The 122,816-nt window shown below is 42.2% G+C and overlaps 1 protein-coding gene across 5 annotated transcripts; it reads left to right on the top strand.

The window, feature by feature from the left end:
• Positions 1-18,326: 18,326 nt before the first annotated feature.
• gria3b (glutamate receptor, ionotropic, AMPA 3b) lies at positions 18,327-107,712 on the top strand. 5 transcript variants are annotated; one of them, XR_007484543.2, is made up of 16 exons: positions 18,327-18,557; positions 18,847-19,005; positions 50,787-51,026; positions 63,516-63,703; positions 79,033-79,086; positions 80,452-80,613; positions 81,433-81,600; positions 81,964-82,068; positions 85,524-85,628; positions 87,831-88,037; positions 89,886-90,259; positions 92,334-92,532; positions 98,648-98,895; positions 99,623-99,737; positions 103,190-103,304; positions 104,420-104,567. XR_007484543.2 is itself a non-coding variant. In XM_049733115.2 (16 exons), the coding sequence occupies exons 1-15, from the start codon at positions 18,479-18,481 to the stop codon at positions 104,663-104,665; spliced, it is 2,649 nt and encodes an 882-aa protein (XP_049589072.1). In that variant the 5' UTR covers positions 18,333-18,478; the 3' UTR covers positions 104,666-104,667; positions 106,233-107,712. The 5 variants fall into 5 exon arrangements, 3 of the variants coding, with proteins under 3 accessions (XP_049589084.1, XP_049589072.1, XP_049589065.1); XM_049733115.2 differs by lacking the exon at positions 103,190-103,304 and adding an exon at positions 106,233-107,712 and having other exon boundaries at positions 18,333-18,557; positions 104,420-104,667; XM_049733108.2 differs by lacking the exon at positions 99,623-99,737 and adding an exon at positions 106,233-107,712 and having other exon boundaries at positions 18,333-18,557; positions 104,420-104,667.
• Positions 107,713-122,816: the final 15,104 nt, after the last annotated feature.

Genomic DNA, 122,816 nt, shown 5'->3' on the forward strand with positions numbered 1-122,816 from the left:
GTGTGAGGAGGGCGCTTGCCGCTATTGACACCCGTAAGGCGGCGGGCCCTGACAACATCCCGGGTCGAGCGCTGAAGGACTGCGCTGGGGAGCTGTCGGGTGTCTTCACGGACATCTTTAACGTTTCCCTGCAGCAGGCCATCGTCCCCTCGTGTTTCAAGTCTGCCACCATCGTTCCTGTGCCGAAGAAACCTGCACCGTCCTGCTTCAATGACTACCGCCCTGTGGCACTGACGCCCATCATCATGAAGTGCTTTGAGCGGCTGGTCATGGAGCACATCAAGTCCGTTCTCCCCCCCACCATTGACCCTTTCCAGTTTGCGTACCGTGCCAAGCGGTCCTCTGAGGATGCCATCTGCTCTGCCTTCCACTCGGCCCTCACCCACCTGGAGAGAAAGGACTCATATGTGAGGTTGCTGTTGTTGGAAATGATATACTTTTTATCATTGGATTCTATGTATCTACTTTTGTGTGCAAGACTCTCCGCAGTATGTGACCATCTAGCCTTGTGAAAATGATTTGGGGGCATATGGCCGGCTAATGACTGGAGTCATTAGCCGCGCTATACAATAAGCCCCATAGTTAGCTAGACATGTTCAGATCATGAGATTTTCATGGGATGGCTGAAGCAGACAGAGGTCTCATTTAAGTTGAAGTCATGAGTACGACACCGGGATGTATTCCCAGGGCCACTAAAGACTACGTTTTTGTTAAGCTAATAGCCATGAGACGTCCATACTGCTCCGTCCACGAGAGTTTGTTCTGTGGTAATGAGATATAACTATGGAATGTATTTCCTGCCTGTGAACCTACCCGATCATGTACACTTGCCCAATTGTTTCTTTCTCAATAAAAAGCTCGGCAAAACTCAGAGCAGAGCGCGAATCTCAGCCACACTTGCTGTGTCTGGGATGCGCCCTTCTGCGCAGGAGAAAACGCTAAGCCAAGAAAGACCTACCGTCCCCGAGATTGATTTCAGATAAATGTTGTCAACCCAACAGCTGTTTGTGGACTTCAGCTCTGCCTTCAACATCATTGTGCCGCAGCAACTCAACGAGCTGGGCCTCAGTACCTCCCTCTGCAACTGGCTACTGGACTTCCTCTGTCAGAGGCCTCAGGTGGTGCGTGTTGGCGAGAAAATCTCCGCCAGCATCACGCTGAGCACGGGGGCCCCCCAGGGCTGCGTGCTCAGTCCATTGCTCTTCACCCTGCTGACGCATGACTGCTCTGCGACCTACAGCGACAACCGCATAGTGAAGTTTGCTGACGACACGACTCCGGTGGGTCTCATCACGAAGGGCGACGAGACTCGGTACAGGTCGGAAGTTGACCTTCTGACCACGTGGTGCAGGGACAACAACCTCCTGCTGAACGTCAATAAGACCAAGGAAATCATTGTTGACTTCCGGAAGGGTCACACAACACACCTGCCGCTGATCATCGACGGTGCTGTGGTGGAGAGGGTGAGCTGCATCAAGTTCCTGGGGGTGCACATCAGTGAGAACCTCTCCTGGTCCGCAAACACCTCGTCACTGGCAAAGAAAGTTCAGCGCCGCCTGTACTTCCTGCGGAAGCTCAGGCGTGCATGTGCTCCTCAGGCAGTCCTGTCTACATTCTACCGTGGCACCATTGAGAGCGTCCTCACCAGTTGCATCGCTGTCTGGGGTGGTAACTGCACTGAACAGAACTTGAAGGCCCTGCAGCGCATAGTGAATATGGCTAGTAAGATTATTGGTGCTTCGCTCCCCTCCCTGAAGGACATTTACACCTCCCATCTCGCCCGCAAGGCAACCTCGATTGCCAGAGATGTGAGTCACCCGGCTCACTCTTTGTTTGACCTTCTGCCCTCTGGGAAGAGATACAGGAGCCTGCGCTCCCGCACCACCAGACTCGCCAACAGCTTCTTTCTCCAGGCTGTTAGGGCCCTGAACTCGCTACCCCCTTCTGCGTCGCGTGCGGCACTGTTGCGCTATTTTTGGGAATGTCTGCTGTACGCGCACTTGCTCCTTTTTTTTCTGCTCCTCTTATTTATTTATTTATTGTTGTGTTATTTATTCATTATTTATTCAGCATGCTTGTGTTGTACTTGTTTACTTGTTTGTCTGTTGTGAGCCATGTCTTGTCACCGTGGGATAGGGGGGAACGGAATTTCGGTTTCTTTGTGTTTCTTTGTGTTTCTTTGGCATGTGGAGAAATTGACAATAAAGCTGACTTTGACTTTGACTTTGAACATAGTCATCATATTTGGTAGTAACACGGCCGAATCCATCCTTGTCTTGCTATGCTATGAACTGCTTTGAAATAATGGCTGCCTGTCATAACAAGCCAAAGTGAGACGGGGAAAATGGCATTTTTGTAGCAACCCACTTCGAGGATTGTCCATCCAATCTGACAGATCCTTCCTCCTCCTCTTGCAGAGAGAAGCAGCCGGGAATACATCAACCCACATCCCTGCGGCAGTGGCTGGCGCACGAGTTGCATTTTAATTGTACGCACCCTGCTATGCATTTACCTCCAGGTGCAAGCAGGACTGATGTACATTTTGCTTTCCAAAGAGAAAATGATGACTGATGAAAAAAGATTGGGAACATGAGACTTGGCCACTGTAAGAAGCCAATAAGATGGTATGCATGCACTTGAATTTTATTTTTTTGTTTTCAGCTTATATCCTTATAACAATTGGGTAAAGAAATAACCCAGTGGGGATCAAAAAGGGACAGATTCACCATTTTGGGTTATTCAATTAACCACCAAAAAGTTTTGTGGGCTATTTGATACAACTTCCGGGGTTAATTAATTAAATAAATAAATAAATAAATAAATAAATAAATAAATAAATAAATAAACGAGCATAATAAAGGGTTATTCAACCCATGTTGATGGCTCAGTCATTTAACCCATATAATATTATTTTTGACCCAATGTTTTTTTTTTTTTTTTTGACTGCCCTGGTCTACACTAGAAAGACCAACAGTCAGACATCACTCAAGAAAAGTCACTAACAATGGGATTTGAAATTGTGATTGTCCCATTCTGAGTTGTTACTTTGTAATACCTGACGGGGCTTTTCTTCTCTAAAGCACTGAACAGAGTATTTTCTGCCTAAATTCACATTCATTGGCTGACATTAGACAAGTCATCAAGGATAAGGTATGTGAAGTTAACACATTTTTAAATACTACGTAAGACTCCATCATTACCATTCATTGTCCCTTGTTATCTAAGTTAAGGTGGCATGTTTTGTTTCGTTTATGTTTACCATCAATAGTGGGTAACTTGCATGACATCTAATAATCTCAAATGTTGAGACATGAACTGATTACTGTAATTGACTAAATTTGATTATTTTGTGTAGAACATAGTTTTTCAAAACAAATTACAACTAATTTTGTTCCATCACATAGGTTCCACTATATAATGATGGGCAAAATTCCTTTTTTAAGCCTTCATTTCACTTGTAAGCAAGCACTTCTACTCACACCTTGCGTCTGGGACGTGTAATGGTTCCGAAATGCCTTTTAAACGAAAGGATGATCATGCCTGTTCTTTTGAAACCTAGTGCTCCCGCCAAGAGCACCATATAACAGATTTCACAAGCGTCCCATAAGTGGCAACTCTACTTACTGCTCCACTCATCTTTTTTTGATGGAACCACAGTCAACCTGCACACTGCAGGGAGAAATCACACAGGATGCTTGTCCTTCTTATTTTACTTTAATAAGAGGGCCAGATTTGATAAAGTGAAGGGGCGCCGGGGGCCAATACTTATTTCAGACATTTTTTAACTACAGAAATTTCATGCAAATACATACTGTTATGAAACAAATTTCATTGTCCCAGTTGCCTTTATTTTTTAAATGACAAAATAACCAAATATAAGCCACTCAGGCAGATATGAACAACTTTAAAAACACAAATTTCGCCTGTCATTCATATCTGAAGAGTCAGATAACATTGAACAAACTGTATGAAATAATTTAATTTACAAGAATTTAAAATTATTTTTGCCTCATGAACATTTTAAACAGGAGTTATAAGTAATGCAAAGTTGTCTGTTATTATTAAAACTTAAAACAAGTGAATTTTGCTCTTGTCATTTACAATATTTTTCAGAAAGTAATAGTTTGTGTCATGTCTACAGGTTCATAACTTCAACAATATTAACATGGCCACTTTGTAATATTTAATATTAAGTAATTTTTACTTTTGATTTACTTTTGACTCACAGCCCCATGTGATGAATCGCTGTTGTGATGCCAGTTCAGCTTGGAGCTGCTTCACTTTATCAGCGCAGTCACTCCCTGTTAGCTTGTCGAATGTGTTAGCATGTTTAGTCTGATGGTGTCTCTTTAGGTTGAAATCCTTAAACAAGGCAACAGTCTCTTAACGAATTAGACAAACACAATTGCCTTGATTTTCAGTGAAGAAGTATTGTAATTCCCATTTCTCTTGAAAGCGACGGCCCTCAATGTCAACTTTCCTCGTTTTCTTTGCAGTCGCCATGGCAGAAATGAGCGGAGAGGGCTGGTGCTGCCACCTTTTGGTAATAGGAGGAATTACAGTTTCAAGTTTCATGATTTTTTTTTTTATTCAGTTTGACAGTGCAGGCGGGCCATGAATAATACATTATAAGTCCGAAGCTGTGGGCCGTATGAAATATGACCGGGGGCCGGATTTGGCCCGCGGGCCGGACTTTGTACATGCTGATCTAATGGATACCATTTTGACACAACTGTTGGCTGCACTTGCCTGAGATTCATTCATTCGTTCATTTGAACTCTCCAAGTTTGGTCTTACAAATGACCTGTCCAGATATATATTTTTGATACAGATCGCTTGCTTGGCTGCCTTTTGAGTGCAGGATATAACCCCCTTTGCCAATTGTAGCAGCAGCCTGACAAGTTACCACACAAGGCGAGGATCCGTATGTGACTGAGGGTTCTTTTTACAGGATTAAAAAAAAAAAAAAAAAAAAAAGAACAACTATGTGAGCTCATCACCTGAATATTTGAAAAGACGATTCTGATTCTTTCCTATATTGGTTGGAAACTTGTGATTGAAGGGGTTAGGTGTAGAAATGGGAGATTAGCAATGTGAGCAGCTGGACGTAGTAGCTCGACCACTGACGGTTCCTTGTTTAACATTCAGTGGAAGAGGAACTCGCTAGAGCACGTCGTCTTTGGGTTTGTTGAATGGTTCCTGGCTGGTTTGTTAATAAATACATTGGAAGAGGACATATGCACAAACAATGGATTATACTTACAGTGTGATATAATTTTGGTGTGAACGGGTTTCTTTAGATGCGCTTTTATGGAACAGGAACCCATCTAGTTATTGGAACACAGGCTTACATTTATCTTAAATCATCAGTATTGCTTTTTTAACACTGCAAAATATTGACTAGAAGATGTAAACTCTACAGAATGCAGCTTGCGTTTACACGTTACTTCAAGCATCCTGTAGAGTTGGGAGCAAAAACAAATTGCTTTCATTTTCAAGCCATTTTTTTTCCAAAGCAGGTTGTGCACTAAGGAATAACTTGGCTTTTGAAAATGATGAACTCAGAGGCGGCAGCTAAACATGCTGACATTTAATCAAGATCTCCTTTCCCATATGAATAGTTTTTACTCCCTTACAAGAAAATCAGCGATTTCCTTCAGCGCCATCACAACAGTTCAATGAGCATCTACTGCATGCATGCATGTGAATATATATAGAGATAAAAATGAATCGTGCCATTCTGCTATACACCTACTTGCACTCTACAGTTATGTACCATCGTTCAGTGTGAAGGTGTGTTATGTTATGGAACACTAGACACTACTTTCCCCTAAGCTTCCTTCCATCACTCACACCAAACTCTGTCATAAATCATACACAGGCACCAGTCATTTGATGAAAAGAATTCATGTCCAACAAGAATATTCCATAACTTCTTGTCACTATAAAGAGCAGTTAGCTATTCTTAACAGTTCTTTTAGTCAGAAAGGGAAGATTTTACCTATTTGACTAAAACAAAAGTCTAAAATAGTAAACTTAAAGAACACAGTATGAACCTTCACAAAAGAGAGTTCACCCCAAAAAACAAAAATCCAGGTAATTACAGCGCTGGCAAAAAATATGTAGAATCAAATATGACCCTTGACTCCATTTACCCAGAGGAAAAAAAACTATTAACATTAAGCATTTAAATTTGAGTTTGAGAGATATATCAGATGTAGCATTTTTATTTCGAACCTCATTCTCAAATGCAAAAGGAAGCAAATTTTATTTACAAAGAAAAAAAATATTTCTAATGACATGAAATTTTAATTTGCTGAATAGGGGGAAAAGAGTAAACAAACCAACCGTAACAAACAATGAGATGTGGTACAAGCAGTTACTTGTTTTCAAATAGTCCAAAATCTAACCAAAAAATGTTAGCCCCTATGAAGACAAAGTAAAACTATCACCTGTGGAGGCAGCACCTCATCTCCAAATTGCAAAATTACACTCGCCAATTAGTGTATTGTACAGTAGTGTATTGAAAGAAAAATTGATTCTAAAACTATTCGGTAGTGAAAGACAGTAAAAGCAAGAGGTGGAGAAATGGCAGACTGGAACGAATCTGCATGTAATTTTGCACATGCCAAGTGCATATTGATCTATAATCAAATCTACAGCAAATGTGATATTTTAAAACAGTGACATTTGACTTCTATGACACCCAATGTCCCGTGTTTATGTGAGGGGGAGGAGTCATGTCACAAGACATTAATGGTGACATTATATTTGCGAGCATGATCATCTTGAAGACATTTAATTAGCTTAGCCCTTGTAGACATTAACATTTTGAAATGTCAGATGATTGGGTGCTAAAATAAGAGTACCATGGACTTCTGGAAATATGCCTTTATAGGCGACCTTGATGACCTCTAGGAGTGAAGGGAGACAAACCTCATGAACCAGGTGTGCCAGCTTTTGTAACATGCTGATGATTTAATTGCTCATAATATTTAGGGAATGTCGACAAGTTGTCATAAGGTTTAGACAGAATGAGATACGTTATCTCTGCTGAACATTGAACAACAGTTGGGGTTTACTGGCTAGTCAATATGGGATAAATTCTAAGTCTCCAACCTTGTGACAGGGCCATTCGTTTTCTCTTCGGCAAATCAATCCAACTCTATCTTCTCTGAATTTCCGCTGCCTTTGTTGTCCCAACTCGAGCTGTCTTTACTAATAATCAGCTTTCATGTCCGATAAATGAACCCTTTTATTGTCCCAAATGCCACCACTTCAGCAAATAAATGGAAATGCATCAGGGTTCTTTTGCAAGGAGATATGTGTATATGCCATGCAAAGGGGAGGGCGGCTGCACAATAATGCTTTCTGTCAGGACGAGGTCCATCACTGTGATGACACATCTAGTACACTTAACCTCTAAAAGAAAGGAGAAAATGTGTGAAAATTTAATGATTCTTAAGCGGAATGTGATGTTCAGGAAATGTGATGTGAGAATTGTCTAAAACCTGCAGCTTGTCATGGAAATGTCACCAGAATGTGATGTTAAAAATACAATACCACTCATGTCATAAATAATCGCAGGGCAAAACATTAGGTACAGCTTAACAAGTTAATAAGATCCGACTTGAGAGCTGAGGAAGCTGCCAGTTCGAGATCCTATAAAGTAAATTTTTTGATTTTCTTTTCTATATTCTATATACTGTACATAGTTGACAATAATTGCCAAAAACTGAGAGCATCAGCGAGTTATCAGTTACGTTGGGCTGTTACAGTAACTTGCTACCTAATATCAGATGCAAAGTGTGCTATGATACTTGCTTTTTGAAGCATTTTGACAAAAACATTCAAACATTAATTTTCTGTAATTGACCATTTTCACAGGATGAGGACATCTGGTAGAACATCACACATCATGTTAAATCTCCATGAACTTCTGATGAAGTGAATACAAGTCTTCTTAAACAACCTGTACAGCTGTCGGGAGCACCCTGAACATTCAAGAGCATCTGTGTTTCTTCTGCTGCTATCAGTAAATAATGCACTGCCGTGCATCTGCAGTCTGGCTTAATATATAATTCACACCTTGTGTGCAGGGAGACAAGCCTTTTGCCACTTGAGTAAGGGAAACACTACAACTGACTTGGAACTACTTTTGTGTGCTATTTTGGTTAGAGCATTGAATCAATTCATCAATTAATTGGTAATTGCAGATATCCAATGGTGGATAATGCGGAATGTATTGTCGATTAATTGTGACTTGGTATCATTTAATTGGAATCATATATAGTATGTCACACTATATAGAGTTGTCCTTTTCCGACACGTGGAGACAGCTTCCTGGACCTAGTCTACTCGGCGCAAGAGGGAGCTTTCAAAGCCACCCCCCTCCCCCATCTGGGGCTTTCTGACCATCTCACCGTTTTGCTTTTGCCCGCATACAGACAATTGGTAAAGGCATCCAGGCCGGTTCGGAGGCAGGTTCGAGTGTGGCCTGAGGGTGCCTCCGATGCACTTCGTGACTGCTTCGACACCACTGACTGGGACTTGTTTAAGCAGGCAGCCACCTACAACGATTGGACGGACATAGAGGAGTATACTGACTCTGTTACCTCTTACATCACGAAATGCATCGATGATGTGACTTGCTCGAAATCCGTCGTCACTCGCGCGAACTGGAAGCCGTGGCTGACGGGGGCTGTCCTCAGACTGTTGAGGGCCAGGGACAAGGCTTTCAGAGCGGGGGATGAGGCTGGCTTGAGGACAGCGAGGGCCGACCTGTCCCGAGGCATCAAAGAAGCGAAGAAGGCGTTCTCGTGCAAGGTCTCCACCCACTTCAAGGACAGCAAGGACGCACGTAGCCTTTGGCGGGGCATTCAGACCATCACAGACTACAAGCCCGCGCCGAGGAGCTGTGAGGGCGACGTCCGTCTGCTGAACGATCTGAACCGCTTCTTTGCTCGCTTCGACGCCCAGAACAGCACTTGCCCGCTGAAGACCACTCCCCCCCCACACGAGCAGCCCCTGCGCCTCTCTGCCGACGGTGTGAGGAGGGCGCTTGCCGCTATTGACACCCGTAAGGCGGCGGGCCCTGACAACATCCCGGGTCGAGCGCTGAAGGACTGCGCTGGGGATCTGTCGGGTGTCTTCACGGACATCTTTAACGTTTCCCTGCAGCAGGCCATCGTCCCCTCGTGTTTCAAGGCTGCCACCATCGTTCCTGTGCCGAAGAAACCTGCACCGTCCTGCTTCAATGACTACCGCCCTGTGGCACTGACGCCCATCATCATGAAGTGCTTTGAGCGGCTGGTCATGGAGCACATCAAGTCCGTTCTACCCCCCACCATTGACCCTTTCCAGTTTGCGTACCGTGCCAAGCGGTCCTCTGAGGATGCCATCTGCTCTGCCCTCCACTCGGCCCTCACCCACCTGGAGAGAAAGGACTCATATGTGAAGTTGCTGTTTGTGGACTTCAGCTCTGCCTTCAACACCATTGTGCCGCAGCGACTCATCTGCAAACTCGACGAGCTGGGCCTCAGTACCTCCCTCTGCAACTGGATACTGGACTTCCTGTGTCAGAGGCCTCAGGTGGTGCGTGTTGGCGACAAAATCTCCGCCAGCATCACGCTGAGCACGGGGGCCCCCCAGGGCTGCGTGCTCAGTCCATTGCTCTTCACCCTGCTGACGCATGACTGCACTGCGACCTACAGCGACAACCACATAGTGAAGTTTGCTGACAACACGACTCTGGTGGGTCTCATCACGAAGGGCGACGAGACTCGGTACAGGTCGGAAGTTGACCGTCTGACCACGTGGTGCAGGGACAACAACCTCCTGCTGAACGTCAATAAGACCAAGGAGATCATTGTTGACTTCCGGAAGGGTCACACAACACACCTGCCGCTGATCATCGACGGTGCTGTGGTGGAGAGGGTGAGCTGCACCAAGTTCCTGGGGGTGCACATCAGTGAGGACCTCTCCTGGTCCCCAAACACCTCGTCACTGGCAAAGAAAGCTCAGCGCCGCCTGTACTTCCTGCGGAAGCTCAGGCGTGCATGTGCTCCTCAGGCAGTCCTGTCTACATTCTACCATGGCAGCATTGAGAGCGTCCTCACCAGTTGCATCGCTGTCTGGGGTGGTAACTGCACTGAACAGAACTTGAAGGCCCTGCAGCGCATAGTGAATATGGCTGGTAAGATTATTGGTGCTTCGCTCCCCTCCCTGAAGGACATTTACACCTCCCATCTCGCCCGCAAGGCAACCTCGATTGCCAGAGATGTGAGTCACCCGGCTCACTCTTTGTTTGACCTTCTGCCCTCTGGGAAGAGGTACAGGAGCCTGCGCTCCCGCACCACCAGACTCGCCAACAGCTTCTTTCTCCAGGCTGTTAGGGCCCTGAACTCGCTACCCCCTTCTGCGTAGCGTGCGGCACTGTTGCGCTATTTTCGGGAATGTCTGCTGTACGCGCACTTGCTCCTTTTTTTTCTGCTCCTCTTATTTATTTATTTATTGTTGTGTTATTTATTCATTATTTATTCAGCACGCTTTTGTTATACTTGTTTACTTGTTTGTCTGTTGTGAGCCATGTCTTGTCACCGTGGGATAGGGGGGAACGAAATTTCGGTTTCTTTGTGTGTCTTTGGCATGTGGAGAAATTGACAATAAAGCTGACTTTGACTTTGACTTTGACTTTTGACTTTGACAATAAGACCGTACAAGGCCAAAATTCTAACATGTCAAAATCACATTGCTACTTTATGATGCTCCTTTCTTTCCACATTGTATGTTATATGATTCACACATCAGCAGACATGCAAATTACTGTAAGAGCTGAAGGCAAGGTTGGTGGTGGCCTTGCAGACATGCTAAAATAATTTCTGTTCTATTAGTATATTGAGCTGAACAAACACAGACTCTTTTCAGCTGTGTTTTGCTACCCACTGCTGCCGCTGACAGCACGCTATGTGGGAATATGTAAATGGATATCAATATGTAGAGAATGTACATTAAATGTCATGTTCCAAGACGATGCTTCTGCAGTGCTTGATTCTCATCGCAAAAAGTCTTCTCAGTATCATGGACGACAAAGCGCCGGATTCACTCGCAGCTTTTTTTTTTTTTTTTTTAACTAGCGCGGCGCCAACTATTCTGCTGAGACAAACACATTAGCCTGATTACAGTTTTATCTGCAAAATGAATGCACAGAAACGGCTGACTTGACATTATGTTGCGAATCCAATCTTGTATTGATTGACAGTGCAAGATTGCCTAAGATCATGGATTCTTGTAGTCTTCGGGCATATTAGTGTTATTTGCATTATATACAATAAATAAGCAATGCTAGGCCTAATTAGTTAAGCTACTCTGATTTTAGCAGTTCAGGTATGGAAGAAAAGAAGCTTTACAGCACGGGCGGGGCTAACAAACAGCAACAACGCGTATAGACCGACATGCCATACCACTTCTGAAATCTCCTGACCTCCTGATTCTTTGATCTATTAATGACATGCAATATTCATACCCGCAGCTACTGAATGTTTCATTATAACTGCTGGGATGTGGAGTGCATTACTAAGAAGCGTAGCAGCAACATATCTGGAAGATGTTTAACATTTATCATGGTGTAATACCTGACCTTGGATGGCGCGCTCATGCAGCCAGCATTTTGGAAATCAAAGGAAATACAATTAGGATAATGCCATGCACTAAATGCGGAATGTATGATGAATATTTATAATTTCTTCAATCTACCAAGAGGGCTGTTGTCTCCATTAGTCACAGCAATTTATGTACCTTTAATGCATCTTGTGTTTGCTCCTAGCTACAAATGTAGCAATGGGGGAATAACCTTAAAAGCTAGTGTTTACGTGCATATATATATATATATCATCATATTTAAAGATTGATCTCTCTTTTACATTAGCATCGTTGTGGTAACAGCTCATAATAGCTGGAGCATCTATCATGGGAGCGCCGGTAATGCGACACAGTCAACACTGGTAATTATTTAAAAGGATCACCGTTCCCATTATCTGTAGCAACCAGTTGGTTTTCCTCCCAATTAGGCATGCAGGCAATGAGAATTTCCCTTCTGCTGTTATGGAAATGATACAATAGGGCGAATGGAATGGAGGATATATTAGACGATGGGTGGTTACTGCTGCTTTCATTTTCTTTCTAATCACGACCATTAAAATTCTGCAACTCTAATTTACACATTTAAACCGACTAAGGATGCATTTACATGACATGTTGCATGTGACCTAATTCCATTTTTTCTCCCTCCCATGTGGCCCAGTCTTGATATGTCTGATTATATGGACCAGACTTGGATATGAATGAAAAGATGAGATGAGCTACAGGTAGAGTGTATACAGTACCATGTCATTGCGAGACTAATACACCATAAGGTGACTCCCACTATACAAAGAAAATGCCCATCGTAGATGTAATCCACCTCAAACCTTAGAGATTAATTTAAACAGAAGAACTCGGTCCAACAAAAATTAGAAAGAGTTTTGGTCACGTTTTATATGTATATTTTAGCATATATTTAAAGAGGCGACAGGCTCGCCCCGTTTTCCGTACCCAATTAGCTCCGTTCTAGGTAGACAGACAAAAATGTGATGTACGTACCTTTGGGGGAATCTGGTTGCTGCAAGTAATACTGATTTTATACGACAGACCAAACTGAATGCTCACGAAATAAAATTTCATGAGCATGCACTCACTTTCTGATGTATAACTCCTTTCTTTAAAACTTGTATGGCTTGTGGCGCCAATTAAAATTGAAGTTTGTTATGTAGTGACTGAATTGAAGTTAGCAATACAAAGACAATCTAAGAGTCAAACATGCTCACAGATGGACTGGAAATCTATGGAGCAGTGCAAGTCACAGTGCATATATTCAGTTGCTAAATGGCAGATATTGACTGGTCAATATTGTTTTTAGCTGTTTTAGCTCAGTGGCCTAGTAGTAGAGTGTCCGCCCTGAGACTGGAAGGTTGTGGGTTCAAACCCCGGCCGGGTCATACCAAAGACTATAAAAATGGGACCCATTGCCTCCCTGCTTGGCACTCAGCATTAAGGGTTGGAATTGGGGGGTTAGATCACCAAATGATTCCCGAGCGCGGCACCGCTGCTGCTCACTGCTCCCCTCTCCCCCAGGGGATGGATTAAAATCACATGGGGATGGGTTAAATGCAGAGGACAAATTTCACCACACCCAGATGTGTGTGTGACGATGATCATTGGGACTTTGGGACTTTAACTTTTAGTACAAGATATGGCTAAATTCCTTTCCTGGATGGTTGTAACTGATAAAATGCTTCACCAGAAAAGAAAAACCGTGTGATAAACTCCATATATTCGTGTATTTGTACTGTAATGTCATTCATGGGCGCAAAAGGCCTCCGTCTTTATGTAGCACAAAGCCCATGCGGTAAAGATGTCTTCATGCCACGGTGCACTGACTTCTGTGGTCCCATGTTTGTGACGGTGCAAAGCCAGAGGCAAAGAGAGTGAAGTGTGTCGGCCTGTGCAGCTGATAACATGGCCTCCGTCGCACTCTCACAGTGTTTGCTGCAGAGCGATGCTTTTGTAACACGCTACAGTATTGAGATTGTGAAATTGTTGTCCTCAGTGGTCTGATTCCTTGAACTGCGGTCTAATGTTGCGCCTCTAGTTTCTAAAGCCAATTTTTAAAATGGTTTACGCCAATGGGGATTTTTTTGTGTACCATCAACTGTTTTATTCATATAGACAATGACATATGTTATGTAGATGTGCGCTATTCAAAAATGGTAAAAGACTTTCTGGTTCCACAGACCAGTGTCCTTGTTATGGAAGGATGTGCTGACAGAATGAGGAAGAAGCTTCTTCAGAGTCTCTTACGAAGCTCCAACATCTGGCCACAACATGCAATAGCTTTCTAAATATCACTGGCTTTGGGCTACATCATTCTTGCCTGATGGCATCTTTTGTACAGTATTAATCCACTCGTTTATTGGAGGAGACTAGTTCTAATTTCTCAGCAAGGAGAGCACGATTACACGTCAGCTTGTGCGCTAAGGGCTACATTCTGCCGACACATCTACCGTGCATGATATAGGAATTTGTGCGCGACTATCAAAAAAGGTTTGACTCATTCAAGTGTGAGGATGGCTGTAAATCATGGAACATGGAATTTTCCAGAGACTTGTGAATGTCGAAGAAATCTATTAGAAAAATTGAGCGCACTTTAAATATGAAAATATCTTATGTAGGGCATGTGGACGTGTTGTCACAAGCGGGATGTGCACACTGTTTCATCTAACACAATGCACATTGAGTGGCAGCATGTATATTTTATTCTGTTTGAAATAAATCCAATAAAAGCAGAATACTACTGTACTTTTATGACTGGACGTTTGGTGGTTAATCAATAATACGCAGGTTGCCCACCGTTCAGGTCACTTTAATGTATTGGACGAATAAATACAAATAAATGATTCAATATCTAACTCACTATTGAGCCATTACGATGACTAGTTGTTGTAATGATGGGAGCTCTGTGCCTGGGCTGTTCACGAGCATCAGTAAGTGTTGGTGACCATCATGGGGCAGGTGTTTCCCAGCATCATCAGCTATTTCTGGACAGTTAACTAAATCAAAACATGTAAAATGATGTTTTGCTTTCATGGGCCACTGGACGTTCTACAGTCTTTGGACTGCGAAAGAGAAAAAAACATCACATGAATGTGTGCAGAAAGCACGCAGGACCAAATTTGACAGGAAACTGCCACAAATTAGGATGGCTCCGGCCATATTCTAGCATGAGGATGCCAAAATGACAGATTTGAGAGGACAGCAAAACATGCTTCCAAAGTTAGATAAATACAAGAAGTTTGAACCATCGCCAGTGCATGATGTTGCAGGAGACCTCAATGTACCTCACAAGTCTTTAATTCCGTGAGCACACAGGCTTTGACTTTTTTGCAACATTTATACCAAAAGAAGAGGTCTTAAAAGAAAAAGCATGTACCAAGAGAAGAGGTAGTACAATGAAGGTAACTGTAAGTGAAGTAATGGACTCATATTGAAGGCAGTTAAGACTCCAGGGTTGTCGCTTGTTATCAAAGTAGAGGTTGGTTGGGAGAATATGCGCAAGAGCGCCACTGTGCGGCATTGATTAAACGCCGGAGGATCTTTGCCAGCGACTGCCAGGCCGACACGTGTTTCAAATCGGCTGGCTCCATCTGTGTAGCGACTACCGTATTTTCTGCACTATAAGGCGCACCTAAAAACCTCCAATTTTCTCAAAAGCCGACACTGCGCCTTATAATCTGGTGAGCCTTATATATGGAGATATGGAGATAGATTTGTGGATGAGGACTAACTTATTAAAGTAAGCTTTACGTGTTTATTTTGTGTGTTGTCTGATATTAACGTTTGAGCAACGTTGAGTTATTTATTCTATGCGCCTTATAATCCGGTGCGTCTTATATATGAACAAAGTTTTAAAATGGGCCATTCGTTGAAGGTGCGCCTTATAATCTGATGCGCCTTATAGTGTGGAAAATACGGTACTTGTCAGCAGAGCACACAGCGTCCCTAAGTTTAATACTAAAAAACACAGGTAAAAAGTAAGTCATGATTCAGCTCAGTTGTACTGAAATGTAAAATCAAAAGTTGACAATGTGCATGAGCAAAACAACATGAAAAAAAAAACAGCGTTGCGCTAGATTTGAGTCATCATTGCTGATCTAAGACATATGTTCACAATGCGTTGTAGCCTGTTAGTCCAAAGTAATCATCGATAGACTGCTGCATTTTCCCAAACACCTGCTGTTGTTGACAAATCACTGAATGCCAGAATTGTACTCAACCTGCTTTATTCTTGTCAAATCGTCTATCCACGGTATGCACCTCCTCTTAAGTCAGCTAACATGTGCTCTGTCTATTCCATAATTCTGATTGTATTTAATAACTAATATGATGATGATTATTTCTCTTTATGATTTTGCTTGAAGCAGTCACACGCTTTTGCTCACCCTTCATTCCCGATGATTTGTTCAGGACCTTCGAGTGAGCACTGACTCACCAGTACGCACTTCCAAATCATACATAGACTCTGCCCGACCGGTAGGAAACACCAATGCTGCTGGTAGCATGCTGCCAAAAGAGTTTCATTAAGCTGAACAATACTGGTGCCAGGGATTGAGCCTGCGTTACTGCAATGCACCAGGTTGCCCAACATTATTACTATCCAATGATAACAGAACAATCGAATCGGAACAGAAACTTAAGCTTGGGTGACATTAACTCAACTCAACTGAACTCAACTGTATTTATAGAGCACTTTGAAATAAATGGGCAAGCCTTTAAAATTAATGGAAAGATAAGAAGAAATTTTGATTTGGTGCTTTTATTCATTGTGAGCCCAAGAAAAGATTATGGCAAATTCTATATTTTAAACAATTTCTCATAAAAATCTATTCTATTGATTGTCTTTCATGGTCATGCAATACTTGTGGAATCAACCTCACAATTGTCCCCTCATACAATACAGAAGCCAAAATTATTGGCTTTCAAGTAGATTGCATCTATGGTTGTAACACTCACTTCCAAATGGGATTTGTGCAGAGGTCGAGTTGAGGCGATAATGCAGCATGGTTGGGGTTTCTTAATTGCTGAGAATGTTGCACAGTCACCCGTTTTAATATCTCTGTTGCATCTCTGTCTTATCTCAATTACGCAGACACCCTAATAGGTCTAATTCCTTAAATGTTTTTTTTTAAATGCTTCATTATTAGCCGGATGACATGGCAAACCAGCAACACACTGCAATGACTAGCTCATTTCTGCTTCACTTAGCTGAAATGAGACTTGATGAGTTATGCACTGTGTTTTTAACAAACAAAACTACAAACTCCAATGCATCATTATCCTGCACTTTGTGAGGAGACATCAGAGTAGAACCATCAAAAGGCTACACTTTGACACGGAGCACAATGACTTAGACCATTGAGGTCACAAATGTGATGTCCTGTCAATCTGCTAGAGAATCTGCGGAGAGCAAAGAATCAATGTGATGTGATCATAGATTCTTCCCCTGGGAACAAGTGAGTTGTGGGAGAGGATGTCAACTTTGACCCCTTTTGGAAAAGAAATGTCTCCTTATGATCACTGGGTCATTCGACATAAATATTTGACCGATTTCTTTTCACCACTGTAGAATCGCACAGGCTGTTTAATGTATTGTATGGATCATTTAAGGATTTTCAACATGGGTAAAGTAGTTGATCCATGTCAGCCAAGGTACATGTACAAAATGTACCAAACGAGAATTCTTATCAGATTCCTATGATGTCTGTTGCTACATTGTCTAAGTGTGACTGAGAATTAACCAATTTGAATGGCATGTGTAACTTGTACTTGCTAACAGTTGTTGGGTGTTATCAGTAAAGGCTGAACTAAATGTTAACACCTTGAATTAACATTTTTCATCTGCCCATGTCCAAAGTCGACTGAACCACCTGTTCACCACCAACATTCTCTAAGAATGTTACATCAAAGTGAATTCAACTCAAGCACACACAGAAAATAAGGTGACCTGATCCCGCTTCAGCTCTTTGGCCTACCCATTCTGCTGGGTCAAATAAAACGAGCCAAAATTCTGGTAAAAATCCCCATATACTCAACAAGTGGGGTGGGAAAAATAATGTGGCATATTTTGTGCATTTTTTTTTTTTTTTTTTTTTTTTTTTTTTTTTGAACGCTGAGAATTCAGATTCTTAACAAAAGCACAGTGAGTGCAGTATAGTTTTCTTTGGTTTTAAATGCCCAAAGATGGAGTGGCCACCAATGTTCCCTGCCTCTCTCCCAAAGTCATCTGGATATGCTCCAGCTCACCCACGACCGTAATGAGGTGAGGCGCTATTGAAAATGGATGGATGGATCTAGCTTGCCAAAGCAGATGGTGCCCCACCATTGATTTTATATCATAAAAATGTCACAGTATACTGGACACTAAATGAGCCAAATTATAGCATCACTTTGTATGGAGAGAAAAAAAAAAGAGTAACGCGTGTCTGCAGCATGCAATGGTCACGCAGGCACGGAGCCAGTTATTGGCCACCAGAGATTGCAGATTGCAGTGCTTCCTATTGATTGGCCGTCTAATACAGGCAAGTGCGGGGGTTATTCCAGGCTGTTGTAAAGTGGCAGGTTGCAGCCTTTTAATTCAATGTCACATCAAGTTTGACCAACATTGGTCCAATCAGATCTCCTCCGCACTCCTTCCCCCTCCTCCGCGCTTTCTCTCCCTCGCTCTCCGTCGCGCTTTCTCTCCACTGCACCTCAATGAACCTTATTGGTGCACTGTGAGCGACCATCATCTGTCCACTGGATTCCGGTCGCCAGCTTCCCGAACGAACATATGCATTTGCCTAGCTTCTTCCCAAGGAGTTGAACAGAGAGGTTCTTGGTGGCAAAAATGACACAAATCTTGGTGCTGTTGTTACTGTGGCTGCTCGACACATCATCCGCGGGATTTCCTAATCAGATTAATATCGGTAAGTGATTTGCGGATGGAAATCTGTGGTTTTATTTAGCCGTGTAAAATGTGCGCAGAGGATGTCCGAATAAGTTAGTCTTTAAATAAAGAATGCTGCAACCCTCTACTGAATTGTTTGGATTTAAACAAAACATGTGGATGAAGCGAGTTACGCGCGGCAGAAATGATCCAAAAATGCACTTGGTTGAAATAATGGAATAATAACAATGTCTTGAAATGCGCGATGATGTACTAATAAAGAGCTAAAAGTGACGCGCGTGGTGTAATCGCGTTGTTCCCACTTGCAGGGGGTCTCTTCATGCGCTCCACGGTGCAGGAGCACAGCGCCTTCAGGTTTGCGGTGCAACTCTACAACACCAACCAAAACACCACCGAGAAGCCTTTCCACCTCAACTACAACGTGGACAACCTGGAGTCCTCCAACAGCTTCTCGGTCACCCACGCGTGTGAGTAAGCTGCTACCACTCCAAACGCGCACACTCAGCACTGATAAATGATGTACCCAATTAAAGGCATCTATGTTGTGAGGTAACAGTGACGATATTTTGTGACTGGCACGCTGGACAGAAAGTTCAACAATGTACAAATACTAGCCCTGCAGTATGTATGTTGGTTGGACTTGATCATATAATTGATTTAGAAAGGGTTAAGATAAGGAGCATATAAAACAGTAGAGGATGACACACATTGCCTTGCTCTGAGCATTTTTATGAGCTCTTTTATTGGTCATATACAGAATGGTGCAGAGCAGACAAATAAGCTCCCCCCTTTGAATCGCAATTAGCAGACACCGAGTGGATAAACGAGAAAGGAATGGAGTGGAGAGTGACATTTGGGGATGTCATTTGAAAAGATGAGCCGAGTGAATGGGGCTGCCTTTCAGAGCCAAAACGCCTCGCCTGCTCCTTCATCCCTCTAACCCCTGTGCTGCACGGTCATAATGGCCCCTCTGAGTCTCCGTCCGCTCCATCGTCTCACTCCCCTGGTGTTATAGAGCATCTCCCCAGCATTGCAGAGTCAGCTCATTAGCACCCAGCCCTCATAACACCTCACCGTGCTGTCATTGGGCAAAAGGGTGGGGTGGGGTGGGGGGTGGGGGGGAATCTATAGCTCCCACCCGACCAGCAACGGAGTTGATCTGCAGAGGAGGTGGGCCAGAGCGGTAAGGGAGATGAAGTAGAGCATCATATCGGAAGCAGCCGAACCGCGAGGACCCAAACGAAGGCTTCCGACAGAAACAATAAGCAAATGAGTGTGAATAAATAATAGATAGTACCATGCAATTTCACGCACGTTGAAGAGGAATGGAAGCATAGGAAGGAAAAGGCTTGATATCGGAATCTAATTAAATTCACGTGCAGACTGAGCTTTGGTGAGAGGATGGGGCTCCTGTGGGAGCCGTGGCCCATTTCTTCTTTCTTGCTGCTATGTTGAAGCTTTTCCATCAAGAGAACTGTCTCAGGACGGCCTTAAACTTCACACGCACCGACACTGTGAAGTTTGACACGACTACTTTTAAAGGCCCCTCATCTGTCAGAAATGGAAAAAATTGAAAAATAACAATCAAATGTCACTTGATAACTTGGAAAGAGAAAAAAACAAAAAAAAAACTTCAGCGTCAGCACGGTGGACCACTGCGCTGTGGTTGTGTTTGTGTTGCTCAAGATTGTGACATTGATAAAACCTCCAGTAAGGTGTACCAAGCAGAGATGCATTACTTACAAGCTGCATGCCAAGGTCCAATACCACTTTTACAGTATCATACAAACATCTCACATTTTTGAAATGCTGTATCATTTTGGCCATTTATTTTAAACAAATACAAAATGCAAAAGTGTCTCAAAGTATTTATTATTCTCCATGAACTAGGAAGTAGTCTGATATCTGCCAACCAAATGTACAAACAAACAAAAAAAAACTATACATACAGAGACATTTTACATAGACTGAGTTATTTATGGCCATTATAGTATTAGCAAAACAAGTCAGCATACAGTATGCTGCACGTCTAACAGTTGGCTTGTGTACAGCTTTTGTTTCTTTCTTTGTAGATGGCAAACCACCAAGCAACTCCTGGCTTGGCACCCAGATTACATTTCATTTCTTGTCCATGAGAACAGAAATTTAAAAATGGCAGCGGCTATTGTGAAATTTAAACTGAAATTCAACTTAAATAAAAAATTATTTTGGTCATTCAAATATACCAGAAGGTTGTGTTCATACTTAAATCACACATTTGGATCCGGAACACTCAGTAATAGCAGTAATAGCATTTTTTAATATCTATAAATGGATTATAATTTGCCCGGTAGAATACATGATATCACAACCTAATCGAATAGCACTTTGTGGTGTAAGTGTAAAGACTAACCCTAACCCTTAAAACATACAGAATGTGTTTTCCCCCCCTTTATTTAACCTGCTCAATATGTGGAATCCAAGATATGGTAAACCGGGAGACAGATTTAAAAAAAAAAATAAATAAATAAAAAATAACAGATAAAATTTGAAAAAGCTCGCCCATGACGATAAGGCATGAGCATACGGTAATTATGCAGTGTGTTGTACTCAAGACGACCAACACAACTTGTGTTGTAACATTGAAAAATGTCGTAGTTACTTTACTATAAAAATTACTTCTTTCTTAATTACCAGATTTTAAAAGCAATTTAGTTAGATTACACTAGATAGTCACTTTTTTACATTCGGAGTCTGCTTTACATTAAATAACCAGTTATGCCAATACTTACTTAGAAGTACATTTTGAATCATGACATCCAAGAATAAAACTCTTACATAATATCAACACATTTTGTACTCATGTAAGTAGCAATTATTTTTATTTGAAAAAATAAATCTTCAGTTAACATTAAAACTGACTCATTTTTATATTTAAAACATTTTTATAGTCCACTTTTTTTTCGTTGCACTCGCTTTTGCCTGAGATATTTAACTGTTAGTGTTTTGGCAATGGCAACATTTATAATGTACATTGTTGGTAGTAAATATAATGATGCATTTGGGGACTTCATACAATGACAGCCTCGTGCCGACCTGGGCAAAATATGGCCCGCGGGCCACATCCGGCCCTTTGTGCGTATCTGTCCGGCCCGCATGAGGCCAATCGTAAATTATATTTGATTACAACTTAATTTATAAAAAAAAAAAATCTGTGTCGTGCGTGCAATACAACTGTGTTACTTTTAGTGTCCGTGTAGCGTATGTGTATGTGAGCTGTGCGTGAAGGTGAACAGTGCAAAGTAATGCTGCCCTCGAAATGTGTGCTGACCCTCAGAAAAGAAAAGTTGACAAGGAGTGCCGTGTTTTCATCAAGACATGGACTGCCAAGTATTTCTTTACAGAAATGAAAGGTAAAGCCGTGTGCCTGATTTGTGGTACACAATTTGATTCGTCACTACACGACCAAGCATGAGAAAAAATACATCTGTCTGATAAACAGCACGCAACAGAGGCTGATGCATTGCTAGCAAAACTGCAAGCCCAACAAGGACTTTTTTATCAAACTTCACACCCAGAGATGCAGCGGCTTTGTCATTTGAGGAAAAGTTAAAGAAGTTAAGAATAAATTGTACTGATTAATGATTGTGTTTTTATTTGACCTATACACCGCAATTTCACACAGCTTAATATAAATATAAACTGAATAATTATATTCTTGTAATTACCAGTACCAGCTATTTAAAATAAATAATTTTGTGCATTTTACAATGGAAGAAAATTAAGCAGGTTTAAGTTATCGTAGGTGTGGCCCTCTGACACAACTCAGGTTTTTCATGTGGCCCCTTGTAAAAATTAATTGCCCACCCCTGGCCTAGTGGGTCTTTCTCTTTAAGCTTGAATGTGGCACAATCTGTGTTTTTTTTTTTTTTTTTTTTTTTTATGGACCTATCGTGACTTTGCAACGTAACTGAAATTTGAGCACTGAGAAAAGTATCACATTAGATTAGTCATTACGTTAACAATAAAAAAAAAAAAAAGCTACTTTCTAATACGCTACCAGCATCACTGAACACAACACATCTCACACAGAATAAAATATTGACAGACCATCATTAGTCTCCTCCCCAAAACTGTGGGGTGGGGGGAATACAAAACGCAAGAAATAATAGAAGTGAAGAAGGAATAGCAAAAGCTTGGCTAATAGTTTTAGCTTATTTAGTAAGTATACCACAATGTGGTCGCAAACGCTTCTCCTTGACATTTTTATTGCTGTACGAGGCGAGGCACGTTTCTCAAAGACTCAGCTGCTGATCTAATTGCGTCTGGCAACAGCACAAGCTTCAGCTCACTTCCTAATCGGCTATCGTGCTGTTTTGTGTCGTAATCATGGCATCCCAAGATCGGCGTTGACCACACACGCAAAGATTTACAAGCAGAAATATTAACTGTATATTTCAAAGATTTACTGTCATGGACCCTGTCCATTTACAGAACAGATCAGGGAGGGAAAAAACAAAAATCACTCTTAACACACACCACACCACAGGATAGTAAAATTTAGCCCAGTAGCAGAATGTGTGCACCTCGTTTTAAACCTGAGTGAAATATGCACTTCCAAATATGCAAGGCACACAGTTTAGATTCTGATCTAAATTGTCAAACGTGCGCGAGCCGCGATAAGCAAAGTCAACAACATTCCAAAGCACTTCAGATTGTCTCTTCCAAGACAATGAAAAAACAATGAAATAAATCAGGTCATTAAATGAGATTCATCTGCAGACGTGCAGGCCTCGGAGGCTGAGTGAAGAACTCCTGTGTCGTTGAGTTTTACATTTGTCAGCATTTGTTGTGCAAGCTGTCACTGGTATTTAATCGGATGCTCAAACTTCCTCTGTCGTCAATAGCTCCCTGCGCATGATTCAGGCCTTTTATGAGCAACACAGCATAGTACATTTAATTTTCATGAGGTGGCAATCCAATCAAAGATGTTAGGAAAGAAGCGTTTATGTGGATTTGGGGAGTTAATCCATTTGGAGGCAAGCGTTACTGCTCAATCGATTAACAAAAAAAAAAAACTAGCACATCCTTTAAAACCAATATAATAGAGACGTGCTTACAGTGAGTCAAATTAAAGTTAGCTTTGTAGAAGAAAATATTAGAATTCACATGTATGATAAATGCAGAGTGCCAGGACAATTTTCTTTCAAGAAGGCTGAAAGCCTTTTGATATTAATTGAATTAGTGACCGGCAGCAAACAAATGTGTGGCAGCGGTTATCCTAAAGGCTCGGCTTTGTAGCCAAGCTTTGCAGTTTGCTTTGGTGGAAAGGCTCATTGCTTTGAAGCGACATCAGAAATTGGGAAATGTGTAATTACCAGTGCAGGTTCCATAATAGCGGCGCGAGCTGGGAGTCAGGGTGGCTTTGAGAGAAGAAGAGAGGAGTTCAAAGCAAAAGGGGAGCAGTTTGAAGAAAGCACAGCGGACAGCGTTAATGTTGCTGATGGTCACGGCTAGCCAACTTAATGACCTCGCCATCCTTTTCGCTTCTGTTTACTCATCCTCTTCCTGTCTTCCACCTGGGGCGGAAAGAACAAGCCCTTCCTGCACCTTTCCTCGACACGCTTTTTACTCGATTACTCTCCTTTTTTCTCTCTCAAAGGCGCATTCTGCAGTTTTGCTCTTGAAGCTCATTTTCATTTTCCTCATTTTGTCATTTTATTAATGGTTTGCAGCCATTTTTCCCCTTTGAGAACATTTATTAAATGCCTTTTTCACCAATATTGAACTATCTTCAGCCTTTTAGTAACTTCCGATGATCGGGCTGCAGAAGAACGCTGACGCAGATTAGATGGCACAAGTGACTGTATTGAAAGAGGACAAAGATGCGAGGAAAGCAACGCAATGCCTCATTGTAAACAAAGAGAGGAATGTGGTTAACACAGCCCGGAGACATTCATACTGCGGTATTGGTACAAGCAATGCGCCTCAGAATCATTTATTACTTTTGCTGCATTCAGCTCGGATGTTGTGTAGCTTGCACAATATGTGTTCCGGATGATCCATGGTGATGATAAGTGATAAATATTCTCAAGATGAAAAATGTTGTCTTGGGGGTAGTGTCAGGCTCCAAAAGTTTAGAGAGCCCAAAAAAATATTAAGAGTCAGGAAGACCAGTTTTCTTGCAGCAGCTTTGAGCTTTGCAATGTGTTGGCTAATAACACAATGCATTAGGAGAGTAATGAATATTCAGTGGCTTCCAGCCACCATCATTCTGACAATGAACACAACCTTAAAGATGAGCCAAACCCCCAAATATTTTAAGTAAAAACAAATTGTATGAGCCAGCACTAGTCAAAACACATTTCTGATTAATACTGCACTCCTGGAATAATAACTTAACTAGATAATTAATCAAGGTGAGGTAGGCGTCAAGAATGTGAAATTGTCATCATCAGCCGTTGATCTGTACTGACAGGGCACTCAAATAATTGTGAGCAGTGTCCCTCACATACATATATACATATACACTGCATGTTTGGAGTTGTTTTTGTTGCAGCGTAAATAGATGGTTAACAAAGTGACAGGAAGACATGCTTTTTTTCCCAGTGTGTGGCCTGACAGAGACACGTTGTGGTCAACACAAGCCTTTCCTGTGATTGTTGTAGTGCCTCACTTTTCTCTGCGGGCTGTAACTCAATTTGAAAGGTGTGACCAAAGAAGCATGGCAGGGGAAGCTGGGAAAAAGAAAGGGTGGGGTGGTGGTTGGGGGGGTTTGAAAGAGGGTTAGATGTCGTTGCAGTGTGTGTGAATGGAAATGACGACTCCGGAAGGAGGAAGAAAGAGAATGTGCAATACTGAGGAGAAAGACGGCCGATCCATTGCGGTTCAGCTGTGGAGGCACAGATGGAGGTTTGTTTATGGCATGCATGCAGGCTTGTGCATATGCAAGTGTGCGTTAGGACAAACGACGAAAAACATGTGCAGGGCCAGTCAATGCAGACACGACTCGTAAAGCATGTTGGTGCAGTCAAACTGTAACAGGGTGTGTCTAGCGAAGACGCGCTTGATGCAGTGCACCACATATTCTGTCTCAGCATCCTTCAGATTTCTTCAGAGCTCATATGGAGTATCATTATTTTTTCTTTTACCAAGGCGAATTTTAAGTCCTCTCACATATTCTGTCTCAGCATTCTTCAGAGCTCATATGGACTATCATTATTTTTTCTTTTACCAAGGAGAATTTTAAGTCCTCTCATTTGTAGCAATGAGGGTCTGTCTACAAAAAATGCTTGATAAAAACTACAGCGCGTACAGGGTGAAGAGAGCTTCAGAATATGTTCCATACAATCAAGTACCGTATTTTCCGGACTATAAGTCGCTCCGGAGTATAAGTCGCACCAGCCATAAAATGCCCCAAAAAGTGAAAAAGCCATATATAAGTCGCTCCGGAGTATAAGTCGCATTTTGGGGGGCAATTTATTCGACAAAATCCCACACCAAAAACAGTCAGGAAATAGCAACAACAGGCTAAACAATAGCAACAACAGGCTAAACGATAGGTATGCTAATGTGCCAAATACAAACAAAGAGCTGAGAACGGGCCTGACGTAACATATAGAGTGATTAAGCACAACTATTACATGAATAACATGTTTATAAAACCATCGGTGTCACTCCAATTCATTAAATAGCAACAACAGGCTAAACAATAGGTATGCTAACGTGACAAACACAAACAAAGAGCTGAGAACGGGCCAAATAATAATAAATAATAATAATAAATATAAGAGGAGCAAAAATAGAGCAAGTGTACATGCAGCAGACAGTGGACTTGGATATGGTGCTTTAAAGTGTTAATTGCTTTATTTGATGTTTTCTCTATTTATTATGTTTTGAATATGTTCAAGATAAAGATATAAAAGCATGTGAAGTGATCAACTATACTAAAAATAACATGGGAAGTGGTCAACTATACTTGTAAGTAAGTGATGTCTTAATGATCAAGTAAAAATTTGTGAAAAAAAACATATATAAGTCGCTCCTGAGTATAAGTCGCCCCCCCACCCAAACTATGAAAAAAAGCGCGACTTATAGTCCGGAAATTACGGTAGATGTGTTTCATCAAAATGTGTTTCTTTTGTATAAAATTCTTGATTTTTCATGTCCTCCATTTTTAATATGGACTTATGGTTCACAGTGAGAACACTGCCTCTTGCAAGTTAAGGAGGGAAGTTGAGACCAAACCAAAAGCAAGACCAAGTTAAACTTTCACTACATTTAGGGAATTATTATGAAACTATGGACCACAAGCTAGAAATGTGTGTGTGTTTTTTTTTTTTTTTTTAATTATAATGTATTTCACGGCAAAAGCTGAACTTCTAAGCGAACTCTCTAAAAGATAAAAGCACTGCTGTTTTTCCTGGACTGAAACTGAACTAGATGCCTTTTTTATGTGGGTTATTGTGTATGTAATGTGGGGATTCATAAATACCCCTGTAGGCTGAAGGATAATAAATGTTTCATTTATCTTGACTTAGTTGGCTATGATATAGCAAGTGAACCTAAGATCCTCTCAAAGGGTCATCGTCATTGCAGCATTTTGCTCTCACTGCAAGTTGTTGTGACAAGTCTATAGTAGATAGCAACTTATGCAAAACGTCTTAAGCTACATGGGCCCTTCATCATGCCAGTAGTTTACACCTCTTTATTTTTTTTTTTACAAAAACAGTTAGAACAAAGCCAATAAATCAGATTCAAGCAGTTTAGCTCCCAGAAAAGGGAGGCACACAATCAAGAGAGGACAAAATTTTACAATTAAATCGATCTTATGTATGCATAATTATGTACCGTTTGATTTCATATAGATACATTTACGTATTTACCGTATATATAAGTGTATAGTAATTACGACAGTTTATTCATATACCATGGGGCGACGCTCAGGCAGCCCTTGCCCTCGGTGTATATTGATATTTTTACTTCTAGAAAACCAAGGCAAACATTCCACATCTTGATCTGATGTTTTAACATATCCGAAATGACATCAAAAGCTGAACTGAGCCATGAACTGAAACTCCAAAGTCCTATTAAATCACAGCTTTGCAATACTATGACATCTGTAATGATGCGTGGCAATGCGTTATAGAATGGAGCACCGTGACAGTGCAGTAAAATCAAAGGTGAACTTCTCACCTGTAATATGACGGTTTGATGACCATGTGCTCTCCAGGGCCTTGTGAAGTTGCTGGCCGTAGGATGACTGGAGCTGTAGCGAATGGGGTGCGAAGGGTAATGTCCCTCTGAGGATATTGACAAAACTGTTCCAATCGAAGAGGAGGCCAGGCCTGCAGAAAGGACCAAGTCTTGAATCCACTCGCGTGTCACACTTCCGTATGAATGAGAGCAGAGCCGCCAGACAGCTGCTAATGCTAAAAGCCTTGCAATAGCGCGGTCTTGCTTGGATGGTTACATCACTTGCACTGTTAGCTTTGGCCACATGGGGTTAAAGCGTTCGAATGTAACATGAATCTTGGGATCGTGCCAGAACGTAAATCTCAAAGTGGAACATTCTTTTGACCTAATGTTCATGCCATACATTTGCCATACATGCACACATGTATTTTTAAGGCAGATGCTGCAAATAGATTCAGGAAATCAAGATGTAAAAAAGACCGAAAGGCAAGTTCAACAATTTTCATTTTTAATGAAATGTTCAAAAATGTTCAAGTCAACCTGAAGAAAAGAGTTTCTGTCTGAGTGGTGTTTGTCTTGGACTCAGTCACTCTGGCAGATGCTGTTTGGTAACACAACAGTTTTCCTTGCTCAATTTTGTTTGCTTTAGATCTCCACGTGTCCTCCTCAAACACTGGGCGAGAGGCCATGTTGGAACCATGTATGTGCATGTATGCATGTAAGTGGAACTAACCATTACATCACTGCCAATATATATTTAAAACGATATCTCAAATAATCTCCCTAATCTCGACTCGTACATCTTTAGTGACTTGTAAATGGCTTGTGAGTTCTTTGAATTTCCTATTGATTTTCTTTATCAGATCAATTTTGTAGGCCAGATGTAAGAAAGTGCCAGTGAGAAGAGGGATTAAGGCAAAATGATTACGGATGGAGTGTCAGGACACACTGATGATTAAATTCATTAAATCACTTCACAGAGCCTGCAGTCATCACAGGGTCCTATAGTAATAGAGTAGTTTAAAAGTAGTAGTTTAAAATTTGGCATTCCAATATGCAAGTCATTTTATTAATTCATATTCATGGCCAATCAGAGATCATAATATCTACTGCAATTAAGGTTTTACGTTTGTGATAGATGAGTGTTGAAATTGTAGGAATTCAGGTTACCGTATTTTCCGGACTATAAGTCGCTCCGGAGTATAAGTCGCACCAGCCATAAAATGCCCCAAAAAGTGAAAAAAAACATATATAAGTCGCTCCGGAGTATAAGTCGCATTTTGGGGGCAATTTATTCGACAAAATCCCACACCAAAAACAGTCATGAACGAGCAACAACAGGCTAAACGATAGCAACAACAGGCTAAACGATAGGTATGCTAACGTGACAAACACAAACAAAGAGCTGAGAACGGGCCTAACGTAACGTATAGAGTGATTAAGGTCAACTATTACATGAATAACATGTTTATAAAACCATCAGTGTCACTCCAATTCATTAAATAGCAACAACAGGCTAAACGATAGGTATGCTAACGTGACAAACTCAAACAAAGAGCTGAGAACGGGCCTGACGTAACATATAGAGTGATTAAGGACAACTATTACATGAATAACATGTTTATAAAACCATCGGTGTCACTCCAATTCATTAAATAGCAACAACAGGCTAAACGATAGGTATGCTAACGTGACAAACACAAACAAAGAGCTGAGAACGGGCCTGACGTAACATATAGAGTGATTAAGGACAACTATTACATGAATAACATGTTTATAAAACCATCGGTGTCACTCCAATTCATTAAATCCATCGATCGTTCTTTGTCAACAATGGGTGCGCACGGCTGAGGGCGCTTGCGCTTCAAAATATTCCACAGGCTCATATAACGATAGATAAGCTATATTTTAAATAACTATAATACAAGCCTATAATATTATCAAACCATCCGTGCACTTTAATTCCATTAAATCCATCGATCAAATTCCTCGTCCTTTGTCAACATCGCCGCGCGTGCGCCCTGACGTCAGCCTCGTCTTTATTCCACAGATCTACTATATAACTATATTGTAGCGTTAACAAAGTACAAGGATAGACGTAGGTTTGGTAAACGGCTCTTTATTAAACAAAACAAACTTCCAAGCGTGTGGCGGCGTGGACTTCCAGACAGACCAAGCGTGCGTAATGGCCATGTCCGAGCCCCGCGCACCGTTCGCGGATAGCCACTCGGCCGAGCGTCGGCCCCCGACTCAGTAGAGACCGGGCGTGCGTAAAAGCCATAATAGTTTTTCAAACCTTCTATGTCACTCCAAATCCTTAATTCCTTCAAACTCTTTGTCCTCCGTGTCACTTAGAAATGATCACCGCTAATGATGCCGGTAGTCCTTGTGTGGGCACGTTTGTATGTAAACAACCGGCGCGCCGCGCTACTGACGTCACTTGAAATAGTAATCCATTGGTACATCACGGTTCTCCAAACTTTCTTTCTGCTGCTCGATTACTGTTTTCAGCTGCATATTTTACAACTTGAAGTTTGTAACCTGCAAAATATGAGTTTCTTTTTGGTGCCATTTTTCTTAAGCCCACCCAGTTGATGAGTCACGGCCAACGGTAAAATTTAGAGCGCCCTCATCCAGTTTCGTCTGAAAATATATATTTTTTTTGTTGTTTTATCAAAGTCAAAGTCTGCTTTATCGTCGATATATTTTTTTATATACTAAGACACACAAAGAGATTGAAATTACATTTCCACTATCCCTCGGTGAGATAGTACACATATGCATACAAGCAACACAAAAAAAACCAAGAAGGCACTAACAATGAATAAATAAGAGTATTGAATAAATGATAAATAAACAAATAATAATAAATAATAATAATAAATATAAGAGGAGCAAAAATGGAGCAAGTGTACATACAGCAGACAGTGGACTTGGATGTACACTTGGACTTTATTTGATGTTTTCTCTATTTTTTATGTTTTGAATATGTTCAAGATAAAGAAATAAAAGCATGTGAAGTGATCAACTATACTAAAAATAACATGGGAAGTTGTCAACTATACTTGTAAGTGATGTCTTAATGATCAAGTAAAAATTTGTGAAAAAAAAACATATATAAGTCGCTCCTGAGTATTAGTCGCCCCCCCCACCCAAACTATGAAAAAAACCGCGACTTATAGTCCGGAAATTACGGTACATCGACGCCATAGGAACAGAATTCTACAGTACCATTAACCAAGAACTGCTGCCTTTACATAAGATTTAATAGTAATGTGCATTACACTGATCCATATGTTAGCGTTATGGGCAACACACAAGGTGTAGATCAAGACCTTTTTGTTTTCTTTTTTAAATTTACATCAGTAGGCACGATACAACATGACAGCACATCTATGCTCTGCACATGTGCTCAGCGCCCCTCAAATAATGTGCTGCTTTATGAACTATAAGTCAACAACAACAGCACAAGTCTGGGCTCCATTATTGAAGATGATATCTGCGCCGCTTTGTAATGAAGAGGACCTGGCTGACCAGTGATAAACACTATGAGGGACCATAAGCGGATATGTCCCGAATCTTATGTGCTTTAAGAGTTTTTTTCTTTGGAATCATAAAAAAGAAAATGCATGATAAGAACATTCACATGGTGGATGCACATTTGAAATAAAATCAACAATTGGGGGGGGCTCATTGTTGCCGTTTCGAGCTATTCATCTCGGGCGCATCGGGGAATAAGGGATTTGTCTGCACAGCCTATCGCCTTTCCGATTTTTATGCTTTCATCAGGCAAAAACTCTCAAGGAGAATATCACATATTGTTTGTGACAGATTATTTTCCATTTCAGGATGCCATTAAGCCTTAAACCTGTATAAGAAAAAGCAAACATGGCGCTGTTAAAAAAACAACTTCCAAAGACGATTGATGCTGCAGTCTGCCTTTTTTTCTGCTCGTGTCTCTTGGTCAGTCCAGCTATTGAATATTCACATTAAACATCGTAATCCTTTGCCTGCAGTGCCTCATCTAAAGTGGTTTCATTGGTTTGGCGTCACGGGATCCAAAAGCGAAATTGTTTTCACGTCTTCTGTCAACATACCAACCAAGGTCAAGTAGCTTATGAAAGCTTCTCTGTTTTCTTTATTATTATTATAAAAAAGATCATTAATCTTCTCTGTCCCCTCAGACTGTGTTATCATTTGTTTATTACTTCCCCTCCACATTTGTGTGGTAGCAGATAATTCCTGATCCAAAGATCATCAAGAAAGAAAACGAAAACAGTCAGTGTTGTGCTGAATACAAAACATCAACAATGCACCCTCTCTTAATAAATATTGGATCACAGTTGCTTCCAACTCCACGTTTCTGGCGTGCACCAAAAGAGACAGTAGTGAGCAGAACACTGCCAAAGCTGCATGTCTGTGCAGAAACGAGGGCTCCGTCAGAACTGATTGCTTGTGACAGTTCATAGTCGCCGGGCCACTGAAGCATCATAACCTTGTGAAACTAGTGGATGGGCATTCTAGCATACAACTAAAGGAGCGGAGGTTGAAACATGCATTAGCATATTCCTCGCAGTGACGAAAAAAAAAAGATGTGCTTAATATTGAAGACAACTTATCTAATCAGACTTATCATGTAGAGCAACACCTCTGGAGACAGGGCTTAGTTTGCAGATAATTACTACAGCTGATGAGTGGAGGGTGTGTCGGCACAAAGTGCTGTTGACACTGCAACATTAACCTTCTGCGGGCAAGAGAAACATGTCTCTTGAAGCATAACACGCACCCGTGTAATTCTGATCGTTCACTGAGCCAGGATGAATGCAATGGTTCCATCACATCTGCATGACTGCTGTGAAGAAATTCATCAAATGAGTGAGAAATTGCAGTTTTCCTGCAAAATCAACCAAAATACCCCGCCTCTCTAAAAAAATGAGTACAAATTTCAAGATATTGCACAGTGTGATTTGGTACTTAAACTGATGACACAGTAAGCGTAATAACTGTATTTTCATATGCAGGGAGCGTAGTCAACCTACGACTCCCTGAACCTATATTAATAGTGTAAGATTTGGAAGAGACTTGTGAGAATCTTTTGCTGCTGAGAGCGGGGAGAAAATGAAAGATGCAACACAGGGTGAAACAAATTCAATTATTGCCGCAATTGTTAGATGAAGGTCAAAGAGGAATTTCGATTTTTCATCCTTTATGTGATCTGAGTTCATTTAATGTACCAAGAAACATTATGCAGTTATCATGAACATACAGGTAGATTTACCCTAACGTAAGTGTAAATGTAAATCTACTCTACTGACTGATGAATGGAGGTGGCCAAGATTATTAGAATTGGCTAACATACCATTCGATGGCCTTGTCAAAGTATTTTCATGAAGATTTTCATATGTATCAAGCATTAAAAATAATGGTTACACAGTGGAACCACGATTTGACAGACTAATGGCCTGAGCAGTCATTTGTTAAAACCAATAGTCCGTTGAATTGAATCACTTTTTTTCATGGTCTAAAACACCCAATACAGTACAGAATTATTATATTCCTTCAAAACTTTTAAAGTTTATCCAAACTTAAGTTGCTTTTGCCTGATGGCGTGTAGCTGGTGCAAGGTTAGTGTGCTTCCTTTTTCATCTTCATTACAATTGGATGTCATAAATTTGTAGGACTTGACAAAAAACAAATACTATATGCTGCACCAAAATCTATATGGAATGTCTGAGAGATGCGTACATGTCGAGAAAAGATAAATTTGTCCCTATTAGCGTGCCTACGCCAACCTTAAGCTCATGTCCATAGGACTTGACAAAAAACAAATACTATATGCTGCACCAAAATCTATATGGAATGTCTGAGAGATGCGTACATGTCGAGAAAAGATACGTTTGTCCCTATTAGCGTGCCTACGCCAACCTTAAACTCATGTCCATGCATTCCATTGCCTTTGTTGGGAGACGTCGCCCCTAGCAACATGGCCACTACGTAGGCACCTCTTTTATCCAAATTTCGTCTGTGACAACGGCGATGTTAGCCAGATCTAGTCTGTGACAACGGCGATAGAACATGGAACTATATATACAAATCGCTGTCTGGTGATTGCGCCCCAACAAAAGTTAGTTGTTATGATGGACTAGAATGGACATTATCCGCAACTGGTCACCTTTGACCCTGAAGTGGTAAAAAAATGGATGGATTTAAAACCATAATGGTAATATTGTGAGAGACTGACAATGGAAACATTCACGCAATGAATCTGTGCAAATTTGCTTCTAAGATCCATGATCAGTTTGGCCAAACAGAGGTAATGAGTAGGTATATGTATCGTGGATGTTGCTGTTAGTGTGTGTGTGTGTGTGTGTGTGTGTGTGTGTGTGTGTGTGTGTGTGTGTGTGTGTGTGTGTGTGTGTGCGTGTGTGTGCGTGTGTGTGCGTGTGTGTGTGTGTGCGTATGTGCGTGTGTGTGTGTGTGTTTGAATGAGGGAAAGGCTTTGGATGTGATGTGGCTGTTGCGGCGGTGTTTTTGCTTGACATGGTTCTTACCGCAATTCTCTGTCCTCAGTGCTGACTATCCCCATGAGTGAGAATTAAGTGAACATGATGTGCTCGCTCAACCATGACCCTCCTCTGTTTTTTCCCTTCAATGATTAAGTCGTACAGTGCTGTTGCCATTTCACACATGGGTACCTAAAACCTGTGGGCGGTCGCTCTCGGCCCGCGGACCTCGTACGCAAGTCCAGCCACTGATGAAATATTCCAGTGTTCTATCATCAACTGTTGGCTACAGCTCCTAATGTCCTTCTTTATCCCCACATTACGCCAGTGTCATGGCTTTTGTTTCTGGTGTCATGCAAATACAAATCAGGAAGGCAAATTTATCTGGGCTCATGACAAAGTTCTAAAATCCTTTGCAGCTGCAGAATGAAAGGGCTGTTTGGAGCGAATCCATTCCAGAGTCCCTGGCGGAAAGAGTCGCTCAGATACGGCCTGAGAGTGTTAGAATATGATGAAAAAGGACATGTGGCACTTTGGTGGCCGAGTTGTGTGTCAAGAGGAGGCAAAATAAGAGTGTGGATGGGGACGGGAAGTGACCAGCTGTTCTGTTGGTGAACATATATTGTACGAGTTTCTTGACAGAGTTTACAGACGCTCTCAGCGCATATCCTTCTCAACGTCCACAACATGAATTTGACCAATGCGCATGATTAATGACAAACTCAATCTACTTTTGGTTAAGTAATGATTGCACACTTTCTGTAAATCCTATAAACACTTCTCAAATATCACTTTGTATGATATATTTAACTGAAATCGTTGATGCAAACAACCAATGATTTATAAGGGAAAATCTTGATTAGGGGTGCCATTACCTTTTCACATGACTGTACATAATACAATTTAAATGCGTGTTCCCCTTCAGTATGGCGATTTAATACCATTTTATTCAACGTCCTCTTCTCATGTGTTTGTTTAACAAACACTTAAAAAAAAAAAAAAAAAAAAAAAAAAAAACACCAGTAATAAATTTGGTTTACTTTACTTTTCCATGAGTTTTATCACTATGGATTAAGCTAAAATAAAGTCAAATATGCATTAATCTACTTGAGTTAGAGATGGTAACTTTTTGAACACTTTGACTTGCAGTCTTTTAAATGTTCACCACAACAGCTTCACAAAATTCTATCAATCATTGCATCATTGTGCAGAGATGTCAATTTGAATTTGACTATGTGTTCAGCCCCTCGTGCACAAATGGAGGAGGCCCTTGCTAATTTGGCTAAATTTATAATCTCTCAATACAATACAATTGCCTGCCTTGAAATTCAACAATTTTTCACTTTGGTCCGACCGTGAATCTTGCTGTTGTGTTCAAATCAAAATTGCGATAAGTTAAAATGATTGCACCCGGGTGGGATGGAATCATGCTGGACAGGTTTTTTCTGTTAATGACGATGATAAAAATTCAAAGGATTCATCTCTCCATATTTTTTCTATGCAACTTATTTTGTCAGTACATCACAACGCAAAAAAATAATTTTCTATACGTTGATAAGATTGAATTTCATGCTAAGAGTGCATTATGCTACGAAAATGTATACATTTATTTGCTAACTCAGTTTGGCTTTGTGCTGACAGAACATTATTCTGTGTGAATTTGTTCCATTTCCTTCCTCTATTATTTTGCCTAGAGTGCATTATTAGTATGTTGCTCCCAAAATGTATACATTTGCCTACTTACTTTGGGTGTTATGTTGATTTTCTGCATGGCTGACAGAATATATATTTGACTTCTCCAACTTCTCATATGCTCATCAAGACACGACGTCTGTAAGATTATGTATATTGATAAGGTTTATAGAGAAGCTTTAGTGTTAAACTTGGCTCCCATATGAACTTTGTCTATACATAGTACAGTTTTTTTCAAATGCAACGATGACATCTTTTGACACGTGACAAAGGCGTCTGTAGTTTCTAGTTTGAAGCCATCACTTCACGGCAAAGAAAATAATAGAATAGAAAAAAGCTAAGTTTTCCTTTTTCTTGTTTGCTTGCTCCTCTGTTTGTGATTCCTTTGTCTTGCTCTGCTTGGTTTTTGTTCAGTAACAAATAACAAAAGTGCAGATTACAACAACAATGCAAACAAATCTGTCTGTAAAACTTCAACATATCCAACATTTCATGAAACATAAACAAGGACTTCACTTATTGAACATCGAATTTAGCTCACTTGGATTACTGTACTGCTTAACAGTCAGTTAGACATATTCTGTTCGTAAGGCATTTTCCTTATTTTGTACAGCTCTGGAGTATTATCGATAGCCACCACATAATGCATGGTGATGCTGGACTGAATACAAAGCGGTACATTCGGGTAATCATTTGATTAGTGGCTCCTCAAAGAGCAAACCTTTCACCTTGTGCCTCGACAATGAATACACACACACACACACACACACACACACACACACGCACACACGCGCGCACACACACACACACACACACACGCACGCACACACACACGCACACACACACACACACACACCAGCACACTGCACAAGCACCATGAAGGGCACAGAGCCCGACTTACTGTCTTCAAACAACATAGTATTTGGACCTGCCTATTGCAGTGCTGCCATTCCCGTTAGGCAATTGATGCATGACCAAGCATGAGTCAGGGAAAATTTCACACTCCATTTTAAGAATTTGGTTGCCATTTCGACAGGTTTGTACCTTAAAAGCATATGGAGACGCCAATCAAGCCCCTTTTACTCTTTGCGGGCAACGCGGTCATTTAATCAGCAATTCAGTCATCCTGCAGTTAAGAAGCAATTGAAGTTTGGATGCTTCAAGACTAATTAATTTGAGCAACTGAGTGCGAATGTATAGATAAAATAAATAATTAAATTTTCTGTCATTGCATGTCATTCTGTCATGTTGATATTTCTGAAAAATATCATACGATTGGACTCTGCCAGCAAAGAGCTAAAGCCAAACATAAAAATCATCTTAAGAGGGAAATGTATCATACTTATTTTTTATTTCACACTAAACTTGCCAATGCTTTTAATCTTGCGGCTGATTGCAGCATTGAATTATTGATTGCGTATCCTGAAGGGGCTAATCTGTATTTTATTTCAGTGCTTGACTTGGAAATGTAAACGGTTATTATGTGGGTTTATTTCATCACGGCAGTAAATGATAAAATTATCGTCACTGCAAAAGAGTTTTGTAGTTACAAGGCAGTCTAAAGGAACCATTTTTTCCACTTCTACGGGGGACTTGATGATCATTACCACCCAGTTGACCAAACATATCGTTATAGAATTGAATTTTTTTCAATGTGTTTTTCAGTTGAGTAGTCATTGATAAATCTTGCTGATTTACTTGGGCCTATTCATGCCATATTTCTGTTTTATTGATGTATCTTGCCCACACGCCCGGCCGTGCCATGGCCGCTGTAATGCTGCAAATCTCCCCCCTGCTGTGTAATGAATAAAACATAATTTTATGCTATATATAGCCACCGGCGTAAAAGCGCATCACAGCTGATTCTGCAGCCCTCCAAAAAGTTATTTATTCTGTAAAAATGAGTCAATACATAATCATACTTATGGTCAAGTGTGAGTCACTTGGGGCATACTGGGGAGGTAGGGGATTAAATCTGCAATGATTATATGGAAGAACTCAAATGACATTCTTAAACATGGCAGAAAAACAGTAGACAAAAGCTTTATTTTGCAATCAAAGAATATTTTGCTGAGCCACGAAGAGTTGCCAAATGTATTTTTTTTTTCTATGAGGACTAATTCAGTGGCGCTCTGGCTCACTGCCCGGTGTGCTGCTCACACTTTTTTTTTCTTTTACTTTTTTTTGTGGGAAATTTGCTGAAGAGTGAGCTTTTATTGAAAGCTTTGACTGACTGGTCCCTTGGAATAGCTTACAGCTCAGTCGCCATCCTCTGTTTTCTCTCTCTCCCCCTCTTGCTCTGTCTTTGTGCATTTACTTTTATCATTCAGGGACAGAGTACTGTCTCAGCAAGGGTGCTAATAAGATGAAAAGTGGCATTGAATTGGATTGTGGCTGTGAAGATTTTTTTTTCCAAGTGATGTCTTCAAGGTTAAACAACTGGTTGCATCTCACATCCTCTTTGATTTTGTCAATTGTTCTTCATAGAATGTTAAGGAGATAGGAGAGTCTGCTTTCTTTACACTCCACCCTGGCTGTAATCAGGCTTCCCCATGCAAATTAATCAGTAACTGTTTCTGTTTCCTCTCATAGGATATCTTGACATATCGTTTGATAAGCAAGGCCACTGGCAAAGGCTAACTTGAAAGCAAAATCAAGTAGCTGATGATCATCCACTCACACAGACCCTGTGTGACAGCCCCTCGGTTTCTCACGTAGAACACACCAATCTAAAATCCCTCAGGACAGAAATAACAAGTCAGGAATCATTGTGCTCACATGTTTTGCACCGCCACAGAAATATGGAAATTCAGCAGTCCCTGCTGCACTGCCATGCTGATGAGCAAAAGAGAAAATGACAAACCAAAAGTGGTTTAGCAAGCAGGATGGAGGCCCAGTCCTCATAGATTACATAGCTTTTTATGTTTTATGTCTTTTGGCCTTTTGTCCACATGGAAACTACACATCAGCGGTTTTGGGAACCTTAGAGGATGAAGGGTCTTTCTTTCACTACTGTTGTCTGGTTACAGTAATTGTTTGGATTAAAATTTTTAAGCTAAAGTAGTTCATGAATGCTAGTGTCGAAGTATTTACGGTAACAGTAAACTTCTTACTAAATCATTACTTAGCATAGCAGCTAAAATAAGCAAAGTATCACTCATTTGCAGGGGTAATTAAGAAGTTTATTTCTGGACTGAGGCGGCTCGGTGACGCACTGGGTAGCACGTCCGCCTCACAGTTTGGAGGGTCCGGGTTCGATTCCACCTCCGGCTCTCCCTGTGTGGAGTTCGCATGTTCTCCCCGGGCCCGCGTGGGTTTTCTTCAGGCACTCTGGTTTCCTCCCACATCCCCAAACACACCTGGATTGTCCCTAGGTGTGAGTGCGAGTGCGAATGGTTGTTTGTCTCTGTGTGCCCTGCGATTGGCTGGCAACCGGTTCAGGGTGTCCCCCGCCTACTGCCCGATGACGACTGGGATAGGCTCCGGCACACCCGCGACCCCCGTGGGGACTAAGCGGTACAGAAAATGGATGGATGGATGGATGGATGGATGGATGGATGGATGGATGGATGGATGGATGGATGGATGGATGGATGGATGGATGGATGGATGGATGGATGGATGGATGGATGGATGGATGGATGGATGGATGGATGGATGGATGGATGGATTTCAGGACTGAAGGTCAAGACCCAAGAAGTAGTACCAGTAGGAAACATGCTTGGATTTGAAAAAAAAAATCCATGAGTATATGTGGAGTAGGCCTCGAAAACAACATTGAGGTGGATGTATACAGGCGAGACAGAAAAACAATCCAGCATTTTGACATGGGAAAATGAGAAACAATGGCCATGGATCATCCAAGTAGGCACAAGAACAAGCTGCCAGGTATTTTCTCCTGATGTTTACAATTGAATTCAAAACAAGTCAAGTCAAGTTGGCTCTATAGATGAAATATCACCATAAATGTTTACCCGAGCGAGACCAGCCCCCCTGCAGTCAAGTTGAATTGGTTTCTAAGCAATTACTGTCATATATTTGATTGGGCTGCAAGTCCTTTTATTTTTCTTTGATAAAAAAGCACTTTTCACAAAGACTTAGCGTGATCTGTTTGAGTTGATTTAACAAAAGCGGATCATTATTTGACCGAAGCCCTGACCGCATGTGACAGCGAGCATTCAAACATTTGAGTTCAGCTGACCTTTTGAATTTGCTGCCCTCGACGCTGTTGCGACCTCCCCGTGACTCGTCTCGTTGGCGTCTGTGTTAGCTATGCAGATAAAGCCGCACATGGCGGTATGTGTCGCCACTCTTTAATGACTGTCCCTTCCTGTCGTATCACAGTTTTGCTCCATCCCCGGTCAGCGCGTTCTTCCTCGCTTTGTGCTCACTCGCGCCCTCCATATTCATCATGCGACGAGGATCACGCCTTGGGCTCGCAAAGTTGATTGGGAGGATTAGTGGCGTGTGAGATACTTTGTCACCAGCTTTCTGGTAAATCCAATTATGGAATATCATAAGCCTTACGTGTTTCATACACGGGTGAATCCTCCTTAAAAATGCACGCAGGCGTACTCACCGGGTCAGTGTTTAGCAGCTGTCCCCTCTCTAGTGCTCCTGTGACAATATCCCAGAATGTGTGAGGGGAGATATGTTTTTTTTTTTTGGACGATACAAGGCCTGGAGCACTCTTCCTGTTCTCTCCACTGCATTGCAGCAAACGGTGAACAGCATGAGCTCGACCAAGAAGGGATTGTTATTTGCTCGCTTTACATCGGCCAGCCTCTAAAAAAAAAAAAGAGATGGCCAAGGGTTTTCCTCTCTTATCTGCTTTTGCAGATAGTCTTTAATTGCACGTGTTAAGGAGACGACATACTGCAGACGAGGGCACGCTGCGAGAAATTTTTGCATGCATCAAATCCCCTTGGAAATGATTTTCTTCACAGCGACCATCAATAAAACAGCGTTATCTAAAGTTTTAAAATACCCATCATGTTTCGACAATGTTCTCGCTTAAACTTTCTGCCCCCTTGCTCCTGCATAATGAGTATGTCAGTCAAACAAGGTGTATCAAAACGCAGATTAAAGAAATTGCCAATAGAAGGTATGTTTGGCCCGGGCTTTCGGCTCTCGGCCCTGTTTGCTGTTCTCTTGTCAAACAATGCACGACAGTAAGACCTTGAAAGTGACAATACCTGTCACAAGAGGATGGGCTTGAGAGGTGCTTGTTCCCTTTGGGATTGCTTACCGGGCAATCTCCCAAGTACGGCGCACAATCACCAAGAGTCCAAGTGGAAAGCCACAGAGGTGCAAGGAGAAGGCAGGCGATAGTTGAATGAAGTCGATTGATTGTGAAGAACGACAATATACTGTACAAACTGACACGCTTGACCTTGTGTCGGGTTCTTACTTTGACATTGTGATTACATTTTTGGTTGGGAATTATGGAAGCTTCACCACTATAGTACTGCAATTAATCCGCTTTTTAACACTTCTCCCGCATAAGCACGTTTTTTTTTAGCTTCCTCTACGTACGATTCTTTGTGTGGAGCTGACATCACAAGTATTGCTGGGAAGCTGACTACAATTCCCATTGTGGACGTGGCATTACAAGGCAAAGGAAAAACAGATCAATTCATCCTCACGTTCTGCAGGAGCCTTATAATTGAATCAAGTGTGCTTAACGAGGGAAACAAGGAAAACATGTAGGAATGCGGCCCCCCGAGGACTGGAGTTTGACACCTGCGATCTACATGAATGGTATGACATCATAGCAATGCTGCTGTAATCCATCAATGATATAAGATGAACAGAACTCAAATGGCACATGGCCAAAATGTGCTTGTGTTGTTCTAATCATTTACCCCCTATCAATGAACTAATTGTTTCCAACAATTTTCTGCACCCCTTTGTGGGGAAACGGGAATGTGCGAGGCCGCACTTGTGTAATTAGTTGGGAGTGAGCACAGTATTATGTTCATAAAAGCCTTTGGTAGCATTTTATGAGCATAGTTGTCTTTCAAAGAAATATTATTGTCACATCCAGGGTTATAAACACATATTTTCAACAGCTCTTTTCAAGTCCTTAATTGCAATTGCCCCGGAAGCATGAGAGAAACAGGGGAGTTCTTTTATCAAGTGAGTTCACTGAGAGTTAATTCCGAAAATATGAATATGCATAAAATATACATATTAAAAAAAATATGGAGAGGCTGATGCAGCAAGACGAGTGACATCTTCTCTTTAATGTTTCACGGCGGCTTCAATGCGGCTTTACCATTTGAGTTAACACTTTGATGCGCGCTGCACTTCTCTACGGCGAGAGCTGATGCAACCCCCCCAAGGGCACTTAGGAGCTATCTGCTCCTGACAGCATCCCCTCTTCAGGCTAGGTCCCAAAGTTGGAATAAGAGTAGGGGGGAGTAAAAGCGCTATATAGGGCTCACAAGACACACAATGGAAACTGTAATGTGCCGTTTATGACAAAAGAAAATAGCTAAAAAGATACAATCATCTTTGACATTTAGTGGCCTTTGCCCTTCTCCCCTTGGCGAAGCAAACAAATAAATAAAAAAAAGGTTAGCGTAGTCTAAATACAGTTCAAGAAAGATATTTCTTTCTAGAATTAGCTGAAAGTGTCTGCAGGGTAGTGCGTATCCATCTGAGCTAGCATTCCAGCAAGCCAGTCAACTCAAGTGATGCGTCAGAAATGTAACATCCTTCTAGCACTCCTGTGTGTCCTGATTATGAAAGGGAATGAGGGCGGCGCAACTGTGTGTGTTTGACCAGTGAACTGGAGATGGGACGCTTGGTTCCCTGCAGCGGCAAAGGAGCAGTTAGCTACACAAGGAAAATAAAATGAGATTAGAGGAGAAGGAATGGGCAAGGAGGCAAAGAGATCTTTGTCGTTAGATCTCTCTACTATGACGTCATTCACGGGCCCGCTTGTCTCAGTAATATGCTATTATTGAAATTCAAGGTGACACTCAAGGAATCATCGGATTAGACTAAACACTGTGTGATTTCTTCAGAGCTGTGGGGACAGTTCCAGCCTTTGTGTTTTCCCTCAACGGGCAACTCATTCAATTTTATTTAATCACCATGAGGGATGAGCTTCATGCAAGAGCAGCCACTCTCTCCTCTGAGAATGCACACTGTTTTTTCATTATTTTTTTTTCATGAGTCCAGTACCAGTTTGCTTAGCTGATGCAGTCGACTGATATTATGGAGGGAGACCGTGTAAGGAGGGATGAGGGAAAGGCACTCAGGTCAGGAGAGAGAGAGAGAGGGAGAGCGAGAGCGAAAGAGAGAGAATCACACTTGAAGAGATGGTTTGCTGCAGGGCAGGAGCAGATGGCTGAGGCAAAAGGCAGACAACAAAAGGAGAGGTCAGGATAAAGACTGGGGATAAAGGTGAGGAGAAAGAGGCGATGGAAAGTTCAGGATTTTGTGGAAACAAATACATAAATACAGTTTGACGCCCCCACCCACCCACCTCCCTTGGGTTTAGCCAGACAGAAATTTCTATATGTAAGAACTAATGTTCAAGTCAGTCCATTAAACTTGCGGCTTACTCCAGTTATTTAGCAGCAAGTGGTGCTTCAGTGAACTTTTCATTTTACAGCAAACTTCAAATCCCTCCCGGTGGGCAAATATATAACGGCTTATTGCATTGTTGCATATTTTCTCATTATTAATATAGGAAAATCAGCAGTAAGTTCTTCTTTCCTACTAAGAATTAAACAATATTATACATGGAAGTAACAGTGTGAAGAAAAGTTTTGAAAAAACACTTGTTTTAAATTTGAAAATCATATAAAAATACGTAGTTGTTGATCAATTAAAAACACTACAGCTTTGAAGAGTGGCTAGGAATTGTGAACTGAGAATTTTGAGAAACGTTGCATTTTGACTGATCACTAGTCAGCATGAAAATCAATTTTGGACACAGGAACCAATAGATGTCTCAACATACTTGGAACTAGTGAGTGTGGATTTTTGAATTCAGCCAATAGTGATTTTTACAAGCAGGCAGTTGGCATGAGTTGAGAAATAAAGTTAAAAGTGACTTGTTATATAGCCTACCCACCACTTTGGGTTGACAATTTGTTGCTCAGTATTTTTATCCAACAAGGGGTAAATTAAATCATTAAAGCTACCAAGAATGGTTCAAATCCAATCCAATCGCATGGGTCAAAATGGTTACCGTATTTGCCGGTGTATAAGTCGACTCGGTGTATAAGTCGACCCCCTAAAATTCGACGGAAATTTACGATTTTATGATATATCCTTTGTATAAGTCGAGCTCAATTGTTGCATTATATTAAACTTCAAAATTCAATCAGAAATATGCGAAATTTATTGATGAAATGTGTTCAAATTCGCGAGTTTGTAGCGAGCGATCTATACGCCATTTTAAATATTATTTACTTCATGACCCTGTGATATTACGCGCCGAGAGACTAACAACAATGAACACTCTTAGAAACTGGTTTATTTTTAGTTAAGAAACTACAAATTATAATTATAAAGTGATTGCCGGTACATAGAGTTCAAAATTCGTCTTCATCGTCGCTACTTCCGAAAAGCTCGTTCCATTCGTTTTCGTTTAGTTTGTCGTCATAAAGGGCATCTTCTTGGTCTTCTCTATCCTGAGAGCGTTTGGCGAATATTTTCTAAGTGCCAACGGCTCTTGCGCCATAAAGAGTCCGTCCCGGCTGGTTCCCCATGTCGGCCAGAACAAGTGAAAATTCGGCCTCTTCCCCTGGAAGTCTGGCCAAGTTTGGCGAATATTTTCTAAGTGCCAACGACTCAACCGCCGTAAAGTGTCCGCCTCGGCTGGTTCCCCGTGTCGGCCACCACAAGTGAAAATTCGGCCTCTTCCCCTGGAAGTCCGGCCAAGTTTGGCGAATATTTTCTAAGTGCCAACGACTCAACCGCCGTAAAGTGTCCGCCTCGGCTGGTTCCCCGTGTCGGCCACCACAAGTGAAAATTCGGCCTCTTCCCCTGGAAGTCCGGCCAAGTTTGGCGAATATTTTCTAAGTGCCAACGACTCAACCGCCGTAAAGTGTCCGCCTCGGCTGGTTCCTCCAGTCGGCCAGAACAAGTGAAAATTCGGCCTCTTCCCCTGGAAGTCTGGCCAAGTTTGGCGAATATTTTCTAAGTGCCAACGACATTCATTCAGACATGGCGATTGAATGTTTACGTACCGGTAGTTATTGTCGTTGCTTGACGCGCGATGACTCGCACATTCGCTCAATACCCAGTACTTCCCCCTAGCAGTCATCGTCACTGCCTGGCTTTCGATGTCCGTTATTGAGGTGAGAATATTTGAAATTGTTGCTGAGGATGCGTGTTAATGCGACGAACGCTTTATAATGATTCAGTTTCTCGCTGTTTGATGAGCCTGACGGACGCACACCCACGCACAATGAGATGCATGAGAAACGGCCTTGGTTACCATCACATTTGAAGCGATGAATACGAAGTTAAATTTTATGACTCGGTGTATAAGTCGAGGTCGATTTTTTTCGGTCGATTTTGGATCGAAAGAGGTCGACTAATACACCGGCAAATACGGTATATCACCCTTGGGTAAAAATAACCCAATCCACTCAAATTCAAAAAATGATGAGAATGTTCCCATTAACTGAAGACTCTAAATTGATCATACCTAGGTGGAAATATGGACATCCCTCGAGAACATCAACATTATTGAAAGAGTTCCAATGAAGTCGAATGGAGGCGGCCATTCTCACGTAAACATTTTGCAATATTTTTACAACTTGTAGAATAACAAGTGTGCTTGACCCACAACTTTCACAACAAAAAGTGCTTACGGACAATCGTCAGCTTGTTCCTCACACCTGAGTCTTCATTATAGTAATATCAGAAGCTTTGTATGTCCCCAAAAGAGCTAAGAGAACCTGCAGCATGTTTACAATTTACATAATGATCTCACTGCTCTTAATGCAAGTGTTTGGGTATAGTTGCCTGGCTAAAATAGTATTTTTTTTTCTTACAGACAAGATGGCACATTGCTTAAGGCTTAGTGATCAACAGCATAGCGAGTCTCCCTCGAGGACTCTGCAAAGTTACTTTTAATGCCGTCTGCAGGATGCCGACACCCATGAAGCCCCAGCGTGTGGTGGAGCTTGTTAGTGGGCAAGAGTAAGAAAACAAAAGCTTTCTTCACACGCCAGCTTCATTGAAAATCAATAGCACAGCTTCCATTAGTTGTATGTAGTGGTACACTAATGGTGCTTGAAGTCTATTTATAGCAGTAGGGCATGCTTATTTTACTATATATCCCAAATGATGTTTAGGTAGATGAGGTACAAGTTCAACATGGTTCAGAAGCAAGCAAGTGTGCAAGAGATGACTTGCAATCGATTATTTTGGTAATCAATTCTTCTATGAATAAATAAACTGGCCAATTAGATTGAAGATTGATGAGCAGTATATAAGCCCATTTAAAGCAACACCCCATTTGTATTTGTTAAAAAGATTCATTTACTGGCTTAAAGTGGGGTGACCATTGTTAGAGATTTGCTCACTCCAACTTATTTTGCAAGAACCACACGGGAGACAAGTAAGTCCTTTTAGACACCTGCAGGTGGAGAGTCCATTCGTCGCTGTGTGTGCAGCGATGATCGAATGGAGGTCTGAAACTCTCCCTCCTGTAAGGGCATATTTATTAGGAGAAGCAGAGTGGGGGTGAGAGTGGACAGGTTTGGTGAACCCCCGGCCTCTGGTCAAATCAGAGCAGGGGGTGTTTTACGATGTTGTGGGAAACAGAACAACTTTGATTGCTTCCTCTGCAGCTGGTCAATCAAGCAGAGTCAGCAACCACTTCATTTTACTGCGTTGTGAGAGCAAGACAAGATTGGTTAATCATTATAGTCTACATTCCAACATAATCCTACGATAAAGATAACCTGGAAAACCCTAACAACCATGAGCATGACTTGAACTTACCTAACACAAGTTAGGTGTATATATATATATATATATATATATCTATATATATATATATATATATATATATATATAAAACTGTACCAACACTGTACCAACCAACACTGGTGTTGTCATGAATATATATATATATATATATATTCATGACAACACCAGTGGTGTTGTCATGAATATATATATATATATATATATTCATGACAACACCAGTGTTGGTTGGTACAGTGTTGGTAGAAAACCTGACATCCTAATACCTCTGAGCAGTGCGACTGGCTGTTGTGTGTGTGTCTGCCCCCGAAACGAACGAGCTCATTTCTCAGTCCCTTAAAACCTTGCCAGAATGTGACAATGCCTCTGAACATTGTTCCCCACACTATTGCTCATGGGATCACAAACCCTTCCACTACAATAAGACTGTGACACCGAAAAGGGAGTTCAGTGCCATATCACATAGAGTATCTGTTATTGAAGATCAGCCTCACTCAAAGCTGAACCTAATAAGTAGAGGACAGCTGGATCGAGGGAAAAAAGATGCCGCCAGACCTGGTCCCTTGGGACGTGTTCTGTGTCAGAACTGGCCTAAATTAAGAGGGAGCAGAGGACACTGCTGGCTTCCATTCACCGCAGAAGATAACAGCAGCTCTTAGTGACAATACTGCTGTCCATCTGTTGATTCACTAACAGGATGCGGGTGTTGCTTCAAGGTGCCGCACCTTGGGCGAGGTGTCTGCAGCGAGCTAGATAGGCGGGGAAGGGAATTAGAGAGGATGAGGCAAATCCCGGCACTAACTGGTCATTTCATTCACAAGTAATTGCGCTAAAGAGCTCAATATGTGAGCTCTGTCGTGTTCTCCCGAGTATCAGCATGTTGCGTGCAGACTGAAAGACACAACAAGGCTTGCCTGCATGAAATCATTCAGAGGGCTTTGAGTTTTGTTGCAATTAGGGCTGGATGATTTAGCAAAATAATCTAATTGCAATTATTTTCTTATATATTGAATATCATTTAAGATAAGTTTTCATGGTATATATATGTGAAATAGAGGCTACTGTCAACCAAAAAAAATATTCCTTATCATTATTTATTATTATTATTCATTACCAGGGTTTCCACAGAGCTTTAAAGTTCCTGAAAGACAATAAATTCATAAATCTAAAAACAAGGCCATTAAAATGCATTCAAGCAAACTTTCAAGTCTTGAAAATCATACAGCGCTATAACGTTCATTTTGTCTTTTTAAAACATTGTCAAGACATCTAGCAGAATTTTATGAGAATAAATACGTAGTCTCAAATCCTCAAATAAATTAATATTCTTAAAAAAAGTATTTACCAAATGAGTCTTATGGTAAGATCACGCAATGATAACAACACAACTGTGATATGGTTTTAGTTGGGACCAACATTGTGGATTTTGGCTTAAATTTGAAATTGTATCAAAACAGTTTGACGTGCCTTAAGCTGTAGAAACCTTGGTTGTGATGTCGATTTGAACTTGATAAATTGTTCAGCTTTAATTGCAATGTAGTCCGAAAATACGAAGTGTGCAATATTTGAAATGGCAGATTCCCATTTTTAGACTTGAGTATCGTTTGATGCGTAACTCGAACGGATAAGAGAGTTCAAGAGTTCAAGTTCAAGAGTTTTTTATTCGCCATGTTTGAGCGTGCCAAACAAGGAATTTGACTTCGGTAAATCACAGCCTCTGTTCAACATTTAGGTGACTAACAACAACACTCAGGACATGTGAAGAACGATAGATATTCTCAAACACCCCCTGATCTTAAACTGATCTTAAACTCCCAAGAGGGCAAGGAAAAACTCAAAACTCCAGCTAGGGGAAATGAGAAACCTTGAGAAGAGACCACAGATGGGAGGGTCCCTCTTCTAGGATGACCAGGCTGCAATGGATGCAGAGAGGACACATAGTACAAACAGTGTAGACAAAAAAGGAAAGCGGGATGTTATTGCACAGTAATGACTCTGAGACTCTAAGAGTGGTGTGAGTTCATCAGAGCGACAGCCTGGGGGAAGAAGCTGTCTCTGTGTCTGCTGGTTTTAGTGTACAGAGCTCTATAACGGCATCCGGAGGGGAGTAGTTCAAACAGGCTGCAACCTGGGTGCGAAGGGTATGTTGAGATGTTACTTGCACGTTTCCTGGTCCTGGACAGGTACAAGTCTTGGATAGATGGGAGGTTGATTCCAATTATCTTTTCTGCAGTCCTTATTGTCCGTTGCAGTCTGTGCTTGTCTTGTTTGGAGGCCGATCCAAACCAGACAGTGATGGAGGTGCAGAGGACAGACTGGATGATGGCAGTGTAGAAGGTCTTCAGCAGCTCCCGCGGCAGGTTGAACTTCTTGAGCTGTCTCAGGAAGTACAGCCTCTGCTGGGCCTTCTTCCGGACAGAGTCTATGTGGCCGGTCCATTTCAGGTCCCGAGAGATTGTGGTTCCCAGGAACTTGAAGGTGTCTGATGAGAGAATAGTATTACTGCGGATAGTGAGGGGGGTGAAAGTGGTGAAGGGCCTCGCCTGAAGTCCACTGTCATCTCCACGGTCTTGAGCGGGTTCAGGTCCAGGTGGTTTTGGCTGCACCAGTGGACCAGCCGCTCCACCTCCTGTCTGTACGCAGTCTCATCACCGTTCTGGATCAATCCGATGAGAGTGGTGTCGTCTGCATACTTCAGGAGCTTCATGGAAGAGTCACTTGCGGAGAAATCGTTGGTGTAGAGGGAGAAGAGCAGTGGGGAGAGTACGCATCCCTGAGGGGCTCCAGTGTTGGTGGTCAGGGTGTCAGATGTGATGCTCCCCAGCCTCACACGCTGTCTCCTGTTGGTCAGGAAGCTGGTTATCCACTGACAGGTGGAGGCAGGCACCGCGAGCTGGATGAGCTTCTGTTGGAGGATGTCAGGAGCGATGGTGTTGAACGCCGAGCTGAAGTCCACAAACAGGATCCTGGCGTACTTTCCTGGGGTGTCCAGGTGTTGCAGGATGTAGTGCAGTCCCATGTTGACCGCATCATCCACCGACCTGTTTGCCCGGTAGGCAAACTGGAGGGGGTCCAGCAGGGGGCCCGTGACATCCTTCAGGTGGTTCAGTACTAACTGCAGCACAATCAGGCACCTGTTTAACACAGCCGTTTAATGTGACACGATGTAACATCCGACCATTGTAGTGAAATATTCAAAGTGTTTACAGCTGCTAGGGATGCTTCATTACCCAGAGGGAGCACTTGAAAGTAAATCAGACTAAGCGAGCAGCGGTTGGTGAAAGGCTACAAAAGCACACCTGTAGCTGGGACCATAAGGGTAAGGTTTCAAATACAATGGGAACTTCTCTGACTGAAAGTGGTGCGCATTCATCACCCACTGGAGTGCATAATAAATGCACAGACGAATGTGCATGTGTCACATGTTAAAATCCTGGAAGGAGTTCTGGGTTTGTACCTTGGGTACAAATACTACTTTCATGACAGAAGGTGTGGATAAAGGAATCCGATTTTTTTTTTTTTTTTTTACTTATATTAAAAAAAAAAGATGTATAATAAAGCTTGACATTTTTATCTGTGAATTATTCAGGAATCTTGATGGAAAAACATGCAGAAATGTTTGTGCTTTGGAAGGTGTTCCTTAAGAAAAACCAGAAGATTAATGAGAGCAGAAAGACTATACGAGTAACCCGATTTGTGAATGCATATTAGCCAGGGTATGCTGTCTTATCAATTGTATTGAGGGGCATTCAGATTCACATCAAGCTTTAATTGGCTATTAGTGGAAGTTCAAATGATCCAATCGATCGTTTAGTGCCTGAAGTGATGAGGCGCAAGTTTTTCAATGCACATACGCAAATTTTGCCGACACAAGCCTTAACCCTCTGGTGCTCCGGCATATCTTGGCTTTCTTGCAGTTTGCTCCCAGTTCTCCCGCGGTGTGTACGCCATCTTCGGATTCTACGACAAAAAGTCCATGAACACCTTGACGTCCTTCTGCGGAGCGCTGCATACCTCCTTCGTCACGCCCAGTTACCCCACCGACAACGAGGTGCAGTTTGTCATCCAGATGCGTCCTGCACTACGAGGAGCAGTCCTAAGTCTGATCTCGCACTACAAGTGGCAGAAGTTTGTCTACCTCTACGACACAGACCGAGGTAAGAGACAGCCGTGAAATATACTGCAGACACAAAAAATTTAAAAAAAATCCCTAGAGGCACAATGTCTTGTCACTGTGGTGGTTCGTTCAACGATACTGCTGTTATAACCTTGACATTTGACTTTTACAGGTTGGCGACACACTGCTTAACAAATCTATTAGACAACCTGTCATAAAAAACAAGAAGAGTCCATCTGGCATCTTGAAGTGTGTTAATACAGACTATTTCTTTAGGCGCTTTACTATGTTGAACAGCAATGAGAAATTTTAAACTGAATTGAAAAGCTCATTAGATTTTGTCTGAGGTGTCAGTGTTTCAGATCATTTAAGAGTTTAAGATAAGTAGGAATACAAATATGTAACCCAATTTGACATTTGGTTTATAAATAGTAATTGAAACACTATTGTAATTATTACATTTGGTAACATCACTTTTGCTGAATGGCATGGCCATACTTAACACGGTGAGGACTGACGTCCCAGTGTGAATGTATCAACAAATTAATCCTGCATAAGGTTAGATGATACACTGGGTGGCAGATATGGATGACTGCCGTTCCCCTATTTCTGACAGTAAACAGTGACAAGACACAATAAATGTTGCAGTGCCTGAGAATAGCATCTGAACACAAGGGTAAGCAAAGGATAGCCCGTAATACTCTCTAAGAGCCTTGTAATGCTTGAAGTGATAACAGCACTAATGTATACAGTAGTGCTATGTTATGTAAATCAGTACAAATAAATCAGAAGCTCGTATTAACACATAGCTCTTGGAGAAATGAGCAATAATCTTTGGGTACTTGGAACAGTTGGCTGGTTTGTGTCAGTTAATCTTCTGTTTAATCATGTTGATAGTGGCTCGTCTGTCATGGGAAATGAGGTATGTCACATCTGCCGCTAAAATGTTTTCTTTCCCAAATCGCAGGCGCTGCCTGCTTGGGGCTGGCATGCTTTGTGCTGCGGCAATGAGGGCTTTGTATTGTTCTCAGATTGAATTGCCTTGTTGACAATAGACTCCGGTTTAATGCGGCGGTGCCTCACGTTTAGGACGGCCTGTCAAAAAGCTGAAGTGTTCATTTCAGGGGGATTCCTAATGTCAAATAAGAAAAGGAGCTCATTATCTCACAACAGAATAATGATGCCGTCATACTGAAACTTGGGGGAGGTACATGTTCATCCTATGACAAACTAAGATATTTTATGCCTTTGTCTTTGTGGGGAAACATGCGGATCGGCATAGTCTTCACACATTTGCATGCGTTTGAGATGTTTACTTGCTCGTTAATAGAAGGCAGATAAGCTTCAGCCAATCGGGATTTCTCTTTGGCCCTTTTCTTTCACCTCATCAACCCCGCCCCTCTTCTTCCTGCTTTGAGGCAGGATATGAAGTCTGTCTTTGGGTCTTCAAGTATGATTCTCAGCAGAAGGCCTTAATCCAGCGCACAGCCTGCAGATAACGCGTGGTTAATTAGGGTCACTCTGACTAGAACACTCATCGGCTCTTCCCTGCGGATGCGAGCAACCCACACGTCCTTCAGCACGGCCGACACTGCTGAGCCGCAGCCGCCGTCCCTCCATTTTGCCTCCTCCGTATGTCTGAGGGCAGGCTCGGATGGGAGGTGGGGGACGAGGAGACTGGAAAAGTGGCAGAGCGAGAGTGATGGTGGACACTTAGTATAAATAAAGCGGAGGGACCAGCGGGTATCAGGGGGAGGGGAATGTGAGAAGAAAGAAACAAAACACGATTCAGTCCAGCAATTAAGGCAACAGTAGGCGCGTGTGTTACCTGTGTCCAGATAATGCCGGGTGTTTAAGAGTTATCACTGTCAGTAAACGATACATAACAAAAATACATTTCCTTGTTCGAATTTCACATCAAATAGCCCCAATTTACATTATGTGCAACAACAACAAAAATCATATGATACAATGTATTTGTGTGATTTTAGTAAAAGCCTTGATCATCCAGAATAACAGAAGTGACTTTTCAATTATTCTCTCAACTCTCTGGTAATAGGGAGAAAACAGGAGCAATAATAAATAACGTTCACTCGCCAAGTCTCACTGAAAGGTTTTATTCAGTCAATAGAGAAGATTAATTACAGCCGTGCTATTCATTTGGTGCTGCTATTTGGCCGGCACAGAAGGCTTTTAGGCCTTAGTGGAGCACGCTCAGATCCGCAGAGTAATGGCTTGTATGCATCAGGCTTAGATGTACTAGAGGTAAATTTGTGCTTCAAATGCCAATATCAGACTGCTGTTTGAAAGCCGATGCTGTAATGAAGCAGCCGGACTGGAAGCAAATTGAAGCTCTGTAAGACTTGCTATCTTAATTCATCTTAATTGGGACTATGTTTCTTTTAGTTTGAGTAGTTGACAGATTTGCTTGTGTGTACAGAGTAAATATCCCAATAAACATACCCTTTAACATTCTCTATAACGTTATCACAAACAGAGCAAATTTTCTATGCGTTTTTTGCCATCCTTTCCAATTTCCCCTGAAAACACAGATGCTGACAAGGGTGCTGCTGGATTTTGTTGGGGTGGTCAAGTGTAGTCACACAATTGCCAGGTCTGTGCAGCAGAGACGGGTGATTACAGACATTATTGTCTCTTCTGGGCATAATCAACCCCATATTCATATTCTCACCCCCCCTTTTAGCGTCCGCCACTTTTTGCCACCAAAGCAAACCGTCGGCCGGTCTGTGACGTCACGTGCATATCCTCCATTGGATGCTGTCGAGCAGACCAGAACTACCACCCAATTGCAGTAAAACAATTGCATAACCTAATAAGCCTGCCATGTCGGGTTATCATTACTCAGTTATGGCTGAACTGTTACTGATATTGTGACAACCCTTTTGGAGAAAGACTGAGCAAATTAATATAAATCGTCTTCGTGCTTATCCACGAGGAACAGCCAAGTCAATTGCTGTCTTCATTTGTTATTTCTGTGGGCAGGATATCTCAAGATGGTCACGAAACATTTTCATATTTGTGTAAACATCGACAGGGACTTGAGAATTATTTGAAGTTGTCGACCAGATTGCAAGGTCTCTATGGCCTTATAAAGCACATTTTTGGCCATCCATCCAGAATGCATACAAACGTCATGGTAGCAGTATACCGCCACCCCCCACCCCTGCAACAAATGTGCCCTAAACCTGCAAGACGATAGAACATAATAATGCAAGAGACTCCCATCAGAACATGGCAGACGGGGAGAGAACATACTAGAATTCCTGGGAGCCAAAACGTAGTGCACCTTTGAGTAAGCATTGGCGACTCGGCAGAACCTGTCCCTCCATGGCCCATTGCGGATACTGTTGTGCAGTACCCGTATGTTGTGGCTTCCTTGCACCACTCCCCCGATCAGTCGATATTCTGTCTGTAACTCTGTCTGAACTGTGCAGCTATAAAGGAAATGATCCTGTGTTCACAGCAAACACAGACCCGTTTAATTTACTTCCATCATTTAACGGCTCGACAGGTGAACCTGCACTTGAAACAGTGTTCAATGTCATGAGCTCATTACAGTGCTGGGAAGTTGAGTGTTCTTTGAAGAGAAATCTGCCAGATGGAAACTGAATTCAGTGCAGAAATAACCCTGAGGTACTTCTTTCATTCACTCTGTCAATATTTCCAATGACCCCCACACTGCAGAGCACAGCATTTGAGCAAGCCCATTCGGAACAATAAAGGGCCGTATTGATCATATGAGGTTTAGGAACACAATAAGAATAGTTTATTACGAGGTGATAATTCGGATGTATTGGCACCCCAACCAGTTGGCCTGTTACTCTGTCATTGCAACAAAATGTATTGTAAGTTTTACAATTGGATTCAAATGAAGTTTTATCTGACAACCTAACATAAAAACAAAAGCAGCAAGACAGAGGAGCTCAGTGCAAAACACTCAAGGACTAATATTATGATGTACATTTATACAGTTGTTTTAAAGTTCAACTTGTATTTGAATTTCTAAAATAGTTACATCACTTTAAAGGTAAATATAGTAATCTTACTTTATCATGGAACAGTCAACACTGTTCAGAAGGTATGGGCAGGAGATAAAGGACATGCATGGCTTCAGAACGTTCCTCTTCTACTTCTTCCTATTCTTAAGTAGAGAAGATTCAAAATCCATCCTTAGTGTGAATTAGTAGTGTATTGCTTCTGAAACGTAAAGTATGTTTTACATATATTTGTGGGTGTGATGATGACTGTCTGCCCTTGCATGTCTGACCAAAGCTTAATCTGGATGATTTACAAAACATTTACAATATTTTTTTTTTTTCTGCCCAGTATCGAAATATGTATTGGCCTAAAAAAAAAAAGTTTGGTCAGGTCCTAGTCTTGTATATGTCTGAGTTGTGTATGATTGACATTCAAAGTCACACGAACAGTTAAGTAGATCAAACGTGTTTGTGTTTACCACACCAATAACATGGCTATGTAGAATCCATTCATGCTATTGAAAAGCTGTTAAACGGGCAGACAAGACCAATCTGTCTAGACACATTTGGTAGTGAGATGTGCCAACAGGGCCAAGAGGCTTGAGTAAAAGGAGGATGGGATGACCGTGTGTAGTTAGCCTCTTTTCTACTACCAAGCTAGATGGAATGCAAGAAAGAGAGCAATCGTACAAAGAGACTGTAACAAACGGCAACCTTACACCTTATTCTTCAACAAAGCCTCTAATTGGCCATCGAGAGACTGTTGCCTATGTTGCTTAAACAGTCAAGCAATAAATGGCTCCCTCTACTCTCCTGGATGCCTTTGATGGTCCAACACGTCAAGCCTCTGCTATAATTTGATCGCACTGTTTTGCCATTGCTTGAAGTGTTGTAAACAAGGCGAATATTAGTATGAACTAAGCTGGCCACTTTCCATTGATTGGTTGTTGCTTTATCTATCTATCTATCTATCTATCTATCTATCTATCTATCTATCTATCTATCTATCTATCTATCTATCTATCTATCTATCTATCTATCTATCTATCTATCTATCTATCTATCTATCTATCTATCTATCTATCTATCTATCTGTCTGTCTGTCTGTCTGTCTGTCCGTCCGTCCGTCCGTCCGTCCGTCCGTCCGTCCGTCCGTCCGTCCGTCCGTCCGTCCGTCCGTCCGTCCGTCCGTCCGTCCGTCCGTCCGTCCGTCCATCCATCCGTCCATCCATCTGGTCCGACAGTCTATTCGTCCATCCATTTGTCTGTCTGTCTGTCTGTCTGTCTGTCTGTCTGTCTGTCTGTCTGGTATTTATATTTTCTTTGGAATCTCCCACTTTTGTTTGTTACAAATTGAATAGAAAATACATTCAAAATATTGAAAAGGTCATGAATAAAATATCAATCAAACCGTGTGTGACAACTAAACACAAATGACTAAACCTTAACCTTGGCAACGTTAGCAGGCTAAGCAAACAATGAAAGCAAGCAATACGTATTTGTTGAATGCTTGAATACTTGCTTTGTAAATGTCATTTCCAGTTGATAAACTGTAGTCATGTTGAGAATACCATGTTCTTATTTTATCACTATTACACAAAAGACTATTACTGTGTACACTCGCTGTGTACAATCAGTGTCAACAAATCAATACAGTCCCAAATTAATTGCATATATTATTTAAAAGCAAAATGTTGAGCTTTGTTCTCATTTTCTTCCTCCTTTGTATGTCGCCTTTTAAGCCCTTATTGTGGCATATACCAAACTAGATTGTAATGTGCATGTCTCCAATACAGTAAACTTTGTAACGCCAGAATTTGATCGTTCTTGTATTAGTATAGTACCGATTACTTCTATGTGCCCCTCTTGTGTATGTAGCAAATCCATTTAGCCTATAAGACTTCAGGCAATAGTTTTGCGCTCAATTTTCAAAGTTGAATACAATCATTGAACCAAAGGCATTTTCTAACGTGAAATACAGTAACAGGCATGTGCTGTAGTGCAGGATACATGACATTTCCTTGTGCTTGCTGTCTCATCCCAGCTACCGTAATGGCTCATCAGCCAATCCCAGTCGAGACTTTGCACAAACACATGATTCGTGTGCTTTGATGGCCTTCTCCTTCACGCCTGCTTCATAACAACTAAATTATGCATGCATCAGAGGAATTAAATCAGCTCGGACACGCCGACAAGAAAGGGCACGGCAAGCGAGCCCATATAATGCACATGAAAAAAAAAATATGAATGAGGCCACGGATCACTAGTGTTTCTCTTTATTTTGCACACATGAACTGATATCATAGCCGAATTGGCATTCCTGTACTCATTGAGTTTGACTTGCAAGGAGCACCACACCATTACATTAGAGCACATCTAGTGCTTTTCAAAACATGAGATCGAGAGAGTCATCTGTCGCAGGCATGTCAGAATAAAGCACCATGCTTTTCCAATTTTTACAGGCGAAGCTGGAATAAAGCCATTCGGCCACCTACTCAACGCTGGCTTCAGCCGGCATAAAAATCACTGCTGGGAGCCTCCTCTCCGTTCCAGCCACCAAGTTCAAAAGCTCGTTTGAATATTGCACTGCTGAATGGACGACGGGGGTGGCGGAAACAACACATTGAATATACGTAGATGCCCATGACAAACACAGATCTTTCTATTTCTGTCTAACTTACGGATCTGTCGTCATCAGCATACTACAGCGTCCGTACGACACACACACTCACATGCTCCATCCTTGGATATGTGCTGCGAGAAGGAAATGAGGGAAAACAGGGGCAGGCATAGAGAGATGGCGGCGTCGTACTGAATCTGTGAGTGGATAGTTCTCTCCCCTCTGCATGTATGCACTTCGAAAGATACCGGCAACACGCTGCTTCTGTTTGATTTGACATGTGCTGTCTTTTTGATTAACACACTTGGCAGCCAATCAATTTTGGTTTGCGACTCACTGTAAACACCACATGAAAGTCTTGGCTTCACACTTTTTCCGCTACTTTTTGCTTTCACTTCACAGTCCGACTCCTCCAGACGACTTAAGCTCTTTTCTCCACTTGGCAGGGATGACAGGAGAAGTTGTAGACCTTGCTGCAATAATTTTTACATGAGACATAATGTGGAAAATGGGTTGTCTGTCTTTAGTTGTGACTAACTGGTAACCAGTCTTGGGTGTAGTCTGTCTTTCGCCGTATGTCAGTCGGGATAGGTTCTGAGGCTGAATGACTTTTAAAATAACTGTTTGAAACTGTGAAAAAAACACACACACACACAATGCCTTTGTTATAGCAAACTAGTCGAGAGTATGTCTTCCTCTTGAACACCTCCCTCCATTAAATGCCACACTTTTACAGCCACTTCCACATTCTCAATTATAGACAACCATCAGACTTTAATCGCAGTAGCCTTCTACGAGGTGTTTAAGACTACAAACCATCATTTTAGACTTACACCTATGGGCCAAAGCCAAATGACTAGTGAGAGACAATATAAAGGCCAAAGATTGTATTTTCCACTGTGCAAACAGAGGGGGGAGAGGGAGGGGGGATCCTCACAGAATTCTCTGAGCATACTTAGCCAGGAGGCAAATTGTCAGCAAGCTCCAAATAGTGTTTCAGAGTAACTATTTATTTTGGCTTGCTCAAAAGACGAGACAATGCATCACTGTGAATATGAAAGCAAATTTAATGTTGTGCGGTGGTAGGAGGGATTCTGTAATCAATAATAATAATAATAATAACAAGAATAATAATAATAATAATAGTAGCAGCATGGGTGCCACCGGGGATTTGAGGCCTTGTGCAAAAATATAACTTTGAACCATTTGGCTTTGACACTGCAAATTGAAAATGCTAATTTCAAGGCTATTTCCCACCCCCAATTGGATTTGATTTAATTTCATTGTATGTAAATATTTTCACCCTGTTTTGTTTTATTTCTTATTCACAATATGAATTCATCAAGCATTTCTCCTCCCAAAAATACACATAATCTGTGGAGGAAACTGAGAGCACATGTGGTGTGGTCCTGTAAATGTCCCCGAGTCCAGCGTGTAAATTGCCTCCTGTTTTAGAGCTATGGAGTCCTAAACGTGTTATCAAGCCAAGTCCACAGTTATGAGGCCAAGCCATTATCTTGGTAGTTTCCATTTAGTTGTTCCTGATGCTCTCTGAGACCTTAGACAGTGCTCAGTGGGCTATGTCGCCCTTTCACAGACTTTCATTTTGCTGCGCATTGTCAAGTTAAGAGGAGAGAGCTACTGCATTTACAATTGAAGTCATGACCAGCTGGGCATTTCATTTTCATTCTTTAAGGAATCCTGGAGGTTAACCAATTCAAGCTCCGCGTGCCCTTATGTTTGTTTATTGCTCATTCTTATTTGATCAACTGATGAATGAGAAATGCCAGAATACTGAATGAAACAAAATGGAATCATGTGGAATGATATGCAATGAAGTTGAATGAAACTGGTTCACCTGGGAACATATGGAAGGAATGGAATGATATTGAATAATATCGAATGATATGGAATGATTGAGAATTGCACTGATGCAAAATGCGCATAAGTTGATGAAATGCGTGGAATGGTATTGAATGATATGTATTGACAGAAAGATATGCAATTATGTGGAATGATATTAGTATATTGATATTTGAATGGAAATTATGTTATTCTGTTACGCTGAATGTGTCATTGGGAATGAATGGACAATTGTACATTTTCAGAAGATGTTAAAAACTGAAATGGTGAGAATCCGTTGAGAAATGTTGACAAAGAAGCACATCCCCTCCAAAAGTGAGGAAAATAAAATATATTGACGTACTTTGCATCCATCCAGCATTCACGCAATTAAGTTTCAGATTCGAGTACTCTCTGCATTGATATAGTTGAGCAAGTGGACCTAGAAACGCTGACAGTATGTTGCAATTATAAAGTGTATGCCTGGAGAAATGTGCAATTTGCTTCTCTAATTTGCTTCGTTAGCCCGGGTCAGCTGAGCGATACGTGAGAAGATCGCAAAGGCGAGCGCGCAGGCGATGGAAGCCTGTAACACCCTGCACCCGGCCCTAATGAGAAGCAGGGAACCAGAGGAGCCGGGCAATGAGATTAGATGCAATTCAATTACAGCTGAGCCGCCACGGGTGACGTTTCAGAAATCATCCTGTTCAAATCCGACTGACGGGCAAAGAAGAGGACAGCACTCGCCACCACAACAAGTCTGATTTATACGCACACTGAGCGTCGTCAGGCTCAGGCGGGATTTGATTGCATGCCGCAATGTTGGGATATCGTTTTAAAAAGGAAACGATTGAGTTTCCACCCTTCACTGCGGCATCTGCCTGCATTCGAGCACACCAAGTGGGTGTTGAGGATTGAAAAAGCAACTCAACTCCCAGGTTTCATTGCAAATGTGCCCCTTCACACATTCGGATTAGACACACACGCACATCGCCTGCCCACGCTTCTTCTTGGTTCAATTTTGATGACAAGTTTGCATGCTCGGACAAAGGATACAAGCTTGCACTGTGTGGGGGGGAAAAAACATCAGCAGCTCCTGTGGTTATGCAATTACAGTTATCACAGTCCTTGTTTTTGACACACTGAAAAATAAATTTACTTTTGAACCCTTTGGATTTGATATTGTTTGCACTCATTTGTTTTAAATAATGAATGATACTCTTGTGTGCAAATGGTTTTGCATGGTTAGTTAGCATGTTCAATTCAACGCGTGACTGACTACATGTTTACCCAAGCGATGCATGCGTTGTATCTCCTGTATTCTTGAGACTGAGACAGTTGACTGTGGTCAAAAGAGCTCTCGGGCTTAGTTCTTTTTATAGGTTTTAAAAGTGGGCCTAAGATGCACTAACTTTAGAGCTGACTTTTAAAGAAACGGGACTAAAAGTAATCATTTCCTTGACAGACTATTTACTTCTAACCAGATCCCATCTGCTAATTTCCATACAAATGTAAAAGCAGGCAAGCATGGAATCTTCCTTGAATTTTCAATGAATCCAATTGTTCACATGCGCAGGGTTTGTGGCTGGCCACGGGCAGGTAGAGAGGAAAATATCAGCAATTTCAAAATAAAAGGTTTGTGTGATCCTAATCTCATTGATAAAACTCCCATTTTCAGAGTAATTTGCGTAATGTATAGTTTTCCTTCACATTCGAGATTTTACACACTACAGAATTTCTTATTCCTTGCTAAAGGAGTATATAGAAATCCGTATTAAGTATGTTATGATGCTTTTCATGGGTACTTTATTTGTAATCATCAAGTCATACATCGTGATTATAAGGAAGATGATGGTTCATTGATCTTTTTGCTGACACCAGCCCTCCACTCGATGGTTCCCAAGCCACCAGAGAGCATTTTAACCCAGTTAAACTGCATGACATCTCTTAATGTGAGGAGCTTTTATTGCCGGGAAGCCTGCCATGCACTCCAGCTGGCTTGAGGTTGGTGAGGTTCTGAGCGTTTGCCTCGGGAAAATGAATAATGCATCCGTGTTATTCAAATCGTCACTTTGCAACTTTGGTGGTAGGTAACACAGATGGGTGGAAGTGCAGCGTATGAGAGACCGCTGCCGCTGTCATTGCTGCCGCCGTGCTCATGGAAAATGGGTGACACTTCAGAAAAGCGTCAGACAATTTCGCTTCACTATCAGGCATTTTTCAGTCAAAATGTGGCCTTTTGTATTGTCAAACTTGCATTGTGACCCATCGACAGTTGCTACACACCCCGTGTTGAAATATAAGGTCATAAAACATAAAATAACAATATTATAAAAACCAAAAAATCATCTCCAATTAAAAGACATCACACTCTGGCACAAGGCAGAGTTGGCATGTGTTTCACTCCCGCTTGTTGCACATGTCTGAAACTGTGAGTTGATAAAAGAGGAACATGATTGAAGTCTCAATTTACCAGTAAAAGAGTATCAGGCTCATATAATTGTGTTATGTTTCGATCAAAGTGCGCATGATGTCTCTTGTGTTTGCCACAAGCTGAGCTTGGAAGAAAATAAGCAACAGTAGTTTCCTAAGAGCTAATAGTACGTCCATTGGCGAGTATCACACAGACAAAAAAATGTATTCAAGTCTTCAGTACATACAGGTTTTTTTACGCGATATTCGACTGAATTTTCATCAGTCAGGAGTTTATTTGGTCTGTTGATGTGTGAATAGAGAGTTTCTAGATTTGCTTCATATGTTAAGTACTTTGAGACAAATGTTGGGTTGTAATTTGGTGCTATCACAAAAATATTTGAATTGCATCGCATTACTACAAGGTGGTCCCCAAACAGCAAGTAAATTCTTGTCAAAACAAGCTCCTTCTACTATATTTTTCTACAACTGCTGTGACTGAGAAATTGCCAAAGGACGACAAGCTCAACTCACCTGTGCTAACCCACCTTAAAAAAAAAAAATTAAAAAAAAAACAACGAATGTTTTCATTGCACACATGAGCTGACAACCAGTTGCCAGATAACCTTGAGCCCTGACACGTGGACGTCTCCAGAGGGAGCACCCGTGCTCTTTGGGACGGATGACACACACTCGTGTTGGTCTCGGCTATACTCACTAAAAGGTCATTTGCTGAGTATGTGACTATTTGCTGCTGTGCAGGAGGCACATCAGAAGGGCAGACACACACTGTCTCAGAGTGCTTACGTACAGTACTTCTGAAGAAAAGGTTACTTGGCCATTCAAGAGGAATGCAAAGAAGAGAGAAAATCTGAGAAATGGAGAAAGTTGTTTTGCTATGGTCTCTGAGGTTGTTCTTAGGCTGCCTGTTTACCGAGATAAGGCCTTGTGGAAAAATAACTCGCAATGAAGAAAATATAATGATGGGTATTAACTTTGACCACTGCTTTCAAATGTCATTTCTGTGGCAAAAAAATAAATAAAAAAATTATATAAATGTATATAATATATATAAATATATGAATAAATATACCATATATATATTTATATATGTATCAAAGAAACGACAGCTACCTAAGTGTGTGATTTGACCACAGTGCTTTTGTTAAACAAAACTATTTTACATACCTTTTGCATAAGATAACAGATCTTAAATAAATCTTTCATTGTCTCAATATGAGCTGGAACAATGCTCCAAGGGAACACTAAGTAGGATGTGTCAACGTTACCATGTCGCTGAGCTAAATGCTGTAATTCAATTGATTGCCAAGTGCAATAACATCACCTGCTGATCTTTTAATAATATGGAGATATAATTTCCCTCTTTTCACTTTATTATATTGCCTTTTCAATATGCAAATGCAGATCAGCACACACATCGCCAGCGCCGCATAAAGCCGGGCTCCATACAATATTCTAGTGGGACTTCTGAATGGTATTTTAGATTGTAATGAGATGGCCTTTGACCTTTGGATTCAAGCGGAAACCCCTGTAGAATAAATTAGCAGCTACTCAATCCTGGCGAAACTCTTACGGTGTGACAGCCTCTTCACTGTCTAACCCTTAGGGTCATGGCTGTCTCTCCCTCTCTCTCCAGGCTTTTCCATATTGCAGGCCATCATGGAGGCGGCGGTGGCCAACAACTGGCAAGTGACCGCTCGCTCCGTCAGCAGCGCTACAGATGCGGCAGAGTTCAAACGCATCATCGAGGAAATGGACAGGAGGCAGGAAAAGCGCTTTGTGATCGACTGTGAGGTGGACAGGATCAACAGCATATTAGAGCAGGTGAGCTTTCACCACAGTCAACAAAGGCTGCGAATTACCGGAACAACAAAGGACGCAAACTTTTCTGTGGCTGTGTTTTATAAAAAGGTTCAATCACTAGATGTGGTAAAAAAAGGAGGCCAACAAACCCATTAGTATTTGCTCCAATTAATTTGCTACATCCTTGAAGCTGCCCACTTTTGTTTGTTTGCTTTACTTTAACAGTATTTTAGTGCAAGGAGGAACACTTTCTTTTAATAAAATTCCTTCTGAACTCATCGCTTAACATGGAATGTTGCTTTGTAATCATTTTCAGTAGCAGCAGCAGCAGGCAAGCGATGCTGCCAAAAAATAAAAAAATGAAAATGGCACACTCAAAAAGTGCACTATGTGGATAAAAGTTTTGGGAAGCACCTTTTAGTAAATTAACTGATTTACCAGGAGTTTGGCTCAAGCCCTTGCATTGAAATCTTAATCTTAAAAGACATTTTTGACAATATCAGAGAATTGAAGCACCACACTATCATCACCCAAATGTATCAACAACCAGTTTTATACTAAATTGGCTGCTGGTAATCACCGGGCAAATGTTATTAAGGAACTAAGCTAGTACATTATATTTTATGTCAACTGGCGTGTGGCTGTTAAGCGCAACAAATGGGTGGTACATATACAGAACAAGAACGCGCTCTGCAAATCTTGATACATTTGAGTAGAGATGAAATTATTTTCTTCCTCTCTATTAATTTCTAATCATCCCCGTAAATAAGAAAGAAACCTGCTAACTAACAATTTGGTTGGACAAATAAATAACAATACAAAGCTTTGCTGATTTGGGATTTTGTTGTTTGAAAACGGCTAGTTAAGAATTGGGTTATTGTATTGGTTGTTTCTTTTTTTTCCCCACTAAGCCAGACTGTAAATTTGCCTGATGGCTAGAAGCTGAATGGGTCAGAGTAGTAAGGCTGCATTGTAGACAGAGCTTAAAGTGGAAAGTGTGAAGCTATTTTGAAGAGACCACCAATGACGTTGCCGACTAAATCCTCTTCTTTGAAATAAAAAAAAAAAACTTAAAAGCCCAAATAATTTCTTCCATTTTGTCCACTAGACCTAGAAGCACGATCTTGCATCATTCTCCCATGCTTGCTGCCGTTGCTTCCGCTTCCAAGGCAGTTATCTAACAAATTAGATTGCGCTTGTCAACATTCATTTTAGTGTCTCTGGGCTTCACCAAATCCACCCACTGACTTGCATGATTCTCGCAGATTCATATTTCGAAACATTCATTTGGTATTTTTTTTTAACTATAGTGAAGGTGCACTATAGTGTGCCTGTGTAATTGTTTTTTTTTTTTTTTTAAATACCCACTTTAGAATTTTTTTTTCCCTCACTGGCTACGTACATCATACTGGGTCAACTTTGTTTTCTAGCACAGGGGAAGATAAAGCTCTAATAACCTCCATAACAGCAGTAAGCCCAATTTGGCCCATTTTTATCAGATGACCTCAGCATGAAACTTTTCTTTTTTTTTTTTTTTTTTTTTTTTTTTTTTTTTTTTTTTTTTTTTGTCCTAGCTTAATTGAAATAATCTACCAGTGCAGATGAGTCACAGGAATTGAGGGAAGATGCGGGACTTTTCCGCGCTGCGGGCCCCCTATTGAGGCACATAAGTGTGCACATTAAAACAGGGACTGGCCGTCTGCTATCTGGGAAATAGCTCCCAATGTGACACTTGCTCATACCTTTACATAAACTTTCCGCTTCTACCTGCTGTTGTAGTTGTACCAACTAATGATTGTCCTTACAGAAGGACAAATGAAGAGTTTCAATCGCCAAAGTCACAGATGACAGTGACAAAGTCTTTGGGAAGTTTACTTTATGGGGAACGCCATAGCCAATCCATCAAGTAACATTTTGACATTCTGAGTATATAAACGTACAAATAAGTTAAGAACTGTGATGTTAAAATTCTTGTAAACATTAACTTTAAGAGTGTTCAACACTTTAAAATATTAAATCATGTACACGTGACAATCGGCTTGCTAGCTATGTATATGCTGGCGGGGCAAATACAACAGCTAAATTCATAGTTCTGCATTTAGCTATAGTGTACTTTTTTTCATTTTGCATGAAATAACATAAAATGCACACATATAGAAGGATAAATTAGCTACTTGTTTAATTTTTTTATTTCTCAGCTGTGTAGCCAAGGCAGAAGTCATACATGTGATCTTATGGCAACCCCTTAATGAGGTGTTGTCACACTAGGCCCCCCATTGAAAAATTTCTTGCTCCGCCCCTGGTGGCTGGTGAGTGTGCAAATATTTGCTCATTATGTTACATCTGTGTACCCAAATAAATTGAGGACAGCCAGTCTTTTAAATTTGTGATATTCAAATATTGGTATTTGCATGGATAACAGCAATGACAAAATTCAATGCTATTCAGCCCAAATGGATATGCTGCTGTATAATAAGTGGTCAACAGACGCAATTTTATTAGCTTTATTTATAGTTTGAAGTGGCATAGAGACACCATCCATCCATCTTCTTCCGCTTATTCGGGGTCGGGTCGCGGGGGCAGCAGCTTTAGGAGGGACTCCCAGACTTCCCTCTCCCCAGCCACTTCATTCAGCTCATCCCGGGGGATCCCAAGGCGTTCCCAGGCCAGCTGAGAGACATAGTCTCTCCAGCGCGTCCTGGGTCGTCCTCGGGGTCTCCTACCGGTGGGACATGCCCGGAACACCTCCCCAGGGAGGCGTCCAGGAGGCATCCTGATAAGATGCCCGAGCCACCTCATCTGGCTCCTCTCAACGTGGAGGAGTAGCGACTCTCCTCCGAGTCTCTCCCGGATGACCGAGCTCCTCACCCTATCGCTAAGGGAGAGCCCGGACATCCTGCGGAGAAAACTCATTTCGGCCGCTTGTATCCGGGATCTCGTTCTTTCGGTCACGACCCATAGCTCGTGACCATAGGTGAGGGTAGGAGTGTAAATCGACCGGTAAATTGAGAGCTTTGCCTTTTGGCTCAGCTCTCTCTTCACCACAACGGACCGGTACAGGGTCCGCATTACTGCCGACGCTGCACCGATCCGCCTGTCGATCTCGCGCTCAGTCCTCCCCTCACTCGTGAACAAGACTCCAAGATACTTGAACTCCTCCACTTGGGGCAGGATCTCATCCCCAATCCGGAGAGGGCATTCCACCCTTTTCCGATCGAGGACCATGGACTCGGATTTGGAGGTGCTGACCCTCATCCCGACCGCTTCACACTCGGCTGCGAACCGTTTCAGCGAGAGCTGGAGATCACGGCCTGAAGAAGCCAACAGCACCACGTCATCTGCAAAAAGCAGAGACGCGATGCTGAGGTCCCCAAACCGGACCCCCTCAACGCCTCGGCTGCGCCTAGAAATTCTGTCCATAAAAATTATGAACAGAATCGGTGACAAAGGGCAGCCTTGGCGGAGTCCAACCCTCACTGGGAACGAATCCGACTTACTGCCGGAAATGCGGACCAGACTCTGGCATCGGTGATACAGGGACCGAACCGCCCTTATCAGTTGGCTCGGCACCCCGTACTCCCGAAGCACCCTCCACAGAACAGGGACACGGTCGAACGCCTTCTCCAAGTCCAATAAACACATGTGGACTGGTTGGGCGAACTCCCATGCACCCTCGAGGATCCTGCCGAGGGTGTAGAGCTGGTCCACTGTTCCATGGCCAGGACGAAAGCCACACTGTTCCTCCTGAATCCGAGGTTCGACCTCCCGACGGACCCTCCTCTCCAGCACCCCTGAATAGACCTTACCAGGGAGGCTGAGGAGTGTGATTCCCCTGTAATTGGAACACACCCTCCGGTCCCCCTTCTTAAAGAGGGGAACCACCACCCCAGTCTGCCAATCCAGAGGCACTGTCCCCGATGTCCACGCAACGTTGTAGAGGCGTGTCAGCCATGACAGCCCCACAACATCCAGAGCCTTTAAGAACACCGGGCGGATCTCATCCACCCCCGGGGCCTTGCCACCGAGGAGTTTTTTAACTACCTCAGTGACTTCGACCCCAGAGATTGGAGAATCCGCCTCAGAGTCTCCAGGCCCTGCTTCCTCAATGGAAGGCGTGTGGGTGGAATTGAGGAGGTCTTCGAAGTATTCTCCCCACCGACTCACGACGTCCCGAGTCGAGGTCAGCAGCACGCCATCCCCACTGTAAACAGTGTTGACGTTGCACTGCTTCCCCCTCCTGAGACGCCGGATGGTGGACCAGAATTTCCTCGAAGCCGTCCGAAAGTCATTCTCCATGGCCTCACCAAACTCCTCCCACGCCCGGGTTTTTGCCCCAGCAACCGCCGAAGCCGCGTTCCGCTTGGCCATCCGGTACCTGTCAGCTGCCTCCGGAGTCCCGCAGGCCAAAACGGCCCGATAGGACTCCTTCTTCAGCTTGACGGCATCCCTTACCGCCGGTGTCCACCAGCGGGTTCGGGGATTGCCGCCACGACAGGCACCAACGACCTTACGGCCACAGCTCCGGTCGGCCGCCTCAACAATGGAGGCGCGGAACATGGTCCACTCAGACTCAATGTCCCCCGCCTCCCCCGGGACGTGGGAAAAGCTCTGCCGGAGGTGGGAGTTGAAACTCTTCCTGACAGGAGATTCTGCCAGACGTTCCCAGCAGACCCTCACAGAGCGTTTGGGTCTGCCAGGTCGGACCGGCATCTTCCCCCACCATCGGAGCCAACCCACCACCAGGTGGTGATCAGTTGACAGCTCCGCCCCTCTCTTCACCCGAGTGTCCAAAACATGCGGCCGCAAATCCGATGACACGACTACAAAGTCGATCATCGAACTGCGGCCTAGGGTGTCCTGGTGCCAAGTGCACACATGGACACCCTTATGCTTGAACATGGTGTTCATTATTGAAAATCCATGTCGAGCACAGAAGTCCAACAATAGAACACCGCTCGGGTTCAGATCGGGGGGGCCGTTCCTCCCAATCACGCCCTTCCAGGTCTCACTGTCATTGCCCACGTGAGCATTGAAGTCACCCAGTAGAACGATGGAGTCCCCAGAAGGAGCGCTCTCCAGCACTTCCTCCAGGGACCCCAAGAAGGGTGGGTACTCTGAGCTGCTGTTTGGTGCATAGACACAAACAACAGTCAGGACCCGTCCCCCCACCCGAAGGCGGAGGGAGGCTACCCTCTCGTTCACCGGGGTGAACCCCAATGTGCAGGCGCCCAGCCGGGGGGCAATAAGTATACCCACACCTGCTCGACGCCTCTCACCGTGGGCAACTCCAGAGTGGAAGAGAGTCCAGCCCCTCTCGAGAGGGCTTGTACCGGAACCCAAACTCTGCGTGGAGGCTAGTCCGACTATATCTAGTCGGAATTTTTCTGCCTCGCACACCAGCTCGGGCTCCTTTCCAGCCAGAGAGGTGACATTCCATGCCCCAAGAGCCAGCTTCTGCAGCCGGGGATCAGACCGCCAAGGTCCCTGCCTTTGGCTGCCGCCCAGCACACATTGCACCCGACCCCTTTGGCCCCTCCCACAGGTGGTGAGCCCATGGGAAGGGGGACCCACGTTTCCTTTTCGGGCTATGCCCGGCCGGGCCCCATGGGCGAAGGCCCGGCCACCAGACGCTCGCCTTCGAGCCCCGCCTCCAGGCCTGGCTCCAGAGGGAGGCCCCGGTGACCCGCGTCCGGGCGAGGGAAAACGAAGTCCATTTATTTCAATCGTCATAAGGGGCTTCTGTGAGCCGTGCTTTGTCTGGCCCCTCACCTAGGACCCATTTGCCATGGGTGACCCTACCAGGGGCATGAAGCCCCCGACAACATGGCTCCTAGGATCATAAGGGCACGCAAACCCCTCCACCACGATAAGGTGACGACTCACGGAGTGGGGCATAGAGACCCACTGAAACATATTTGCATAATGCTGCATAAGGCAAAATTTTGTTTTGGAAACTAAAGTTTCAACACTTGAGTTTTGGGATGCTGAGGGGGAAGCTATCAGTGTCATTACCATTTTAGTGTTTAACAACAACCACTTTGTATTTATCACCAGTAGGGCTTTTTCCCCATCAATACACTGCACTGCAGCGAAATTAATGCAACGGCCGTCCTTCCCTGAGTCACAACACATTTTTTGCTGCACACATGCTTGAGCATCTGCTGTCTCGCTACAGTGATCGAAATGATAATCCGTCAAAATGAATAGGTCTTTTTGTGAGTACAGTGTTCGACCATATATAAAGGCATGACTAATCTGATGCATCTATGAGATTGCTCACATATAGCCTCCTATCTGTTATGTGCCTTCCTGGCCCACTTCTCTCCTGGGATTTCTTTACCGGAGTTTGCTCAGAGGCAACAGCCCGCTCATCGCCAGTGTAAAGACAAGCAGGCGAGGGGGAGAGACAAATAAATAAATAAATAAATTTAAATGAAGCGTCTGGGACAGGCCCAGGGCGCACAAGCTGTTCAAAGACTGAAAGGGAATGAGTTCACTCTGCCAAAGCTGCATTTTCATACAGAAAGTGAGAAGGATTCATGGAAATAGAACAAAATTTGAGCGGTGCATCGAGGGATTTGTTCCAACATCCCTTCTCCTGCCTGCAGAGGCATAAAGTGTGGTCATTACGCTTTCCCACAGAGACAGTTCGCTGTCCCTCTCTACACAGAAAACACACTTGGGCAATTCACACAATCTGAAATATTTAAGTTTCATTCTATTCTCTGACAGTTATAAGAAATTCTGATGATAATAAAAATATTATTTTGGGAGGGATTTGGAATACAAATAAACAAATCAGGCAAGTGTACTCATTGTAGTCTGCTCATGCAGCCACAAAAATAAATCATGTCAACCTACATATTCAAGCACAAGGGGAAATGTGATGTGAACTATTAGTTAATTGGTTTGTCAGTGTGACTAAGCAGAATCTTCCTAAAATATTCCAACTGAATGTTGCACAGGTGGTGGCTAAAGCCAGCCATAATATTTTGGTGAGGATATGGATAAAAGTGCAAATGTAGCAACGTATTTTCCCTTTTCAGTTACAGTCTACTTGCATTGGGCCAAATGAGGCAGTGACCAACTAGATCCAGTGGAGGGAGCCGTGGTTGAAAAAAATAGTGTGTGGCAATCACGACCAGTTTCAACACGCAAGTTTTGAGCCTGGTTTCGCACGCACAAACCTTTCGTACATCAGGCCCTTTGTGAAGTGCATTAGCATCACCTACTGGCCTGGAGTGGAATAGCATCTCTGAGTCGATCAGTCAAGCTTGTTGAGAGTTTGGTAGTCTTGGCAGAAGGCAGGTTGACTTTGTAAAGGCAGACGTTTGAATACAGTTTTTTTATTGCCTCAGACGAATGTACAGGTGTACCAAATATAGTGGCCGATGAGTATGTGTTCGGAATTACAAACAATATTCAAAAAGCCACATAGGAAATTTGCCTTTTGATTATGTGATTATGCGATCTGGGAAGACTTCCTATCATGCTACTCAGATTATTATAAAATATAAATGGTTGAATGGAGGAATGGACTTGGAAATAGCTCACCTAACTTTAGATAAATCATGTCTTGAAACCAGTCAGGCAAAATGGAGCATACTACTTGGCTGAAACCAGCGGAGAAAGACGATAGTTACATTTCATGGAAATATGACAAATTAAAACATTCGCCCAACCTTTAAAACGTTATGTATAGTAAAAAACAGCAAACACTAAATCAAGACATTTAGTTAAATACACATCCAAAGGGGAATCTTGATGAGTTTAACAGCTGTATTCTTCTCCATGCAGGTTGCTAAGCAGAATGCCTGAATGAAATATAGCTCAACTTTCTGCAGAAAAATGTGATTACTGCGCTCAAATTCCTGGCACCACTCTTGACTGTGGCAGGCCTTTTGTAACTGCTATTGTGTTTCTAATTAAACTGCATTATAGCGTTATCATCAAAAAGGCAAAGACCTGCTGACTCCTAAGGGTGAGAATGTTTCGCTGACAATTTATGCGTGTGTCAAGGATGCAGTGTTGTGACACTAAAGTCTGCGAAGCAGAGCATGTTTTTGCTCATGACATAAAGCAAAATCACAGCGACCGTTTTCACAGAGAGAGGAGAAGGACACCTTGCTGCTTCAAAAAGGCTCACATAAATAGTTGCGCTCATGAGAGTGTCTCATTATTTTCATTGCCTTGAGGTATCAAGTCTCAAATTGATCTCATATCTCAGCAATGACAATCTACTGAATATGAATCAGGTGTAGGGAAATGTTCAGGAGTTGGATCACAGTCAGCACATGACCGCAATATCGTATGGATTCATCATCTATTAAATCATGGGCATATTGTATGTCCTAATGCCATGCTTAGGGAGTAACCGAATGGCTTTACATAATTAGGTTATAAAGAAAGATGACTGGATTATCCGAGTTATGAAAATAAACATTAATATTTAGTAAAAATCAAATGCTGACTATAACTATGAAAAAATTTAAGCAAAATTAAAGCTTCCAAACTAGCTTGCTAACCAATTTACCTGCTGCACTCCTGGCTGCTTTTTCACAAACTGTTTCACAAAGCATCCACTGCTTTACTATTCAAACACCATATTATAAATTTAAACTGTTAAACTTATCACTGGAATAATTACATTTATCACTTTGCAGTTGACTGGGCGTAATATTATTGTATCATAACCACAGAAATGGATGCCTTGCATGCAGACAAATATAAATAAAAATGTATTTTATTGGTATCTAATGTATTTTCTCTTTTCATATTTGGTATTGAAGTAATTAAAAGAAATTAAGTGACATTAATATGATGGTACTTGATTTTATTACGCAGTCTAGCTGTATTTGAATACAGAATTCAGCCCAACCCTGCATAATTCACAGAGAAGCACCTTACTGCCAATGCCAAAGCGTACTAATACTTTAACTTGGGGACACTGAACAAGTGAACCGAAAGTCTCAAATCTCCAATTCATTGTGTGAAATAGAACGTAGCAAGACCTCCAGAGCGGAGACTACTGCCAAACTGGAGTTGAACCTCCAATGTTTTTTTTTTCTCCAAATTCCTCATAAAGGATACATTCGAAACAATGGAAATTTAAATCCATCAATCTGTCGCTCTTATAAAAAAAAAAAAAATGCAAACTGCAGTCCTTAGAATTTTCATATGTTTGGGATGTGTGTTTTTTTTATTTTACCTTTACTTAGCTACATGATGCTGCAATATATTAGGAACAACTCTCAGTATAATAAAGTGTTTTTTCTAAAGTACTTAGATTACTAAATAAAGTAGTAAAGATAAAGATTAATAAAGTAGTGGATTGCAGCCACAATAATGATTGTTAAACAAATACCTTTGACTATGTTAATCAAAACGGATCATTTTGATAGGGTTCTTTTTTTGGTTATTGTAATACATTTTCCATTATGTATTAAACATTAAGACCATATTTCTTAATGCAGACATGAAAAGTAATCATAGTTCAGCTTTCACAGAAGGTTTACAAATTAGTGCTAAAATGATACCAGAATCAGTAACTGAAAGCAATCATGCTTATAATTGACCAAATTATGTTTCATCATCTCAGAGAAGATTGTATCAGTATATGAGCTTCTTGTCACGGTCAGGTGGAGCATGGAGCAGGACGACCAAGTGCAGCTTGGACCAGGGTTTATTGAAGCAACTCAAAAGGCAAACTGACATGACTTAAACAATAACTTGACTGACCGGGACGTGAAACAAGACAGCAGGACATGACGGCATCAAGACAGTACGACAACCCCGAACGACAGCAACCAGTGATCCGACAGGGAGTGAGGGGCAGACAGGACTTTTACACATGACAGGTAACGAGAGGCAGGTGGGAACAATCACACTGATCATGGGCACACAGGAGGGGAGGGGCGAGCACACAGACAGAAACCAAGACAACAGACACATAGTGGAGCAGTTGGGGACGAGACGTGACAGAACCCCCCCCACACAAGGGACGGCTCCCGACGTCCCAAAAAAAAACTAGGGGAACCAACCCGCACTCGGGCGGCGACTTGGGGAACCGAACCGCACTCGGGCGGCGACTTGGGGAACAGAACCGCACTCGGGCGGCGACTTGGGGAACAGAACCGCACTCGGGCGGCGACTTGGGGAACAGAACCGCACTCGGGCGGCGATTTCGGGGACAGAACCGCACTCGGGCGGCGACCTAGGGGACCGAACCGCACTCGGGCGGCGACTTGGGGGACAGAACCGCACTCGGGCGGCGACTTGGGGGACAGAACCGCACTCGGGCGGCGACTTGGGGGACAGAACCGCCCTCGGGCGGCGACTTCGGGGACAGAACCACACTCGGGCGGCGACTTCGGGGACAGAACCACACTCGGGCGGCGACTTCGGGGAACAGAACCGAGCTCGGGCGGCGACCTAGGGGACAGAACCGCACTCTGGCGGTGACTCTGGAAGTCTGTACAGTAATTGACGGTGATTCTGGAAGTCTGTACCTCGATCGGCGGCAACGCTGACAGTCCGTACCGCGATCGGTGGCATTCGGAAGGCGGGGCTGTGCACGGCGGCAAGAGCCATGACGCGCCGCAGCAGTGGGAGTGGAGCCAGGGATGATCGCGGGTCCGACGCAGCTGGCTTGGATGTCTGACGTTCGCGGGTCCTGCGACGCTGGGGTGGAGCCCGATGGCGGCCGTGAGTCTGATGACGCCGGGAGGCACTCCGACGGCGGCCGTGGGTCCGGCGTCGCGGCACCAGAGTCCGCTCGCGGCCGCAAAGCCGCTGGCGCTAGAAGCACTCCGATGGCGGCCGCGGGTTCGGAGTCGCGGGAGCAAGTTTGACGGCAGCTGTGGAGCCCACGGCGATGGAACCTGCTCAGACGTGGATCGGGCGTCGCAGTGGAAGCTGGTGGTGAAGGGGGGTCCAAGCGCTGGTCGCTGTGATGGTCGGATCATTCTGTCACGGTCGGGTGGCGCATGGAGCAGGACGACCAAGTGCAGCTTGGACCAGGGTTTATTGAAGCAACTCAAAAGGCAAACTGACATGACTTAACAAACAATAACTTGACTGACCGGGACGTGAAACAAGAAGACAGCAGGCCATGACGGCATCAAGACAGTACGACAACCTCGAACGACAGCAACCAGTGATCCGACAGGGAGTGAGGGGCAGACAGGACTTTTATACACGACAGGTAACGAGAGGCAGGTGGGAACAATCACACTGATTATGGGCACACAGGAGGGGAGGGGCGAGCACACAGACAGAAACCAAGACAACAGACACATAGTGGAGCAGTTGGGGACGAGACGTGACACTTCTCCTGTATCATGTTTTATAGCACTACAATTATCACATCATATTGTGAACACTGATCTGTCATCTGTAATACAAATGAGGTGACCCCCAAAATATTCACATATTATAGAAAAAGTTCATTTATTTTCATCATTTAATTCAAAACGTGAAACAGAGTAGAACACATGGAAAATACTTTTAAAAGGAACATTTCTACCTTGTGTAATGAGATACAAATTGTCGAGCCTCATAATGCTTTGGTGTCCAAACTACAGCCCTGGGGTCATTTGTGGCCCATTGTTCATTTATGGACAGCCTACAGCATATACTAAAAATAATTTGTGACATGGCCCGCAATAATATTGGAAAAAAGAAGTGGGTGTGGGCACCGTTAAAAATGTGGTGGTCAAAAAAAGTGGTGGTCAAAAAAGTGGGGGGATGTGAGTAATGGACTACCATTGCTATTAATAACGAACTTTTATCGATATTCAAAGACAAATAATTCTTTTACAGCTAAAATAATGACAGTATAATAACTGTAGAGTCAGGATAATTCAGTTTCAGAAACAAAAAGTGTTTACTGCACATTCTGCTTAGTGACTGTCAAAGTTCGATTTGCAAACATATCAACTACGTTACACAAAAAAATTACAATATGTAAATGTAGGTTGGTTGGATTGGGTTGGGTTGGGTTGGATTGGGTTAGGTTGGGTTGAGTTGTTGGTTGGTTGGTCGGTCGGTTGGTTGTACCACATTTGATTGATAGAAAGTCAAAACATTTAAGAGTGGCAATTGAATCTTTCTATTTTTCTGTATGCAGCCATTGGAGGAAAATGTTTGGAGACTCCTGTGCTTGAATGTGTCTGTAGGTCCTTGTCCATATGCCTAAGAGGTGTGTGTGAGATGTGTACAAACACTGTGGAGGCTATCATTATCAGAGCTGCTTCTTGTCTTGCAGCACAGCCGGCATTGAAAAGGTCAACGCTAGAGGAGAGTGTGAAGCTGTCGCTCTACACTTAGAGCTCTGTGTGTGCCTGGCAGACTACTTGAGGGTGAAGTCAAGGTCGTCATAGTTGCTTGTCTGTCGTCATTGGGCTTTTAGGGAAAATTCCAGGCTAAAACCGAGACAGAACTATTGGATCAATTTTCAAGTGGCAATGAAAAAGAGGAATTATATTATAGAGTAGGTAGACACACAAAACACTTTCCGTTACTCCTGTGTCACCGTGAAAGGGAATAATGACTTAGCAGGTTTGTGTTTGTATGTGTGTATTAAAAGCAAAGGGAACAATTCAGGGAGAATGGTGACAGCGTAAACTGGATTTAAAATAGCTTTCTCTTTCGGAAGAAGACATCAATTTTAAGGGGAAGAAGGCCAAAATTGCATTTGGTTTGCTAAGGCAGAGATGCCTGTGTTCTCATAAATTGAAGGTTGATCTTCCGCCCTTTGTTAATAATACAAAGTCAATGCTCAAATGAAAGCACAAAAAAGATAATAGATTTCTCATTTACTCCATTAGCAGATAGCTTATTGTTCCCCGCAGTGGCTGTTTTCTTTTTTTAATACAGTCAATACAGTAATACAGTGTGAGCAATGGCTTTCATTAAATGAGTTGACAGTACAAGAAGCTGGTTATGCTCCATGCCAAGGTTGTCGCGTGCCACTACTGCAAGTCAGACAGCAAGCTGCAGGCTGACAGTGAGACGGGACTTTTGGCTGGCCCGCTCCAGGGCAGGTGTGACGAGGCTTATGGCCAAAGTCAAGGTTAGGATGATAAAATGCAAGATTCCAGCAAAAAGAAGACAAACATTTACAGTAGAAAGTGGATGCATCATTATAAAAAGAGCCATTAGATGCACACTGATGGATTCTGATAGCCACCTCGGTCTGACATCCTGCAGTGCTTTGAGTTTAAAGCCATAACGATGGGGAAGTTGTCACAGAACACCGACCCTCCCAAACGACTTGACAGTGAACAATGTGCAATTGCATTGCTCTCCGGGAAAATCCAACGCTAAGTCCTGGGTGAACGGGTTGTGAAGAGGGGAGCGGTTTGTTAAGTTTATAAGAGTACCCCATTAAAGACGTGGCAACTTTTAAATTGTTTGCACTATTCCAGAGATTATGGGCCAGATCAAAAGCAGCATAGTGAAGGGGAAATTATTTAATGCTGAATAAAAGATGGTAGGATAGTCTCATGATATAAATGATTCCAGCTCAGCTACTAGAACAAACACAATATTAAAATGACAGACTGTCAACTGGCTTAGCAACTGCACATCTATGGTTAAAAGGTTAAACATGCTGGGTAATTTACTTTACCCTAATAGTTCGAATGAACTGTAAACTCCAAAGGTGGTCGAAGATCGACACAGGCACCGGTGCGCTCCCAATCGCTGTATTGAGGAAACTCTCAGAAGACAAAGATGTAATCAGCTCATTCACTAGCAACAACCCAATATGCAGACTTGCTAATGGTAAACTAGCGCTATTCTAATTCAACAAGACCAGGTCTACACTTGCATTTCCAAGGTCACTAAAAAGGCCAACATTTAAATGGACAATCATTCAAATTCACAGATATTACAGAATAGGATGTGACGATGGTGACAAAACATTTCCTGCATTTTGTATTGTTTTTTTTTTTGTACAAAGCTACTTGGTGTATTTCCATCTTTCTTGGGGGCTTCCGGAATCTAACCTCCACAATAAATGACGGCCAATGTTCCTATTTTTCTTCTGTGTTGAAAAGGATGGTTTTGTTGCTAGCAATCCGGAATAATGTGAAATTTCACTGGAAAACAATTCGGCAGTTTTTTGGTTAGAGACTAGAGACTAAATCCAGACTTTATGAATGGACAGATGGGAATCTACTGTTGATTCTTTTGGAGTGTGCGGACACTTCAGTCGCAAAAGATAAACATACATTTGCCTTGCTTTGCAATGTTTTTCTTAGGAAATTTTCTACACCACAAATTCAAGCTTCTTTCCGAGCTAAATTTGCCTACCTCGCCCAAAGCTCCATGGAAATCGATTGTGCAGTTGTCCTTATCAACCAACAACAAAGCATTACATCTGGCTCTCAAGCTTGTTTATGCTTAAAACTGATCATATCATATTTGATTCTGTCAGTTTTAAAATAGTTTGGGAAAATCTTGCCATAATTTATGGTTGGAAAGGTTTGGTGTAGAAGAGAGCTCAAACCTCTGCGACGTCACCTTGTAGATAGTTGACCCTAAAAAAAATTAACTGTTATACTGAAGCTGCAAATTTCAACTTGGTCGGTTAAGTGTCCTATTGCTTTAGTCCATAACTTGTTTAATAGCCCATCAGTTGTCATGACAAAGAAATAAGAACGCAAACATGCAAATGTTGCTACACACCTGCGTTACACTGTCTGTATAGGGCAAAAGAAAACCAAAACACAGAAGTCATGCACAGTACTATATTTTCCTGTATGGCTGTTGTCCAGCTTGTTATGCATATATATGTTTTGCAATAGTGTCTGGACTACATGAAGCGCGACTGTCAGACTGATCATCAAAATAATCGACAGTGGGAGGAAAATGTAGCATAAGAGCAGCATGATTGGTAGCAGTGTGGTGGAAAGGCGTAGAACAGCACTTACTATTTTCAGACAGGCAGACAGGGTTGAAACGCGCTTTTATGCCGCAAAGGTGTGTTATTTTCAAAGCAGAGTGGGATCCACTGTACATCTCTCTGTCTCACTGTAAATTGCTTTTAACATGTCATTTTCTACCTTTCGAGTTCTCCTTTCTGTCCAACGGTGGCACCTCAGTTATGACTTCAAAGCGAGCGGAACCGTCTAAGATGTGGTTCTCGCTCATTATCGGCGCCACCACAATTAATTTCTGCCACTTGTCTTTTGTTCTTCCATAGGTAATATTTCACCTCAGTTGAAGACAATGTGCTTAGTAAACCTGCAGCAATTATGTTTTATTTGTTTAGTGGCTTATAAAATATGCAACTGTTATTTTTCGAGACATGGATGGTTGACTGTACTCATGTTTTTCTCCAATAGGTTGTGGCCCTGGGGAAGAACAGTCGCGGCTACCACTACATTCTGTCCAATCTTGTAAGTAGTAATTGAAATGCTGCAGGGCGTGGAACCTGCTTTTTGCTGTTTGCACACAGCGAGGTTCCAAAATGGCACACGCCCAAAACACATTAGACTTATATGCATTAAATGGGTCACATTTTACCCATTAACTTATCAATACCGATATGGCAGTAAGACAATATTGTGCAAATTCTAATAAATTTGGCTGTGCAATATAAATAGCCCAACAGGCAAGAGGAAATAGCAGGAAATGCTTTTCAATTGCCTGTGGAGGACAGCTTTTTGGCTGCAGTCCACTCACTCGGTAAGAGAAATGTTCACTTGGACAAGTTTGAGTGATCCCACTCATATTTTGCCTGATTGAAATTATAGTTATACAATTCTCATGGCTGCAAAGGCAACTGCTCAGATTTCAAACTTTTTTTAGATACATGGAATAATAATTGGATTGAAAGTGACAAATAGATATTTTCCATATCTGCCAATGTCTCTACAGCATAAAGAGACATGTCAGATGTACTATTAATCCAAGTGTTTTAGGCCAGATTTACTAAAATCCCAAAAATTATATAGTATGGCTGTTTAATTTCGGGTTCACGCGAACAACTTGTGTGCGCTGTTAGTGTGTGTGGCATTCATGAGCTACTGAGATTGCAATTTTTCATTAAAGATCCAACAACAGCCGCTAAATTACGTATTTAAAAGAGGGTTTTTCACTTTAGGCACCTCTGATGGTTTTGTAAATTAGAAGAAAACTGGGAGTTATAAAAAGAAGTAATGGAAATAAAGGTTTTAGTAGAAGAAACAAACAAACACATTACTGAGTTGCACAAAATATACATTTCACTCTGATTGATTTTTAGGCAACCAGCAACCACGCACTGTTCAAGCCAAGTTTTGTTTGATCTTCTTCATCCCAAATGCTTGGGCATTGGGTGTGTCTGCCAATTCCGGATTGGCAGATTTGGACAGTAAAAAAAAAAAAAACTTGCTGAGGGGCCAGCCCAACTGTCACAGTGTTTTCAAATAAAAAATGTCCCAAACGCAAAGAAAAACAGAGTGGAAAGGAGTTTTGTCATTGGTTAAATGACATGACTCCTTGTGACTGGTTCCAGGTGAGCCCATTCTGAAGCGCCACAATACTACGTTACGACTTTTGGATCTGTTAAATTGTAAATTTGTAGTGTTTCATCTCAGGCATTGTTAATTAAAAAAAATACAAACTCAAAGAAACACAAGTTACACAAGTTTTTGCCAACCCCATTTTCCTCTCTCTCTCTCTCTCTCTCTCTCTCTCTCTCTCTCTCTCTCTCTCTCTCTCTCTCTCTCTCTCTCTCTCTCTCTCTCTCTCTCTCTCTCTCTCTCTCTCTCTCGTCTCAGGGATTTTCAAACGTGAGTTTGGACAAAGTCTTTGCTGGAGGAGCCAACATTTCAGGGTTTCAGATAGTCAACCCTGAGAACCCTATTGTGCAGCAGTTTATGCAGCGCTGGGAGCGGCTAGATGAAAGAGAATTCCCAGAAGCCAGGAATGCTCCTCTGAAGGTACTTTGATTGGAAGGCCTTTCATTCCGCATGCAAAGTAAAACGATCACTCCTTCTGAAGTTACCTCTGTCGTGGTTTTTCTTCCCGCTCATCCTCAGTTTGCCTTTGTCATTATGTTTTCCTTCTGCTCTTTATTTCCTCTACTTTGCATCCCCCTAACAATCAATATATCGATAAGCAATGTGAACTAAGGTTATATCGTAGCTTCAATTTACATCTAATTAAACAATGAGCCAGAAAGAAATGGATTTTGAATAGCACTTAATTAGATTTTGTCATGCTGCCGCAGCCCCCCCCCCAAAAAAACAAAACAAAAAAACAAGTTGCTCAAGCCGTCACTGGTGAAAAGGTCAGGGTAAGTTAAAGGGACGTGCGTGGGGAATAAGATCCCATATCGATGCGCTGGCCTCCTGCAAATTATGCACTAAAGGTTTTGAAAGAGATTATGACCACATGAGTAGAAGTTCTAATCAAATCTGGCTGATTAGATTGCTGAGACAAATGCATTTATCTGGTATTCATGTGGCTTCAGAGTACTCAAAGCTTTCTCATTCAGTCCCCAGATGCTCATTCAGGTTCATGAGCCACCGAGTCATCAGTCTTTTGCCTAAGGATAGGACGAAAGGGAGGTGGGAGTCAAACCAACAACCTTTTAGTTCTATCACCTGCCTAGGTATTTTGAACATTTGAGACAAATGACAAAGACAGTCCAACTTGCTGTGTTGGAAAGAAAACTGATCTGCTTCCCTGCCATACATAGTAGTTCAGCAATCCAAGCTCTGTTTCCGCCTGTGTTTTTTTTTTTTCTTCGATTACAGTACACTTCAGCGCTGACACATGATGCCATCCTGGTAATAGCAGAGGCCTTCCGCTACCTGCGGCGTCAACGTGTGGACGTCTCTCGCCGTGGCAGCGCCGGAGACTGCCTTGCCAATCCTGCTGTACCTTGGAGCCAAGGCATCGACATCGAGAGAGCTCTGAAAACGGTAGGGGAGGAAGGACGAGAGGAAGAGGAAGATGGCAAGTGAGCGGGGCAAATGAATGAGTGGAGAAAAAACTGGAAGAAGCGAAGCAGAGAGATAGTGAACCAGCGTGAGATAAAGATGGAAAGTGACAGAGAAGGAAAGCGAGCGTGGAGCTGTTCTGCTGCCGCTGCCGCCAGATATCTTTGTGCAGAGCTCACTCAAATTCAGACCCTCATTACCATAAAACTACATCTTTTATTAAAATGAATCCAGTTCATCATTTGATTAACAGACTGTGCACACTCCAATAGCTCCAAGGACACGAGCACTGTAATATCAGCTATATATGCAAAGTGATCTCTGTCTGTGTGTGCCACATGACAGGTCCAAGTGAGGGGGATGACAGGCAACATCCAGTTTGACAACTATGGCCGTCGAACCAACTACACCATAGATGTGTATGAGATGAAATTAGGTGGGCCAAGAAAGGTAAGAACAAAGGGCGTCACCATTTTAGATAACGTGAGGAGAAGATATTTTTTTTGCTCATTAATAATTAAGGAGACATTGGTTATGGAAATTTAAAAAATAATAATAAAAGTAACATAAATACATTTTGAAATGGTGAATGCTAGCATCAGCTCACTAGATCTTATGGGTCAATATGAAAACAGTCGTAGGCCCATAACCCAACTTAGCAGCAAAGGTTTGTGAGTGTTTACAAAAGTAGCAACGTTTGTGATCTAGTTTATGACCTGAAAAAAATCAAGTCACTACTTTCTCAAACATTGGCAAACCTTTGCACCCAGTGAGATTCAGCCTTTAATGATTACAAAAAACCAAAACAAAGGGAAAAAATGCAGAGTTACTATTGTGCTAACTTTGCTAACCTGCTTGCCAATTTGGTTTGAATTAATGTTTAATTTTAGAAAGTTGTGTGCACACTGGGATTTGATTTCCTGAAAAGAATCGGAAAAGTCGTTGGGTGATAGTGTGGTTTTTTTTTGGCTAGGTAGAGCTGGGTATCATTCAATTCACAGCACAGATGTGGCCAAGAGGAAAGTAGTAGATTATAAACAAAAGGGGCCTGACAACAGCACCTCGAGGAACACCATTAATAACATAAGTGGCATTTCAATTGAGTAGGCTAAATTATGTTTTTCAGATCACAAACTAGTTGAGAGTGAGTCGACTGCGCCTCCGCTGGTTACAAATAATCCACTCAACTCTAACTCAGTTGCATCAAGACATGAGCAATCAAAAATATTTCTACACAATGAATAAATTGGTTATTATGCATACCCCCAATCAACACACACCTAAATGCTTGCACACATCAAGGGTTGATGGCCATCAGAACTGTAACTTTCAAATTGGACTTCATGAATGGTAACCACATGTTTGAGCATGCTTAAACATACATGTGTATTGTGCTGGAAGACTGTGTGACAATTTCAAATAAGCTATTTCCTACATTTATTGAAATGCTACGGGCTCTCCGTGTTGTGAGAATAGCAGCAGTCTTCAGTTGTCTACCTCTGTTGGATAGCAGCTCTGTGAGGTACGACAAGTGTTAGAATGCACACAAATCACGCACAGCCTGCAATCAGACTGATTAAAGTGCCCCACCATGAAAGATGAAAGAGTATTCCTATGTCATGTGATCGTGCAGGTATGATTTCTGGCCCTTTTCTGGCAGTAATTACCATTCAAATAACCAATTACTGTAAAAGAGATCAGAGAATTTCTTGGACTCGCCTTTAAAATGGCAATTCCCAGTCGTGCATTCACATTATAACATATAATGACCTCTGCCTTTATTTCATAACCTCACCCAGTTCCAAGAGCCAGCTGTGATTTTTTCATGAGTGTGATCGGGTCCAATATGACACATGATTACACCGCCAGCCTTTGAGGCCTATAAAACTCACACTTCAATTAGCATCACGCTACCCCTACAGCTTAAAAAGAAGCCATGAGCAGAGATGCGGTGGGGGGTTCCGAGGGGGAAGGAGGGGGAGGAAGAGGGGTCACAGGGTGAATGCGAGGCAGCGAGGGCATAGGAGACGAGTTGGGCAGCAGTTCGTCAGGAGCGTGAGGCCAAGTCAGCCCAGCAGCAGCGAAAGGAGGAGGCCTGCAAGCTGCGACTGTCACGAGTGATGTATGGGGCTGATATGTGTCCCAGCCACTCAGGGTGAAATCAGGACTTTGCCTCTGGACCAGCACTCCATGACACGAGTCTCATTCTACGACTTTCCCATGAGCATGCAGACAGGAAAGAATAAACTATGTGAGGTGTCTAACACCACACAAACAATTACAATACATTCTCAGCAGCCCCAGCAAATTCTAGCACCTCTACTCGGCGTGTAAATGTTTTTCTCCTTCTTTTTAACACCTGCCTGGCCCAAATATTTAAAGATCTGACGGGAGGGGAAAAAAATGGAGGCCAGATGTGAATGTGAAAATCTGAGCCAACAACAGTTAGAACACTGGCAGCAACATATGCAAGGTGTTTCATCGTGAGCCAAAGCAGCCATTATTTCAGATGGGCAAACAAACACTTGACATTGGTGTGAGTTTAGCATCTGTACAGCAGAATACAGAGTAACTACCATGGCAAGGTCTCACAGAAGAAACTATACAGCCACTGGAATGATATGCTAAATTATTAAGCATGTATGCAGTTCACAGGGCGGTATATCAATTATTTACCATAAAACCTGGGAGACTGAAAGTGGGAGGGATTTAAGTTGTCTGCCTTGTTCTTATCTACTGCAGGGAAGCAATTTAGTAGTCGCAGCATGGAATAAAAAAAAAAATTAAAAAAACACGGCCAAATTTATGAGTTAATGGCATATTTTGAATGTTATAATTAATTAGTCACATCGCTGCACCAAACACATTTTAACATTCTTCTCATTTGTTTCCATAATGGTATATGCTGCAACCGTCTGGGAAATGCATAATTTTAAAGAACTCAGCACAATAGTCCTTATGGCCTAACCAAGCATGGGCACTTTTTTTAAGGCAACATTTGCATTTATTCTGAGGCCCTCCGAGGGCCATACTAAATTCATAATTATAGATTTATACCATATGGAAACACATTTGTTGTGGTTTCATATTGCAAATGTATACTGAATGAGTTATGTATTACATTTTATTTTAGGTGAAACATTGAGATTTTCATTCCCGCCAAAATGTCCTCACAAACTTAAGGCAGTTTCTCTATACTGACACTTTTTTACGTCAACAACCCTTAATATAGCGATGCCCAAATCTGGTCCTCGAGGGCCACTATCCTGCATGCTTTACATGTTTACCTCCTCCAACACACCTGGTTCAAATGACCCATCCATCCATCCATCCATCCATCTTCTTCCGCTTATCCGGGGTCGGGTCGCGGGGGCAACAGCTTCAGGAGGGACTCCCAGACTTCCCTCTCCCCAGCCACTTCATCCAGCTCATCCCGGGGGATCCCAAGGCGTTCCCAGGCCAGCTGAGAGACATAGTCTCTCCAGCGCGTCCTGGGTCGTCCCCGGGGTCTCCTACCGGTGGGACATGCCCGGAACACCTCCCCAGGGAGGCGTCCAGGAGGCATCCTGATAAGATGCCCGAGCCACCTCATCTGGCTCCTCTCAACGTGGAGGAGTAGCGACTCTACTCCGAGTCTCTCCCGGATGACCGAGCTTCTCACCCTATCTCTAAGGGAGAGCCCGGACATCCTGCGGAGAAAACTCATTTCGGCCGCTTGTATCCGAAATGACCCTGCTCTAATAAATATAGTGAACATGTTAATCCCACCATTTAAAAGTCTTATTTATAGTCTACTATTATTTTTGTTTTCTTCATTCATTTTCAGGTTGGGGTAATTGTCAGGTTTGTTGTCCATGTAGTAATTCGTAATTTTAGCAACACTAATCAAAATTCTCTCTTTACAGATCGGGTACTGGAACGAGTTCACACGCTTTGTAAATATAATGGATCCGCAGGTCACCAACGACTCCTCAGTGGAAAACCGAACGATTGTGGTCACTACTATTATGGTACACTTTCCAAATTGTTTGAAATGTTTCACGTATTCTCCCACTCAAGGTCATGGTGTTGATTGCCAATGAGTGATACATTCTGTCCTGGGCGGGTAGAACCACATCTTTTTTGTGTTGCTTTCCATCCACTCACTACATGTTGAAACAGTCGACCCGTGACGGGGGAGTGTTTCAACTGTATCCGTGTGGGTGTCAAAGCATTTTAATTTTCCATACTTCAGTGGCCTGTCGTAGCAGTGACATCACAATAATGGTATCAATAATAATGGTTGACTCCATCAGTTACATACGTAAGTAGACCTGTCTGTCCTCATCAAGTAAATGTTCAATGACACTTGGGATCGACTGGCCGAAGGAATGACCTCAGGATGATAATGCCATGTCTTTTTCCGAGCTGGGAAAAGCCAAATAATAGGAAGTTGTGGTATTTCGTCCTTGTTATTGTTATTTTCCTTCTATTGCTCCTTCCGTTTGTTCTGTGTTGAACTCTCATTTGGTAATTGTATGATAATTACATGGTAAGAAATTACTATAACACAAAACCTTCGGAGAACAATGGTTGTAAATAAAAAGCACATATTTGGAGTCAAGCTCACCACTCAGTAGGAGGAAATCTCAAGATGAGAAATTCAGTCTGTAGATAAGATGCGTTAACTGGGGGAAAGGCTTGGCGGATTCTGAGTTGAGGGGATGTGTTCAGCACTGAACAAACAAACCATTGCTTTCCCACTTGCACTCTAATTGCGTGCGGCTGTAATGACGATGCCCGCTCTCCTGAGCAGCCCTATTGTTTGTTAATGATGATGTGCTCGGGAAGAGAAAAGATAAGCTGCACCAGCATTTTGAAAGGGAGATGAAAACCTCGCGCGCTCCTGCTCTAACTCCTTCATACAGGGAGTGGGTTTGCGTATTTTTTTTCTGTAAAGCTACAGCTTATTTTATTTGTGTTCACTTTAAGCGTTTTTTTTTTTTTTTTTTTTTTTTTTTTTTTTTTTTTTTTTTGGAGTGGGGTGGAACAGCCATTAAGTGCACAGTGGTCCAATGATCTTGAATATGTTGACATAAGATTGGGCACTCTGATCTCTCTCCTGTCACTAGCATTTACTTGTGAAACCCATCCCCATTCCCATCCTCAGCCACCACCACTGTGCTGACCTTGCCTGTCGAATGACTCCCCAGCCCTTTATGCTTCTCTGTACTCCCCTTCTGTTCACAGTAAGGGCCATTTACACAACATTGGTTTTAACACAAAACAGTAAAAAGTTGTTCAGCTTTGGCTGAGCCCCCGCAAATGCTGACAAAAGAGATTCAAAATACAGTGGCGGCCAAGACCAGAAACGATTTCTTTACAAATCGACATTGCCAGCTTCACCGTGGCGTGCCTACGTTTTTGGATGCTTTTAGTTGTTTTTGCAAGGTTGTGTGAACAAGGAATCTTTTTGACACCAAATGCAAGAAGAACATTTTAAAACTATGATGTTGTGTAAAGATACCCTAAAGACAGTTTTCCACCAAGTGATACCATTCATTTTGGCCTGCCGTGGTAGATATTTGTAAAGCCTTATCAGGCTGTTGCATCACCTATGTAAAAAGCACCAATGTCAACACCAAAACCATAGCATAACATCCTAGAGAAACACACTATAGTGCAAAAAAACAAATTTCCTTCCTGTTCATTACATGGTGCACAAAAGTATGTAGACACGTATCTGTCAAACAATACCCAGATAGCATGTCGCTACAACCGTCGTACCAACAAAGCGTTACTGAAAACTGGACCGGCTCAGGTCAGGCATTGTCAGGACAGAGGCACAATAAAATACAGTATCAGCTGGTGGAAACAGTTTAAGTATGTTCTCCCTTCCTTCACTCCTCCTTAAGATTCCACAGAGTTGCACTCAAATTGGGTTGCCTGCATTGGGCTTGGTGTGTGCTGGCTTCCATGTCTTGATAACAGCTGCGTGTCCACGGCACCACGCTGCTGTTATTAGAGTATATATATGCATTTGCAATGCATCATCTCTTTCTGCATGACTGCATGGAAGAGGATAATAGCAACGAGTCTAGTATGTAGTATGTTAAATGTGTGCGTGAGTGTGAGAGCACAAGTTCAAATGAGCGCATGCTGTGTATAATGCTGTGTATTAAACTGAATGTGTGCCAAGCGGTGAGTAAACCAGTGTGTGTTTGAACCAACAGGAAGCTCCTTATGTGATGTACAAGAAAAATTATATGCATCTGGAGGGGAATGACAGATATGAAGGCTACTGCGTCGATTTAGCATCTGAGATTGCCAAACATGTTGGAATTAAGTACAAACTGTCTATAGTAATGGATGGGAAGTATGGAGCCCGAGACCCCGAGACCAAGGCGTGGAACGGGATGGTGGGTGAACTGGTCTATGGGGTGAGTACTGGGAGCCTCGTTTTTCACTGATTACATGACAGTTTGCAAGGAACTTCAACATGAGAGGAGATCTCATTTTTCTGTCTCAAGCTTATCACCAACAACTCATCGGCTATTGCCCGCTACAAAGTCTTAATGCTGCTCGGTCTTGTTGGAATTTGTCCAGCGCAGCCTCAAGCACGGGAGGGTTGGTGATCATCTTGAGACGGAGAAAATGAAATCATTTCTCAGTGCTGTTCACTGCAATTATTCCGTCTTGCTTAGCCTACAAATCTTCCTTTCTTGCAGGCGAAAGCAAGGTAAGTACATGAAAACAACGAGTCCATATGGCAAACACTGTGTAATCACTTCAATGAGAGATGGATTGTTTCCCTTTGAAGTGGCTGTGTAATTGTGTTCAGTGTTTGATGTGTATGATGAATATGCCACATTGTAAATTCATAGATGACAAAATCAACAGTTAAATGGTGGCTTGCGGTTAGAGACAACAAGATCCATATGTGTTGTACTCTATAAAGGTTGAGGCTCGCACATTAGCAAAGGGTCACGCCATGTTTCAAGTCTGACAGAGCTCAGGCTCTTGCAACACCAACAATGCCTCCAATGTCCGTCTGTGACTCATAAAAGTTGAATCGGAGCCCAATACAAAATGCAAAAGGGGTTTTGCCTCCTCATCTGTTCAATTTCCCAATCATCAGCCTGCTAAATTGCATGGTTTGATGTGCTACGGATAGAGAGAGAAAAATAGATCTTTCCCGACAGCCTTAGGTCTTTACTAGCCCATAATTTTACAACAGGTGGGCCGAGACTAATAGTTGTGTACATTTTGACCTTTTGACTGTTAAATTAATTAGATTTTAGTTATCTTTTAAAGGTTAGGCCTGAGGCTGCTATTGCTTTATTTCCTCGGCCATTGACTGAGCGCTGCTTACAGCTGCGCGAGGATTAAATGGTTATGGCCCCTCACAAAGGTGTGTTGACAGGGGAAAGAAAACAATGGTATTTATTGGGTCTATTTGTTCTCCTTCGCGGTTGACCTTGTACACATTTTCAGTCTGCTACAAGATGATGTTTTGTCAATTTCACAACCAAATGTCAACTATGAATAGTACAGGCTATAAATGTGTGCTTTTTTTCATAAAAAATGTGTCTATTAAAAGGGAAGCTACTTTATTTTGAAATGTTAATTTTTTTCTCTAATCATTTAGAATTCATAAGGCTCATCGCTTGTTTGTAACTGAGAGCATGTAATGTTGCTGTTAAAATTATGACTAGCATTAATTAGAGAACTAAAATTTCAATTAATTGCACATATACTGATATATTTCTGTTTTGATCATTCCTATGCTCACGTTTCTCTTCTAAATGACCATGTTTGGGTCACCATACCAAACAATGTTAGCTAAGTGTGTTTGCTAAGGGTTATTAGCAAATGTAGCTGCAGTATGAGTAGTGAACGCTTAGAATGCCAAGTTAGCATGATGTGTCACTAGACTACAACATTTGTTTACAATGTTAACTGCCATGTAGCAAGCAAGCTTTTTTTCCGAGTTGTTCTTACAGTCCAAATGCTGGTTTCTTTTTCCAACCGAATGAACTTCACTTTGATTCAATGATGTTTTTTTTACATTGAAATCTATAGGCCGTGGGGAAAGTATTATTTTCGTGTGTGTTTTGCAGCCTGCCTTAAGATGTCTGTCGTTCTGTTTTCTATTAGATAACTGATTTAAAATATGCAATGACTTTCTTCTTTACTTGCAAGTTTTCAGCTGCAGCAATTCACATGTGCACGCATGACATTTCATGCAGGTCATAACTAATGATCACTGTGCATGTTCCTGTTTCCAGAGAGCAGATATAGCTGTCGCACCTCTCACTATTACTCTGGTTCGAGAGGAAGTGATAGACTTTTCCAAGCCATTTATGAGTTTGGGCATCTCCATTATGATAAAGAAGCCTCAAAAGTCCAAGCCTGGCGTTTTCTCCTTCCTGGACCCACTGGCCTATGAGATCTGGATGTGTATAGTGTTTGCCTATATTGGGGTGAGCGTGGTTCTGTTCCTGGTCAGTCGGTTCAGTCCTTACGAATGGAATCTCGAGGAACAGGATGAGACCAAAGACCCTCAGATGCCCCCTGACCCTCCCAACGACTTTGGGATCTTCAATTCTCTCTGGTTCTCTTTGGGCGCCTTCATGCAGCAGGGCTGTGACATCTCCCCAAGGTGGGTCAGTGTCAGTGGTCATTTAAGTAGTCATTTAGGATTACTTTAAAGGACCTGGAGAGTTAAAACATTTGTAATTGATTAACCGACCTTTAACCAAGGTACAATAAGACATACGTTTCCACCACCAAACTGACTAATATAAAAAAAATAATTAAAAAAACGAATTAGCCTCAACTTTTCACAAATCTTCAATTCAGGATCAAGGCTTGAATCAGAATCAATTCATCCTTAAAACAAAAGTTGCTGCTCGCAAAGGCTGTTGTGGTTCATCGGATGTGGTGTTTGATAGGATTAACGTCCATACTCTCTTTTCATATCTAAACATATCATACTCATACCTTGCTTTGCGCACTGGAGCAGAATCAAACTGGCACAGAAACAGGCCAGTTTTTCAACATATCTAAAATTAAAATTAAGTTTAAAGGTAGTATCAAGGCATATAACCTAACCCAGTTATGGGCAAACTACGGCCCGCGGGCCACATCCGGCCCACGGGACCGTTTAATCCGGCCCGCCAACCCTAAATAAATTGTATTATTTAACTTTTTTTTTTTTTTTTTTTTTTTTTCTCGGTCATTTTGCCTGCAATGACTGCGTTTCCCCAGTAGATGGAGAACCACTCGCCTGCGCATTTACTACCGGAAGCCGTGTCAGAAAGCTCGGTGCACACTCACAAGTGCGTGTACGTACTCAGTAGTACGGAAATGGCGCACTCGCACTCTATTTGTCTCAGGGCCGAATTTAGAGCGTGGGCTGTGACGACAGCATTCTTGTAATTTGCGCGCCGAGCTTTCGGATACAGTTTTACGCTAAAGCCACGCACGCACAAACCTTCCCCTGCCCTGGAATCCTTCCATTAAAATGAGTCGCCCAAGGAAAAGCAAGGTGGACACTGAGTGCCGAGTGTTTAAAAAGAGTGGCCAATTTGGCTCGACGTACGCGACGTGACGTTCAGCCACATGAACATCAACATCAACCCGTCACAGATCTAGGTAAACGGACCAACACCTCGGATCTCTCCTAAGAATTGCCACAACAAATTTTACTCCAGACTATGACACACTAGCAAAAAAAAGGGAGACCAACAACACTGTTCCCACTGAAAATGAAGGGGAGGCTTTCAAGTTTGTTGTAAAAAAATGCATTTTGAATATGAGCTGTACAAATACCAGGGATTGAAACTAGCGACCATTCTCATTTTCAAACAATGCAGGATGCTCAAGGACATTGATGCACCACCTGTTTGTGACTAATCTTAACCTGTAAAGTTCTTAAGGCTTACTTTAAGGAAGTGTTTCCCGTTTTCTCACCTCTGTTACCAGGTGTTTGTGAGTTAAAACTCTGCTCTGATTTTGAGATACCCCTCACCGTGTTGCCGTTTTGATTACTTTATTTGGATGTATGCTTTCACCGATTCTTCAAGATTATATATTTGGTCATAATGTTTGCCGTTTGATGTGATCTCATAAGATAAACATACATCTTTCATTAATCTGACCTGCAGGCACTGAAGTGATGGAGACTGTTATTCATAATAACAGTGTAATATTTTATGAGAATCACTGATAGCAGTTTTTTAGGGATGTTTTTTTTTTTTAATGTTGTTAATAAATGCATTTGTTTTCAAAAAACTTTTTTTGAATATCCATGCGTTACTACCTACTAAAGGCCCAAATATTTTATGCAATGACCTTTACAGGTCGTTTATATTACTTTACACAAACACTACATCCAACTGCTCCTGGTTCGGCCCCCCGGTCAAAATTTAGAACCCAATTCGGCCCGCAAGTCAAAAAGTTTGCCCACCCCTGACCTAACCCCAGATCAATATAGAAAGCGCCGAAAATCTGGCAAATTTATTTAAGTCAAGTTTGAGATGTTATAGCCTTCTTCAGGCCATAAAACAAATTTGTACCTCAAATGCTTCAAAGTATAATAGTTGCATCAGGTGCGTGATTGACGTTAAAATTTTAGGAAGTACCGCATACAATAAAGTCACACAAGCATAATGCTAGATGTGTTGTTCAATGATTTCTTTCTGTTTTCCATATCATGGGCAATCTGCAATTAGGTCTCTCTCAGGCCGTATAGTCGGTGGTGTTTGGTGGTTCTTCACCCTCATCATCATCTCATCCTACACAGCCAATCTGGCTGCCTTCTTGACAGTGGAGAGGATGGTATCTCCTATAGAGAGCGCCGAAGATCTCGCAAAGCAGACGGAGATAGCATATGGCACTCTGGACTCAGGTTCCACTAAAGAGTTTTTTAGGGTGAGTAGTTCTTTTGCTACCTCTCACACAAAGCACATCATTATGTTACTGTCAGGCTTGATGACTCATAGAAACACACAAGGCCATTAATGAAGTCCCTTTTCAGCTTTTCCAAGTGCGGAAATGTTGACCTGCATAGCTAACGTGTTGACAGAAGCGGTTCTCAAATTCTTTAGACATTCATGTAAAATTTATGCGGCAGAACTGCAGTGTACAACCTTGAGGTAGTGGGGATGTCAGCAGAAAGTGTGATAACAACATCGAAGACTCTGAGGTGATAAAAGCAGAAGGCTAATCAAGCTCCCATATCAGACTCAGACAGGTCAGATCATGAAATATAATTAGTTAGCTGGCCATGGCTGGCAAATTGGACATGATGAAGAACGATTCTGTAGGTCAATCTGAGCTGTCTGAAGAAGCCTGCAGATGGGATGGGCAATATGTCCATCGGCCAAATGCACCAGAAGGTCAATTAAGTTGTAAATTACCAAAATCTGAACCTGCATTAGCCTCTGAAAGCAAACCGCATGATCACTAGGCAATAGCTCTTGCAGCAGTTCTTTTTCGAAGTGGCATTCACTTTATATTTCTGCTGTTGACAGCAACATCAGTTGTGAAATCTTTTGAATTAGGAGCAATGAAAGGTAGAGGGTAATAATCAAACAGCCTTCTAGCTGCTCAAAAGAAAAATATTCATTTTCCTCACATAAAGGACAACTTACTTTTGTGTCAAACACTAAACACATTTGGAAAAGAATGTTTCTTACAAAGACAAACTTGGCAAAACATGCACGGAATGTGAATGTGGCAACTCTCAAAAGAACACTTCCCAATGACTGCTCCTTTCATCCTGCATGCTGTACCTATATATCTATATATATCTATATATATCTATCTATATATATATATATATATATATATATATATATATATATATATATATAGAGAGAGAGAGAGAGAGAGAGAGAGAGAGAGAGAGAGAGAGAGAGAGAGAGAGAGAGAGAGAGAGAGAGGGTATTTTTATTTTTATATCTAAACGATGATGGATGCCAATTATAGATTAGGTTTCCAACCTGACAATGGCAACACAGCAGGCTCTCGGAATATCTGAGAAGTAGTCTCCAATTGACGGTTTTACCAGCTTCTTTGGAATGGGTGTCTTACTTACAACCCGACGTTCAAACAGAAAATGACATGTCTGAACTGCTAATTGGAGTGACTTTGTATTAAAGCTGTAGAGGCTTGACATGGAAAAACTACACTCTGCATTAATGAGATCCATACGGCATCAGCCAGCTGGAAATGTCAGTGTCTCCAACTAATCATGTGATGCCAAGTCTATGAGATATACATTTTTGATGATTTCACCTGTCTGACGCAGAAACACTTTCTGGGAAGAAGAGGTAGCTCAAATATACTGTATATAAGATGCAGAAACAAAATGCTGAAAGAAGATTGTATTCGTATTCACAAAGGGATAAAGTCGAGCCCCTCGTATCCTCAAGAGTCTAAAGTCCTTATCAAGGACTTGCTTCTAATGACCCCCCACCCACCACCACCACCACCGCCACCACCACCACCAACACACACACAGACTGTGTGTCTACCTGTTTTGTGTGGTTTGCTTACCAAAGCATTTAATTGTACGTACGCAGATGTCATTGGCTTGTCAGGCTCACACCACATTGGAACAAGAAACCAGATGTGTCACCTGAACCATGTAGTGTAACTCCAGCTTTGATGGGCCCATCACCAAACTTAGTTTACTTACATTTTGAAATGCACATCTAAATGGAATACGTGGCGTAATAGTGGCTTCAATCATAGATTAATCTTAATTATGTGAAAAAATAAGAAGAGCCCATCAGAGACCCTTAATGCACCTCATTTAACAGTGTGACCATGAAAAGAGGATAATAACTGACGTGAATAAGCCCGAAGCCTCTCTTGCTCCTAAAATAATTTTACATTCAAGTCTCAAGGGCAAAATCCATGCATCCTACTGATGCGCAGGTATGATAAAGATGGAACAACAACTTGTGCGCAGTCACCAACACATTTTTGCTCAGCATTAAAATCAATTTCACGTCTCAGCTATTGTGACGCAGACATTACAGCTTCTGCATGGTCCAACACAAGGTTTAATGAGTAGATTTTCTAAGCGGCGAAGACTTGCTTCGAGCCAGAGTTGCATGAAGAAGAGACAATTTATTCCAGGAATCTGGAGGCTGCTCTGCAATCAGTCGCCGCTTTGTAACACAACTCCCTGAGCCCTTGTCACGTTGTGTTTCGGCAGAGTATTGACTGATGGAGCTTCCATAAAGATTACAGCTTGTTTGCATATAAAAGGGAGCTATCGAAAGTAATGATAGATGACTGTAAGATAGGCGTAGCCTCTGGCAAAGCTTTGTCCTTAGGGACAAACTTCAAAGAGGTGTCAGTTGGAGTTCGGGAAATGGCATGACACAAGTTGACCACTCAGAGCCTCAACTTGTATGTCTCTGCACAAAGGTAGTCCATGGAGAATATTGAGTATTGCATTGCTACTCTTTCATTGTATTGCGGTCATACCGCAATGCAATGAAAGAGTAGGAATTCTGAGGGGAAGACCGTGAAGCAGAATTTACAAAGCTGGACATGCAGACGGCATTTTGGTAAGGACAGACTGAAGTCAAAATGCCGTGCCAAAATAAGAATTTAAATAAATAAACAGCCTGCAATAAAAAACATTCATGGGGCAGAGGCCGAGAGAGCTTCCTAACTTGGAATCAATGTCAATGAAACTTATTTAGAATGCAATGGACTGTTACTATTTTGACTGTGCAGTTAAATAACTTTTGTATTCAGGCAAGTTGGACATCTTGGGCCAACAAAATGTCCAACTACCACTGGGAAATATCTCTTTATGGGTATATTTCAAAATATGAACACAGGGGAAGGAGCTATCAAACTATCAACAAGGATCTACTCATTTTAATGTAAAAAACCTCAGCAACAGATCCACGTATATCATCTTGGGTTATACACGGAGTTCTCCCACACTTGTTCACAATCAGGAGGGATACATATTTGATGCCAAACACCTGCATACAAAATAAATTCTGCTTTTGTTGTTGAAGTTGAACTCAGTGCTTTATTGTTTTAATGTACTGTCTGGTAGGTGGATTTAAAACTAGACACTATGGTTTTAATGAAGTAAGTTTTCCCTTCTTCTATTGTACCACAAGACTTTCATAGATCACTTTTTATTCCAAAATAACTCCCTCTGCTCTGAGAGAGGCATTTTGGGCAGCAATTAGTTTACCACATCATCCTAAAACGGAGTCATGTTTGCATCTTGTTAACCGCATCCCCAAGTTGGCAAAATAAAGCATTTATGAATATGATAAATGAGAAAACAATTGTGAAGACATACTCAGCTCACATCTGCTTTAGGTTGAAACTGGCTGCGGCACTCAGAAACTACATTTGGATAATTTGCCACACTTAAAAAAAAGAAGAAAAACAATTCGAAAGAAGATTTCCCTGTGACTCCCTTTTCAAACAAAGTCCTGTGTGAAATTTACCCCATTGTTGAGTTAGAAATCTACAATCACAAAAACAACCCAGGCTATTCTCCTTGTATTTTTCACTCTGTTTGATTCCCCTTTGAACAGCCCTGTTAAGACTTTAGTTGCCGTGCAATCGGCCTATTTAGATTTTGGTCGCGCCGCTTCCTCGGTCTGATATTGATGAATTGACTTCATAAAGCACTAAGACAGCACACTCTGTCGTCAGTAATCAATGCCTAGATCCATTCTTTTTTCTTCATTTAAGGAGGCGTTGGAGCTTTTCTGCAGCCGAGCAGATGAGCCTGCGGTCTTTGGGGAAATCGTCCTCTAAACTAGCGTCCTTTCAATGCTGTTTGACACATGTAAATTGTAAGCGCATATAACCAGATTGTTAGCAAAAAACATCACATCCAACTCCCAGACCTCCTCCCATCCATCCTATTTGCATTAAACCACACTAGCCAATGCCCCGACTTGAAGCATTTTCATCTTTGCGGGGTGACATTCATCATGCAGGCATTTTTTTTTTTTTTTTTTTGTGTGTGTGTTATGCTGCTGTCTCATCTCATCTTCACCCTGATGCTCTATGACAAATGCCTACAAACAAATTGTAGATTACATTGGGACGGTAAAGCACTCTCCTCAGGTCAAGGTTAATGCATTTGTTTATTAATAGTGATGCATTAGAGATGAATATGTTGTTGTTAAGGGGGCTTTTGGGACACTGATGAGTCTGGTCTGGATGGTGCATGGTGACAAACCTCAATACGCATGTTAAATTATTCTAGTTTATATTCTATTATTCTATTTAACTTCATTACCTGAAATTTACAGAACCAATTCTTTCCATGGCGGGCTAATGACTTTTTTACTCAGGTCAGAATAATGATTATCATCAAGATTGGGTTTTGTGTGTGTGTGTGTGTGTGTGTGTGTGTGTGTGTGTGTGTGTGTGTGTGTGTGTGTGTGCGTGCGTGCGTGCGTGCGTGCGTGCGTGCGTGCGTGCGTGCGTGCGTGCGTGCGTGCGTGTGTGTGTGTGTGCGTGCGTGTGTGTGTGTGTCCTCACCTTTCACCAGGGAGAATAGTGAGTGTGAATAACGGTTGTTAATAGTTTGGGGATTTTTCATTATAGTTGTTTTTTATTTTCTATTGTGTTAACTTTTTTAACTACAGTTACTTTTAATAAGTTAGACTGATTTTATTAGTTTTTTATTTTTGGGAAAATGTCATTTTAGTTTGTTAGTTTTAGCATTAGTTATAGTTTTTTTTTAATATGTACAGTATGGGTTGCTGTTGGTGTAGGAGTGCACACGCCTGACTTGTGTGCGGGCAGCGTGGAATCGTGTCCCGCTTAGTGGCGGTGTGCACATAGATGTGTTTGCTTTTTCATCTCAATATGTGCCCTGCGACTGGCTAGTGACCAGTTCAGAGTGTATTCTGCCTTTTGCCCTATATCAGCTGGGATTTGTTTTCTTGAAATTTTCATTGTCATTGTTTTGTTGGTTTTTATTACCTTTGACGGCGTAGGTGTAAATCGATCCTATGCTAGCTTGCTGTATGCAGTTCAGCTACAGTATGTGAAGCATTGCTGAATCAAGGGGCCAGAGTGTAAACCAATACATTTTAACGAGGATGTGTAAAACAGCATGCCCAGCCATTAATTGTGAAAATTATCCATAATCATTTTCACTACCCAAAGTGTATTTTCAATTTTAGTTTTGTTTTTGTTAGTTTTCATTAACTATAATAACCTTGATGTGTATTCCAGACAGATGTTCTTTCCTCAACTGCTTGTTCACCCTCCACCCTTAAAGCTTTTGGCTGCTTTGATTCTGCCAGTTCTTGAAAATGATCCAACACTGTTTTGAAAGTACCATGCATATATTTTTATATTTGATCAAATGAGCAGCACACAAAAACATATTCACATTCAGGAAACTTGCTCATGACCAGCATTTATTCAATATGTGAAACACCTTATGCCAAAACAAATCCAGCACCACTAAATTATTTAATTGATGTTTATCATAGATAGTGGTTGACTCACCCAGATTTTGCTTGCTGCTTAATCCTGACCCAAGGCACTTGGAATATGCTCATCTGAGTCAGTCAGTGATGGGCTTTCTGGTAAATGAGTAACCAGCCTTCTCCTACGCTCACATGATGCCTTCCACACTCATGTGATGTTAGAGATCTACAAATACAAATTCAAACATTCAGTAATCTTTAAATGTTGGCAAACTGTTTGCATGACCCGTAATATTGCACATATAAATGGAACAGAAAGTCAGGTAAATGAAAATGGCAACAAGCCATGGAGGGCTTCAATCAAGGCAATGGATTTTGTAAATTCTTGTGCTTCGTGATTTCAGTAAATCCAACAGCAGTTTTTTTCAGAAGTATTTCAAGATATCACATTGGGTTTACAGGATGTCTTAATACTTCTGTTTGCCATTTTCAATCGAGTTATCACAAAGCTCAAAATGCCACAAAATCCATTACAGCACATTAAAGAGTTTTGTGTTTCTGAACCTGGTTCTTCTCTTTTGTTCTGTTCCGCACAGCGATCCAAAATAGCTGTATACGAGAAGATGTGGTCATACATGAAATCAGCCGAGCCCTCTGTGTTTGTTAAGACCACACCCGATGGCGTGGCCCGGGTACGAAAGTCAAAGGGCAAGTTCGCCTTTCTCCTGGAGTCCACCATGAACGAGTACATAGAGCAGCGGAAGCCCTGCGACACCATGAAAGTGGGCGGGAACCTCGACTCCAAAGGCTACGGAGTGGCGACGCCCAAAGGCTCAGCATTAAGGTGGGTGGAATAATATAACAATATCCTCCATGTTGTTATAGTATTCCACCTACCCTGATGTACCCTGTTGTCATTCTCTTCTCATCCTCTCCTTGTTTTTTTATGGACACTGAGGTAACGGTAGTATGCTTTTTAATGCACTTGGATACAAAAGGTTTAATGCACTCATCGTCTTTTCTACACGTGATAGGGTTATTTTCATCAAATCCGCATCATAGAGTTAAAGCTAAGAATCATTTCATGTTTCTCTATGTCTTCCTGTTGCTCCCCCCCCCCCTTCTCCATCTCTCCTTCCGTCCTACCTGACTGTTGTGTTGTCACTTTTAATTTAACGGTTCAATGGCTTTTCAATTTAGCCTTTTAAAAGCTGTGCTGTCACTTGTGACAAATGTTAATTGCATGATGTTTGTTGTTGTTCTCAATGACAAGTGTCCCCATCCCGCACACTTCAGTTCTAAACTATGCAACCCCTCTTGCCACCTTTTCCAAGATTTAACACTGTCTTTACCTTAAGTGAGCCTCTTATCTCTCCATATTCCTGAAATTCTTATACCACAATTTGTCCTTTCCCAGAACATTCTGATTAACAGATTCTTTGCGTAAGCCCCCGCTACAGTGGTAGCCTTTCTACCCTGACCTATTGTAATGCTTGGTACACACATTACTTTGCATTAGATTTCTCACGGACCTGTGCATTTTCTTACAAGTTATGTTTTATCGTTTCAAGAAATGCTGTTAACCTGGCAGTTTTAAAACTGAATGAGCAAGGCCTCTTGGACAAATTGAAAAACAAATGGTGGTACGACAAGGGAGAGTGCGGCAGCGGGGGAGGTGACTCCAAGGTCAGCCTCGATGTCACCACAATCGGGTACTACAATGCAGAGTAATCGGCAAGGCTGTTATAGCAACCCAACCAGAACCGAACCAAATGTCCACCCCAAACAACCTGCTGCTGCCCTACAGCACATCACCAAATTGACTAATGGTCTGACCGGATGGTTTAACACCTCAGCTCAAACAAAGGAGCCCTGCTTAGCAAACAGGAGATTAGTGACAGCAAGTGCACATGAATCAATTTATGACGTGAATAAGCTGCCCTGCAGTTATGAAAGTTTCTTTATTCATGCTTACAGATCTGCGTGGCAGCTCATCTCATCCGGGACATCAGGTCCATCTAGCATTCTGGAAATGTAATTAGTAATCTGATTTATGAATTTATGCATTTATGAATCAATTCTTAAATATTTTTCATGGAAGTTGTTCACATTTCTAGCATATGTTTTTGAGTCTTGGGAACGATGGCTCTTGTTTAATTGAACCAATAGGATCAATCATTCCCAGTAGCAAAATGGCTTCATGGAGGCCATCAGCAAAGCAAGGGGAACAGCGGCGTCTTGAGGGGACTAAGCATTGCACATTGCAACGTGAGAATTCTAATTAACATTTCGAGGCTTGTGATTTATTTTTAATGGATCATGCAATGAAATACCTTTGGTCTGATTCCACCATTGAGCTCATTAATAACCCGGCATTGACCCTTTTGATCGCACCCTGCCATCTTCTTTCGTGGCTAAATGATGAATGATTTTCCCATTATAGAAACTAATGGTGCAACTATTAAGCCCTGCTCAATCATGACAACTAAGTATAACATTGCTCAGATGATGTGCAATTGTATGGTACTTCATTCACTGCATTACATATGGGACAGCGGCATTACAGTCTTTAGCTTGCAGGTCAATGTAAAGACAAATGATGTTGTCACCTCAAATAGGATGATATAGGTCAAGTAATTGGTTCGATTATATGCAACCTGAAAAGCTCCATGAACCACAGCTGTGTTATTACACCCTTAACATTATTTGTCATGGATTGGCCTTGACCACAATTACCAATTAAGCAGGAGTCAGTCTGTCAGTGGGTTAGCTTTTTACCGAGTGCCTGCCTGCACAACAGAAATTATGTAAATAGAAAGTCAATTGAGACTTACTCTCATGGAGTGCACGTCCCACTTTATACTATTGTTGATGTTTATATATATATATATATATATATATATATATATATATATATATATATATATATATATATATATATATATATATATATATATATATATATATATAAATGTGTGTGTGTAAATACTCAGGTATGTGCTCCATTTGTCGGGTTGTTTAGCTTTTTCAGGATTCATCAGAGAGGCCCCATTAAGTGTGCCCTGTAGCACTTACATCCTCACAGTGCATTGCTTGTATCGTGCTTACAGTTTGTGGTTTCTACAGACGTCACCATTCTCTCTCACAAACACACATGCACACATTTTTATACACTGACTTGTTTGTTGCCCTTCAGCACACAACACAGTGAGGTCGAGATTGAGTTTTAGACATAGAGCATGTTATAGGGTAATTACATTGTTAATCAATGTCTCCACAAGCCAAAACGATGCTCGGGTCATCACAAACTGTTTCTCAGATTTGTCTTTGACACATACAGTGGCGTTATCTTCTCTCGGTGCGTTATGCATTGCCTAGTTCCCCTAGGGAGTAGTTATGTCACTCATTTATCGATATATCGTTTTGTTCCTTACTTTCAATTTGTATTTCATGTTTCACCAGGGAGATAGAGCGGAATCACGACTGACTCATACTTGTATGTATTAATACAAATGTCATGTTGACGACACTATACACTGCAGATATGAATTTGGGTCGACAACTGTATTGCAACATACACAACAACTTAATATTGACAAGTAATAATAACTAATGTTATGCAGTGAAGACGGAGAAGGAGTCATCTCGCAGACACTTTTTTTGGGTGATAATTTTTGACATATTGATGAGCATTGAGAGAAAAGTTGACGATGTACTGTGGGGACACGCACTAGTAAACCAGAAATTCACGCTCACTAAAGATGTATATTCATTTATTCATCCATCTTTCGAACCGCTTCTCCTCATGAGGGTAGCGGGCCTGAAGGAGCCTATCCCAGCAGTCATTGAGTGGTAGGCGGGGGACACCCTGAACTGGTTAGCAGCCAATCTTTGATTAGTAGTACGGATGGGTGCGTACCAGGACTCGGTATCGGTGCCAATACCGGCCTTATTATTCCAATATATTGCTATTTGTGATGTTTTGTTGCTGTTTTATTATCATGAACTACAAACCGAAAATAGAAAATCGCCATAAATTATATATATACGTATATATATATATATATATATATATATATATATATATATATATCCACTGTATCTGGATGTGATATCAGTATCGATGTGTTCTCAAAAATTGACGACTCGTACTGGTATAGGCCTGAAAAAAAATACGTTTCAAACATCCCTAATTATTTGTGGAATTGTACTGAACAGACAGGACAGGTTTGAAAAAAAATTATGGAACATCCCTAATTATTTGTGGAATTGTACTGAGCAGACAGTACAGTACAAGTACTGCCTTGCCACAAAGCATGTCCCTTTCCAATTATGTGGGCTTCATAATATTTTTTCCCGTTGTAACCCTGCTGTGGCAAAGAAAAACAAAAGCACTAACTTTTGATGCTGACTAAGCTGAAGTATTTTCAGAAGTGTTTTGAGATCTCATGGTAGCTCACATGTTTTGTGCGTAGCAGGTTTTTGAGTGTTCAAGTAGACATGGCTTTTACATGTTAGTTCTGTGAGTGTAAAGACATTTATGGGTTAATTATTTATTTAATTATTTAATAAAGTAATCGTGAATATACCGTAATAGTCCCACTGGGGAAATGCAGTTGACAGACATAATAAGGGGATTTCTGTCATGTATTTAGAAGAATTAAGCGTAGTGTTTACTTTCTCAAATAGATAATAGATCAATTGACACCACCAATTCTCATGACAAAATCATCAAAATCATAAAATGAAGCCAATACTGTGCACAGCAAAAAGAAAACCACTCAAGTACTATTGTGTTTGTTAAGACAAAGCTCCTTTTGAACTGATCTTGTTGAATGCTGTTCAGAGACTCTTCCATGCCCCCTCACATTATCCCAAGTAGAGACTGGCAGATCGTACTGTAAGTACCTGCTCGTCGCCATGGTAACAGCGTCTGCCGATTACTCAAAGCGATATGGGTAGGTCCTGGCTCTGTAGGTAAGGGTTTATAAAGGTGATAGGTAGAATGCCTGCTCTCTGTCATGTTGCCGTGGCCAGGAACCCTGCTTTATCGCTTTGTAAAAGATGTAAGTAGTAAACAAGTTGAATAACATAAAATAACATAATATAATGTTATTTATGTTATTTCCCACGTGAAGAACTCCTGTAAACCTTGCAGTATTGAAACTCAGTGAACAAGGCATCTTAGACAAGCTGAAAAACAAATGGTGGTACGATAAGGGTGAATGTGGAACCAAGGACTCTGGAAGTAAGGTCAGTCGCTGCAGGTCTTTTGTACTGATTCCAAATTGCATTTTGACCTACTGTTCATATGCAAGACAAACCTCTATCATTGGTAGTTCACACTGTGTTAATCTGCTGCACATAATTTACTTCTTTGGACCTGCCACTAACTGTAATATGGATTGTGGCTTTACAAGGCACCCCTTCCCCCAAATTTTTGGCATCGATTTTTTTTTACACCACATGAAATGTGAACCTGTTATGTAATGATAATCCAATGGGGAAATGACCATAGAGTGCCTTGAAATTTTAATTGAATCACAGCAGTTGTTGACAAATGCTAATTATGCTCATTCTCACTTCATGACACTGACCATTGTGCTGCTGTTTCTATTTACCAAACTGTTAATGAAAATTTGATTTATTTGTGTTATTACTACTTTGCAAAAGAGCTGTGTCTATTAGATTTCTTGACCTCCTGTGGCATGAGGAACGGGCAAAGCCTCTCGAAATGTGACAACTTTGACAAATGCTTATGCTTGCGATTGAACTGAGGCTCAGGTGGCATTCCGCAAGAAGTCAGGGAATGTAATACACTCAATATTTAACCCGCTGAGATTAACTTAATAAATTGTTACAAAGCTGCCTGATCCGTCCATGCTCGGGGGGTTAAACTGCAAATAGTAAAACTCTTATGAACAAATTTTTAATGAATAAGTTCGGTAGGTAAGCAGCAGCAAAATGGTTTGATTTGATCATCTTCTCTGACTGTACTGTATGACAATGTTGCCATAAGAGTTATACGTACATGTCGCTAAGGAGACAGGGATGGTTAGAGCCGTCGACCTAAGCGACGCTGACCAGCTTCCTTACATGGTCAAGAGCAGTTCTAGACTTAAAGACAAAACTTCAATAGACAGCTTCTTTCTTTTTTAAGGAAAGTCAGACGTTCTTATCTTTGAGGAAAATCAATCAGATTGAACTGTAAACAGATTTTCTAGGGTTGTTACTTGTAACTGTTAGCATTAATTCATTAACAGTTGCACCAGTTTTACTAGATCAGATTTATTGATCAGGCTGAATTTTGTTCTGCTAACACTCGCATCACTACAAAATGCTTAACTGTGTTCTTGACTTTCCCGCAGGACAAGACAAGCGCTCTCAGCCTAAGTAATGTGGCTGGAGTCTTCTATATTCTGGTTGGAGGGCTTGGGCTGGCCATGATGGTGGCCCTGATAGAGTTCTGTTATAAGTCACGGCAAGAAACCAAACGGCTGAAATTGGCCAAGAGTGCTCACAATTTTAAGCCAACTCCCCCAACCAACACCCAGAACTTTGCCACATACAGAGAAGGCTACAATGTATATGGAACAGAGAGTGTTAAGATTTAGAGGTACGTCACCTTTCTTTACCATCCAAATCACGCTGAGATCATTTAGCTTCTTGTCGTATCTGTTCGACTAAATTATTCAAACTCGCGCGGTTCTGTGTTGCAGCTGTTCGAGGAGTTGTTTCAGGTGTCATGTTGGAATAACTCAAACATAAATGCTCACTTGGGTATAAAAACCACAGCCATTATTTGTTCCTTGTAAGATATAGTCTTGTGACTAGATGAAATACAGTATCAGTTCTAACCTTCCACCGTGGAAGATCACACAAAATCTATTCTAATGCACTGACAGACGGTTATTGCTTGTTAGTATTCAAAAAAAGGCTGCTTAATAACAGTTAAATTATTACAAAATGGCTATTGTTGTTGATCATCCCATTTATTGGCTGGACTCATGCATCTCAACAACAGAGACTCTCTATACTTTGATTTTCAAAGCCGTTCCAACTGTCCCGCTCATTCAGGGCATCTTGAAAAGCATTGTCAAATCGCCTAATTTTCTGAAAACTTCACACATTCCACATTTCTTGACTGGTTCAAACTATTCCATGTTCAAATATTTGGCTCATTACAAACACATTACCCAAATATATAGAGTAAAATTACCAAATCAAGAAATAATTCACATTTTTATTTGAAATCATTCCAACTTAGTCTCACATTCTACATGTCAAAGAATTCTGCCTTTTTTTTCAATCCAGCCTCAAGTCTTTAGCATTTACACACAGTGTGTGCAGAAGTTGCATTCTCTCATATTAAAAAGCACATTGGCAGCAGTGCATATGGTTTGCAGATGGAGCGAATAGCATTCTAACATATGATCTTTAGAGCTGCTATATGAGGCTAGCGATTCTCATGTGTGAGCTTGTCAGTAGAGTAACATGTTAATTGTGAAATAGATGTATTGACTCCAGCCGTATTCACGACAAACAGCTCCTGTAGAGAGCCGTGCTTTCCCCATGAAAGCAATCATCCCACTGCACAAATGCGGGTAAACACTGTTAAATACGCAGCTTCAAATGTTAGTTTTGTTTTTAATTGGGTTACACGTTCTGTCCAGTCAAACACGAACGTGCACCAGAGCCCTGCAAATATTTTTATACCTACCTCCTCACGATCATCGCTCACAGTGAACCGTCAAGAGGCTACTTGAGCTTTTACTGTGATTGCTGCTTTTCAGTCTTAATATTGTTGTTTGATATTATTAAAAAATTAAGATCTGGAAGCTAAAGCATAATGAAGCCCATTGAGATAAAACGTAAATGTGTGCTGATAATTGGATAACAGGCGGCCCTTTACTGATTTGTTTTTTTTAATCATAATTGCAAACAGTGCCGAAGGCCGCCAAAATTCTGCATATTAATTATATTTTGTTCATGTAAGATCTGTATCTCTCTAAGATAATATATTGGCGCTCACAAAACATTTGACATCTTGTTTGCACAAGTGACTATCTTGGACACATGTCTGTTTTTGTGTTTACTCACTGTGATATGCAAGATCGTCTGACAATCATACAAAGTAATTCTCCCTTTCCGTATTTGATTTTGCTTTGTATCCTGACACAGGTTTCGCAAATCTTTCCATCGTCCCGTGCAAATGTGACTAAATATCTCTGAATGGACAAGGATTACGAGAATGGAGCCAAATCCTTTTGGGTCGGATGATAATCTGCAATGACGACACGACCGGACTGGTCATGGGAAGAGCCGATTTCCTTCCTCTCAGTGCCTTATGGAAAAATCCAATTAATGCAACGTATTCTCAACGATATTGCTTTTTGCTTGAAACTCACACAAAAGTGAAGAATTAAGGGTCAGTGCAATCACATTAATATATACAGTACATATAGAGAATACATGTAATGTGAGAGAATTAAAGCCATCACTTTTGCAACCCCAAGCACACTTTGAAGTGCCAAAAGATGAATCTTAGATGACGGGACTAATTGGTTTCTTGTAAAAGCAGATTGCTATTCTCCTGCTGCCAGGTTTTCACACGTTATACATATTCAAATGTGTTCTTTCGATCTTGTCAGTGCACCATCGCCAGACACTGATTATTAAACAGTTAACTTTTATATGAACTTTGGCCCTTCCTGTACTAATTGATTCATCACCCTAAAATGCCATTTAAAACAGTTCAGAGTGTGTTGTTTGTACTCTTTTGGTGGTGCTGACACACGCCACAGAACCAGGTCATGACTCGCATTTCTAATACTGCCAAGTGTGTGTATGTGTCATTCAAAGAAAGGTTGCCATGTTTAAATTGTGTGTGAGTGTGTGTGTGTGCGGCAAGTATCCTCGTAAGGTTGACCCCCCCAAAGGCCAATTGTCAGTGAACTGCTGAATCTAACTAAAGGATACCAGTCAAAGTTTTCAAACTGTACTATGTGGAATATGTTACCATTTTCTTTGCACATAAGAACATTTGAAAATGAATTGTGCTTTTCACTTTGGTTTTCTTTCAGGAGCATAAGTGTTTGGTAATTTCACAATGTAAAAAAAAAAAAAAAAAAAAATCATTGACATGAATTGATATTAATAAAGGTTGCACCAAGGTGCTTCTGCAAGCTTAGCACATGTCCATATTGCTGTAATAATTACTTTCCCAAAAAGGCTGTGATTCCATAGGATTTTTAGGAAGATATTTAAATCACCAGAAGCTGTGGGCAAATAGTTTATGTAAAAAATAAAAAATTAAATGATAATGTGAAGAAAACAGGTGAAATGTGTTTAGCTCAACACAAACTATTTATATTACTTGATGATTTTTTTTTTTTTAACAAAAAATGCATGTGACGCTTGTTGAGACCTACAACTCACAAACTGAACTTAGATTAGAAATTCAGCCCTGTTTCTATTATTTTTCTTTGGTTAATCAGTATTACCTTTTTCCTTTTTTGTAACGCTCGTCTTTCTGGGAGACCACCAGGCATTGTAGTGGGTACAAAAGAACAAGAGATGCATGCATAATTTACTGAACCTCATTAGTGAGGCGCTGTACAGAGAATTTTAATACATTTTGTAAATAAAATGTACAGAAAGATGTTGTTGCATGTCTGTGTCATTAAGCAAAATGTCCACATCAAAGTGGAGTCATCCATTCTAATTTTCTACACCTGTCCACAATATTAACTTCACCAAGCTATCTTTGGCTTACATCATACACTTGGTAAATAAATTTCTAAATGAAAATAAAGGGTGAGATTGGCTGATGCCAATAGCAGGTTGATGACAATTTCATAAATAAATTCTTGAATCAAGTTCTTCATTGCAATACGAGCTTGTGTAGGAGATGAATAGTACATGGATGTCAGAATAATTAATCTTTTTTGTACTTGTCTCTGTCACTATTTTCATATGCCAGTAATGCCACAAAATAACAGCTAAAATAAACTAACTTCCTTAAATAGGAGGCAAGGCAGACTATGTAATGGAACTGGCTTTAGTTTAGTCAATGTAATGGTGGCCCACTGATAAATCATGTTTGTGTTCCTCTCAACAAATGCAAACACTACAATGTTACAAAAACATTGCATTTACATTTCACAATTAAATCAGTAGATTTCATATTCTAATAGCAACCGATAGTACAAATCTTGAGCTTCAGGAGATTTGCTAAAACTATAATGTGATAACCACCTCCATAAAACTCAAATCCTCAACTTCATATGTGAGAAACTGGGCATGTGAAAAAGGGCAAGAGCAAAGTGGCCCCAGGCAGCCACAGAATTAGCAGCGTTTTGTTGAATTTTAATTGGTTGCACAGTACAAAAAAAATAAAGCTTCAAAGCGATATTTAGTGTTATAGAATCACGCCATTACAAATAACTCATGTTTCCCATATCTAACGTCTGCTTGTTTACAGTGTCTCGTAAACAACAGTGAAAAGTGTGGCTTAAAAGTGAATGGGCTCTTTGTCTTAAAATAAAAAAAAAAAAAAACACATTCTCGACCGTCATGGCAACCAAATGTCCTCAATGAATAAATAACTGCTTATATTTTTCTGCTGGTCTTCATGAGGTGCATTTTTAATTTGAAGCTCAAACTGCTACTGTACTTTAATCATGGCTGTATCTTTTGAGAAAGGAAAAAACACTAGAAATGACTTCATGATCCTAAATAACTCCAACAAGCTGTGGATATGGTGTCAGTTAACTCGCCAGTTTCCAGCAGACAAATATACACTTGAGGGGTTTTTACCTGTAATGGTCCAGTATTGAGCGTTAGACAGGGAAATTGTGTGCCTGTGTTTTGGATCAATAGTGAACAGTGTCTGCTTTGGTCTCACACACCTGCCTTGCACCCGCACACTGAAAGCATCGTTCAAAGGTTCATCTGACTTTGTGATCTCCTACCGTGGTGTTTTAAACACCTGCTACAGAATCAAGGGATAGTTTTTTAGACCACAATAAATCTCATAATTTTTTTAAAAAGATTTGCGCTTTAATTTCAGAGCCCTCATATGACATCAAAAATGTGTCGTGTGTTTGTGTTAAGTTTAGAGCCATTTAGACAAACTAATTTCACTCGTCTCTGGTCATTGTGTTGAAATGAATTCTTTCATCTGTAGGTCCATTTTGCCACAGCATCAGACAAATCTTGAAATTTTGCTCTCAATCACTTCAGATTCTTGTGTCTTCTCATTATTTTCATTATAATACCTGGATGGCACTGCAACGTTGAGAACCAATGCAGAGCATGACGCCCCCATGTAACTGTGCAATGGAAATTGTTGACTCCCCAATTAAAGAGGGCAGTGCATTGGCACTTTGACAGAAAAGGACAAACCAGAAGTGAACCGGCAATTTGATGAAGAACGTGAGACGCAAGAAAGGAGTGTAATCACATCAACAGGAAAGTTTATTCCCTACCGCCACGAGTACAACTACGGTAATCATCCCACACCAAGCGTATGTTTTTATACTCCTTGCATGTCTTGAATTGTGAGACTCAGCTGGCTCTTCTACCTAGCTGCTTAAAAGGGCCTGTAGCTGTGAAAAGCAATCTGATCTAACAGGGGCTCTGCCACCATGTTCAGGAAGGAAGTCAAGAAAGTGTGAAACAGAGGAAAGTTAAAAAGATGAAAGGATGTGATTTGACTTTGATTAGCATCACAAGAAAACAGCTTTCTAGTCTGCTAGCTGCTTCAATTTTCAATAAGTTGCAGTCAACCGCCCTTATCGCCCTCTTTCCAAGAAACACAATGAATAAGATTCCAAGTTACTCGTTCCATTTCCCTATTTTTATTTTCACCATATTTTCAGCTAATTTCAAAGGAGAAATGCAGAAAAATGCAATGGCTATGACCTAAGACAAAAACAACTAACTTCACCGGACTGTTGCATTCTTCATTTGAAATAATATTCTAGGCTTTTACTGCAGTCTCTTTCAGTCCTTGTTAGTTTCCCTTCAGTCTCCTCTTCAGGAGGTAAAATGTATGCTCTGTGGGGTTAAAGTCTGGTGACTGACTTAGCCAGTTAAAGACCTTCCACTTTCTTCCCCCTGGTGAGATCCTTTTCTGTGATGGCAGTACGTTTTGATGCATAAACTGAAGCTTCTCCCAATTAGTTTGGATGTATTTTTCTGTAAATTACCAGACAAAGTGGTTTCGTAGACTTCAACATTCATTCTGTTGAGACCATCACAAGTTACATCAATCAACTTGAGGAGCCACTTCAGCGTATTAAAAGCCAGCTCTTTTTTACCGAGCCAAACTTACAGTAAAGAGCCAAAACTCCCATCACGATTATTGTGAAGAGGATCCCGGGAGCAAAGAAGATAAATTCTTCTTTCCTCATTTTTAAGATTCAAGATTCAAAGCGTTTATTGTCATGTGCACAAAAGGAAAGCACGTTTTCTTTGTACGATGAAATTCTTTCGCTGTCCGTTATAGTGCCAGACTTAAGACTGTTGGATTTTGTCCACAATTTAGGGAGCGCGCTATCTGCGCCTCACGGCAAAAGCCATTGCCAATCACCTGTTATCCAATTTACTCACTGCGTGCTCGTTTGATTTCTTCAGATTTAGGGAAATGCTAAGACACTGAAGCAGAAATTGGACTTACACAGGTTGGTTAAGTTCAATCACAATTCTTGTTCAGAAAAGTCAAAGTCAAAGTCAGCTTTATTGTCAATTTCTCCACATGCCAAAGACACACAAAGAAACCGAAATTTCGTTCCCCCCTATCCCACGGTGACAAGACATGGCTCACAACAGACAAACAAGTAAACAAGTATAACAAAAGTGTGCTGAATAAATAATGAATAAATAACACAACAATAAATAAATAAATAAGAGGAGCAGAAAAAAAAGGAGCAAGTGCGCGTACAGCAGACATTCCCGAAAACAGCGCAACAGTGCCGCACGCGACGCAGAAGGGGGTAGCGAGTTCAGGGCCCTAACAGCCTGGAGAAAGAAGCTGTTGGCGAGTCTGGTGGTGCGGGAGCGCAGGCTCCTGTACCTCTTCCCAGAGGGCAGAAGGTCAAACAAAGAGTGAGCCGGGTGACTCACATCTCTGGCAATCGAGGTTGCCTTGCGGGCGAGATGGGAGGTGTAAATGTCTTTCAGGGAGGGGAGCGAAGCACCAATAATCTTACCAGCCGTATTCACTATGCGCTGCAGGGCCTTCAAGTTCTGTTCAGTGCAGTTACCACCCCAGACAGCGATGCAACTGGTGAGGACGCTCTCAATGGTGCCACGGTAGAATGTAGACAGGACTGCCTGAGGAGCACATGCACGCCTGAGCTTCCGCAGGAAGTACAGGCGGCGCTGAGCTTTCTTTGCCAGTGACGAGGTGTTTGCGGACCAGGAGAGGTCCTCACTGATGTGCACCCCCAGGAACTTGGTGCAGCTCACCCTCTCCACCACAGCACCGTCAATGATCAGCGGCAGGTGTGTTGTGTGACCCTTCCGGAAGTCAACAATGATTTCCTTGGTCTTATTGACGTTCAGCAGGAGGTTGTTGTCCCTGCACCACGTGGTCAGAAGGTCAACTTCCGACCTGTACCGAGTCTCGTCGCCATTCGTGATGAGACCCACCAAGGTCGTGTCGTCAGCAAACTTCACTATGCGGTTGTCGCTGTAGGTCGCAGTGCAGTCATGCGTCAGCAGGGTGAAGAGCAATGGACTGAGCACGCAGCCCTGGGGTCCCCCGTGCTCAGCGTGATGCTGGCGGAGATTTTGTCGCCAACACGCACCACCTGAGGCCTCTGACAGAGGAAGTCCAGTATCCAGTTGCAGAGGGAGGTACTGAGGCCCAGCTCGTCGAGTTTGCGGATGAGTCGCTGCGGCACAATGGTGTTGAAGGCAGAGCTGAAGTCCACAAACAGCAACCTCACATATGAGTCCTTTCTCTCCAGGTGGGTGAGGGCCGAGTGGAGGGCAGAGCAGATGGCATCCTCAGAGGACCGCTTGGCACGGTACGCAAACTGGAAAGGGTCAATGGTGGGGGGGAGAACGGACTTGATGTGCTCCATGACCAGCCGCTCAAAGCACTTCATGATGATGGGCGCCAGTGCCACAGGGCGGTAGTCATTGAAGCAGGACGGTGCAGGTTTCTTCGGCACAGGAACGATGGTGGCAGCCTTGAAACACGAGGGGACGATGGCCTGCTGCAGGGAAACGTTAAAGATGTCCGTGAAGACACCCGACAGCTCCCCAGCGCAGTCCTTCAGCGCTCGACCCGGGATGTTGTCAGGGCCCGCCGCCTTACGGGTGTCAATAGCTGCAAGCGCCCTCCTCACACCGTCGGCAGAGAGGCGCAGGGGCTGCTCGTGTGGGGGGGGTTTGGACTTCAGCGGGCAAGTGCTGTTCTGGGCGTCGAAGCGAGCAAAGAAGCGGTTCAGATCGTTCAGCAGACGGACGTCGCCCTCACAGCTCCTCGGCGCGGGCTTGTAGTCTGTGATGGTCTGAATGCCCCGCCAAAGGCTACGTGCGTCCTTGCTGTCCTTGAAGTGGGTGGAGACCTTGCACGAGAACGCCTTCTTCGCTTCTTTGATGCCTCGGGACAGGTCGGCCCTCGCTGTCCTCAAGCCAGCCTCATCCCCCGCTCTGAAAGCCTTGTCCCTGGCCCTCAACAGTCTGAGGACAGCCCCCGTCAGCCACGGCTTCCAGTTCGCGCGAGTGACGACGGATTTCGAGCAAGTCACATCATCGATGCACTTCGTGATGTAAGAGGTAACAGAGTCAGTATACTCCTCTATGTCCGTCCAATCGTTGTAGGTGGCTGCCTGCTTAAACAAGTCCCAGTCAGTGGTGTCGAAGCAGTCACGAAGTGCATCGGAGGCACCCTCAGGCCACACTCGAACCTGCCTCCGAACCGGCCTGGATGCCTTTACCAATTGTCTGTTTGCGGGCAAAAGCAAAACGGTGAGATGGTCAGAAAGCCCCAGATGGCTCTGTTTTCAGGAAAGTACAGTACAGCGCTGGGCCCTTCAAGAGCAGAAAGTCTCCATTCAGAAAAGGCAATGTTCAAGGTTCTTTGATCAGCTTTTATTAAGTTGCACATTGTGGGCCGAGATTGATGGATGATGAGTCTTTGGGGTGGGGCAAGTTCGCCATGGGAGTGGGTGCTGGTTATGGGCGATTCGGTGTGTGTGGGGGCTGTTGTCTTCCATCCCGTCTTTCGGCCTTGGCGATCATCTTTGGCCGAGTCCTTGGCTGGCTCCCTCTGGCACCTGCTGGTTTTATCTCCACGTGACCTTCCTGTGAACATTCTTCTCCAATCTTGGACATACACTGTCGTACCTCATTCTTTCTTTGTTAGGCAAAATATTTCCCTCTGCAGAGCGTTCAGTAGTAATCAAAAACTGACGTCTAGCATTAGTCAAAACATAAGATACAATCAAGTACTGAACGGTCAAGACGACTCTGGCCGTGTCCATGATTTAGAAAAAAACATCAGGCATGCATTACACAGTTCCTTAAGGGTCATTAAACTGTTTAGGCAATATATCAAAAGACATTTGTTATTTCAAAGTGCTCAGAAATATATATCAGATCATAAAGTTCTCATTACCACTTATCAAAAATGTGTAGTTATGTCTTCTTTATTGATTTGGTGTGTAGGTATAATTATATGCTTAAAATGTTTCTTTTATTGATTTAATATGTGAATATACTTGTCTGCTTATGTACTTTATTCAATGAGGTTTGAGTGCATCTGTTTTTGTAGCTAGGCAGGACTTTTTGTATTTTGACCCCATTCCTTCAAGACTTAAATGTCTTAAGTATTAAGCATGCCGGTACCTTTGGGAATTCAGGTTTGGACTCTTTGAAGCACCTTTTAATGACCATAGACAATAAAGATGTGAAGAGAGGACACATGGAGATCATCTGTAAACCCTCTGACAAGGAAGAGGAGGGCAGAATGAGATATAAAAACAAATATTGGCACAGAGGCACCTTTTGGCACTCCAGACAGACATTCTTCAGACAATGAGTACTTTAGGTATGACTCAGATCCCGTGCAGATTATAGGAAGATCATTTTCAGTGCACCACAAAGGCAAGGAAGATAATGAGACATTTCTTGTCATCACTGTGCTCCATAACGACTACTAACATTGCTGTTGTTTTGCTGACCTTGTTGTCAGGAACGACCACATTATAGATTTAAGGACATGGCAGGGGAATAAAATTAACTCACCAAGTAATTTTGATGAAATATTGTAGCTTTTTTTCTCAAATTAAGAAAACATGCACTAAACATTATAAAAATCCAGTAGGTTTGCATTTGTTTACTTTGTTCGCAAATTTTCTGGGGGACTTATCATGGACATGGACTGCACTGGCCTGGAGCTTTGGGACATTCTAGTAAATGGACATTAGGAGTTATATTTATGGTCAAAAGAGGTCCTTCCACTTCCTAAGAGAATGTCAATGTATATTATTTGTTATAGTATCACTTTCAGCCCTTCTTGCTTTTATGGCTTTCAAAAGCATGTGTGAAGTATGATTGCTGATACTGAACCGGATTTGTTGGATGGGGAAGAAAAAGAACAAAATGTAGTCATGCAGAACGTTATTAAATATTCCGCTACAGAAATGACAAGTAGCTCAGTCTGAATTCACATCTGGAAATTGCATTTCTTAGTTACTATTCATAGCAATAAGCATTTATATTGCATTTGATGCCGCTTAAAGCTGACTTCCAAAATATACAATTGGCACAGAATGACAATTAATGTAGTGACATATGATCATAGGTCAAGAATTTAGTTTCTCACTTGAAAAGCTGCGTTGGCTTGCACTATGTTTGGATTGTCTCAGTTACAAGGCTTCAGCTAATGATTAATTTAAAAATGCTACTTCATGTATAATGTTAAAAACACTCACTGCTACCACAAAGATGGAGGGAAGATCAGTATATATGTCATTTTCATTTAAAACAACTGATGTGCACATTAAAAAAAACATTACTATGTCATTTGTTGATTCAGCTGTGTCATCATGTGTGAAACGTACTTGGACCATGGTTAGACCGCCCATCAATACCTACGATCATATCAAAGTGGATAAATGTGCCTTGTTCTAAGGGGTTTAACTTATGATTGTATCCCGCGTGCACCAGCATATAAGACACTTTAAGGCAACCACATCAAATCAAATTATCCCAAAACAAACAACACACAAGAAGCGGTTTGCACTACACTGTGGAGGTGTTGGTGCAAACCACTTCTTGCAAACGTTTCAGCTAAAGGCACCACAGAGTGAAACGCATGATTTGTCCTAGGATCATCAATATCAACATCAAACCTTTCCCTTCTTCCTGCACGAAACTTTTACGTGCATTCTTTAGAAATTCTTCAATTTCAAAATCGTCTGATTTATGGGAGTTTCCAAGCGATTGCAAAGAAAGGCGCTTTGTGTCAAACGCTATAGTTGAGTTGTTTCCCTCTGAAATAGCCCGGTTTAATAGAACAGTCACAGGATAGCCTAGAACACAGTTTAAATTGATTACACACTTCATGAGAACTGTAGACTTTGATAAGGGATTGATTCATTTTGCAGAGGCCTTGAAATAATAATCCTCTGCTAAACCTTCACGGCCTTTCGGCTGATTTTTTTAATAATGTTATCAGAGATATGAGAGTGGTGTTTGACTCCAGGCCTGCTGCAGCTTTTCTTCGCCATCCTGCAAAACATTTTTTGTTGTTTTTGTTTGTGGGATTGGCTTGGAAGCCATTTAGGAATGTGCCCTTGGGTTTATCTTAAAAGTCATCAAAAACATTAAGACAGTCCCAAGTGGTGCTTCTCGTGTCCATAACTGTGAAAATTAAGGAGTGATTAAGGTAGTTTGGGAGGTCCAACCAGGACAGATCAAGATAGGATAGCAGTTACATGGTTCAGCGGGTGCAACCAAATACTAATTTATGAAATGCTAGGTTGAGGGCACATAACAGAGGCTGTGATACAAACAACCTAAAATGGTTTTAAGGTACGTCCAAGGCTCATAAAAACTAAATGGAATCGGTGCCAGGTGTGAATTATTTTAAAACCAGAGAGCAACCACCTAATATATTGTCAGAGCTTGTCCAAAGAAGAGACGTAATGGGAGAAATTTTCAAATTTGGTAACATGCGGGTAGAAATATATTAATGAATCTGTGCTGAAGCTCCTCTAATATTTTTTTAGGGGACAGATGAAAGAACAGATGTTGTTGTGTAATTGCATTGGATTTGTACTTCTTCAAACGGCTGCTCTGCTTCTGGATCAAGGGTGCATAAATAGTGCTGATGTTGATTGAAGCCCTTTGTGATTTTATGCTATGAACAGAACTTGACATCTGCTTAAGTGCACAGTACCAGAACTGTGCATGTTTGGCAGCTGAACAAAGAAAGGCACACATCATTAAAAATAATCAAAATCTGAATAAGCAAAAAAATTATTTGACACTTTGAGTTAGTGGAAGCCAGCTGGAGGGAAAAAAAACAAATCCCAGCATTTCGGTATGGTGAAAGTAATCTAAAGCAGTTGTTTAGATCAATAGTGCTGTTGTGTATTAGTAAGAACTAGCAAATATCCATTTAGACTGCCCTGTTCAGTGCTTAGATTTGATTTGGGTGAAACCAACCCATGATTTACTGCTGATTACTAAAAAACAGAATAAGGAAGGAACCAACATTTTTGTGCGATGGAGATACAGAGGCTGGCTCTGGAAGTGTAACCATTTCATATTGTTCCTCATTACGCCCATCAGACCAAGATGTTAATATTTCAACAGCTGGCGAACATCACTCATGACCATAAAGGCTCAACAATCAATAGCATCGCGACGGGACAAAGTCTTTGACCATCCCTACCAGCGCCCCAATTGAATTAATGGCATCCATTTAGCCCCAGTTTGGGCCTTTAACCTTAGCCTGCCAGGTCATCTTGGGGCTTGACTGAGGTAAAACATGGGCAGACAGGAAAAAGCAACAAAAAAAAAAAAAATGTGAGAGGGTGCCCCCAGAGGAAGGCAAAAGAGAGGAGGCAATGGGAAAAACCATTTTAAATAAGCTTGATTGAAACATTCCAACTTGGTGGGGGCAGGGTGCTACACAAAAATTAGCCCACAGCAAATCATTCTCGCCTTTGCATCGACTTTAGCATACCTGGTCTAATGGCACTCTAATTTGATCAAAACTTTACTGGAAAATACCACAATAGAGAGGGCCCAATCTCTTAGTCCTCATTAATAGAACAACCCAGAGGCTTAATGTGTGCTCAGAGATCTCAGACTGAGAGTTAGAGGATGAAGTGTAATTTGGAATTCCCTCTCTATTCCTGTAGGTGGCCTTAGAATGTCCACCTGGCGTCAGTGACACGGTTCTATTCTATATTTGCTGGTCAGGGAGAATTCAGTTTCAGCAATGTGTGCAATCCTATAATAAGGTAAAGTGGCTGTTGTCGTCCATCACCAACAGCGCTGGTCAAGATCTCCTTTTTAGGACTGAAGTAAACTAGTAGATTGAAAACCGTAGCTGGTGCACAAAGCCATGACATCAGCTCCGTGCCAGGTATAAAAGATACGGGCCTGACAGGGGTTGGGGGACTTTTTTACATCCATGACCTTGTGCCACTCAACTTTTTGGAAAGACTTCACTCTGACATTGGTTGAATAAAATCTTTTCCCAATCAGCCGTGGTCCCTGAAGTGCTCATTCGTCGGGAAACAGCCTCCGATCACCGAGTGTTTTTTGAAGACCAGCGAAGCAGCAAAAACCATATACCACAAGGACATCATCTATCTTTTAAAAGCCTTGCTTGCTTCCAATTATGCCTACTGGATATTACTGTAAAACCGTGGCAGGCACTGCATTTGGTTCCTGGACCTTCAGAGAGGATTTACTAAACTTAATCTACCACTTAATACCACCACTATCAGGTCCCAATGTCACGTGCTGGCGCCACCTGCGACAGGACCACGCCCCCCTGTCAGTGGAATCGCCGTCACCTGCCATGGGCTCATGGACAGCGCTATATCAGCGCCGCCAGCGCAGAGCCGAGTGTCAGTCTGTCCCGTGATGCTTCGCTCATCTGTCCCTGAGAAACTGACTTTACAATTCGAAATCCGCAGAACTGCTTGTCCACCCCAGCCAGATCACCGCTCCAGCGCCAGCTATTCCCATCATCCCCTTCCACAATAAAGTCTCTGTCGCGACGCACTTGGCTGTACTGTCTGATCCCTTACACCCAATTATAGAAACAATCCTTAAAATAAAAACCGAAAGCAACAGCAAACAACTGTGTACATCTGGACCAGTTCACAATCTCTATGTATTAAATATGACAAAAACATTAAACGTCACGTCATTTTAACCGACTAATTGGAAAAAGGCATTGCCCGTTACAGCTGACTCTATTAAATTGATTGACTTTTTTGTGGCCTACAAATATCCATTACAGTACAAAATATGTTGTGATTAAATATAAAAGACCTTGAAAGTGTTTGAAGGTTTTCAAGTTCATCCATCCATCCATCCATTTTCTGAACCGCTTAGTCCCCACGGGGGTCGCGGGCCTGCTGGAGCCTATCCCAGCCGTCATCGGGCAGTAGGCGGGGGACACCCTGAACCGGTTGCCAGCCAATCGCAGGGCACACAGAGACAAACAACCATTCGCACTCGCACTCACACCTAGGGACAATTTGGAGTGATCAATCGGCCTACCAAGCATGTTTTTGGGATGTGGGAGGAAACCGGAGTGCCCGGAGAAAACCCACGCGGGCTCGGGGAGAACATGCAAACTCCGCACAGGGAGGGCCGGAGGTGGAATCGAACCCGCACCCTCCTAACTGTGAGGCGGACGTGCTACCCAGTGCGCCACCGAGCCGCCCTGGTTTTCAAGTTTATCCAAGAAAAATATTCAAGATTCAAGAGTTTTTTTATCCGCCATGTTTGAGCGTGCCAAACAAGGAATTTGACTTCGGTAAATCACAGCCTCTGTTCAACATTTAGGTGACTAACAACAGCACTCCTGACATATGAAAAATGAAAGATATTCTCAAACATCCCCTGATCTTAAACTGATCTTAAACTCCCAAGAGGGCAAGGAAAAACTCAAAACTCCAGCTAGGGGAAATGAGAAACCTTGAGAAGAGACCACAGATGGGAGGGTCCCTCTTCTAGGATGACCAGGCTGCAATGGATGCAGAGAGGACCAATAGTACAAACAGTGTAGACAAAAAAGGAAAGCGGGATGTTATTGCACAGTAATGACTCTGAGACTCTAAGAGTGGTGTGAGTTCATCAGAGCGACAGCCTGGGGGAAGAAGCTGTCTCTGTGTCTACTGGTTTTAGTGTACGGAGCTCTATAACGGCGTCCGGAGGGGAGTAGTTCAAACAGGCTGCAACCTGGGTGCGAAGGGTCTGTTGAGATGTTACTTGCACGTTTCCTGGTCCTGGACAGGTACAAGTCTTGGATAGATGGGAGGTTGATTCCAATTATCTTTTCTGCAGTCCTTATTGTCCGTTGCAGTCTGTGCTTGTCTTGTTTGGAGGCCGATCCAAACCAGACAGTGATGGAGGTGCAGAGGACAGACTGGATGATGGCAGTGTAGAAGGTCTTCAGCAGCTCCCGTTGAACTTCTTGAGCTGTCTCAGGAAGTGCAGCCTCTGCTGGGCCTTCTTCCGGACAGAGTCTATGTGGCCGGTCCATTTCAGGTCTCGAGAGATTGTGGTTCCCAGGAACTTTTGAAGGTGTCTGATGAGAGAATAGTATTACTGCGGATAGTGAGGGGTGAAAGTGGTGAAGGGCCTCGCCTGAAGTCCACTGTCATCTCCACGGTCTTGAACGGGTTCAGGTCCAGGTGGTTTTGGCTGCACCAGTGGACCAGCCGCTCCACCTCCTGTCTGTACGTAGTCCCATCACCGTTCTGGATCAGTCCGATGAGAGTGGTGTCGTCTGCATACTTCAGGAGCTTCACAGAAGAGTCACTTGCGGAGAAATCGTTGGTGTAGAGGGAGAAGAGCAGTGGGGAGAGGACGCACCCCTGAGGGGCTCCAGTATTGGTGGTCAGGGCGTCAGATGTGATGCTTCCCAGCCTCACACGCTGTCTCCTGTTGGTCAGGAAGCTGGTGATCCACTGACAGGTGGAGGCAGGCACCGCGAGCTGGATGAGCTTCTGTTGGAGGATGTCAGGAGCGATGGTGTTGAACGCCGAGCTGAAGTCCACAAACAGGATCCTGGCGTACTTTCCTGGGGTGTCCAGGTGTTGCAGGATGTAGTGCAGTCCCATGTTGACCGCATCATCCACCGACCTGTTTGCCCGGTAGGCAAACTGGAGGGGGTCCAGTGACATCCTTCAGGTGGTTCAGCACTAATCTCTCGAAAGATTTCATGACCACAGATGTCAGTGCAACAGGTCTATAGTCATTCAGACCTGTGATGCCGGGCTTCTTGGCCACTGGAAGCAGGAAGGTGACACGCCGTCTGGGCCCGGTGCCTTCCTGATCTTTTGTCTCCGGAACATCTGGCGCACTTCCTCCTCGCGGATCTGGAGTGCGGGCGCGACCTCTGCAAGAGAGAGAGTCGGTGACCACGGTGATGGAGGTGTGGACAGAGCAGTTGTGGGGGGAGGTGAGTATGTAGATTGTGCTGCAAGAGGTCCCGTTGTGTGGGAGGACCGATCAAACCTGCAGTAGAACCTGTTTAGCTGGTTAGCGAGCCTTGGGCTCGCCACAGGACCCGGGGGGTTCGTTTCTTGAAGCCCGTGATGCTCTGCAGACCTTTCCACACTGTTGAGGGATCAGGATTGGCAGAGAGGTGTCTCTCCAGGCTCTCACCGTAACACCTCCTGGCATTCCTGACCTCTCGGTTCAGTGTGTTTCTGGTCTGCTTGAACAGGTCCCGGTCACCGCTCCTGTAGGCCTCCTCCTTGACTTTGCGCATTCTCCTAAGGTTCGGTGTAAACCAAGGTTTGTCGTTGTTGTACGTGTAGAAAGTCTTAGTCTGCACACACAGATCCTCACAAAAACTGATGTATGATGTGACAGTGTCAGTGAGTTCATGCAGGTCTGAAGTTGCAGCTTCAAAAACTCTCCAATCGGTGCAGTCAAAGCAGGCTTGGAGGTCCTGCCTTGACTCCACTGTCCACTTCCTTACAGTCCTCACCACAGGCTTAGAAGTTTTTAGTTTCTGTCTGTAGGCCGGGATCAGATTAACTAGACAGTGGTCCGAGAGTCCTAAAGCTGCACGAGCCACAGAGTGGTATGCATCCTTAATTACGATGTAGCAGTGGTCCAGTGTCTGTGCCCCTCTGGTGGGACACGTTATGTGCTGTCTGTATCTGGGGAGTTTGTGTGCGAGGTTCGCCCTGTTAAGATCACCCAGAACAATGATTAGTGAATTTGGTAGACGTTTCTCACCTGGTCAGCCAGCATCTGCGTGGCTTCACTCGCACGTGCGTGTGGTGGAATGTAAACAGCCGCCATGACGATCGAGGAGAACTCCCGTGGTGAATAGAACGGCCGGCAGTTTATGAAAAGTGTTTCTAGGAGAGGGCTGCAAAACTCTTTCAACACCATGACATCGGTACACCAACGTTCATTAATGTAGAAACAGAGACCACCTCCCTTTGATTTTCCGGAGAGCTCCGCGCTGCGATCTGCACGCGTTAGCCGAAACCCAGCTAACTCCATGGCGTGGTGGGGGGTTCGTTCGCTAAGCCACGTCTCAACAAAACACAGCGCGGCGGATCTGCTGAAGTCCGTGTTCCTTGAAGTGAGGCGCAGCAGTTCATCCATCTTGTTCGCCAGGGAGCGGACATTCGCCAGATTAATTGACGGTAGGGCAGAACGGAACCCTCTCTGCCTCATCTTTACGAGGGCTCCGGCTCGTTTTCCGCGTCGCCGCCGTCGCGCTAGCTTGTATAGCACCGCCGCTCCGGCTAAAATCTCCGACAAACAGTCTGAATCAGAGAGAACAGGAGAGAAAATACCAGAAGAAGACTGACCGATGTTTAACAGTGCTTCTCTAGTAAAAGTGGTTCGGGATGGACAGCAGAAGACACAGAAAACACACAAAATAAGACAAAGAAACAGAGAGCGACTCACCGTGGCGGCCATCCGCGGCGCCATCAGATGACAGTCGTGCAGCCACATTGTTAGAGAGTGTGCTTTCTTTTTTCAACTCTGTCACGATTGGAGTCCATAGATAAGAGATGTACAAAAAAAAAAAAAAAAAAAACAGCTGTACCAAAAATAACATATTCAAGAGACTACTTAAGAGCTTCCGCCATTACACAATCTCTCTATATACAACACGCTCCTTCTGAGCTTCGTGCCAACAACGATGCTACGCTAATGTCCATGTTCTCCATTGCTTGCCTGCGATGGCAACATAATTACTGGCAACATAATTACTACCAACATGGCCGCACCAAAGCACAGAAAAGCACTGAAGCCATCAATGGCCTCTGGCCACAGCAAGAATTAAAAATCTGATTTGTTCCAGAAATAACCAGGTGCTAATAGAGTGTATTGCTGACATCTCTTTGATTTTATTAAATGAGTAAATGGTTATATTCTCGCAAATATAAATGTTGCTCTTTGGTATATGTACTGGGATACACATTTAGAATGTTTGACTGAATATCTTTAATGGTGATTTGGATGTGAAATAATACAAACATAATGTGAATGTATTGCTATCACGTGTTGCACTCT

This window comes from Syngnathus scovelli, chromosome 1, assembly GCF_024217435.2.
Source record: "Syngnathus scovelli strain Florida chromosome 1, RoL_Ssco_1.2, whole genome shotgun sequence".
NCBI lineage: Eukaryota > Metazoa > Chordata > Actinopteri > Syngnathiformes > Syngnathidae > Syngnathus > Syngnathus scovelli.

What these genes read in the sequence shown, in the direction of transcription:
- gria3b (XM_049733115.2), top strand. Translation starts at nt 18,479, where the DNA reads ATGACACAAATCTTGGTGCTGTTGTTACTGTGGCTGCTCGACACATCA. An exon ending in TCGAGAGAGCTCTGAAAACG is followed by an intron (nt 81,601 to 81,963) that starts GTAGGGGAGGAA and finishes GCCACATGACAG; the next exon opens with GTCCAAGTGAGGGGGATGAC. An exon ending in TGGGTGAACTGGTCTATGGG is followed by an intron (nt 88,038 to 89,885) that starts GTGAGTACTGGG and finishes TCCTGTTTCCAG; the next exon opens with AGAGCAGATATAGCTGTCGC.